Source organism: Aplidium turbinatum, chromosome 4 (genome assembly GCF_918807975.1).
Source record: "Aplidium turbinatum chromosome 4, kaAplTurb1.1, whole genome shotgun sequence".
NCBI classification, from domain to species: domain Eukaryota; kingdom Metazoa; phylum Chordata; class Ascidiacea; order Aplousobranchia; family Polyclinidae; genus Aplidium; species Aplidium turbinatum.
Window position 1 is genome coordinate 36,832,360 of NC_137475.1, and position 114,143 is coordinate 36,946,502.

At 37.9% G+C, this 114,143-nt stretch overlaps 7 protein-coding genes across 8 annotated transcripts; 5 read left to right on the forward strand and 2 right to left on the reverse strand.

The window, feature by feature from the left end:
* Positions 1–12,700: 12,700 nt before the first annotated feature.
* LOC145768440 (rho GTPase-activating protein 26-like) lies at positions 12,701–33,570 on the reverse strand. Its single transcript, XM_082579934.1, has 16 exons — positions 33,359–33,570; positions 28,625–28,748; positions 27,391–27,493; positions 27,097–27,226; positions 24,162–24,293; positions 23,784–23,855; positions 22,984–23,159; positions 22,455–22,659; positions 21,907–22,017; positions 20,576–20,757; positions 19,763–19,921; positions 18,823–18,982; positions 17,980–18,173; positions 17,624–17,787; positions 16,590–17,152; positions 12,701–15,783 (listed from the first exon to the last, which is right to left on the reverse strand). Exons 1-16 carry the CDS (start codon positions 33,479–33,481, stop codon positions 15,304–15,306), a joined length of 3,078 nt encoding a protein of 1,025 aa, XP_082436060.1. The 5' UTR covers positions 33,482–33,570; the 3' UTR covers positions 12,701–15,303.
* A 9,304-nt stretch (positions 33,571–42,874) lies between these two features.
* LOC145768774 (thialysine N-epsilon-acetyltransferase-like) lies at positions 42,875–67,110 on the reverse strand. Its single transcript, XM_082580364.1, has 2 exons — positions 66,346–67,110; positions 42,875–42,953 (listed from the first exon to the last, which is right to left on the reverse strand). The coding sequence occupies exon 1, from the start codon at positions 66,867–66,869 to the stop codon at positions 66,363–66,365; it is 507 nt and encodes a 168-aa protein (XP_082436490.1). The 5' UTR covers positions 66,870–67,110; the 3' UTR covers positions 42,875–42,953; positions 66,346–66,362.
* Positions 47,641–53,325, forward strand: LOC145769124 (uncharacterized). Its single transcript, XM_082580717.1, has 3 exons — positions 47,641–48,072; positions 48,210–53,010; positions 53,194–53,325. Exons 1-2 carry the CDS (start codon positions 47,641–47,643, stop codon positions 51,591–51,593), a joined length of 3,816 nt encoding a protein of 1,271 aa, XP_082436843.1. The 3' UTR covers positions 51,594–53,010; positions 53,194–53,325.
* LOC145768469 (biogenesis of lysosome-related organelles complex 1 subunit 2-like) lies at positions 53,414–57,358 on the forward strand. The gene has a single exon (XM_082579965.1). It carries the CDS (start codon positions 55,822–55,824, stop codon positions 56,326–56,328), a length of 507 nt encoding a protein of 168 aa, XP_082436091.1. The 5' UTR covers positions 53,414–55,821; the 3' UTR covers positions 56,329–57,358.
* A 3,611-nt stretch (positions 67,111–70,721) lies between the features above and the next one.
* On the forward strand, positions 70,722–75,973 carry LOC145768816 (uncharacterized). Of its 2 annotated transcripts, XM_082580415.1 has the most exons (10): positions 70,722–70,851; positions 71,384–71,477; positions 72,606–72,703; positions 73,507–73,578; positions 73,755–73,888; positions 74,043–74,135; positions 74,503–74,596; positions 75,028–75,269; positions 75,371–75,546; positions 75,832–75,973. In XM_082580415.1, the coding sequence occupies exons 1-6, from the start codon at positions 70,825–70,827 to the stop codon at positions 74,062–74,064; spliced, it is 447 nt and encodes a 148-aa protein (XP_082436541.1). In that variant the 5' UTR covers positions 70,722–70,824; the 3' UTR covers positions 74,065–74,135; positions 74,503–74,596; positions 75,028–75,269; positions 75,371–75,546; positions 75,832–75,973. The 2 variants fall into 2 exon arrangements, with proteins under 2 accessions (XP_082436541.1, XP_082436542.1); XM_082580416.1 differs by lacking the exons at positions 75,028–75,269; positions 75,371–75,546; positions 75,832–75,973 and adding an exon at positions 74,715–74,809.
* Positions 75,974–87,556: 11,583 nt separating this feature from the next.
* LOC145769125 (membrane progestin receptor gamma-B-like) lies at positions 87,557–102,986 on the forward strand. The gene is made up of 8 exons (XM_082580718.1): positions 87,557–87,796; positions 91,719–91,850; positions 92,980–93,125; positions 93,644–93,820; positions 94,196–94,358; positions 96,793–96,965; positions 100,593–100,716; positions 101,731–102,986. Exons 1-8 carry the CDS (start codon positions 87,618–87,620, stop codon positions 101,879–101,881), a joined length of 1,245 nt encoding a protein of 414 aa, XP_082436844.1. The 5' UTR covers positions 87,557–87,617; the 3' UTR covers positions 101,882–102,986.
* A 380-nt stretch (positions 102,987–103,366) lies between these two features.
* LOC145769126 (uncharacterized) lies at positions 103,367–103,726 on the forward strand. Its single transcript, XM_082580719.1, has one exon. It carries the CDS (start codon positions 103,367–103,369, stop codon positions 103,724–103,726), a length of 360 nt encoding a protein of 119 aa, XP_082436845.1.
* The last annotated feature ends 10,417 nt before the right edge of the window (positions 103,727–114,143 follow it).

A 114,143-nucleotide genomic window follows, 5' to 3' on the forward strand; every position in this document is an offset into this window, starting at 1 on the left:
ATCAAGAACCTTTGCAAGTATGCGAAACTACCAGGAATAACCTAACCAAAACCAACCAACCAATTGGTTTCATTTGCGTTAAAGTGATTTTGTCAAACTTACACTTGCTATGTTTGTCTCAGCACATCAACAAAAAGTAACTGAATTTGTAGTGAAAATATAGGCTATAGACCTCTACAATAGAAAACATTTCAACTAAAAACTCCAACTAATTTTGCATTTAAAGAACATAAACAAACGACCAATATATAAGCCACACAAATTACGCATCAATCAAAATAAAGAGTGAAAGCTGACCTAGGAAGTCTTTCGGGCGTCAAAAGCGGACACCGAAATAGAATCTGAGTTATAAAGTTTAGTTACAATATTTGGTGCATATAGTGAGCTTGAACGGTAATTCTCATTAAATTTTTCTCCAGACATGCAACATTGAAACCCTTTTCCACAAAGTTTCTTGGTCTAACAATTATTGTTCTTACACTTTAACACTTTAACGATCTAACCTTTAGCGATTGTATTTAAGCCAAAAGCAATGCACCATTAGATACGCTTTGCATCAGGAAAACAGCTTTGTCTATTTTTATACAGAGCCTATCTCATTCTGAAGATAAGCTATAGATTCTGCAATCAATGATTTCTGAATTTGAGGAAGAAAGAGCTTTTAATGCATTTCCTGCTGTTAGTTAGCTAGAAGAAGCAGATTGCTTTTAGTACTTGATTAAAGCTCGGTTAGACAATGAGCCAACAACAAGTCTAAAAAAATCAATACCGGCTAATTGCTACGGAAGGTAGAAATCGAATTCAGAGTCCTTTCTATTTTGAACGCTAAAAGCTCTTGCTGATTGCATTCAAATTCATCAATTTTAAGCAGCTCTTCGCTATCCGACAGGTGCACAAAAACAATCTGAGAATGCGCCTCAACAACAACATTTAGCAATCGCGAAGGTAAATCGTTCTCTTTGTGTTACAAGCAGCAATTAAACTTTGGTGGAAAGGAGCACGAGCAAAGAAAGCGGAAACCGAGAAAAAGCTTTTGTTTTAAATTGCCAACAATTCATAGGTCAATTGGCCATTACAAGAGTTGCCAACTTCCGAAAATGAAAATATGCTATCAAACGTAAGTCATAACTACAGCAACTACTGTAGTTCAAATTGCCCAGCAAACAATCGGCTCAGTGTGATGCGAAACTATACTAGCAATGTTTGAGGCTACATAACTCATACAACTTAAGACAAACCACATTTTCTCATTTCAAAACAACCTCAGGCCCAAGTTATTTACATTAGTAGGCTAGACAACTGCAAGTAGCGCTGAAAGCAATCACATTTGCAATCATAATGTTATACGTTCAAAAACATAAATGTAGCAAAGGGAGGTGTAAAAACTGGGCTCACTTGGGCGGCAGTTTTAAAAAAGTAAACAAGATTTTTATTGAAAAATAGTGGTTTCAGCAATGATTGCAATATTTTGCTCCACTGCTCCAAACATTTTTATATAAGCCCATTTTTAATCAACATCACACTTCTGCACTTTGCCACTTGTTCAAGAAAGTCCACTTTCTTGTAGAATATGAATCAACTCCCGAAAAGCAATGTCAACATTGTTTCATCAAACGAGTAACTGCTTGCTGGTACTATAAATATCAGCAAAACTTTTCGATAACATCACAACTTTCTTTTACTATTTACTTTTACTTTTGCTCCTTTGTTCTTGTGAACTTTCAATTCAAGTGAGTCAAGTGATGGTGTGTTTGAGCTTCTATATAGCAAGCTACTGAGATTTAAGACTAGTAAATGTTAGCTTTGGCCTACAGTGTTTGCATTTCTTTTTGGCTTAAGTTCCTAGCTATCTGAGAGGCTACAATGTTTCTGTCTTGGAGAGCTAATGGCAACTCACTTCTTACCGAAACGTGTTTATGTTTTTGATTTTATTTCAACTACTCTTTGGCGCTCAAACTTGTTCCACATATTTAACATTACAAAGCAAATCAACTACCTTAAATTTTTTAATAAATTGGTGTCAAAACTTTAACTTTGAAAGGGGAAATAACCTACCACTAAATTTTATATGAGTCTTGTTTACATTTTGTGTCAATAAAACTAACTTTACATTTGTTCCACATCATCGTATTTACATTTTGAACGCTTCATTTGGTTCTGAAGTTTATGTCATTCTTAAGTTTGAGCATTGTTTAAAACCTATACAGTTTGTAAGTCTCTTGTAATTCCTGCTGGAGGTGCTTCCAACTTAGTTCACCAATATTGAACGTCGGTTGTACCTACAAGGCCTATGTGTTGTGGTCATGTTTACGTGTTAGACCTGCAATAAATCTAGTTCATCCGAAGGAAGTAACGGGCATGGATTTTAAGAAAATGGAGGTGAAGCGTGTCCAATGACGACATTTTCTAATTAAATGCCGTATTTTTTATGCAAAAAAAGGGCAAATAGAGCTAATATTTACATTTTGCCTGCTAGGAGAGGCGGTGTGTTTGCTTTCAGCTCAGCCTTTGAGTTAAAATCCCTCACGAGTTTCATGTTTATTTGTTGCAGATCCCGGGGATAGCAACGGATGGGGAAAATTTTTTAAGGAACATCAAAGTTTGGACAAAGCAAACGTTTTAAGAAAACACAAACAATGTAAGGCCCGAAAGAGCTAATGGCTGGAAAAGGTCTAAGGGCGGCTTGCTCTTCAGAAAAATTGAAAGATTTTACTTTGTTTTGGCCGCTTTTTGTGCATTTTTAGCCCCAGTTATGATTTTTGGTTGAAAACATACCTCTTTCCCGCTTCGCATCTAGCCAAATTCATCAAATTAAAACTGAGTTTCTGTACAAGTTTGAGTTGCACGGTTTGGTTTATTAGTTGACTGAGCAATGTGTTTCATTGGAAGATTGCGTTATTTTCTTTGCTTTTAAAAGTGCACTGCAACGAAAATACATGGCTTTTGTATTTGTAGATCTTTCTGAAATAAAACGTTTTTCAACAATTTTTTTATTTTTTGTGTTACCATTAATTAAAAAACCTAAACAAACCTTTTTTGATTTGAATGATTCTGATTGGTCAAAATTTTTGATGACGTCATTGACTGGCAACGCCGTATCCAAGGTCTACTATTTTGCGTGCAAACACAAGGAACAAATCGCGTAGGCTACCGAAACAGCGAACAATTTTGTGCTAAGGGAGCTTTTACGCCCTTAAAATGGTGGCTTCTTGTATGGCTCCCAGTTGTACTAACCGGGGAATCGTCAAAGGGGTCGGTTTCCTCTTTGACGATTCCCTTCATCGTTTACCTCTGAATAATGACGACAAGCTGAAGAAATGGATCTCGGCGATGAAACTCCAAGACCCACCTGTAAACAAGCACTGCCGTGTGTGCAGCAATCATTTTCTGGCCAGCGATTACCAACGTGATCTACAGGCAGAGCTACAAGGCACCAAGTCCAGACACCTGCTCATCCCTGAAGCTGTTCCTTCTGTCTTGGATTTTTTAAGATATGTGAAAGCTACTGTCAATGCAGTACCCACAAAACTCGATCGACCTAGGTACAGGTCTATGAGTAGGCTACGATCGGGCACCTTTTCCCATTCATTAACGTGCTGGTAGATCTATATCGATTTTTGTAGTTGGTATCTTTTTCGTCCCGGACGCGTTAATGACGAAAAATAAAAAGATTGATGATGATGATGAGGTCAGTAGGACAGTAAAACATCGGCAGGGTAGGCAACTCTGAATACACAGGCTACTTTTAGTTGATATAAACCACTTGGTTCAAGCAAATTATTTTCCTGCATTTTTTTCAATACAAATTTTCCATCCGACTGCTGTCCGAACTGGTGTTGTCAGAGCACGAATCAGAATGATGTTCTTCGCTGTCAAGTCGCCGTCTTTTTAGTTCAAAGAAAAATCCTTGTCGAGTTTCAGACATCTTGTTTGTGCTTCTTCTTCTTGCTTATGAGGCAGCAATGCAGGCAACATCTCCCAATTGTTGCAACCAGAGTAATGTCTTCATATCAGGGTCTATGAGATCCACATGTTCTGCAGGTCGCATGTTTGTGCTGATCTTCTATTACTCAATATACAATGACCTATGCGACGTTTCCAAGGCAAATGCCTGAAGCTGTTTACTTGGCTGCCCGCCGATGACGTCACAAGACACATAGCGCCACCAGGTGGCCGATTTTCATTTGGTTATATCTCCCAAACAAAAAGGTATATCAAAAAAAAATTTCGAAAAATATAATATTTAAACACTAAAGAATCACCAAAAAATGTTTAATTTTTCATTTCAGGTCCCCTTTAAGGGGCACATCAAAAGTTTCTACCAACGAAATTCACTGCTGAGAGCATGCCTCACCAATACTCGCGATTAGGTTAATGAAAAGAACCTGAGCGAGTAATGTGTGGCAGAAAGTTTGCAGAAACAAAAAAGCGCATGATTTTTTCTTAATTTTTTACTTTCTGTTTCTTTACTTTATCTGTAACTGTATATGGGACAAGTTATACACGTTCATGCAAATTTACCTTTGATTAAAACCCGTCTCTTAATTATAAACTACGGTCATTTGTGCTTGAAAGCTGCAATCAAACGTGCAATGCATCACTATGTGAAAAGCGAATCTATAATTTAATTACCCAAAGGCCCGTTTCGAATTATCGCTAAGCCAAGGCGCCTGTCTAAGTTAAGCGCCTTAACATCGTCTGTCTCTAACTGGGTGACTGCTGCTGAATCACATATCAATGAAACAGTAACAGTACCTTTGCCATCGTGAACTTGCAACCTACTTACGCAATGACGACATCGCAAATCTTTTACGTTTTCACAACGTAAAAACGTTTATTGCAGAAGTTAAAGAAACGTAGACGCAATGCAAAGCATGTCGCCTTTTTATGAAATTTTGGCGTGAGATCAGACGACAATGCGCTCCCTCATGACGCCCATGATTTGACACATGACAAGTCAATGATATCATAAGTGACAGAAATGAAAAAAAAACTGGTCAAACAGCTGTACTCTTTGGAGCAGCGTTTCCCTTTTGTGCCATAATTTCTTATTTGTTCAACTTGTTATCGTTTTTCTAAAAAGTTCATTTAACCAGGACTTTTTACTTGCCGAAGTATATTTTTACATTATGGGTCACAGCGTCTACTAGACCACGCTCGTACTTCGTTACCTACGTAAGCGTATTCGAAAATGGTGTTGGGCATAATTATATAAACTCCTGTTACGCAGTGGACAATTTCTATTTTACACTACGTATCCAGTGAGTCAACCATTCGACACCTCTTCTATACTTTCAGCTTTAACTCTTAAAAATGACAACTTAGGAAACTGTAGCCTAATTTCTTCTGGCACTAACGTTAAAACATCATTAGACCAATAGACTTACCCTACGTCAAATTGGCAATATTGTCTTGTGATTAAAAATTTTTATGGTAAAATGTAGAACAAATTTTCTAATTCTGCACATCAGAAGTTCTCGAAGATTTGCTTACTTTTGAAAGATGAAGAAATCATTGGAGTTGGGTTTGCAGCTTGTGCCTAAATTTACTTCAGTCCATAGGCGTATGTGACTGAAAAATATGCTGCTCCTTGTTTTTGACCCAACAATGAAACATTGCAATGGTGAAGCAAGATCTTAAAAAGAGCTCGTTTGAGAATTTTAAGATAATATTTCATCAAACCTGTTTCTTGACCAACCGCGGATTTATCAAAACCAATCTTTGCAAACAGCTAATCGGCTACTACAGAGAAAGGAGCTAATTTCTAAGAATTAAATAACTTAATAACTTCTGTGCACATTTTAAAAAGGAAATTTCATTTACATAAACTAAACATTTTGTTAAGGCTGTCAAATTATGGCAGTAGGCTAACTGTGAGCGTACAAACGTATTTAAATTAATTGCATTCCATTAGCTAAGATGCACGTAGGCTACGTAGGCTATATGTACCATAATGTAAACCTACGCCTTTTGTAAATTAATCTAATGAGAAAAAATCGTTGAGCTTAACAAACTTTTACAAGTTAACTTAGCCTATGTAGACTACTGTAGTCTGTAGTTACAAGTAAGCAGTTGCTACGAATAGATTTGGTGTATCATTAAAAACGAAGACAGGCATGATGACATTTAAAGTGATTTACCATTCAACCTTAACATACACTTCTCTCTTGCCATGCAATAGTTAAATGAGTTGTCTCGTGTTTGGTGTCAAGTACACTTCTGAACTTAACCTTTTGTCGAAAATTAAACTTTAAATCAGAGCCAGATATTTTAATGTCTGGCTTTAGTAACCTCGCATAAACTTTGTGGGATTACAAAATTTATCTTTAGATGTTAGTATTAGTTGCACTTGCACAGGTGGAGCAATTTCTGTAATACTTACAAAATTTATAAGACCGTCATGATTTCTTGTACGATGATTGACAGCAGCTGACCACACAGTGTTGCCTTATATTAAAATATCCAAAAACCATCTAGTAGCCTAATTACTTTTACAAATAAAATCAAAACTGCTTCCCGGCAGCTTCATTAACTGCACTCGCTGGCCACACAAAACATCAACTTAAGCTACATAAGTCTGTCTTTCCGAACGCGGTATTTTTTCTTCATAATCGTTATAAAATTAATAATAATAATAATGTTATGATGTTATTTAATATTTATTGCTGCTCTGCAACTGCTAAGGTCTATTAGCGACAGGGCTGATATTTAATTGTTATGTTAGTTTTACGATATCGTCACATTATCACCCGACTTATCCTCACTGCGTTATGCAAGAAAGAATGCAATAGATACTGTTGATCAACGTCATTGGTGCAACCCTGGAAGCAACCTCAGTCCTACCAGAAATAGAGCCGAATGCGAAATTCCTCAGCCACAAAGCTGGTATTATAAAACTAATTAGGTGTCATATATTTTTCACTCGTAATTTCTAATGTACAGTAGTTATGTATAGTTTTAAAGCCTATGTAGTCCATGCACCTGCACCACTTGGGACCACACCAAGCAGCGTCCTATCCCTTCTTGTTCTGATCGTTACAATGTCACGTAACACCTTAAAGCAATTCTTCACAGCGCCAATTCCCTTTCCATTGCCTCACTCGGGGTGCCACCAAGGCGCTAGTTTACTTCCTGTATACGCTGCGTAATTGTTACTTCCTGGAGGTAGGCCCACTGAGGTTACGATGGATTTTCTGAGCGACGAATGTTAGGCTACTGATGCAAAACAATTCCAACATCCCAACTATCTTTTAAAACAGTGCTTCTTAAACAGGTAAATGGTTTACCCCAGGGTGAATGAAATTTTTGCATGGGTGAACCAACCAAAAGGGGTGAATAAGGGTGAACCGTCAGAAATAGATGATAGCTTGCGAGCAGGGCGGGTATTCCGGGTGTTCAACCTGTTCAGTGAACAGGTGAGAATTTCCAAAAACAAAATCAATTCTAAGTTTTTCATTTAAGTAAATCGACTACGAACTGTTGTTTTTTGGTGTTTTTTTGCTTATAGTAAGAGTGAAGTTGGCTTGCACTGAGTGTTTAAGTACAAAAATTTTGTGACAATGTTTTGTTCTTTTGTAGCTTTATATTTCTGGACTCGTGAAATTGAAGATTTGCAATGGTAGCCTAAAACTTAGCTTGAGTTGGTCTTAAGAAAAGTCGAAACAACTTAAGTCATTTTGTGCTGTTGTATATAGACGAAATAGTTTTATCATATCATGAGACAAGGGTGAATGAAATCTGGAGATAGATGCTAGGGGTGAACAAAACTAAAAAAGTTTAAGAAGCACTGTTTTAAAAGTCAAGACTTGCCTGAGCAATCTATACAACCAGCTCAGTGACCGAGTGGTTACTGTCGTTAGTGCTGGTAGGCCTGGGTTCGATACCAAGTCTTTTCATACCAAAACCTTTAAAAACGGTATCGATTGTGATGTTTTTTTTTTGCACAACGCTGTGAAAATAAGTCGGGTAATAGTATGGTGACATTTTTAATGTGATATAAAATTGACATAGACCACTGCCGTTAATGACCTTAGCTGCATAATGTATAAACTACAACGTTAGAGTGCAAAGATAAAATCATTCGACAGGATAAGAAGAAATTCCAAATTATACGATTCTAATCTGAAGACCTGAAATATCAATGACAAAATGTTAAGCCCACTTGCAAAACTATACGGACCTGATTATAGGCTATTTGGGCCATCATTATTAATATAGCCTACTTGTGGTAAAATTTACTGTCATATCCTTTTACAATAAACTACCCAACTAATGTTCTAAGCATTTAATTTTGCAATTGATCGAACAATTTCTCATTCTGAACTATCTTTTTCGCAAATGCGTTCCAGTTAAATCGATACTATACCATGCAAAGTAGGTTTTGCCAGGTTTCACAAAATGTACTCGCCTATTTCTGCATTAGCTATGTTGTTTCTGCACTGGATGGTTTGTTTTATTAAGCTGATAGCTTATGCATTCAAAACAAATCTTATCGATCGATCAACTCTTTTAACGATGTTATCTGTCAACAATCTTCGCTCTGTTCTTGAAACATTTGCATACCTTGTCATCACGTGATTAGTTTATCCTAGTTTGAAAACAAGCGGTTGTCTTACTTTTTTTGTTTTCATAAACCTGTTAGGCTAGGCTACTTGGGGCCAGACATTGAGTAGCACCGGAAATGTTTTATTGTCATACTTTTTTTAACTTATACAATTCTGCAAATGATATGGGCTTAGGGTTAGATTTCATTGCCTTTATAGTTATAAATAACCTATAATTCAAATAAAAAACCTTATAATTTCAGAATTCTTAATTTTTGGGTTAGTGCGTTACTTTTGAAAATTATTGCTTTATGTTTGAGCTCTCATAGCCTGGCAGATCTTGTTTCAAAGAGAAGGCTATAAAAAAATGACATGTGTAAGTAAGCTATAAATTGAACAAGTTTTAGTATCATCCATGTAATCCTTAACGATAGGGTGAAAAAAATGTTACGGGTGGTCTTATCCTAAGGGTAAAGGAAAGATAACAATGGGTGCAATCGATGAGCTTCGTTTAAAAATTCGGTAGATAAATTTTAAACTTTCTCAACATACTGTATAAAATACCAAATCGTATTTCCAGTGCAATACCTAAGATAAAAAGACTGGAAAGCTATTCGTGACCGCTGCGAGTCATTAAAAGAAAAATTACTGTACACAAATAGCAGTAGGCTAAGTTTTCTATTGATTAACATTGCCTGCCTGCTGTTCTATCTTGATATGTGACTGAGAGCTTTACAACCAATTGGCTGGATTTTTGCCATAAACATTAATTATAAGCTTGCATTTTTTCCTGTTTTGGCCTCTTTAACCTTTCCGTCAATGAAAACACAATGAATTTCTATTGAAGTTGAAATTTATGACGTAATTTCCTGAGCATAAACAACGAGACAAGTTGATGACGTGATTAAGTTAACTCATGTTACCTTTCTGTTAATGGAAGGTTGGACATCTGCTACTCAACATCTTATGCATTGGAAATATGTAATCTATTCTCACCTAACAAATTTTTCTATAGTTTTTTTTTCTCAAACGTTCTTGCAGAAAATGACTATTTGCCGACTGAGTAATAACAAAATTAGAAAGGCTTTATGGGGTTATTATACAAATACTGTGCTTTATTTCATTCTAGTTTTCTCGTGGTTGCGTCTTCCAACGCCGCACATCTTCATTAGATTACGTAAACATTTTGCGCCTTTGATATTACTTTAGGCCACGAAGTAAAAAAAACTGAAAATGTCACCAAGCGTTTTGGGCTAGGCCTACTCCTTTTTGCAAGAAATCAAGTTAGACTTTCAATTTTGGTTTTAAACATTGAAGTTCGATGGGCCTACCAAGAAATAACAAAACTGTTTGCCTAAACTCATTCTCCACTTTCAACTAATGAAAATAGATTAGGCTGCTAAGTTTACCAAATGTTAGCGTTTTAAACAACTTACAGCCTACCAGGGTAATCGGATCTTCTCGTCCATTGCCACACTGTAACCTTCGACCTATAATTAAAGTCAAAGTCTTGCGAAAGTTATTTGAGTTGTGTTCTTCGTCATGTTTGCAGCAAACACAAATGCTTCTCCCGAGATAGAAAATATTTCAGCCTTTTTTGTGTCAAGTAGTAAAAATATCTTACGGTATCTTAAAATAACAAATCTAAACTTTTGAAAACATTTACTGTAACTACTGAACGCCACACAAAAATCAAAGCATTTTGCCCTGAAGTCAGTGTTACTTTTCCTGATTTGATCAATTGATGTGAAGGTGCGTGTTGCCAACTTGCCATTCATCTTCGCGGAGTAAAGACATTTTAAAGTGGAGAGGTCTTATCACCTTGAATAATGGTAATTAGGAGTCAGTCTGGACTGCGTAGTTGTTAAACTAACACCGCATTCTGCCATTCAACAAAACCAAGCGGCTGCGATGTGTGCCTATCACTCATCAGCAGTGTTGTACGTTGACGCCGTCAAATTGACGGCGTTATTTGACGGCGTCAACTTTTTGTTGACGCTGAGGCTAGCGCCGTCAATTTATTTTTCAGTTGACGGAAGTGATAGCGCCGTCAAGTATTTTGCCGATTTTAAGCGTCAAGCGCTAAGCGTCATTTTTTGTTTTCATGGAAAACCTCGTTTCACAATAAGAGTTTCACAATGTATTCTGGCCAGCGCGACTCATCCGAATTACCAGTTTTTGGGTTGGTTGGAATGGCTCCCTGGAATACATGCGGAAGAAGTTCGCCAAATGGTGATCACCCATGTATTGAGAACGAGGGATCAGAGAGAGAAAGCGAAAAATCCATGAATGGCATCGCGGACGTTGAATATACTTTATTTCAAGAGCTCTATGCCCCTGAAAAGAGCGATGTTGGTGCAGTGGACCTCGTTAAAAGATTTATACATGCTAAACTATCACAGCACGCTTGGAACAGTGATACCTTTCCGACTAAATGTTTTCAACTTGTTTTTGAAATACAACACACCAATACCAACCAGCGCTGGTGTGGAACGCATGTTTTCACTTGGAAAGGACAATATGCGCAGGGGCGCCGGAACCGGGGGTGGAGCAGGGGAAGCGGATGCCCCCTGCCCTCAAATTTCTGTGGATGGGGAGGGAAGGGGGGGCAATGGTACCCTTTTAAGGTCATGTAAGCTACTGCACACTTTGCAATATAACAACTTATGCTATTCGCTTTTAGCCTAATTATAATGTTCTATTTTTGCCTCAAAATAATATTCACGACACAAAATTCTCCATTACAGTAAGTTATATTACATGATTATAAAATAGCATGATGCCTTTCCGTGCCATTGCTCTTTGTATAGTGGATACTTGTATCATTACTCGATAATGAGCTGATAGATGAGCAATATCGCTATATCTTATCTTAAAACTTAAAAAAAAAATTGGCCTTTCAGCAACAAAAGTGCCCTTATTTCATACCCCTGCCCCTCCAGTCAAAAATCGCTTCGGCGCCCCTGAATATGCGTCCCAAACGCAGCAGATTGTTAGACAAACGTTTTGAAATGCTTGTTTTTCTGCAAGGAAATAACAAATAGGCTGAGCAGCTAATTACAATAGTCTCAAAACATAGCCTAATAGGCTACCTGCTCTTTATTTATAGCTATTGTTAGCCTGAACTTGGTTGAAATATTTGCGTTTTATGAGACGCTGGCAAAAAAAAGCGCTAGAAATTAGCGCTGACGCCGTCAATTTCTTTAAGAGCTTACGCAGTCCTTTACGCCGTAAAGTTTTTAGGCAATTCGCGCTGACGCTGACAAATTATTTCAATGACGCGTACAACACTGCTCATCAGCAATGTACATCAACAACTTCTTCAACCACCATCGATAGTGTGGCGGTGGGATGGCGGACCGCATAAGGCGTTGCTTTCCAATAAAGCAAACCAAGTCCGACACCCGGCTTAAGCTGGTTGTTAATAAACACCGCTCACATGTACCCATGGTGTGATAAATTGAGTGGACGGAGTTGAAGGAAAGACGGCCGAGAGAAAAGACCTGGCTCCCCTACTCTCGTTAGTGCCGAGGGCTTAGCGCGATGAGAACCTTATCTTCTCAATCCCTATGAAACCGAGAGAAAGATGTCATTTAACCAACGACCTTTTATAAGATAGAGTAATTTACAAGCAACAAACCTCCACAGAATGAATCTCAGTGACTTGCCTTTGTCAGTTTTGCCCGCTATCCAGGCGTTGAAACACTGTCAAGATTAAGCTTGAGAACACGAATTTTCGGTGCCAGCATAAAGATTCTCACTACCAATCCATTGTTTTTAAACAAGCCCCGATAGCTCAGTTGGTTAGCGTGACTTCTGGAACGAAGAAGCTTCAAGATCAAGCGGCGCTTGTTCGACTCTCCGGGTGTGCGCTTGAGCAACACACGTTAAGGATTGCTCTCCATTCAGCAGCATCTAATGGATGGGATAATTCTCCGGCAACAAAACTTCAACAATCGGAAACTTCACTCTGTCAATCTCGGTGACCGGGCCTGCGCCAGTGATTCAAAGCCTCTACAAGTCTACAAGTAGGCCAATGCGAAACTGTCAGGATTAAGCTCTGCAAGAAGCTTTCCCAGTCCGAGGATAAAGATTCAATCAATCAAGTCGTACACGGATGTGTACCAAAATGCATAGTCAGTCACATCACATCAGAACTGGTATGTTATAATAACAAAGCTATAGAAATAATATCGGAAACATATATTTGAAGTGTGTCATGTGATTATAAAACGTTGATATTTTCGAGAAATGTAAGAACGATGATGATGTCATAATAACGATATTGGCACAACGGTAATACGTTGATAAAATGTTTGAATGGAAAATTAAAAACAGACAAAACTAATCGGGTTGCGTACAAAACAGCCGTTTAAAGGTTAGTGATAAAGTAATTTTTGTTTTGTGAGAAAAACAGCATCGTTTTCATAATCTTTCAATGAAGAACAAGCTGACATGACGTGCGGTTCTTGAATGAAAGTTTTGTTAAAAACAAATAACTCATTAATTCACCTTGTCAAACAAGCAGTAACTGGTTTGACTCTTATTTGAACCATAGCAAATTGTAATCGAAACACTGAGGAATAAAGCTTGAAGCGCTAATTCAAGAGTAATGTAAACAGCTTTTCAATATCAACTGAAAAATCTATAATATTTAACGACTTGTTTCTCGGCAGCCGATTTGTAGCAAGAATTGACAGCGATAGACACCGTGACTTATATTTAACGACTGTTGATGAGAGGGATTCGTGTGCGATTTTGCAGACAAAAATCTATTACTTTTATAGGACCTGAAACAAAAATCTTAGCTTAGGCTATGTGTGCTGCCAAAACAAAAACTATTCAATGGCAGGAAACGTTTTGGCCCTAAAATGGCTAAACATCATTTGTGAGTTGGCACTGAGCTTCCTAATTACCAGAAACTGACATATTCACAAGATAACCAATCGTGGTTTTGAACAACTTTCAACAAAAAATTGAAAATTTAACTAAATTTAAATCAAACATATAATAATAGAAAGTTCGTACAAATGACACAATAAAAACAAACATTTTCATTCTGATGTTTTTTTTGCATTATTCGCACTTAATCAAAAACATTATCTCTCCAGAGGTGGGTAAGCTTCGGTAGATGTTGAATCAATGTAAAAAACGGACTTTGCTCGCTAAGTAAATCTGTAAAAAGGACGGATCACATCCACAATGACCTAATTGCCAGGGTCGTTGATTACGATATCTTGGGCCCGGTACCAATGAGATTTTTGGGCCTCAAATCCAGAAACTTTGTAAAAAAACGCACTGTAACCAAAAAATAATGCGGTGGCTTCTTTATGATCTCGGCCCCTTGAAAAGGTTCCATGCCCCTAAAATTATCTCGGGCCTGGGTCCAAAAGTACCCCTTGGACCCCCTTGTCAACGCCACTGCTAATTGCATTTCGAGCATCAGTTAGAGGTTGGAAGGCCAGTTTCGCATAATCCAGCATACTGCCTGTTTTAATACTGTAATGTTCACACATGCTTGAATCTCTTAATGCAACAATCAAGAAACCATCGAAAAATGGCTCAAAGTGCTCTGGGTCTGGAATGGATTAATTGCACTATAGCGGAAACTCAGGTAAACGTCTATCAAATCTATCACTGCAAATACCCAAGTAACATGAAGTTTACTGTTACATCTTAGAAACATTTCTTGGTGTATGTTAGGTCGTTGATTTCAAAAATGATGTTACTTTGCTTTTATCATCAATACTTTTTAAGTTGTACCAATTTCTATGCTATGCAATCTTTGCATAGAATTGCCGCAATGCGCTTACGTTGTTTAAACGTAAAAAGTTACACACTGATATTGATAAAATGAGCTAGCCAAACAAAAAATCCGTCATTTTTATATAAAGTAGCAAGGATACGATAGGAACAAGCCAATAGATGTAAATAAAGGACACTCGGTGGCGTAATGAGTCAATACACAATAAACTTCAGGCAGTTTATGGAAGCAATGGATTGTTCAATGATAGAAATTTGGAAAAATATAACGAAAAGTGGCTATAACAAGGCAAAGAATATATCAGTAAAACAAAAACAGAAAAAGGCCAGTAACTTCTTTCCAATCAACAATAGTGAAAAAATGTTTAATACAAAGAATGACCAAAGTAGAGTCCAAACAAAAAAACTTAGTTCGATTTTCGTGACACACCGGACACTGATAAGTCATCTACCTAATTCATGAAAGTTAAGAGAGTTAATTCACTAAAAGTGTAATTAGTCAAATATTTTTTGTTTCGAAGACTTTGCGAAAATATACTGTACAACTTTAAATAATTCTCTATCCCTTGATTTGCTTTATCATCCGGCTGCGTTGATTCAACGTAACAATGGTTATTAGAGCATTCTTTTTACATCTTTCAACATTACGATACATTGTGAACAACATAGGCTAAAGTGAAAAGTATGAAAATCCTTTGATATAAACAAATAATAGAAAAAAACTAAGTCTGAAAAAATTCTTTGAAACAGAGCAGTGTAAGAATAAAAGGCGCAAGCTGTTAGTGCATGCTTAGAAAAAATGAAAACTATGTTAGACACAAGATGGCATTGCGTTGGTGAAATAAATTTTCATCATTTTTTTTTATTAATCTCTGTAATAAAATTAACAGTTTTGCTTGCATATTCTTGAAGCGCTCGAAGCAGCCAAACAAATCCGCAGCTAAGTTTGTGTGAGACTTTCTAAGGAAAGACTTGTTGGTGGCGTGATCCTCGGTTGTTATATAAATTCAACGTAGTTTCTGGGTATGAGACCTGACTTTCCGTCCAACGTAGCCAGAAGCCAACCTGGCTCGTTCGACTTTTTGACATCGCAAAAGATTTGGTCTTGTTTGAACGACAACTCGTTCACTTGTTCGGCCTTGCAGTCGTACAAAGCCCGCGCACGAGTCGAAGATTTTTCGATGTCGCTGTCGTCGCCGCTTTCCAATGAGCTCACTGCTGGCTTCTCTCGCTCAGGAGACCGCACCGACACCAAAGCAGACGATCTCGGAATGATCTTCGTAACCTCGTTCTTGAGCGGCTTCTGGCGGAAACTTTCACTTTTTGTAACTGGTCCCGTGGTGGCGCCGTTGCGATCGTTGATCTCCGTTGTGAGAAAGACAGCGGGTATAAACTCCGACTTCGGTCGTCTGTTTGTGTGGGGATGAGCTCTTTTTTCCGGATTGAAACCTAGAGTGGCATTCAGATTCGTTTGAGGCTGAAAGAAGAAAGAAAAGATTGTAAAATTAAAAAAAAATTTACACCAGACAACAAATATTCGTTGTAAACACGCAGCTTAAGTAAAAATACCCACAACTTTAATGGTACAATATACACAACAGAAACCGGTTGAAAACCATCGCGCTTATCATGAACAGTGGACTTCATCTTGCCTTCAGCAGCTGAGAAAAAACATCGACAAAGCCTCAGCATTTCGATCGTTTCGAAACGGTATGAAATGGCGGCAAACAAGAGAGCGATTTAAAGGGCTGCCAAAGCCATTTCTTGTGAAACTGTTAATTTCCTTAGCAATATCTTGAAAAAGAGCAAAACCTTGCCTAGAGACCGCACCTGTTTCAAGCGGAGAAAGCTTTTTGTTACCTGAGAAGCAAAACCATCGGGGAATGACGAATTTGCGTGCAGCACTTTCAAAAACGCTAAAGTTTTTAATTGAATGACTAATTGACTATATAACGCAAATAAACGTCAGATTGATGGTAAATGTGCCCTTTAGCTGATGCTTTTCAACCACACAGAGCAATAAGAGCTATAGCAGGCTGTGTGCCAAAGGTTGCATCAACGTCATATCCTGTTTTTCCAACTTGCAACAAAATGCTCGCTTAACCATGCTGGCGTATGACGTGCATTGGCCAGCCAGCAAATCAGCTCCTTTTTGCATTGATTCGACGTCTGCGAAATCTCAGATCGCCTTGCTGCATGAATAAACTTGCCTTATAAACGGGCACCCGTTTCACATTTTCCAACACAAAAGATCGCAGCTTTACGTTACTTTAAGGTACTCACATTATTTTTTTCAATTTCAGTAGGCTCATTGGAAGGTGATATGTCTTCCTTTACAGGCAAGGAGTGAGCCAAAGTCTTGGGTCTGGTGGGTTTACCAAACAGAGGAAGGTGAAAGCTCTTTGGATTGTTGTTATTCTTGTTCTTCCCTTTTTCTGTCTGAACGGGGTTTCCTGGGGTGGAGAAACTAATCGGTTTGGGATGCAACATCGACTGCATGCGTTTCTTGGGATGCGGAACCGGAGGACTTTGCTTCGGGTCTTTACTCGATGACACAAGCGCGTCTCCTGCGGCTCTACTCCCAGATGAACTTGATCTGGCCAGATCCAGCTTTTTAGGAGGAATGAGGGGTTTGAATTTGTCCTTGGCCGCTTTCAGCGCCCCGTTTGATGGCCAATCTTCTTTCGGGATCGGTTTCGGTGTTGTCGCGTCGCCGCCGGGGTAGGTTAGCACAGTCGTGTTCGTGTGAGGCCTTGCTCGGTTTGAAACCACGAGATTGTTAGTAGAAACCCGATCCGGCTCACCCTCTTCTGATGACGTGGACAACTGTGACGCTCTTTTCTCGCCTGGTCATAAAGTAATAAGAATTTTATCAGTGATGTCACGCAATTGCTTTGTTGCAAAACCAGGCAGAGTTAAATTAGTGCCTAAAAATTACATAAAGAGCTGGTGTGAAAATTTAAACTAAAGCAATTGCTGCTTTCAAAAGCCATCGCATAACAAAAAATATTTTCCAGTTTCGTTCGCGTTTCGATTTTACCTTACCCTGGAGTCGAGAGTCTGTCTTGTCACCATCTAAAAGCTAAAGTTTTAGTTGCATTACGATAAGAGGTAACTGGATCGCAGTTTGTCATTCAAGATTTAAAGAGCATCCACGCCGGATAGTGGAAGAAAGCGGACGCAGACGTTAATGTTGTAATTTCTATCATGGCACCTCGCTGGCTTGCTTCTTGACGAATTATAAAAACGAACGCGACAAATGTCGTTGTGCTTAACAAGCGTACGAGACAGAAGTACTAGAAATCTTTTCAATTCACCTCTGCTTTCCTGGACTCGTGCAAGGGGCTGGTTTTCACGGAACGCCTGCGACCTGGCAAAGCCAGTAAAAGCAGTGTTGCCATCTGATGGGTTATTGTCTTCTTCAAGTATGTTTGGTACAGACGCTATCGCATACGTTGTTCCACGAGGCCTCGGGCGAAGTCTAGAAATCAATCTTTTTAATAAAGTGAATATTTTCTAAAAAGACGCAAATGAAAATCTAATGCTTTAGTTTGAGCCAAGTTTCAAGAGTTATATTATGACTTTTGATATCAAAAACATTGGGAAAGTTTAGTACTTTAGTTTGATGTTTAAGTGCATATATTTCAATGTTGTGAGTGTACAACCAATTCACCTTTGAGACGGAAGTCTGGCCCTGTAGGATAGAGCTTTGGAGGCAAGTTTCGGAGATGCTGGTCTGGCTGGAAGATTGCGTTTCTCCACATCCAAGAGCACGCCTCCGCCTCGAAAGATGACATCTTGTTCCTCCACCAACAACTCGATGATGATGTTTGAGAATTTGATCTCCATGATGGCTTGAACAGTTTCCTACAGCAAGAGGTTTGGAAATCACTGACGCAAAGAAAGAAAGCACACGCATGAAAGAAAGGTTTATGGGATGAATAAATGGGGTTACCATTGAAAATAGAAGAGGTTATCATTGCCATGACCTTACAGAAAGTCATTGAAGAGGGGATTACTTTTTTTAAAGATTTCTTGGCTCAAGTCACTACCTCTCTGCATTGAATGACATGTTAAATGCAGACAAAAGACATTTTGATGCGCGTAAGTTTCTTGCTGCCAATTTATATTTAACTTGTGATTCATCAAATACTGTATAGTTACTAATCTCTAAAACCTCTACAGCCTGTTTCATCCTAAAAGGGGGATCATCAGAAGGTCCTTAGTCAAATAAAATAAATAGAATTCTATTTAAATAAGGACTTTCTGATGATCCTCCTTTTAGGATAAAACAGACTGTAGAGGTTATAGAGAACAGTAACTTTGTTTGATGTAACTCGCTTTGCTTGGCTTTTTGCTTGGCATTGAGCACTTTTTGTAGTATTAATAGTATTTATTGTTTAAATTGTGATTCATGTAATGAACAAAACCGTATCAATTCAGTGATATCAGTTGCACCCGTCGACCAAAAAGCCAAAAAACCATAAAAAATGAAATGATGAAAGAGATTACGAACCTGGCGGTGTCGCATCAGGGTAGGTCCGAAGCATACACCGAGGTTTTGAACAGTCATCTTGTTGGTCTCGTGACGCTCTTGCACTTTCTCAAGGTGGTTCACCAGAAGCCTTAACATTTTCCTGTTACTTTCGGGAAGTTTGTTCACTAGCGTTGATATCCTGAGCAAAGTGAAAATACGGAAATCAAAAATAGTACGGATGTTCTATTGACTATTGAACAACTTGCAAGGGCCAACGGAGTAAGATAGTATGAGCATGTACTAAGGAAAGAGGAAAGAAGTTTTCTTCGAAAGGCATTGACTTTGAAGGTAGATGGAAAGGGGAAACGGGGACGTCCAAAAAAACAAACAGGTGAAGAATGGGGCAGACGAAGTCGGACAGAAGAAAGATGCGATGGACAGAACGAGATAGATAGGAGGAGTGAAGACTATAGCTGCAAAGAAAGAATCGACCAACCCGCTAGTGGGGAGAAAATCGAATTTGGGCTGATGATGACTTATGGTATAGCTTTATTCGGAACCGCTACGTATTCAATACAGTAGTTTACAAAATATGCTCTATCATTGGTTTACAAGTTCTTAATAACTTAATTTGACCAGTTTTAATGAGAGTTATATCATTTGTTATACTTTTATTGTTTAACACTTTGCCTAGCTAAAACTACCCGGTGCAAAAATAACTTTATTACACAAAATACACATTAATGCGACTGAAACCAATACACCGATTCCAAACCTTTAGTATAATAATAACATTGATAAAAATAAACTAAAAAACTAAAGAAATCGCTTTTCATCTTCCACAACTTTCTGCATTTATATTCCCTTAATTCCAAAACTGTACTTTCGTGTAAAATAAACGTGTAAACGCGTATTTCCGTTCCGTGTAAATGTAAAATATGGTAAGTAAGCCTATCAACTAATGAGAGATAGTGGTTACTTTTTGACGCGGTCGTCGTGCAAGTCGCATTTTGCTGCGTTGATGAAATCTTGATGGAGTTCAAAGGTCATGATCGGCTCCGGTAAATTGCGGAAGTAGCTCTTTAGCGCACTCGTCAGGGTGTTGATCTCCCACTCATCTTCGTCCGTATAGTCAACACTATATCGTAACGAATATGTCGTTTAACATCGGTAGCTTGTCAAGATCAACCAAGACAGCAAAGCAGTCGCTTTTGACATTGATTCAACGTCTGCAAGCGTTGAATCAGTGTAAAGAAATCGATTTGCAAACTTGGTTGGTAATTCTTTGCTCTGAATGTTCACTGGAGGTTTTGTTTTGTTCGACTGGAGCGCATTTCCCAAATGCATTGCTCAAACCACCAACAACACATTGAATTGTTTTCCTACAGTGCTGTTACATCACCCAGAACAACCTTGAGCTCAAGCGCATAATATCCCAACAACTTCCTGTATGCAGATTCGCTCGGTGAAAGCTGAGCTCGGTTGAGCTATCCGCAGCTTGAATACAAGCTTGGCACATATTTTCGGGCCTGCAAACACGTCGCGAGCAACATACGGAACCCAACCAAGTCTCAACGCCATATTGCTGTATTAAGAAGTGAAGCAAGCGAAATCAAGCAACATATACCATGCGAACGTTTTCGGCTGCACACATTCAGCAGTTGTAGGTTGAAAACGTTCGTACTCTTTGCCTTTCTTATTGTATCATGGTGAATGCTGAGTTATTGCTTGGTTTTGTTTGCACGTTTTCTTGTTCTAACAAAGTGATGGATTGAGAAGTGCGGAAGACTACCTTTCTGCGGTGGCTGGGTTCAAAGCTTGCCGGAGCAACATGTCGACTTTTGAGACGACGCCGACCAGTCTGTATATTCCCTCGTGGTGCACACCGCGTCTCTCTATCTCGGCGATTATTTTCTTGACACACTCGAAGCCAGCTTCGTCAAGAGCGTAAACGTTTTCTTTAATCTTGAAATCCTGTTAAAAAAAAGTACTTGTTTTGAAAAGGATGGCTTGTTAAAGAATAGCAGTGCACACAGGTAGCTTTGTTCAAAGAACGCAAAATTTTTGAATTGGTTCAAGGCTTATAAACGTTGAATATTGAATAATTAGTGTAAAAATGACAGCCTTTGTTAAATGCGATCTTCCCTTTTCCATCAGGTTTATGATGCAATAAAACATCTTAAAGGTGACCTTAGGGTTGCTTTCTTACAATACACACTATATAAACCGGAATGGCCCGTTTCGGTGAGTCCGATCCCTTAACGGGGGATTTTTTCAATTTTTTTTTTTAATTATCGGGTACCGTAGCCTAATTATCATTGCCGTTTTAGGGTTTGGGGTTAGAGGTTAGGAACTCACCGAATCGGACTCACCGAATAGTAGCAGACCCATATAAACAACGTCAGACGTTAATATAATGTAAAAAAGCAACCTTGGTGGTTAGGAAACCTTTATTGTAAAGTTCGTAGGCAAACATTTTCAAAAGAAGTAACATCACTAGCATTATATTTGACTAATCACTGTTAACTTGTTAACACTGTTAACCTTCTTGTTAACTCACCGAAACTTTTTATCTTTTTTTCAAATTGCCATTTTTGACTAAAGCACTTTTAAATTACATTTTTCAAATAGCGAGCTTTCCCAGCACATTACCTCGGGTACACAAGACCAGAGTTATATCTTTTGTAATGGTGATGGTCACCAAAAAGACATAACAAACTGCTTTTGTTCAATACTTCATAGTGTTTAGCAACACAATCATGTCATGTACTGGTGATTGCACGCACTAGTTGAAGTAACACAGCAATTTTAACAAAAGAAACTGCAGTTAGAAAAGTCGCGGTGTCTACATCATATCAACATGGAATGATGTCAAATTGCAGCTTTTTTCTGGTTATTAACCGTCAATTAGAAAATCTGGTTTTGTCAGAGCAATGAATTTTGAGCTCCTTACGTTGGATAATCGCATTTTTTGGGTGCCTCCAAGATATAGATTCAAAATGAATAATGTAGTGAGCTATATTTTATGCTGCTGTAGATTGAACCAAAAGTGGGACCATGCTGAAATCAATTTTGACTGATTTAAAACTAAACGGCGAGTGTGCTCAGCTCAATAAAGTTCACCTTCGCTTGGACATAGGCAGGTTCTTTGCCATCCATGACAGACATCCACTTCTTTCTGTCAACATCAGAGAGAGCTTGAAAAGTGAAAGTGAACTGTTTTCCGCTTGTGTCCTGGAGGAGGAGGAATAATTGTTAGCCAAGAAGATCGAACAAAATAAAAAAACAAATAAAATGAAAACCTAAATGGCCTATTTCGTATTGAAAAAATCTTGTCAAAGCTACAACGGACATAGTGTCAAGCCAGATTATGGGGACCTTGTCTTAGTGCTGCTACACCATTCAGTGCCTTATAAGCAGGGTGCTACTCAAAAATGATTTTAATAGTAGTTTGTCCCTCGCCGCCGTATTCGTGAACTGAAGAAACCAATCCCAATTTGCGCAAGATGGAGTGAAATTAGTTAAGATGAAACGAAGTGCACATTGGTAAAAAAGATATTATTGTCACAAACTAAGATGGCTTTCAAATGGCTACAGATGTCCACAGATACAAATGGCATTATCTAATTAAAAAATGCACATACAAGACGCTTGAGTTTTTCTATAGTTACCTCCAGATCCAAATCAAAGCAGAATCTTTTGTCGATCGAGTCGGTGCTTCGACGAGTACAAGAAGTGATAATCATGGGATCTAGGAACTCTATACCAGCCCCAACGGAGCCAGTGTTGGAAGAGGCGTGATACGGCGACGCCATTTGAAAGAGCTTGTTCTCTTTTGTGTACATGCAGAAGTACTTGGACCATTTGGAAGTGAGTCTAAATTGGATACACAACGCATGTTACTGGTCAGCAGGCAAGTGAAGGGAGGAAATGTTCACACAAAATAGCAAAACATTCGTTACATCTTCCGTACATACGTTGATATGACAAAGATTCAAACCCGTTTGGCTACGCAGGAATTAAAAGTGTTGAATTTGAACGGTCGCATAACTGCACATGTTTGATTGGAATTTGATAATCGATTCTACAGATAATGTTTGTAAGAGGACTATTTCTTCTCAACTTGTCTACGATGACAATACAACACCGCTCATGTTCGCTATCAAACTTCAACCAGTTATCTTTTTCATGGACATATACCTCGCGCTGAGAGGATGTTTCTCCATGAGGAGAAGATAACCTGCTCTTGACCATCTCTCAGAATGCCAGAGTGAATTATTTTCTTCCGAGTCCGGCCGGTCCGTCATCCTCCTCATCAGAGTTTCTGTTTTATCTTGGGTCCCCTCGAATTGTTCCCTTGTGGTAACCAAACGCATCTGTATATTAGAAAAACGAATGAAGGAACAACCAAACGTAACCTACACGAGTGTACCCAGCTCGCAAAATTGGTCATTTTTACAATTATACACAATGTAAAAATTACCAAGTTTGTGCGGTGGGTAATAGTAACAATACATAATAATAAGAAATCGAAGAAATGTGTCTTCGAACAACTTCGGTGGTATGTAGTGTGAAGCTGTTTAAGTCACGTGCAACCAGTCATGAGTTTTCTGATATTTGGAATCGCTAAAAAATGAGTTAAGTAAAGGTTGCTGGAATTCAAGGAAATGTTTATGCAAAAAATACTCACACGGATCTTGTTCACAGAAAAACATGCATTGATTTATGACTAAGTTTTGGACAAATTTCACAAATTCAATGGCAATTCACACCAAACAATGAAAATGTGTTTAGATACTACGCGCGTTAGTGAAAACGCTATTTTACTTTTCTCCCCAGTCACACACAAGTTCAAATTGTGGAAACTTATAATGCAACATCCGTCCAGAAGTTGAAATTCGAAAAAAAAAAATGTAAAAAAACATATCAAAGGACAAACTAAAACATGTCAGTGCAAGTCGTTTTTTTGATGAACAGTAAGGAAAAGTCGTCTTACATACCTGCAAGTCTTTCATGTAATCTTTGCAGTCTGATGCTGTTTCGTGGGTTTGGTGGAAGTAATTGAAGTAAACCTAAAGTGGGTGGGTGGTAAACTTTGATCATTTACAGGTACGCTTATTTTTTAAGACCTGTGGTATTGTTAAAAGCAACAGCACACTTAAGATAGGGGGAGTGTGATATCACAGGAAACTGGTTAACAAAAGACAAAAGCTCAACAGGAGTTGAACCAGCGCCCACGCATCATCTGTGCCCAGACAATAAATCGGTCGCTGTTTACATTGCAAAAAACGACTGATCTGTTGTCTGGGTATGCAATATGCATTCATGCGGCCACGTAAAGTGGTTTGTCAACTCAGTAAAAACTTAAATGCTTGAACCTGCATAAACATGAGGAGATGTTCGACAAATTCAAATTTCTTTCTTTCTTGAACTTCTTGCAGTTTGTAGACATATCTCAAAGCCTCTCTGTGGAAATTCTTTTTTGACATCGCGAGCTCATTGTCTGATTCCTGCAAAAAAGCAGCAACTTATTTGCAATAAAGTTTCAATAAACTTCAAGCATGACATGTACGGTTGCCAAGTTTGGTTGAGAACAAACTTGAAACCTATAAACATTGTACTTTGGTTCCATCGTGTTATTCCCCGACAGCAAAATCTGCCATTTATTTGGAGACGTAGAATCAATACAAAAATGGCGGATTTAGTTGTCTGGGTCTTGGCTGATCGCCATTAATATGGTTATTTTTTTATCAGCTGTGTTCATCTACTAATAAGACGGTATAGCTTCAAGTCGTTAATGAGCATAATGTGTCAAAACTCAAGCTAAAGCATAATTATTGAAAACATAGTACCCAATAGACGTCAGACGATAGGCTAGAACAGGGGTGTCACAAGTCAGGCCGTGGGCCAAATCCGGCTGCGAGACGTTTTTGTATGGCCCGCGCCTGTTATTGCACAATGTGTTATTTTTGGCCTGCAGACAGATTAAAATCATTGTTGCGTCATAATCGCAAAAACAACTATTATTGCCTGAGAGTGTTGCAGTGAGTGATACAGTCGAGCATGCATTCATTTTCTTTCCAGCAAATTCAACGACCGTTGCTGATTGAGCGTCTCTGCGAAGCTGACAGCAACAACTTTCTCTCGTATATATCTTCTATTATAGTGGCTGAATAAAAAAAATTTCCAGAAATGCAAAAAGTTTGCAAAAAAATGTCGAGCTTGTTCGGTTCAACTTATTCGTGTGAGCAGACGTTCTCGTTTAAGGACTTGAGATTAAAGCTAAGCGACTCCCATTCACGTCATATTTTACGCTTGTCTATCATTAACCTCAAACTAGATTTCACTTAGGTACAAATCAAGACGTCAATTTCATCCTTGACACTAACATAGCTGTGTTTTACAAAGTTTTTGGATGTGTTAATTTCTAATTGAAAAGTAGATAACTTATACAAATGTACATTATACAACCTAACTTATGATGTCGTGTGATATGCATAGACTACAATGAAATACTTAGGCTAAACCTGCATATTGCTTTGTTGCATGAAAATGACATTAAACATGAAATCTGACATTAAACGATAAATATTGCAAAACTTCACGCAAAACAGGATTGTCGGAAACTGTTGGCCCGTGGGAACTTTCGAATTATCAAAGTTGGCCCGCCTGGGAAAAAGTTTGGACCCCCCTGGGCCAGAAGAATGAAAATCTAACCTACATAGAAAAGGTTGCCTTTTACATATTTTATTGCAAACAATGAAAAAAAGGTAACTTTTGCTGGCTGGAAACTGGTCAGTCATCAGAAAAACTTTCACACATAACCAGGCAAGTGAGATGTCACGCAACTTAAAATTACGCAAAAAGGGAGACGTTGAAACAACGCAAAAGGCCAACTTTTGCTAGTTGTGATTGTTGACGCAATTCTGTTTCTGTGGGAAGTAGCCAAACCTGTCATGGAACGATGTACATCATATGCCGCTTACGTTGTAAGCTATCGTGAGAAACAATGGGATATGTCATGCACAATTGAATGCTAAAATGACAGCTTGCTACCGGAACAATGAGCATACCAGCATATTTTCTACGCGTCTGAACTAAAGATAAAAGTGAGGTCTGGAAACCACTTTGTAATTTTTCAAACAATGGATAATTATTTTGTCTTTTCTCAAATAAATTCTACGAAAGATTGGAAAATTCCTATTCAATAATGTCAATTACTTGCACGTGCATCTGTCATTCAATGAGACTTTCTAGTAGTGCCCAGTGTCACACATTCTACCACCTTCTATTCTTTTAGTTGCAACGTAAAAACAACGTTTCCATAAATCCCTGAAACATCACATGACAGCGCTGTGATGTTCACAGCAAAGCAAAGAAAAAAACAAACTAATTACGAAAATGCTTTGGTGATCTGAACTACGTCATCAGATCACGTGTGACCGGAACAGCTTGTTTTCCATTGTTACAAAACTTGATGCTGTTGGTAAAAAGTTCTGGAATTAGATGGTTAGCAGGCGTTTCGTTCAGAGTTGGTGGTTATTTGACTTCTCGTAAAGAGTCAGTTTTTTTATCATTCATTCAACGTTCACAACAAGTAAACGTATTATTAAAAAGTGATTTGCTCCCAGAAGTTGCTTCGAACTATTTCAGTTAATGGACATCATCATCATCATCAGCCGGTCATGCCACTGCTGGCAGATGGCCTCCACATATGTTTCCACACCATTCTGTCTTTTGCTGTTCTCATCCAGGTGATGCCAATCTTTTCTTCTATGTCATCTCGCCATCTTCTTTTTCACAATCAGATTAATCGAATGTCAATCCAGTGCCCCTTCCAGTGAAGTGTTGAAATGTTGTTTCGAAAAGGGATGCCACTCATCAAAAATTAGCAAATCAAATCGATTTTCATCAATAACTTTAAAATACTTCTTAATTTATAATTATATTAACACCACGTCAAGCAATCAAATTCACATCATAGTGGGCAAAGGCAGTCAACAAATCAGTCACTTTTTTATTGATTCAACGTCTGCAGACGTTAAATCAATAAATAAAAGAACTGATTTGCTGACTAGAGAGGCAGTCAAAGTGTTGCTGTAGTAACAACAGCGTAAAACCAAGTGATGGAACTCGTGTCAAAAACATGCGCTGAGACATGTAAGAAAGCTGATTCACGCAACTCTCAGTGACAAAGCGTGGATGTACTTGTCCTACCAAGAAAGAATGGCCAGAAACCAGCGCGCGAATGAAAACCAAAAATAAGTTTGTCATGTGATGTGAATATGATGACCATTGACCAAGCAAAACTACCTCTAGTTGTTGGCTTTTCTTTTTACGCGAAAGGCCAAGGGTGTGTTCTAATTGCTTGTAATAACGCTCGCTGGCCTTTTCAAAAGTCTTCTTCGACTCTCGGTAGCTGTGAATATGTTTATTTCGAAATCTGAAAATATATCAACACAAGGTTAAAAAGCAATGGTTTGCATAAAGACCTGCTTACGAGAACATAGTTTTTAAAGACTTGAATAGCCTACCGCACAATCGCACATTAACAATGTCAAGCAACACACAATCAACATTCGATCAGATATAATTAAAAAAACTCACAATTCAAGAGGTTTCAAGAGCTGCAATTCTGATCTTTCGATAGTCCTGAACCATTCCCCGACAACTTCTTCCAACATCAGCCCGAATTCTTTCAACGATCCGGCTGTAAGTGAAAGATAAATATCAAACATATAAAAGGCCCAATTGGCTTCTTTTCATGTGATAAAAGTCTCTCTTTTTGCATTGTTTGAACGTGTGGCAAAGTTGAATGTAAAATAAAAACTTTCATTTGGTGTTGCTGTAGATTGCTAACACTTAATTGTTATACAAATTACAATTCAACGGGCGTATTCTCGATGAAGCTCCGTAAAAAATGGTTTACCACAAACGTAAGACAGTGTTCTGTTAACTAAACTGCAGAATAATCTCCACTAAACGTGAGGCTTGGCTTCATATCGAAGAGTGTGCCACAGCAAACATAACACACCATCTTACTTAATTCAAACCTGGTCCTGTATATACGCTCACTCGTGGGATGAATAGTTGATAGAAAATAAGAAGTACCAACAATTCAAACAAACCAAACAACTGGCTATTTAAAAATAAATGGACCTTGTTGGCGACAGAAAAAACAACAGTACTGCACGTGTCCGTATCGATTAGTAATTGATTGCAAAAATCAAACAATTGAATTGTGCAATATTAAGCAATTTTATAACAGTTCGTAAAAATAATTGAATCATTTTCCAAATGCTATTTAGACAACAATCTGTTTTCAAGGAATTTGTAATCTGTGTTGAAAGGCGTTCGCAAACACATTATTGACATGCGCAATTGTTTCACTAATATGTTCAGAAAAAAGTTGGAATCGTTTGGAGAAAATGAGTGCAATGAGAATCCAAATTTCGCGGAAACATGTCCACAGTTACAAATCGTTTGTAACAGGACCCAGTTAAAGCTATGCAATGTGAGATAAAGCGATATTCATTATATATACACAGCACACATCTCATTACAAAAGAGAAAGTTAAAGTGTATAAACGTCTGCAAACGTTAAATCAATGTAAAAGTGGCACATTTTGCTGTCTGGGATATGTCTGGTCAAGCTTTGACATTGTTAAAATAGAAATGAAGTACAGACATATGAGTGTATTCAATTTCATGTGTTTGCATAACTTGTTTAAACGCTCACCTATGCAGCACATGATAGGCACCGGTAGACGAAAAAAGAAATCAAAATTGATTGTGTAATTTAAACAACTTTGCAGTTGAATAGATCAAAAACCCATCTCACCAATTCTCTTCTCATCGTCCGTTAAGTTGGCACCAAAATCAAGGGAAAAATTTTGTAATCGATCGTTAAATTGAGTCATCATTTTTCCTTGTGTTCTGCAGGCATTTAGCATACTTTTTCCATCCTGAGCAAACAAAAGTTATAAAAACTGGGACATAAAAAAGGATATTGTCTCAAGCAAAAAGAAACATCACCAAAATGAAGAATAGACCTAAGTTACGTTTCATTAAAACAACTTTGATTGGCATAAGCTGTATGACAGTAGGTAAAGAGCTATTTTATTATACCGGTATCAAAAATATATATAATCAATGCCTAAAAATGTACACGGTGTTACCTGGTAAATGTGTTTGTATTAGGCTACAACCACTCAAACTTAGCTTGAGGTAATTCAAACATACAGTATTCTACAGACTACATTTTGAGCATGAATGCTGAAACTTGCATTGATCTATATCTTGATTTAACAGTAATTTCATTATTATTCTTAAAGTTTTAGTTGTTTGCATTGATTGGATGCCGTTTTAGAGGCAAAGAGCAAATCGAGTTGACAAAAACAGCAAGAAACAATCACGGCTTAAACAGGTGGTTTGATAAACAACAGTCCTTCCCATAAGCTTGTTAAGAAAATAAGGAAGCCATGACTCAGTGGAAGTGCCCACTGGAATCATGTTTGTTAAACAAGGCAGCAAAATAACAAAGTGAAAAGCATTTTGTGGCCAGTATAATTTTTAATGAATTTATGTATTTGGTATAATACTATATTGATAGACGTTCCTGTAATACATGCAACAGCAAACAATGAAAGTCTTTCCTAACGTCTTTAGCGGCAGCTGCCTTTGATGACCTTTTGGTCTTTCGCTGCCATGCTTGTTGTGCCAATTACCTGTATGTATATATAGTGTATAACTGTAGTGTATACTATATATATATAGGGTGTTTCAAAAAATGTACAGAAAAGTATTTTGAAAAAAGAGTTCCAAAAACATTTTTTTCTGGGAAATAACATTGTTTTTCTCATTTCAGAAAGCCTAAAGTTTGTGTTGCAATAAATTAAAAGTTAGGAAAATGCCGCAGTTAACCCTTATTCAAAGAACAAAAATCATTGAGTTTTGGCAACAAACGAAATCAGTAGTCCAGGCCCAACAAAGGTATCGTGGATTTTTCAACACAGCAGCTGCACCAAATCGAAGAACAATTAGCAGAACAGTTGCTAAATTTTCCACCGTGGGGACTGTGTGTAATTTGAACAAAGGACACAGTGGCAGAAGAAGAAGTGCTCGTTCAGTGGAACATGTGGATGCTGCAAGGCACTCCGTTGCGCGAAAATCCATTCGCCGTCTCTCTGCAGAAACTGACATTTATTGTTGTTCTGTGCAACGCATGCTAAGGGCTGACTTGCATCTCTTTCCCTACAAAATTCAGTCACAGAGCGAACTAACACCCCAACAAAAGGCAAAGAGACTTGAATTTGCTAGGTGGTTTTCAGGAAAATTGGAGACAGGGAAACTTCACATGTCAGATGAATGTCATGCTCATCTTTCTGGGAAAAGTGAACACACAGAACTTTCGATACTGGAGGACAGAGAATACAGGCGACGAACTGATAGATGAAAGTGCTAGATCTGTACTCAAGATGACAATGTGGGCAGCAATTGGCTGGTACGATATCATTGGACCTTACTTTTTCGAGGAAGACGATGGCCTATATGTAACGTGTTTAGAAAAAAAAACTGAATCAACTGCCCAGGCAAACAATCCTAAAAGTATAAAAAGAAAAATAAACATTTATTTTGTATTTTTCTACTGCAGGCAAAAAGCTTGCTAAATTAAAAGAACCAAAGGAAAAAGTTGATAAAAAATTAAGTAGCCTGGGCTATGAAACAAATGTCTCATAAGCATTACCAGTACGTCAATTGTATATTTTAAATCTGTGTTTTTCAAATCCTTTTTGAGACTCTAAATTTACTTCTTTTACTGAAATGACTTTCGCAGTCCAGTCGTAATATCCTTTTGGTTACCCTGCAGTTAAAACGGTTCCATTTCATTATACATTCTGTTTTAACTGTATGCATACTATGATAACAGTATTACTGCTTTACCAATTGTAAAATGAAGTTTGTACAATATTGAAATAAAACCTTGAAATTAGGAAATGGCATTGTGCACTGTGCAGGCTAGTTCAACAAATGGTAGGGCTGGTGTTAAAAGACTTTTGATTAACCAAACCAACATCATGTATCATTTCAGTTTACTTCATTCCATCAAAGTGAAAATAACACTAGCTTTAACAATTAACATAGCAAGCCAGGTAGCGTATTTATAATCCGCAGGTCGCTGCAGCAATCTGATATTGCGAGTGCTCTTCTCGAAACTTTCTGATATATATAAAGTAAAGTAAACGAACAGTTCAGCATCCAGAGATTGGCAAAATGGTTTGGTCAATAGAGTTTGGGAGATATATATCCATTTTGATGACGTAGGTTTGATTCCCACCGCTCCCATTATTAATTTTCTTTAATTACCAAAAAACGTTCAAAGCAAGAATCAATTCTCTGGCTGTGTGCTAGAAGGGTCACAAGGACCGCAGTCAGCTGGTTCATAGGGAAAATTGTCATATCTCTAAAATGTTTATTGATCAAAACACTCCATCTGCTGAAGCAACCTGGAGATTACAAATTTGCAGGGCCAGGTATGACGGTAAACATGAAACACAAACATCAACAAAATCATGACACAGACAAACAACACACATCATTTAGAAATTGAATTATGCATAACTAGTGAAACAATACATCTGAACATTGCAACTTCAGATCATTCATATTGAAGTTATTATGGCGTCACAGCATTTGAGTAATGTAGCATACAGTCAGGGTTGTCGGTATTTTACCCAACCCAAAAAAACCCGGTTGGGCTTTTTGCAAAATACTCACTTAAAAAAACCAAAAAAAAAACAGAGCATCATATTTGTCCAATTTTTATCAAAAAATTGAAAAAATGAACCAAAGTGCTACAAGGTACTTAAAACAAACTTCAAATTAGGACTTGAGGATGTGATTGTGAAGGAAACTTCCAAGGATAAATTGAAAACACAGTGGATATTTCTGTACACAAAAATCAAGTAATGCCACTTTGTACTACACTAAAACTCATTTATGCAAGAAGGCCTCATAGTTAAACTAGTGTTGGGCGATATTGAAAACATACTCGATATTTCGATATTTTTGTACTAATTAAGAAAAGAGTTTCTCAGTCTTCGAAATTAGTGTCGGCAATTGCCGAGGCCACAAGAGCGCTTGTAAAGTTAGGGTTAGACATTCCTCCCAGTCGTTATGCCACAGCCATAGTTTTGCTATTTAGTCAACACCCTGATGGAGCTCTGCGAAAGAGGCGTGTGGATGGGTATCAAAGCACGAAAGCGGCAAAACGTGGACGCTTCATTGCAAACGGCGAAGACAGTGTAGATTTACAGCCAAGCGATGAGCCTCTTGATGTGTCCGATTCCAGTGATGACACGACAATCTCATCTTCCGATACAGCATCTGATGATTCCGATTCTGACATCTAGTTCTTCATCAAGCAGACTTTGTGTTGCTCGCAGTATCCTAACTGTGCCGAAATTATGTTAGTGCATACCTAAATCGAGGCAATCTTCTCGCAGGGAGCAATTAATTAGTTACCGGTACTTGGTTGAGCAATTAACGTTATTTTATTATAATTCAACGTCGCTAGATGTCGAATTAATGTAAAACAAACGTAAATTTCTTATTGGGCATTGTTGTTACGCAATATAACCACTATAACCAGCCGGGAAAATTAAATCGATTTGTGCTGACTCGAAAGTTGAATCAACCCAAAATTAACTTACTTTTCCTCCTCGTGAGTTATTCAACGTGAATTACCGTAACAGCGTGCGCATCGCGTTGCTCGCTTTGTCGCTACTTTTGGTATTATTACATCACAACAAATCAAACAGTGCGGTCGTGATAAACTACTCTAGCATATTTTTCGCTTCTCGATTTCCATGTTTGGTAGGCCTACAATTTTTTTCGTTATAAACGTTCACAGCAATTGCCGAGGCAATTTCAACTTTTGCCGTTTGGCTTTGGCAACGTTTTTGTAGGGGTTTGCAGTTATGAGTTATCGAACGATATTGAAATAAATATCGATATTGAAAAGATATCGTATCGTATCGAAAATTCGATATATCGCCCAACACTAAGTTAAACTGCCCTAGTGCATTATTTTATTAAGTTATGCCAGCATGTGCTGTGAGTCAGAGACACTTCATTGGTAAAAAGTAGTATTTGAGGTGTAATAAGCACGAATCTACCTTTTTTGCATCTTTTACAAAAACCAAAAAAAAACAGGGTTTTTTAAAAACGAGTTTTTCTCAACCCTGCATACAGTTCACACCATTCGAACAGCATTTTAGATTTGCTTCGCAATTAAACAACCTTGCAGCAAGAGGCACCATGGCTTAGGGTTTGAGAAACACTGCTTTATAGTGTCATTTGACTTATTTTCCTATTACTGCTGAATGGTTAAAGCTACCATTTGACAGTGGAAAAATTTGCACTCTTTAAATTCAAATTAATGTGTAAACTGGTATTGTGTATTTAACTGTATATTTACAAAATATGAATTAATATTTTTACACCTCAAGCAATAAACAACTTTAGAAATCTTTGATTAAAAACAGAATGATTTCTCTTCGTGCTACTTTTTTACCTTAATGAGATGTTTAATTTGTGAGCTTGTTTTTTCCAATTCTTCTTCGTATTGCTGGATGTTCTCACGAAACCAAGGAGAATCAAGATGGCACTCCGAGAATTCCAGTGGGTGTAAAACCATTTTTTTACTGCAACAATCAGCTTGTTTAAATTAAAATTAATCTAGATTAACCCAAAAAAAGCTTCTCAATCACTCACACATTGTCACTTTTCAACAGATCTAGAAAAAGTGAGAAAACACTATGTAACTAACTTCATTTTTAGCAACTGGTTTGGTCTTCATTCTTTTCCAGAATTGAATAAAAAAATAATGAAAAAAAAATTGTTTGATGGTTTAGATGGCAAATATAAACATTTCCATTTTTGAAGTTTTAAAGATTTGTTTATTAGACTTTTGTGCCAAAAACGGCACACTATCAAAAATAGTCATATGCATTATGCAAGTTATCATATTGTTAATTGATGAAGATTAAACTTTGCTGTTGGTGGGTGTGAGTGTGTCACTTTTAACTTTTCAAACATTTTTTCGTGCTTTTGATCTGCTAGTATTGGTGTTTGTGTGATCAAAAATAACACAATAACGTCATATTATCGCTAACTATTATCTAGCCCAGAGGTGGGCAAACTACAGCCCGCGGGCCACATGCGGCCCGAAACAACTTTTAGTGCGGCCCGTGAAAGCTTGAAGCAAATATAATAAAATAATCCTAAAATTGCTTGAAAATTTTAATTACTGCAATGACTTAAATTTTTTCTTCATCTATTTCAGCTTGATAAAGATAAATTATACTGGTGCCGGTAGTCTTTTTGTCGCATTGTAATAGTTTGTTTCCCCGGCCACATTACGGTATGTTCTTGCATGAATGCATGGCTGTTATTAGTGTTAAAGCAGGCATTGCTGAACAGCCGATTACGTCACAATCGAAATTTCTGACTTCGGCCTGTCGCATAATGCAACCTTCTTTTTCGTTTTGGTCTTGGATCAAGGCCAAGACTCTTAATGGTGCTGGTAGAGAGAAACGTGACGATTGCGACAGTTTTTCTGATTATGTTAATTCTCTCACAGATGTATAAGTTACTGTTTAATTCGCTCAAAGTGCGTCTGGCAAAGTGTTATCTTGATGTGGGTTGTATTCAAATAAATAAATATAATTGAGACAAACATTTTTTATATCATTTATGTAACATGTAGGGATTGTAGGCCTACTGTATATAAAATCTCTGTTTCGTCACTTTAAAAATAAATAAAAGCTTGTGTTTTGACTATTTTAGATTTGATGTTTTGGCTTTTAATCTTAATTATACTATACTGCAGCCCTCAAACAAATTCAGATTCTGAATGTGGCCCTTGAGATAAAAAGTTTGCCCACCCCTGATCTAGCCAACCTTGTATCCTTGTTTTATATGTTTGAGATCGACTGCAACAGTCATAATAATAATAATAATAATATATGAGATGTTGTAAAGCAGAGTGCTTATTCATCTTTCAATCACGTACAGTAAACAACTAATAAAGATAATAACAATATTAAGATTAACAGAGGTATCAACAGTGATACACACGCAAAAGTAAACAGCTATATAAGGTAAAAAGACACACAAAAACAATACCAAAATTTTTGTTATTGTACTAAAGCAATATTGGTATGCATCAATTAGGCAGTGACTACTGGAATGCCTAATGCTAACAGTGTAATTGAACACTAGTGTTGGTACAGTAATAACAGTAGGCCACACAATCACAACAATAAATAGTACACTATTAGATATTGGCAACAACAGGAATCATGGAATCATGGAATGATTGCTTGAAACATCTCTATTTGCTTACTGAGCAGTGAATATTATTGCATAGAAAAAGCAATACGGTACCCAGTCTTCGAAATTAGCATATTTTTACTTCGGCAAAAACGTTGCCGAGGCCAAACGGCAAAAGTTGAAATTGCCTCGGCAATTGCTGTGAACGTTTATTACGAAAAAATTGTAGGCTACCACAACATGTAAAACGAGAAGCGAAAAATATAATAGAGTAGTCTATCAAGACCGCATTGTTTGATTTGTTGTGATGTAATAATACCAAAAGTAGCGATAAAGCGAGCAACGCGATACCCACGCTGTTACGATAATTCATGTGAAATAACTCACGGGGGGGGGGAAGTATGTTAATTTTGGGTTGATTCAACGTTCGAGTCAGCACAAATCGATTTAATTTTCCGACCGGTTATATTGCGTAACAACAATGCCCAATAAGAAATGACAACGACGACGTCATTTCTTAAGACGCTTGAAGCTTAAGCTTGAAGACGCAAAACTGCCCGTTCATGAACGCGCGATGTCATAGGATCGGAAGCATTACTTTTCTTTACTGCTGAAGTACCATTTATCCAATTTTGTACTACTTTTTTAAATGGGCCCCGTAGCTTTTCTAATTCCGATTTGTTTCCGTCATAAAATTCTTTACAAATTTTATAAAATACTACACTAACTTTTCCTTCTGTCCCCTCTGTTTCATAACCTACGGTATAGCAGGTAAATTCCACTTTTTAACTGTAGTGTATATATCTTCCTTTACCATGATTTATGGTAAAGAACAAGCATTCGATGAAAGAATAATTTATTGCGTAACAATTAAGCCAGTATTTATAAGGTTGCAAACTTTTTTTATAGTATACATGAGCATTGTCAGCGCATAAAATTGCACCTGTTGTTGTTACGCAACCAGACATCTATCACAAACCGCAGTTAACAAAGCTCACACTAAAGGTTAACGCATTAACCTATGGCTGGTATTCGACGTCTGTTGATGTGTGGTTCGTTGTGAAAGCGGCACGATTGTTTCTGATACAGCTGGACGAGATAACGGAAGACGAAGCGCAATAAGAAGTAAATGCTTACAATAATTTGACGTCTACTGGCGTTGAATCAATGCAAATAGGGTGATATTTCTATAAAAGATTCAATTCTCCAGCTGGGCACGTGTCTAAGCGCCGGCGAAGTAGAAAGTAACCCAAATAAAAACATCAAGCAATAGTAAGATTGAATCAACCTCCTAGTATGGTGTGGTCTGAGAAAATTAGGGTTATTTTTATAATCTTGTGATCCTTACAATTGCTCGTGTGGTCTGAGAAAATTAGGGTTATTTTTATAATCTTGTGATCCTTACAATTGCTCGTGTGGCCTCGGCATTTTTATTGCCGAGGCTAATGTGCGATTCATGCATCTGCCTCGGCAATCACTTCGGCAATTGCTGATTGCCGAGGCTAATTTCGAAGACTGGGTACCAGTTACTGTCAATAAATTTCCTGGTTTCTGCCTAAAAAACTTTAAATCTTACTTGCATAGCCTAGTCTAGCGATTGTCAAACTTTTTGGACTACGGCACAGAATTTCAAAATTTACGCCACACATTGACTTAGTTGCACAAATATTTTTTTCGAAACATTGCTTTTTCATTAACTTTATGATTGAAGCTGTTACGCTGAGCAAATAAAAGAACTTCTCTCTCTCTCTTAAACCCGGAGCCCCGATCGCTCAGTTGGTTAACGCGTCACTTCTGGAACAAATAAGCTTCAAGATCAAGCGGCCCTGGTTTGACTCTCGGGGTGTGCGCTTGAGCAACGCACGTTAAGGACTGCTTTCCAGTCTCTATTCAGCAGCATCTAATGGATGGAATAATTCCAGGCAACAAGACTTCAACAATCGGAAACTTCACTCTGTCAATCTCGGTGACCGGGCCTGCGTCAGTGATTCAAAGCCTCTACAAGTATGCGAAACTGCCAGTATTAAGCTCTGCAAGAAGCTTTCCCAGTCCGAGGATAAAGATTCAATCAATATGTTAATCCTATACCGGTACATGACAGAAGTTACTTAAAGATAGCTTCATTTCAATTTATGTACAACAGTAAAATCATTTACTTTTGCTGTGATGTAAAAAGTGTGCCTGCTTTTGTGCACAAATAGTCATGACATTTACATCAGTTAGCAACGGTTCAATGACCAAGCGATATAAGTGGGCTAATTGCAATTATTGCATACCCTGGCAAAGTCAATGAGATGTTCAAAAAATAGTTATTGCCTCCTCACCAGAGTTGCCAGACCCAAAAATGCCAAATGCCTATAAAAAAACTGCCAAGTGTTATCGTAAGCAAATCGATCAATAAAAAAAAGTGAAATGGTCAAATAATGTTGGTGGATGCTTTTTTCAATGTAAAAATAACATGTGCCATTGTGCTTATGTAGAATGAGCAATGGTGCAGTAGTAGTCCGGTTTTAATCCGGTGATGTCTCTGTTACCGAGGGTGGCCGGATTTGTACCGACTGCTGTCTCGCATTCGCCATCAACCTATATTCTGCAGTGCAGTTATCTTAATTCAATTGCTTAGCCTACCGTACTCTCAACGGTTTCAAGTTTTAATTAATTAGCATTGCGTCTGGCAGCACTCGCCAATGATGACTAATTTCGCCTATAAAACAGACTGGTGTGGTAATCTTCTTTCTTTTTCGATCTACGCTCTCACCACGGGAAGTCAGTGACGTTTCTGAATCCGCCTTGATCGCTTCACACGTGGCGTAATACAAGATGTACTTTCTGATACTAACAATCTAGTGTCGTTGTCAGCCACTCTTAGTCAGAAGCATTCAACCAGCAATCCCAGTAACGTTACAGATTCACCTCCAAGTGCTGCAATCGCCTTCACACCCTGCCTCCACATCGATCTGTCTAACGCGTCTTCTCTCGTCAAGCCCACCTTGCTACTTTTCTCCTCAACTTTCCTTTTCTACGTTTTCTTGGGTCTTCCTTGTTGTCTGCAACCCTCTACTTCCACAACTCTCTACTACAAATAGTACTTTCTGGTCACAGCGATAAACCATAATTTCTTCGTGGGAAAATTGTAACATAAGATTCCCGAATCCGTTCGTCTGTATGTAATGACCGAAAAGAAACACTCTTCAGGAAACGTCTATTCGAGAATTGTAAGTTATTTCTGTAAAATTAGCTCGCGGCTATCAAAAATGGAACGCAACACCGTACGCCACTAAAACCTGTCACTACAGAACAAACTACTTAGATAAAGACGGAATTTTTGTCCAGCTAGCAAGCACTAAGCAAACAGTTAAATGTGCGACTAACTCTCAAGCAACCATTTCACGAATGAATGACCAGAATAGATATCAATATCTCAAACTCACGTACGCAGTACTGTGACGTAATAGTGAAAGAGATTGTCACGCAATTCAAACAGGTGTTCAAAGGTGATGATGCAATATTTCATGTTTAAACAGGTTTGACACAAGTCTTACGAACGATGGTGCAATTTTGGCTCATTTTTAGGAAAAATTCCATGACGTAAGATTCAGTAGACCTGAACAGTTTTATATGACGTTTGATTTGTATAGAGATTGGCCGTAACACTTTCCAACGTTCTCACTACAAAATTGAGCGTTGTGATATACATACATACCATACCCAAGTTGTAATCATACCAGTGAAACTATTCCAGTGTTGTCTCTACGATAGCCATGAAAAACTTTTTCTTGGAAACAAGTCTCCCTAAATTCACCACGCGTTTCCATTACGGAGATAACATTTCGATCTTCAAAAATAGTTTTATCAACAACCCATTTGAAACTAATGTCCGTCTGAAGATAACTTAATTCAAGAACAGTTGATTGATTTGGTGAATGATAAGGATGCAAAACTTATTTTCTGGGAGATATATTGTGACTTTTAGGTTGAAATGGCGCAGTCTTATCATGGTACAGTATTGCAAAGATGGCACTAAAACTGCTGATTCCATTTCCAACAACTTACAAATGTGAAACAGCATTTTCAACACTAGGCTACTCGCTACCAAAACAAACAGCCAACAGCTAACCACATCTTCTTTGACTGTCCTATGTAGCCTATTGCCCTCCCAAAGGAATAACAGGCTTCCGAAAACTTGATAGGCTAGCCTACCTGACGAAAAATTGGCTCCGAGTCCTTCCACTCGGCTGATCACAAACTTTCTGCTTCATCTAGCCTACGACGACGACGAGAAAAATAAAAGCTCGAAACAGGTTGGATGTGATGCATGATATGAAAGCCGCATTGTGTAAAACACAACCTAACGTAGAAAAACTGATAACATCTAAGCAGGTGCACCCATCTCCTTGACGAGTGAATTTCTAATACCGGTAGCCTAACAAATGATCGACTGATTAGGCCTACGCTATTTACCATTTTTGTGGAAATTTGCCTTATTTTATGGTGGACCGTTGAGTTATTGAAAAGGTAATTAGCTTGAAAAGGTACCTTGAAAACAAGCGTTCTCAGTGCGCGCCAGGTTAACTCAGTGGTAAAGTGGCGCTAGTTTGGCTCTCGGACTGGGGGTGTGCGTATGAGCAACACATTTCAGAGTTAGGCTACTTTTTATTCAGCGGTAGCCTACCAAGTGGATGGAATAATTTCCCGGCAACAACATTTCAATAATCAGAAATTTTACTCTGTTGATCTTGGTTACCGGACCTGCATCAAAAACCTCTATAGCCTAAGTATGGGAAACTACCAATAATAACTAGGGCCCGCAAAAATCAATAAAATCAAAAATTTTTAAGGACCTTTTCTGTCCACGAATCAAAGAATAAAGTTGTTTTCAGCACCTAAGGGACTGTTTCTAAAAAGTTTATAGGTCAAAATTAAAGTCAAAGTTTGTCAAATGATGGTTTTTGACAAAATTTTTGTGTTTTTTGAGAGTATAGGCTACTTTTTGTCAACATCCTCATGGAAGCATTTTAAATCAGAAACTGCAACACAACTAAACCATATTAATTCATAAAAGCAGGGAATGTGTCACAATGCCCACTTGGATCAGCAGTAGCTTTTATCACAAATTGTCCATTGGTTATTCATTGTTAGCCTACGTATTTAAATAATTCTTATAAAACACTTCCTCTTCACAAACGTAGTCTTTTCGAAGATCAACAGTTTGGATTTTAGAAACAGCCTACTGACATTCTGTAACACAAAAATGCCTAAGCAAGTTAAATCGTCTTCAGATTTAGACCTTTGTCGATATTTTTCTGATGATTTTAATTTTCTATGGGGAGAAAATCGAGACAAAGTTCCCTTTTCACAAGGAAAAAATAACACAAGCTACCTCAATCTGTCGAAAAAAAAGACACAGTTTTTATAATCCATAAAACACCTAAAACATTACGCTTGGGTCAGAATACACCTTTTGCACATTCAAAATCACCAGAGCATGACGTTTGAGTTACGCGGAGTCTGAGAGTTCAGAATCGCTTGTTTTCTACGGTTTATGAAGGCGTTTCTTGTTATTGCAAGCAAGCGTGAGGTCGCTGGCTGGTTAAAGTAAATTTTTTGTGTTTATGAATTGTTGTAGGTTATCGGTACACTTCAGTTCTTGTTCGTTTTAATCATCGTGTTGGCTAACAGACTGGGAAAGGCAATTTAGGACGGCCATTGTGGAGCATGTGCATTTTGACCGGGAATTATGGATCACGTTAGTGGTACCTTGTCTTGCAACATTTTATTTTCATTTTGCATAACATATGCAACAAACCAACCACACTTCATTGGTGATGCCAAGCATAGTCACTGGTATTTTCCTGTCAAAGATATGAAATTGACGAATTTTTTTTATGGCCCGCTCTCATACATGAATGCGATGGCGTGCAATACTTCGTGTATTCAACACTTCGTCTTCACTCATTTGAGGCTTACCTAGGAAGGGTGAGATATTCAAATGTAGACCAATACCATGTATGCTAAATGTTTTTCTATAAGAAACCCTTTATCGGCCATAACAGCATCATTGAAGTGCAGTTCATTAGCAGCTATTTTCTGCTTCAAAAGGTGAAAAATCCACTCCTCTGACATATTTCTTTGTCACTTACATTACCAGTGTACAACTGAGATACAAACATAATATCCCCATTTCTTGGATCAACTCCCACTAATCTAATGCCTTTGTAGTGTTCGTACTTTTATAGTTCGAGTACGTTTGCGACTGACGGTGAAGTGATCGAGCATGGTGTTTCGAGACGTAGCCTACTTCAGTGCAGTCGATGACGATCATGGTGCTTGGGTAGCCTATTCCTTTTTGAAGTCTGGCTTCATAGCTGCTATGATAACATCACGATGACGGAATATGTTCAAACTAATCAACCTTACATACATGAGATGCATTCATGAATGAAAAGTACGGTGTACAGTACCGTACGAATGCAGAACTAATACCAAACCTTGTGCTTAAGTCTGTATAAAACAAACCCAGGCGAAGCTTCATCAACACCACGAAAAAATCAATCTTCCATCGCTAGTCTATGTAGCCTAGATGCAGTGCTCCTGTATCATTTTGAGGTATTTCGAAAGTAGCATCGTCATCAAGTTCTGCATCAACATTTTGATTTGCATGCTTAGCTTTTGAAGCTGTATATAATACAGGAAATTCTTCCTATCTTTGCCTGGCAAGATCGCTTCCAATACAGTAAAGAACTGGTCGAAGGTTAACACTTCTGTAGCCTAAGTTTACAACGTAAAAAGAGTTTTATTTTCTGGAAAATTATACTGAAACAATGATACACGCCTGTAAAGACCAAAAAACAACAGCTTAAGCAAACGTTAAACAATTTATTCGCCTGCAAACCACGCCACTAACCCTATCACACAGCATTGCAAACAGCAGCTAGTCGTTCACGACTCCAACGTCACGCTCCGTTGGTTTGTTATGCAAAAGGTCTATTCGACAAATATGTTTGGCTATGTTTGGGTAACTGGTATCAATTTAAGAAAAAACTGCGGCCTCTACAAATAAAAAATTTCGGTAAAAATTTTTAGGTGAAAACAAAAATGGCCCTAGTAATAACTTATCAAAGGCTTAGTTAGTCAAGTCAAATTTTTTGTTTCAACAGCGCCACATATTAGTTCAATTTAATTTATTTTTCTTTGTCGGAAAACAACAGCAATGATAAAGTTACCAATAGGCCTAGTTTATGGGAATAAAACCAACAAAGGGAAACGGCGGCAAAACCAAAGAAGTTTAAAACGTGCATGCGATGTAAATTTAAAGGATACGTCGATGAAAGTAAATTTAAGCACGGCTATCAAACCTAACAGTTTAAAATAGATGAATTAGTTGAAAGAATCAGCTGCCTCCACATAAAGCAACTGCCTCCACCTAAAGCAACTGGCGGTCTGACAGTTGATGAAGCCATGCGGGGACGACTGAATCTTGCAACCAATACAAATAAAGAAAACCAAAAACACGAGCATTTAAGAATAAACGCATGGTGAGCTTATTATAAGTTACGAAAAACTATGTACAGTGTTTCGTTTTTAAATAAAATGAAGTGAAGTGTTCGCAGCAACGACAGTGGTGCAGTTTTAAAATAGGAATTGATTACTGATGAGTTCAGGAATATACACTAAGTTAATTATTGTTTGAGCATGATATTAAAGTGATGATCATGAATGATGAAAAATGTAGTGAAGAAGATATGAAAATAGTTTTGATGGCATGCGGGTGACTTCGGTATCGTAGAGGGATGGAGTTTCTTGGCGTTTTTCAACCGTGCTCTTGACAAACAAATCTACACAACAAACAGAGAGTCAAAATGTTCTTAGAACAAGTACAATATACGTAGTTCGGCTAATTAAAGGCGTATTGCGTTGGTAACATATTAAATCGTTGTAACTTATTAGCATCTAATAGCAGCCTATTAATTAACAATTCAACAACAATTAAGAAACAAGCAGAGTAAATATCCGAGGATAAGGTTTCAAAACCAAGCATCCAAGTGTTGCTTTTAAAGCCTCTACAATTATGCGAAACTGCAAGGATTAAGCTCTGCAAGAAGCTTTACCAGTCCGAGGACAAGATTCAATCAATCAATCAATTTGCATTTGAGAAGTTTGCAAGCACTGTGCGGAAATTATTTGGTACCTGGCAACACTTAATTTGGGAGCGTTGCCAAATTGGTTGTTTTCCCTGAAATTTGAGCTTGTGAATTTTGAAAGCCTTTTTTTTAAGGCTGTGGCTATATTTACACTATATATATAGTCAGGGTTGGAAGTCGTTAGTCAAAAAGCAATGACTATTTCATTATTCAATAGTGCCCAAAAAGCAACGACTCTTCGCTATCGATACTTAAAAAAGCAATGGAAAACTTCAAGGAAAACTTTTGCAAGTGCTGTAGCCTATTATAGCACACAATCACTAATTATTGGTGGTTGGTCAATTCCTGGCTGAATTGTGAGAAACCTAGAAGTGGAACAGTCTACTCACAAATGTGTACAACCCGTCGTGCTTTCAAGTATGCACTTCGCAGGTGCAAGAATAAAAAAGAACAACATCAAGCAGATGCCTTGGCAAAGGACTTTATTGCTGGCTGCCCATCTAATCAATTCTGGACACGCATTAGAAAACACAAAATTCACCCACCTCTTTCGTTAACAGTTGGTGGGGCAACAGGCAGTGCTGATATTGCCAGTATGTGGGGAAATCATTACAGCAAGCACCTCAACTCTGTGCAGCCTCAATACCATGCCAAAAATTTAGTTGAAAGTAACATAACAAATGCCTGTAAATATGTTGACTGTAATCAGTACTTGTGTAATGTGGATGTGGTTAAAATGCTGTGCAAGAAGCTATGTTTAAATAAATCTACTGGCCATGATAAGATTTCTGCTGAACATATTCTCTATTCTCATCCTGTAATTTTCCTGTATCTCAGTCTCTTCTTCAATATGTGTATTTTTCATGGATTTGTGCCTAACAATTTCATGTATACTGTGATTTTGCCTATGGTAAAAAGTAACAAAGGAGACATTACTAGCACTGCCAACTATAGACCAATTGCAATTGCTACAATCATATCAAAGATTTTTGAGTATTTTATTCTTCATTGTATCGAGCCACTGTTGAGTAGTTCTGACAACCAATTTGGTTTTAAGGCTAAGCATAGCACAGATATGTGTGTTTACCTGCTAAAGCAGACCATTTCTCATTATGTTAAGCATGGAACCCCTGTGTATTCTGTATTTTTAGACTCGTCCAAAGCGTTTGACAGAGTGAATCACTCTTTGCTGTTTTCAAAGCTGATTGAACGGTCTGTTCCCATATTGTTTGTACGTTTATTGTTATTCTGGTACGCCAATCAATGTATGACAGTAAAGTGGGGAGGTCAATTCTCCCAGCCATTCCATGTGTCTAATGGGGTGAGACAGGGTGGTGTATTAAGTCCATATTTTTTTGCTTTGTACATGAATGATTTGTCGTGTGAGCTGAATAACCTTGCCGTAGGATGCTATGTTAGGAATTCCTGCCTTAATCACATTATTTATGCAGATGATGTATGTTGTTTTGCACCCAGTATTAAGGGCCTGCAAAGAATTATTGATGTGTGCCAGCAGTATGCTATGTTGCATGACATTATATTTAATTGTAATAAAACTGTTGGAGTTATGTTCAAAACTAAGTTCTTAAAACTTGATTTCCAACCGTTTGTTTATCTGGGTGATGAATGTATTCGTTTTGAAACGACAGTAAAGTACTTGGGCATTGTGATTAACAACATGCTGTCTGATGATGAAGACATGAAAAGACAGCTCCGGTCACTTTACTGCTCTGGCAATATGCTGAGAGCAAGATTCTCCAGGTGTTCTACCACTGTCAAAAACGTATTATTTCGATCCTACTGTATGCCAATGTATGGATCTCAGCTGTGGTGTAAATATTTTTCGTACAGTATCAATCGTCTACGTGTAGCGTATAATAACAGCTATAGAATTACATTTCATCTTCCGAGACGTATAAGTATAAGCTCTGTGATGGTAACTAACAAAATTACGACGTTTCATGCTCTCCTTCGTAAAAGTATATATAAATTTACTGATCGCTGCTTTAACACATCGAATACGTGGATTCAGCATTTGATGAATTCCGAGTGTTATCATCAATCTGCTTTCTTCCAGCATCGTGATCGTGCTCTCCAGCCTGAAACTTGTGCTTAATATTTGTGTAGTACCGATAGCTGCTAGGCCTACTCGATTTCTGTGTGGTGTTGTATTTCGTTTTCTTTGTGTGTTTGTATCCTATGGACCAATTCTACTTGTGTCTGAAACAAAATCCAAATAAATTCTTGGTCGTTGGTTTGAATCTTCATCCTCGGCTTACTCAGTCTGAGAATGCAGATTCAAACCAACAGTAGTTGTTTTTCAATCTCAGTGGCGAACCCTTTTTATTCAATGAAGTAGTGTGCCTGCCTCTGCACACTAGTGTGTATGAATGTGTAGTTAGATTTACTGTGATGGGGTGGTGGCTGACTAGATGACTGCTTATGGTCTTTCGCTACCATCCTGATTGCGCCATAATCTAACCAACAGTTGTACAATGCATTGTTTTGACAATTATCATACATTTTACTCTGATTATTTGTTAATATATGGCGCTGTTAATGTAGCGGCCAGTTTCCTTTGCTCCCTTTTTTGTTTTGTTGGTGCTCTCTACCGCCTTCCGCAAGGCACGCCTGACGCCTTGTAGATTTCAATAAATTTAGTTTTTGGGTTTTTGTCCGCCATGGAAAGAGTACTGTAAGTAAATGTGTGTTTTAATCTTTTAATATTGTTTTTATGTTTCAGCACTGGAACATTGTTAAATTTAAATCAGTTTTTGATCACCTGCTGAAAGACACAATTAATTTGTCATAAACGCCATTGTTGGCTATTGTAAGATATTTTCTCCTCACTGCATAAGTTTTGAAGTTTACGTGTTTACGAGTGGCAATATATTGACGAATGCCCTTCTTTGACGGCATAGTAGCTTTCTCCTGGCGATTGATCAACCGTAATTGATGTACTGGAAAGTTGCTTAGCTTAAAACAATATAGAAAAAACACTTTATTTTGGAAAACATTTTGGTGATTTCATATGCCCTTGCAAAACACGGTGGCTCCAAGTTTATTGTGACGTAACGATTTATTGAAATCATCGTCCCTTGGGATCTTAGTTTATCGCGTACGGAAACAACATTCCGTGATTCATGGAAAATATTGTGTTCGATTTGTTGCTTCTTTATTATAATTTGGGAACTTCAAAACATGTAAAAATTTATCTTAAATAAGCCCACTTGTGCCTGAAATATTATCAGACAGTTTGTAGCCAACGTTGGGCAAAAGTTCTGTTCATCTGTGAACTTGGGTTGTTTTGTCAGCCAGTTCGGACTTATTTAGTAAGTCGAGATTTGTAGAATTCGGGCAAGCAGCTTTAAAGAGATTGCTTCATGTGAGTACCGTACAAATTGATTGCTAATTTGTAAATTTAGCCTTTGCTACTGTATGTGTTAATAGTCTGACGTATCTAAGCTGAACATATCTATCACTATCAGTTTTGTACGCGCTGTGTTCACTTGTAAAAGGGCTTACTTAATGACACAGCTTTATTGTGCATGATCTACGTATTTTCGACGTATCGTAACGCGTTAATTTCATTTGTTATAGCTGAATTGTAACCGCATTGGAATCCTGTGTAAAGAATTTCAGACTGTTGCTGTTGTCGCAATTCACCGGCTTACTTGGCAAAAATTGGTATGGACATTTTAATTATGTGGAATTTATTGCTGATTTAATTCACAATATCTGTCCGTAAAGCGCTAAAGGTCGACGCATATTCACGATGGATGTAGCAATGTAAAAAACTCACATTAATCATTATTGCCTTGTACTGTAGTTTTAGGCAAATGCGTGATTTGTGCTTTTATGTTATTTCAGAAAACGACTTCTTTGATCACACTCCTGTTCTGATCACTCGGGATTGTGGTTTGAGAGACTGTTGGCAAAAACGTCAAGTATCATTGTTATTTCGCTCCAATTTAATAAACCATTTCCATCTATATTCGACAACAGTCGGATTGCCTTTGCGGTCGAGCCTAGTGATAGAGGATAATATCACATTAGTTTTCAATTTTCTGCCGTGGGTCGGCAATAGTTTTTCTTGTTTCTTATTGCCTGTGGTAGACAATATTTAGTTTCTCGTCCCCTAAAGTCGGCACACTAGTTTTCTGGTTTCTTTTGCCTATTTCGCAAATTATTTCTAGTGTCTTTGCTGACAATCTGACCACTGTTTTACAAATTACATATCAAGAAACTGTCCCTGGATAGGTGATTTTTAGGCTTCCCATTCCTTTGTTACTTTATTATCCTTCGTAGACTTGTGCCAATATTTGCTGTTGATTACTTCTCATCTTCTACATTGAAACTTTCAGCACTACTGTAAATAACGATGTCTCAAACAACAGAAACTCCAAATGAGCAGGAAAATCCATCTTCTGAGGAAACCCAGAACCTTCCATCGGTTTCAGCGTCGGTTTCGCCGGAAACTCATCATGTCGAGGAATTCTCTCCTGACAAAGCAACGCGAGAAGACAAAAGGTTAGCCTCTTGGTTCGTTTTGTGCCAGAAAGCTGCAAAAGCTAAGAGTCTTGTAGAATTTAAAAACGCTGAAGAGTCGTTTCAGCGAGTTTATGACCGGCTGTTACCAATGATGGAGGCTCACTTAAAAACTTTTAAATACGCAAATGATGAGTTTTGCGAACTAGAGGCGATGAAGCAGGCTTGGATTCAAAGGAAATTAGACATTAGCGTTGCTCGAGCAGAACTGAGCGCCGAACCCGAGCCGCATGTCGAACGTTCAGCTTTGCGAGAAACGCCAGCGGCGAGTGTGGTGTATAGTCGCCGATCGAAGAGGTCTAGCCGCTCTCGCTCTTCCTGTAGCACGTCTGTCAGTGAAAGGCAGAGAACGGAGGCGGCACTAGCCAAGAAACTTGCCTTTCACTGACAGACGTGCTACAGGAAGAGCGAGAGCGGCTAGCGTCTGTCAGTGAAAGGCAGAGAACGGAGGCGGCACTAGCCAAGAAACTTGCCGAACTTAAGTTGAAAAACATCGAAGAAGATCAAAGACTACGGGCTGAGAGGGAAAGGTTCGAGGCCAAATTGGCTGTCGAGACAGCAAAAGCGCAGTTAGAAGTTTTGGACCAGTCTGAAGAATGCAGACGGTCCACGTCTCTAGCAAGCCTATGCGAGGACCAAGTGGATTCTAGCACACCGAAAGTGCCGGACTGCCAGCCTGGTCTTGCGCTATCTGGTAGAGCGGATGCCAGTAGGCATGAGGGTCAGGTGGATCTCGGTATAGGAAAGGTGCCGGAATTCCAGCCTGACCGTGCTATGACTGAAGTAAATAAAACTGTTAGCTTTCAGCCCTCGGACTCTGAAATTTTGCCTTGCATCGTGAAAGCTGTTGGCGAGGGCATGTGCATGCCTAAGCCAGAGCACATGACATTTTCAGGCGAGCCAATTGAGTATTGGACCTTTATTCGCCATTTCGAGGCCCACTTGGAGAGTCGAGCTCACACCGATGGAATGCGAATGACTCTACTATTGCAGCAGTGCCGAGGGAAAGCCAAGCACTTAATCGAGCATTGTTCGATTATCGACTCCAGTGGAGGATACGCAGAAGCGAGGAAACTTCTGCACGACAATTATGGCGTGCCCCATATTGTCGCTAGGTCTTTCGTTACAAGGCTCATGGGAAGGCCTGATATAAAGAGCGAAGACGCGTTGGGCATGCGCGATTATTCCCAACTCTTACGTCAGTGTTCACTGGTGCTAGGGAAGCTCGAAAACTTGGGCGACCTTAACACAGTGGATACCATGGTGATGCTGGCTGCCAAGTTGCCGATGGAAACGCAGAAGGGCTGGAGGCGCCGCACTGCTAACATTATGCTGCAGTCAGGGAGACAAGCTACATTTAACGACTTTGTAGGGTTTGTGGAAGAAGAATCGAGAGTATTAAACGCTTTTGGAGGTTTACTGTGCAGGTCGGTGAAACGAGATCAAAAGGCCCCAGCCAGCCCCCGATATACCCAGAAGAGCTCTTGTTCTGCCGTTGAAGCGACGGTTGCTTCACGGCCGAGGATGGCATGCTACCTTTGCAACGGACCGCATCCAATAGGTAGATGCAATGAATTTCTGAAAAAGTCAATTTCTGATCGCAGGGACTTTATCAGATACAAAGGAAGGTGTTACAACTGCTTCAGCGACAAGCACGTTGTTAGGTCTTGTGATAGACCGCCGGCTTGCACAGTAAAGGGTTGTGGACGTCGCCACAACACTCTGCTGCACGAGGAAATGAGACCTACTGGCCCGAGGCAGCAGCTTGGCTTTTCACGAGGTCCCAGTAACAATGATCAAACCATAGGAAATAGCAACAATGGCAGGCCAGCCACCATTGCTAAGTGCGAAACGCTGTCTGAGGAACGAAAGAATTTCTTTTTCTGCGTTATCCCGGTCAAGGTTTATAACGAAAATAAATGCTTGACCGTTAACGCATTTTTAGACACCGGAAGTGACACCACGTTTTGCACCACGTCACTGGTCAAGAAATTGGGTTTAAGAGGTCAGCCAGACAGAATCCAATTGACAACTGTGGGCCAAATGCCGAGATCGGTTGATTGCCGAAAATTAGATTTTAAAATTCGGCCGCTAGATGACACTGATGAGCTGGATATAAGACAAGCGGTGTCGCTGGACGATTTGGCGTTCAGAAACAATCGTCCTTTAACAGATTCAGATATAGAAGCATGGCCTCACCTGAAGGGTATCCAGTTCCCTCACCTGGATACTGAAGAGGTTTCGTTACTAATAGGCACTGACGTTCCATATGCTCATAGGCATCTGGATTCGAGGTATGGAGGGAGAAGAGATCCCTGTGCATTAAAGACTCCCTTAGGGTGGAGCGTGATTGGACCCGGAATCGAGCGGGCAAACTCAAAAAAGGCAATGGTTAATCGAATAAGTCAATATCAGATACAGAACCCCCAGACAATCTTTAGGGACGTAGATTTTCCTACTTCAGTGGAGGACAGGAAGGGCCGTGATGATGACCGCGCAGATGCGGCACGGTACCTCCCTCATGACCCAGTGTTCGACCAAAGTAAACCAGAGACATTACAAATTGTTTCCGATTGTGTGGCCCAACACAGAGGAATTTCATTAGACAATGTATTGATGCAAGGGCCATTGTACCAGCCCGATGTAGACGAATGGAGGGAGCGGTTCCCTCAACTCTTTGAATTGCAGAGTGCCACTTTGCAACATTGTTTAAAGTCATTGCAGTTAGGTAGGGTGAGCATAGACCGACTGCATTACTTTTTCGACGCTTTCAATCAAAATTACAGCGCGATTTCGTATCCGCACTCTGTTAATGATAACTTTACAGACACCTTGAGGGTAGAAGGACGCTTGGAGAATACAGCGAGTCCTTGCAATATCAAACATCCAATCATTCTTTCGTATTCAAGTCAATCTAAAATTTCGTTTATTTTGAAGCAGAATCTCCATGTTGGTCATGCAGGAATAGCACACACTTGGACGTCTTTGCATGAGCGGTTTAACTTCTTCAAGGATTCCGCCGCTGATGTTTGTCTACGCTCTGAGAAGCTTCTTTTCAGTTCTGTCGGAATCGACTACTTCGGACCCTTCATGGTTAAGCAGGGAAGGAGCATGGTAAAAAGGTATGGATGCATTTTCACTTGCTTAACTATGAGGGTTGTCCACTTAAAGATTGTCTATGACATGTCTACTGACGCATTTCTTAATGCTTTTCGACTGTTCGCTGCCAGACGGGGAAATCCTAAGGAAGTGTTTAGTGATAATGGCACCAATTTTGTCGGTGCACATCGCGTATTAAAGGATTGTTTGAGATCTTTACAGGACCCCAGCATTGAACAATACTTTCGACGAAAAGCAATGAGGTGGAATTTCAATCCACCAGGGGCGTCTCACTTCGGAGGCGTTTGGGAACGAATGATCCGCTCGGTTCGACGGATTCTCGACTTTATGCTCTCCAAGTTCGGCACACTGACGGACGACACGCTGAACACCTTCATGATTGAAGTGGAAAACATCCTGAACTCACGACCGCTGGTTCCAGTGAACTACAATTCGACGGATCAACAACCACTGACACCAAATCATTTATTACGACACAATTTGGAGAGTGATCCTCCAATGCTTTCCGTGAAGGCAAACGAAAAAGACTGCTATGCGCGACGACAATGGCGAAGAGTTCATTTCCTAGCCGATGAGTTCTGGCGAAGGTGGAAAAAGGAGTATCTACCGACAATCGCTTTGAGACAAAAAATGGCCGGACCGAAAATGCAACTTCGAGACGAATGACGTCGTCTTAATTGTTGACGATAATTTTCCACGACGACGTTGGACTATGGGAAGAATCATTCATACATATCCAGATAAGCACGGAGTAGTGCGACAAGTAGATGTTCGAGTCGGTACCGGCATCCTGAGAAGGCCGATTGCAAAGCTGTGTCTTATCTGCAAGCCAGCCGAGGCCTCAAATGATACTGCAATCAACGCAAATTCTGTATAGATCGAAGCAGTGCAAGAACTGCGATTTCATGCGCTTCTACGAAGCAATTGCCTGGATTTGAGGGCAAATAATAGACGCTTTGCTGATTTATGAACGCTCTGCTGATCCGTTGCTGCGGGAACCCGATGTGCCGGAAGTCAATTGTGGATTGTATTTTTCGCGGTATCTACGCATTGTCGTTCCTGCATGCGGTGTGGAGACAACAATGAGTAGATACATAATGTTGTGTATTTGTGTTTTATGACTCGCTTCAGTATTGCAGCCGTAGTTTTTGCCCTTTAGTAATTGCGAAAATATCTTGTTTCACGTTAAAAATAGGCTTGCATATTTTCCTATTTTTGGAGGGAGTGTAAGATATTTTCTCCTCACTGCATAAGTTTTGAAGTTTACGTGTTTACGAGTGGCAATATATTGACGAATGCCCTTCTTTGACGGCATAGTAGCTTTCTCCTGGCGATTGATCAACCGTAATTGATGTACTGGAAAGTTGCTTAGCTTAAAACAATATAGAAAAAACACTTTATTTTGGAAAACATTTTGGTGATTTCATATGCCCTTGCAAAACACGGTGGCTCCAAGTTTATTGTGACGTAACGATTTATTGAAATCATCGTCCCTTGGGATCTTAGTTTATCGCGTACGGAAACAACATTCCGTGATTCATGGAAAATATTGTGTTCGATTTGTTGCTTCTTTATTATAATTTGGGAACTTCAAAACATGTAAAAATTTATCTTAAATAAGCCCACTTGTGCCTGAAATATTATCAGACAGTTTGTAGCCAACGTTGGGCAAAAGTTCTGTTCATCTGTGAACTTGGGTTGTTTTGTCAGCCAGTTCGGACTTATTTAGTAAGTCGAGATTTGTAGAATTCGGGCAAGCAGCTTTAAAGAGATTGCTTCATGTGAGTACCGTACAAATTGATTGCTAATTTGTAAATTTAGCCTTTGCTACTGTATGTGTTAATAGTCTGACGTATCTAAGCTGAACATATCTATCACTATCAGTTTTGTACGCGCTGTGTTCACTTGTAAAAGGGCTTACTTAATGACACAGCTTTATTGTGCATGATCTACGTATTTTCGACGTATCGTAACGCGTTAATTTCATTTGTTATAGCTGAATTGTAACCGCATTGGAATCCTGTGTAAAGAATTTCAGACTGTTGCTGTTGTCGCAATTCACCGGCTTACTTGGCAAAAATTGGTATGGACATTTTAATTATGTGGAATTTATTGCTGATTTAATTCACAATATCTGTCCGTAAAGCGCTAAAGGTCGACGCATATTCACGATGGATGTAGCAATGTAAAAAACTCACATTAATCATTATTGCCTTGTACTGTAGTTTTAGGCAAATGCGTGATTTGTGCTTTTATGTTATTTCAGAAAACGACTTCTTTGATCACACTCCTGTTCTGATCACTCGGGATTGTGGTTTGAGAGACTGTTGGCAAAAACGTCAAGTATCATTGTTATTTCGCTCCAATTTAATAAACCATTTCCATCTATATTCGACAACAGTCGGATTGCCTTTGCGGTCGAGCCTAGTGATAGAGGATAATATCACAGCTATTGTTCTCTGATTCCTGTTTGGTGTTACCTGGTGATTTGGTATTTGCTTAGGTTTGAACTTTAAACCAACAAAGGATATGTCCTACTGTTAAATTTAAATGATGTAGAAACCCTGTCTACAGAGACTATTTGAAATGAGCACTAGCAAACTTGTATAAAAATGCAGTTTATGAATGGGAGCTAGCAAATATGTGCAACAAAGGCAAAAACTTGGTCACCCAGGTCGTACATGGCCGAGAGGCATAAAGGAAAGAAAGTACACAAACAAAGATGAAAAACAAAAGGTTCAAACCTAAGCAAATACCAAATCACCAGGTAACACCAAACAGGAATCAGAGAACAATAGCCAACAATGGCGTTTATGACAAATTAATTGTGTCTTTCAGCAGGTGATCAAAAACTGATTTAAATTTAACAATGTTCCAGTGCTGAAACATAAAAACAATATTAAAAGATTAAAACACACATTTACTTACAGTACTCTTTCTATGGCGGACAAAAACCCAAAAACTAAATTTATTGAAATCTACAAGGCGTCAGGCGTGCCTTGCGGAAGGCAGTAGAGAGCACCAACAAAACAAAAAAGGGAGCAAAGGAAACTGGCCGCTACAGTTAAAACAAAATAAATTGACTTGACTAGCAATTACTAAAAATATTGCATTTGCGTATTTAACGACCAGTGATGCCAAGTTGTTTTCTTAAAACAAACTGTAATTGAATCTAAAATACAAGCCTAAAACAGGCATATCAACACAAAAACAAGCCCAATAATTTGCAATCAATACCAATTAGCATAAAGCATACAGTTTAGCAGTTCAATTTTCAATATAACCTTTGCAGTCAATACATCACGTTTATTTCAAGAATGACATTTGTTTACGCCATTCCAAGCAATAATTATCTTGAAAAGAAAGGATACAATGTTGACTACAATAAAAACCTCGCAATTTCATTGTCAAAAACAAGTTAAAAAAAGTTTGACTGCCCAAAAAACAAGCAACCCGCAAACTCAAAAAAATACGCAAACTTGAAAACAAAAACGAGCCCAAACTTGTGGGAACACCGCAAGGTTGGCAACACTGTTAATGACTCTGGCATGGTTTTTCTGAACTGTGTTGCTGCAAAATTTTCCTCAACCCTTTAAAGTTCGAAAACCGGAGGGGACTAGGTCGGATAGTAATCCAAAAACTAAATCTCGTAAATTCGTTTTGACGACGAAGTAAGTGAACAACAAAAAGTGATTCAGCAGTTCTCCTAAATATCGATTAGTGAAAAACGAATACTGATTTCGTTGCTTGCATAAAAAAGCAGTGAATAACGCGCATTCGATGTTTATTTTTAAAAGGAATGGGGATGAGCATTCGATATTCAGAAAGCAACGAATAACGCTATCGAATAGTGACAACTAGTCGTTACTTCCAACCCTGTAGGCCTATATAGTGTAATAATAGCCCCAATACTGTTGCCAGATAAGAAATTCTGCCCTAATTTTTGAGAAAAGTTTAAAGCTGTTGAAAACAAAAACTTGTATTTTGGAAATTTTTTTAGTTCTAGGAAGATCAAAACCCTAATCTTTTTCCTAACTCTAACCTTAACCCTTCCTAACTTTAATCCTAACTCTGGCAACACCTAATAGCCACTTCCTTTTTATAAATTGTGGGTTGCTTTGCTTCTGTACAACTCTATTTTTTTATATCTATTTTTGGATGAATTTTTTGCTATTTGTGGCCGTGCTAACTACTGATATATATATATAGCCTACTTTATAATTTTTCATTTAAGCACGTTTTAAACTTTTCAAGGTTTTGCCACCTTTTTCCGTTTGTTAACGTGCTGGTAGGTTTATATCGATTTTTGTTGTTAGTATCTTTTTCGTCCTGGACGCGTTAATGACGACAAATAAAATGATTGATTGATGACAATGTCTTTGCAACAGTCAATAGATTACTGCAGTTCTAGTTTATACTGCAGCATTAGAACCACGGCACTGTTTGTGAGAAAGTTAAATGTATTGGCGGACAAAAAATTGTAATGACAGTCAGTATTGACAAGGCAAGGTGAAAACGCAAGTTGAACATGCACCACGTTATCTTGAGCCAGGCGCGTAATCATTGCTGTATTCGAGGGTATACGCAGTATACTCAGTAACTGCAGTATTATGCAGTAACTGCGGTATACGCAGTAACTTGGATGATGTTTAATTGTATTGATCGCAACAATTCTCTGTTGAGGTTAACATATTACTAGACTTCGAATTTTTAAAAAACTACCGGTACTGTATCCTACATTGCTACAACAGTATTTAACGTTCAGTCGTTCATAGATATTAAAGCTATTGTATTTGTAAGTTATACATTGCAGTATTGCATGAAAGAAATATTGATACTTTACTGCAAGAAAGTTTTGTAATCAGGGTGAAATTTAACTTTTGAGTTGATAAAGATGTCTGCAGAACAACTTAAAGCAGATGCCACTGTGTCACCTGAAGATGGTACACACTCAGCCAAAAACTCAGTTGCTCAAGAATCTCAAACCTCTGCAGAAAATAAAAGTATTACAACAGCACCAAGTTCTAACATGCCAAGAGCAAACCTAAATAATTCAACAGATCAACAAGACAAAGACAAATTGCAAGAATTATGCACAAATGCATTTTCCAAAATGTCTTCCTATTTGCATGGAGAAATTGACTCGTCAATTGAAGACTATTCTTTGTTAGAGAAAATGAATCTGGCTGCAATTGAAAAGTATCAAGCAATGCACCAGATGGCTCAAAATGTTGGTGATAATCTTCATTTACTAAATCAAAAGTTTTCTGACCTTCAACCATACTTGGATCAAATTGAGAAAATTGAAAATGATGTGCTAGTTCTTGAACAATCTGCTTACAAACTAGATTTGTATTCAAAACATTTAGAAGAAAAGTTTAAACAGCTGAGCAAACGATAAAAAATGTTTTATTGGGTGACTGTTTATAAGCGAGATTATGGAGTGGAATAAAAAAATTCTAACGTCACGGTTTCTTCAGGACCAATTATGATAATGCAAAAAAGCTTTCAATTTATTCCCAGAACCCTGAACAGAGCTAAAGGGAGATAAAAATACCAGACTTTTTAATGTTTCAAAGATTGACTTTTTGACTAAATAGCCCTGTTTATACAAATTATTTTTGCATATTTTGTTGAACTTGACAGTGTTGTTGTGCAATGTGTTTGTCATTGAATTACATATATATTATATAGTATGTAATACATCATGTTAAACCCGCTAAAGTTACTTTGTTTTATTTCTTTATGGTTCAACAAAGCAAACTCTCTACCAAAACTTTATAATTACATATATATAGCAAACATTTCTAGTCTTTGTTTACATTGCATATCTACATTTCTAATTGGAGTCTGTTTTTTGTGAGAATTAATGCTTGGTAGTTAGTAGCTGCAAAACTGTATATATAGATAAGTTCATAGAAACGGTTAAAAGTTGTCATTGTATTAAAGTGTTACTAGTGTGCAGAATGAACTCAAGACTACAATTAATTACACGAAAGGTGATTGCATCAAAACTTTTACTTTTTTTGTTTTCTGACTTTCCTATAATTTATTTTTCTCTGATTCAGTTGATACCAATATTATGTATGTGATTGATCACGTTCACGGTATTAAAAAATTTCTACATTTGCTGAATAACCCGTTTTGTGATTGTGCAGTTGGTAGTTATTAGTGGTTAAATTTGATGGTGCTGAATATGCTTGTTCTAAGAAGTTTTTCACCGGTTTATATTAAATTCTGTAAACACTTGAGGAAACCGTGTTTGGAAGCAAATTGTTTTTATCCAATGCTTAGGACCAATATATCTTCTGTAAATGTGAAAGATTCTTCAAAATCTAGTCATGATTCTACAATGTGCATAACTGATGAAGAATGCCGTCATGTTAAAAACTACATCGACATAAAATTGCATTTACTTCACAATCTTGGTCTTCATCCTTATGTAGTTGCTAATTTTGCCAAAGGTTTTTCAAGGATTTTTCAACTGGAAATAAAAGATATAGAGCAACATATTCAAACATTCAGAAATTATTCTTTTGACCATCATTACATAAAGATGCTGCTTGGAAAGCATCCTTGGGTACTACTAGTTCCATTAGAAAAGATATGCTCTTCATTGAACACCTTGCTTAGAACCACTGAAATTACTAGACCTGAACTCCAGAAGCTGTGTACCATGGCACCTGCTGTTTTGGTAGACAAAACCGACCAAACTACTGACAAATATCACTACTTACATTTCACCATGGGAAAAAGAGATTACAGTGAAATGTTTAGTTGTGGTCTTTTTAATTATTCGTTAAATTACATAGAACAAAGGCATGTATTTTTGAGCCGGAGAGGTCAGTACATCTTGCCAAATAGACATGGTAGTAGCCGAATTGAAAATCCTTGCTTAACAGACATGTTTTGCACTTCAACATCTGAGTTTTGCAAACGTGTAGCCAATTGTGATGAGAGTGAATATGATTTATTTCAAAGATTATTCCAAGTTGAAAAACAATATCGCAAAGAAGAAGAAAATGCTGAAAAAACTGAAAGTATCAATGAAGCAACGCCATATGATAACAGAAACAACTTTGCTGATCAATTGTTGAAAAATCTGTAATGTGTCAACTAAACAAAACTATTTTTGATGAGAAAACTAAGCACTTGTCGAATGTCGAATATATGCATAAAAGCTTGCAATTTCAAATAAACTGACACTTAAAAAAAAGTAAAAACTCCAATCCGATGTCAATTACCTGCTTATTTGGCACGTTCTCACTTCTCAGGGTTTTAGTGTCATCCATTGATTGCACAAACGATATCATACTCGTTTCGTACATGCATAGTGAATAGCGTTGCTAGGGGAGGTCAAAAATTAGAGGCCCCAAACCTTTCCAAGGGGCCTGGTAACTTCGGAATGGCCCGTTTCGGCGAGTTTCCTATTCGGCGAGAGCCTTTTTCGGCGAGTGCCCTATTCGGCGAGTTTTTAAAATTTTATTTTTGAAAGGGAATTATCGGGTACCGTAGCCTAACTGTTTTCACATCGTTTTAACGTCGCTGAACGTTGAAATCGTGCAGAAAGGAATAGAAATAAAATGTTTGAACTATTAAATTAAAATTCGTCATGTCAGTTCAGTTGTTTTTATTTCTGACCATCATATCAAAAACAATACACGTCAACATAGCAAAGGTAGAAGCGACAAAACGCGAACGCTAAAACGTGCTTGAATTCGTCATGTCCGTTCAGTTGTTTTTAAGGTAGAAGCGACAAAACCCGAACGTTAAAACGTGCTTGTGACCGAAGTAAGCTAATGAGTTGAAAGAAATTTGGCACGGTCGCAACACCTTCAGAAAAATTTAAGATGTGAAGGAAAAATAAAAATAAAATGTTACAAAAAAAATCATGTTTATATCTATAAGTTAGTACTTTTGAATAGTTAAAATGATTAGTTTGGATCAATAAATGTGTGGCCTACAGCTTGGATTGAAAGGAAATTATCAGATACCGTAGCCTAGTTATCCCTACCAGCAAAAGTTTGTTCCAAGAACCCAGTTAGCCTAACAGTTCATTTTTACATTGTAGTAACAGAATGAAAAGGCTAACCAAATGTGTAGCCTATCGTTTTAACGTCGCTAAACGTTGAAATCGTGTAGAAAAGAGAACGTTGATGACTAGGATACGTTGCAAGCCTTAAAGCAGCCGGCGGCCATGGCCGCTAAGTAGTGCTTGAATGACCGCCTGTGCAGTGCCGGTCTTTGGGGTGTGCAAACCGTGCGATTGCACAGGGCCCGCAATTTACTCAGAAAATGCAGTAATTTTTGTCATTTGCAATGGAAAAATTCAGCAAGTGAATTCAAGGAAGGAACTAGCAACAAGAAAACATAGAAAAACAACCTATTTCGTACCTTAACAAGATCAAGAAAAATAACAACTTTTAGCCGAAATCGCTGATCGGAGTTGCCGCAAACATTTCAAATTTCTCTCGATCTTTTCAGGGGACGAAATAGGTCGAAATTCGATTTTGTTGACAGCGGACAAACGTGTCCACTGTCCAGTCTGAGCAGCTATTTTGGCGGACAAATTAAGTCTCACGGCGGACACACGAGATTTAACTTCGATCGTCATGCTTAATCACTTTATGTTGATAATTCTTCACTCTGAAAGGCCTTCATCAGACCAGACCATTGAAGAGTCAAAGCGTCCTGTAGCTGCCCAATACACAACATAACTGATTAACTTCTACCGAACGAGGTCGTGTGGCTTCTTGCGTCACAAAGCTCTGGGCAGGAGTCAGAAAACTTCTGCACTTACGTTACTGTTTTCTGCTATGTAAAGTTTCACTAGGCTTTTATCCTTAGGTTTATTTTTGCATGTCATGTGAGCGAAAGTGATGGAGAGCAAGTACTGTAGGTTCATCGTATTCATTCTCACTTATAAAATTTTTCCTGGGCCTTTTCTTTCTTACTGTAATACCAAAACTTAGCCTACTCGTATAATTTAATTTTGCAACCAACCTTGCCTTATCAATATTACTGGGAGATCAAAGCTAGACATTGCGATGCAACACTTGAACTAAATTGCGCTGATTAATGTAGAAGTAGGTACTCCGATCCATTCTTAGCGAAGAATTCACCGTTATTATGCTGATTCAATGTCATCAAACGTTGAAGCAACCTAAAAATCCAAAGCTTTTCGGCTTAAATGAAAGCTAAGGGATACAGTCTATTAACATTTTCTAGCCTATTAACAAGCCTATTAATTAGCCTATTATCTAGCCTATTAACAAGCCTATTAACATTTTCTAGATGCGCTCTAGAATGTGCTGGAAATTATATTCTCTCAACAATTGTTCGTGCTATGCAATCACGTCAGGGTTAGAAATGTTTAAGGATTCAACCTATTTCGTACCAGGGTTAGGGTACGAAATCGGGGTGCGAATTGTTCAGGGGACGAAATAGGCTGCATCCAGACTCAACATAGAGACATAGCTTTATTTCCAATAAATGCCAAAGAAAACATGATCTTATCCTTTTGCTATGCCACCGGACAGCACCATTTTACAGTAATATTCATACCCAAATTTTTGTTGAACATGCTTTCAGAATGCCCCAAATTCCAAATAATTTTTCTGGGGGAACCCCCCAGACCCTCTGCCGCTAGTGGTCGCCTTCGGCAAACACACCGCCAGGCTTCTCCCGCCGACCGTCAAACCACCACCCTTTCCCCTTTCAAAATACCTAGCTATGCTACTGAATTGGATCATTGTCATTGGGGCCCACAAAGTATATTCTGCACAGGGCCCGAAATACCCTAAGACCGGCACTGGCCTGTGCCACCTCCTCAATCGGCCAAGTTTGGCCGCCGGTTTCTTCTAGCCAATTATTTAATTTCGCAATAGAATGATCGTGGATTAAATGTTGAAAACATGTAGTATCAAAGAGTGACGCAGAATTAGGTCAGCGCATCATAGTCACTACTGTTGTATTGAATATATCCAGCTGCGATCACCAGCGCTGTAAGTCTTGTTGCAATTCCCGATGTTTATTTTAACAAAGTGTTAATCCGAAGTGCTAATTTACATCAGCTGGCAATATTGTCGTTTTTATATCGATTCAATGTTGTCAAACATTGAATCGTTGTTAAAACGGAGAACTAGGTTAGTTGACATCCGTGTGTAAAATACGTGTCTTCATAGTTAGAACGCTGTGGGTTAGTGACTTTACACCCTCAATGGTGACATCATAACAGAATAAATGGTCAGGTTTTATGAAAGGCGGTATGCAGTTGAAACTATTTACTGAGCTGCGAGCAGTTAAAACAATTCAGGGTCGTTAGATGGTCCCGCAATACCGGATTACAATCCCGATAAAGCATTTAATGCGTGGTACAACGATTCTATTGTAGGACGTCGCCCAGACTCCAACAACGCTAAGTGATCATTTTAACATTGTTGCATTGCAAGTTTAATGCTATTTACTTGTGCTATTGTTATTGTATTTTGGCCTCCAAGCAGGCAGATTTGGCCGCCGAGAAGGAGCTCTCGGTAGGCCACGATGGCTGCCGGAAAAAAACACTAGTTTTAAGGCCTGCGTTAAAACTGAGAAACATTCACAGAAGCCCTTCGATACGTTGCATTTTTAAGATTATGCATTTTTAAGATAATGTATTCAGAGGTGGAATCAATGTACAAATGAACTGTTAGGCTAAATGGGTTTTTGGAACATATCGAAGGGCTTCTGTGAATGTTTCCCAGTTTCAACGTATCCTAGTCAGCAAAGTTCTCTTTTCTACACGATTTCAACGTTTAGCGACGTTAAAACGATGTAAAAACGGCAATTTCTACTGGTCGGGATAACTAGGCTACGGTACCTGATAATTTCCTTTCAATCCAAGCTGTAGGCCACACATTTGTTGATCCAAACTAATCATTTTAACTATTCAAAAGTACTAACTTATAGACATTAAACATTTTTTTTTTGTAACATTTTATTTTTTTTATTTTCCCTTCATTTCTTAAATTTTTCTGAAGGTGTTGCGACCGTGCCAAATTTCTTTCAACTCAATAACTTACTTCGGTCACAAGCACGTTTTAACGTTCGCGTTTTGTCGCTTCTACCTTTTTCTACACCTTTGCTATGTTGACGTGTATTGTTTTTGATATCATGGTCAGAAATAAAAACAACTCAACTGAACTGACATAACGAATTTTAATTTAATAGTTCAAACAGTTTATTTTTATTCCTTTCTGCACGATTTCAACGTTTAACGATGTAAAAACGGCAATTATAATTAGGCTACGGTACCCGATAATTCCCTTTCAAAAATAAAATTTCAAAAACTCGCCGAATAGGGAACTCGCCGAATCGGATTAGCCAAATCGGACTCGCCGAATAGTAGCAGACCCTGGGAACTTGAAGAAACCACTACATATTCTTTGGAGCTTTTTGGATGTGTTTTGATTTGGGGCCTGAGGATCTCATTGCTACTGGGTCCAAAATGCCCTCTCATCGGCCTTGTGCATAGTGCAGAGCTTGATAATCATGTGACTAAATTTTGGTGTTGATTTTAATCATGCCAGGGAAACCCACAAAGGGCTGCTCAAAGATTGTTTCATTTAATAAAAGTTTCTTACATCGTCCAAGAAGAACGTGAAAACAACAAGGGAAGGATGAATTTAAAAAAGTCGGACTGAAGGAGGAAGATGCAAGGGACAGGGTGAAATGGAGAAAAGGGATTAAAACAATTGCTGCGCGGAAACAATCGGCCACCCCCACTAGTGGGGAACAAACCGACGATGGATTATGATGATGATTTCTTACATCATAATAATGGATCAACCATATCAACACTTTTACAGTCCTGGTGTGCATTTATGTATTGTGTTAATGCCATTTTGATGCTGATACTCTTGAACTATTTCGTTTACTTACAGTAAGTAGCACCAAATTTCTTTCATGAGGAGGTTGATGTAATAAGCTTTTGCGATCTGTATTTTATCCCAGTTGTGGTACATTGTGGCAAGCTATTGAACTGGCATCTCAGGCAATTGTTTAGTACTGTATCACATATATTCCCTGGTTTACAGTGGCATAGAACGAAGAAGATGAAATGGAAAATAAAAATGATGGAAAGAATCGGCCACCCCTGCTAGTGTGGACACAACCAAATTGGGATGATGATGATAACCCAATTGGTTTAACCATGAAGACATGGAATTTATGTTGAAAAAAGCTCTGAACGATTTTGGCTATATTATCCTGTCCTGGAGCATCCCTCAAGGCTGAAGTCACTTGATAATAAAGCGCTTAATGGGAAAGTAGCAGAACTTCGACTGAAGTAAATTTTGCGCCTATCTGCTCCGTTGGGAAAAAAGTAATGTTGCTGCTGTAGCCATAACTGTAACAACAATGTAGTTTTTTTCTAGTTTTTCCATTCCCTTGTCACCTATTTCTGCCGCATTGAATGCTTAACCTTTTGCGTATGCTAGTTTTGCATGATGATGTAATAGAAGCGTTTGTTCTAGCTTTCACCGACAAAGCATTTCTGTTATCCTCCTGATTAGTAAATTTTATTTGAATTTTCAACTGTTTGCCTTTACTTAATCAAGCTAGGTCAAATTATAGTATTCGAAAGTTGCGTTTTTGCTAAAAAATGAAGAAAAGGAAAAGAAAAGAACATGGAAGACATGAACTTTTTATCTAATTAATACCGTATGTAAATTTTCGTTCGTTTTGATACAGTTATGCTGACAGTGACATCTATTAATTTTGTAGGCTAATTTTTGTTTCAAGTAATTTTGTTTCGATCCAGTTGTGCTAAAGAGTTCTAATGAACGAAAACCGGTTCCACGACATAAATTAAATTTTATTGAAATACTATTGTGAGTGTTTGCCTGGACAAATGAATTAAGGTTCAGACTTTAGAGAAAAAAAGCTATTGATTTGTTTTCTTAACAATGTAGTGCCGCTGTCGCTACCAAAAATACGTAGATGCCCTGAGAATCTTTGAACTGCAGTACAAGGAAGACCAATAATTATTTACATGAAAGCACGAACCAGGCTTATATAATGCATGGCACAGTTTCAATGTTAAAGTTTATTTTAATGAATTTGAAAGTATTATTGACAAAAGGTTTAGACTTGGCAGTTAGTAGACTTCAATTGAGAAATTGTTTCATGCACTTGGGCTTGGCCGTTGGCCATTTGTTTTGAAGTGTTTGATATTGATAAGAAATAAGCAGTGGCTATTTGACCGGCTCCGGTTTTTTAATCTGAAACACTATTTGACCGGTCATGACGTCACTACATAAGGCATTAATTTCTTTTTCTCTTTCAAAGCAAAAGACGAGAAGAGTAGAAAAAAGTGCCTATATTACTTCTAAATTCAATAGGTTTATTCAACTGAATCAGTGGCGCGTATAATCTTTCTTGGGCTGGTATCCCCAAGGGTATGAGTTCGATACTACCCAGAAGCATTTTATTTCAAACTAAATTGACTGCTAAAAAACACTGCCTAAAAGTAAACTTGACATTGATGAAAACATTTTTTTAAAGAAGTATATTGTATATGACTTTTAACAGTTTTTTTTAACTGAATCAGTGGCGCGTGCGATATCCATCTGGCTGGTATTCCCAAGGATGTGAGCTCAATACTACATAGAAGCGCTTTCCTTTAAACTAAATTGCCTGCTAAAAAACACTGCCTAAAAGTGAAACCATCTTTTGTAAAGAAGTACCGGTATTGTAACTTTTTACAGCCACCAAACTAACTTGTTGAAAGCAAAAATGTAATGTGTCATTCAGCAAACACGGTCACATCCTCTCATGACAAACGGAAAATCACCCAGAGAAATTCTCAAATTCCAGGAAATTAAAAAAACTCTAAATGTATTACTATTTGAAAAGACATGAAAAATTGGGCTGTAGTGTAGGCTACTCAAATTAAAAATTGAACACAAAAATGCAGCAGCCTAATGATTGAGTCACTTCGGGGTCACAATTTAGTTTAAAAAAAAGAACACTTCCTGGTAGTATCGAACTCATTCCCTCTGGAACACCAGTCGGAGAAATATCGTACGCGCCACTGATCCAGTTGAATAAAATTGTCGAATTTAGAACTTATATAGGCACTTTTTTTCTTCTCTTCTCGTCTTTTGCTTTGAAAGAGAAAAAGTGCCCATGTAGTGACGTTATGACCGGTCAAATAGTGTTTCAGATGTAAAGACCGCAGTCGGTCAAATAGCCACTGCCTAAGAAATAAGTTGATGTTAGTTTTCATGCCATTATAAGTTATAACCATGAAACGATTCATGAGTTACAGGTGCCTGGATTCATTTAATCACCATTTTACAAACATGATTGCAGTAGTTGGTCCAGTGCTTTTCTGTGTAACTTTTAGCAGTGAATGCATCATGTCAACGCAAAAAAACAAGTTCTTTGGTATATTTTTTATTTTATAATTGCACTTGATTTTCTAGTAAAATGTGTCATCCACAATAACATTGATAAAAGTCCATGTTGGTGTTCTACAAACTGACTGATCACTAATAAAAAAACAACGATATAAAATCAGTAGTAAGCTAGTAACTCACTGCACCACCAAATGCTACTTGAAAAATCCAGGTGAATGAAAATAGCACCATTGAAACAGGTGCGAAACACTAAACTCAGACTCGTGAGTATGAGTTTAGTGTTCCGCAAAAGAAAGTAAGAAAATCAAGCCATTTTTGTCAGTATATACTATGATCAAATGATTTGTTTGAATTGTGGCACTATTAGCCTATGAAATGCCAGTTTTGCAGAAATAGTGGACATGCTGCAGTAATGACACATTTGTCTGAAGCTGATTTTAGTGTTTTTTCAGCCAACAATCATAGCACATGAAAACCAATCTTGTGTTGCAGTAAATTTGACAGCACAAACTTAGTGTTTTTTCAGCCAACAATCATAGCACATGAAAACAAATCTTGTGTTGCAGTAAATTTGACAGTCTCACAAACTTTTTTTTTTGATCATTGACCAATTTTTTAGCAAAATGTTTGAAAAAAATATAGTCAATTCGTTCAAAATGTCCGAAAAAAATTATATATAATCAATTCTCTTCTCAGATTGAACACGACAATGTTTCTCAGCGAAACTTAATGTTGTAGCTAGTCAGGAAGTGCAAATTTTGGTTTGTATCAGCTACTTTAAAGGAAATATTTTCATCAGAAAAAATGACCGAAATAAATAAAAAATGACCGAATTTTTTCAAGTCATTTCGGACACATGTCCGAAAAGTCTCAGTGAAGAAAAAAAAACCACAAATGGTGGAAAACAGCCTAATTCAATCATGATAATATACCAATTCATTGACTGAATAAAAGTTACAAGCACACCAGTATGATTGTTATTTTAATTCATTGCTGTAGTACGGTATGTATAATATTACCTTGCTATTACAGTATATCATTTTGAAGATTGCAAACATGAATTTTTCATTTCATTTTCATCCAGTCGAAACATTAGCAAGTCATGAGCTTGGGTTAAATCAAAAACACCAAGAGTCTGATACAAACTCATTGCTGTCTTATTCCAATTTAAGCAAGCTAATCGGCATTCTGAACAACCTTCGGCCAAAACTGTTGAACATACTTTTTTAATCAATGCTGTCGCTATTCCTTTTTTTCTCCAGGAATCTTTAACAAAAATGTCTTCTAAATAAACTTGACGGCCTTTATATCCACAGTATACATAATAGTACAGAGCATAAGATACAATTTGTTTAGTTTCTTCCGCTTCAGCTACTAAAACATAATAACTTGGCTCCACATTTTCACTAAACCCATTTTCAATTAAAGTTTCAACAGATACTTTCACTTGGTCTTCCATTTCTTCAAAGGCTGCCATTTCTACTATCATGGCATGAATAATTGGACAGTCTTCTTTGGTTGCTTTGCGAATGACATAATCCATATTTTAGTTAAGCATACAGTAGTACAGTAGCCTTCTATGCCTTCAAGGTAGACCTATACATGAAATATAATGTAAATTGCTCATATAGTACGGTACTTCAACATTTTGTCTTTTCTGCATTCAGGGTTGCCAGATCCAAAATAATTCTCCAGCAAAACTTTCACTAAAAAATAGCCAAATTTTAAAACATATAACCCGACAAAGGTTTTTGAGCTTTTTAATTGTTTATTCGAATATTTTCACAAAACGACACTGTTAGAAGAAAAACAAGCAGTTTAACAATTAGTGACCTAATGTATACAGCCTACCGGTATTCAGAGATCTACGTATACACCGCAAATTCTACGCCGTAGACTTTTTGTTAACGCTAACACTTACGGCCACATTTTTTGGATAGTTGTCGCTTGAAGCTACGCCGTAAAGTTTTCGCGGTTTTTTAGCGTATATCGTCAACGTATACTTTTTAATGTCTTTAATACTCATTTTCGCTACAACACGCCAATACCTTCCAACGCTGCAGTTGAAAGAATGTTTTCAATGGGCAAAGACATATTGAAACCAAAACACAGCAAAATGTCAGATGAACACTTTCAGATGCTTGTGTTTCTTCGTCGAAATTCAAAATAAAACTTGTTTGTTTCGAGTGGTTTATACTGTGTGAATGTTTGGCACATAGCAAACAAAATGATTTTACGCTAGTGTATGCGCTGACACTGCCAACTTTTTTTACAAGTTACGTTGACGCATACGGCGTATGGTTTTTCGAACGTTTGCGTTTACGCTGACGGCGTCAATATTTTTTGTATACGCGTACATCACTGTCGGTATTTCAGGAGTGGGCAAACTTTTTTACTTGTGGGGTGAAAATTTCTCAAAGTTTGACATGCGGGCTATGTCAGTATCCTATAGTGGACAAAGAGTGTTCAAACTAGCTAGCTAAACAACTATCAAGAAGACAAACTAAGACGTGAGTCACTTAGGCTAAAGATATAACACCAAAATGGACGTGGTGAGAAACCACATTCAGAAGTTTGAACTTTTAAATTTTAACTTTAAAATTAACTTTTAAATGATAATAAAAAGTGCCCCGTTGGTCAAACCCCTGGAAGACCAGCGGGCCACTGCTATTCGACCACCCGGGTCACTTCTACTTGGCAAAAGCTGGTGCACTAGAGCTTATTTTGGACTATTTAATACACGAACAACATACAAACAACATAAACAATAAGCACTGCAAATATGCTTTTATTATGAAATTTCATTTCATATTTTCATGTTCAATTCAATTTCATGATATGAGATTCAAGTGTTTTTGGTGTTTATTTTACTCTTTTTAAATCTCACATTTTTCTAAAGTTGCAGAAAACTTTAACCCTATTCGGACTAAGCTATTTTTGTGAGGTAATGGCCTGACGTGTGGACTTATTCCATCCACACTTTCATTTGCTAATAACTTTTGATATAAAAACGTTACGAGGTTGCTTTTTTCGCAAAGTTAAAGCAAAATTATTGACAAACTGGTTAAAATTTTAAGTGGACACACATACCGTACTCTGCCAGTTACTTGCTATTGCTTTTTTGCTAAAAGTAGTCATTTTTTTTTCATTTTTTTGATGTCTCTCGTCATAATCTCCTGAAATCGTTAATATCTTCGTAAAAGGCACACGATCCAGTCATGCATGTAATCCGAAATGGTCAGTAGTCATGTAGGTCACGCAGTAAATCTTGGAAGGTGTTCCAGACAATTGTTCACCTAATCAAACTTCATATAAAAACCGTTCAAGTCTACTGAATATTACGTCATGGAAATTCCTAAAACATGTGCCAAAATTGCACCATCGTTCGTAAGACCTGTGTCAAACCTGTTTCAGTTGAAACCTGTTTAAACATGAAATGTTGCGTCGCGCTAACTGCTGGCGTGCCTTTGAGTTATCACAAATTTTTCTGATTCATTCTCGAAGTTGTTTGTTGGAAGTCGGTCGCACATTTAACTGGTTTATTTGGTGCTTGCTAGCTGGACAAATTCTCCGTCTTTTATCCAAGTAATCTGTATCGTAGTGACAGTTTTTTTAGAGGTGTAAGGCGTTGCATCTCGATTTCGATAGCCGCGGGCTAATTTTACAGGAATACACTTATTGAATAGACGTTTCAAGGAGTGTTTCGTTTTCGGTCACTACATGCAGACAAACGGATCCGGGAACTTTATGTTACAATTTTCCCACGAAGAGATTATGGTTTACCGCTGTGACCAGAAGGCACAAAACAATACAAATGTTTGCTAACTTGCTTGTACAAGATGATAAAGTTTTTCAGATGACCTGGCAATTTTAGGAGTAGGGTGTCAAAAACTGCTGATAACTAAAAAACTATACCACATAAAAACGTCATTTTATTACTAAAACAAAGATGAATAATTTTTAGGAAAAGTCATAAAACTTCAGCTAGTTTGAGCCAGTAACTTTTAAGTAATCGATGAAAGTTTTAGGTATGGACGGAATCCATCCACCCGTTAGTCCAAATAGGGTTAAGATATCAGACAGGCGTTTTGTAGATGCCACGACCCACGAGTGTTGGTGCAGTATAGTTTTCTCACTATCCATTGATTCATTCTTTAACATAACGAGCCAACGTTGTTCGTGGTACCAGTGGCGGCTCATGGTCTCAAAACATGGGGGGCTGCATCAACCAGTAGGCTAACCTAATATAATTATAAACCTGTACCGGACTGAGTTATAAATGCACTGAATTAGGGGTTAGGTTTAGTAACATGTTCTTTTAATTGGCTGTCGTTTAATGTTTTTATCATTTAAAAATTTTAAAGTAAACTTTTGATAATGGCTTGAATTTGGTCAAGTTTAGGTGGCCAGCAGATAGAGCTAGTATTATTATGGGACTTGGTATTCACTTAGTTGGTTAGATCTATGCTTGTGCTTTCCAACGATAGCAAATTTGTTAAAATTGAACAAGAAATGAATAAATGGGAGACAATTTCCTTCAGGTGTTTTTTAGTGCATTTCCACCCCGTACTTCCTTCTTTGTAATAGTCTATTCCAACCTGTGTGACGTATCATGACGTCATCATCCAGTTAAGTTGACTAACGGGGCGAATTGTGAAAGAGCACCAATAATTACAGTAATTGGCTTTACTTCACATCAAAACTAGTCTGTCTCAGTGACTTCTCAAAACACAGATCAAGTAAAGTAACCTTCGATCCCTTCACCTAATCACCGATAGCTTCCACACTAGTGATGGCGCGGGCAGGAAAAATCTGCCCGCTACCCGCACCGCACTGCAAATGTCTGCCCGCACACTGCACCGCACCGCAAAAATTCTGAAAATGTCACACTGCGCCCGCACCGCAAAATCTGAAAGTATCATAGCATGCTGTAAGAGAGCAATACAGTAAGAGAGTACATTTAAGACTAAATACTTTTGTAACAGCATTGTTACTGACTGACCATATCAAACAGATCATTTCAATTAAATATTTCACAGCCACAGAAGTTGGATTAGTTGTTCTCACCCTTAAATGAATAACTTTTTACTGCTACTGTATTCAAATAGCACAGATAAAATCGGTTAATTGCATAAACTGTGATACCCAATGAGAAAAGCTCCTACATTCTCATAGACCTCCTTTTTTCTAGACTTCTGCTACGTATTGTTGTCATTGTGATGGTCAAAAAAAATCTGAACTAAATACTGACAGGTAACAACATGCAACAGCCTTTTTGCTGACTGGTTTGACAAGGACTCAAGTCACTCGGTAGACACTTTAACGTAGGACAGTTTTCCTCACGAATCAGCTGATTTCAGTCATGTGACTCACGCCATTATGATTGTTGGCGCCGAAAATGCGTTGGTATTGACTTCCCGCTAAAAACGTCAGACAACTAGTCAACTGTATCTATCTGTGTATTCTGTGAATCTAAGACATGGCAATTGGCAAGCACAATGACTCAAGCAAGAATTCTTGAAAAAGTAAGTGGGCTTGCTATTGTTAACTTAATTTGCTTGAACAAGTAAGTGGGCTTGCTGTTGTAAGTTAACTTAATTTGTAGATTTACTTGTGTCCTGGGGTAGCCTTTGTAGGTCTTTTGTCTAGTGCTTTGACTAGAGGTTTGCTTACTTTTCTTTCATTTACTCGGACCTAGTGGCACGGTGGCATACGGTAGTTTGTCATCGCGCAGTAGATCTGTTGTTTTTGTTTAATTGCTTTGCGTGGAAGCATACCGCACCATTCTGTTGTATGCTCTATTGTTATAAGAGTTAAAAAGGTATTTCATTGTAAATTACAGTGTTTGACTTTTAGTCTCGTATTTTGCTTAAATTAAGCTGTTGTACAAATGACTCACTATTTCCTTTGATCAAGTGTAGCCAGTGGCGAACGCATGGGGGCATTGGGCTTTGCCTCCCAGGGTCCGTTTGTGATTCTGCAAAATTCGGTTGTTACCGTACATCATTTTAATTGTTGCATTTTGCAACGTCTGCATTGCAATGTTATTTTGTGCAGTGGTTTACAAGTGAAGCGGATACTCTTGAAACTATCAAAGAGTTTGGACGGAAAAGTAGAGGGAAATTTATGCACAAACATTTTAATGAACTTCGTAAGTAGGCTTTTTGCTCTTCTTCAGTTTTGTAAGAACAACTTTCTATGATACCGGTACCTAGACTCCGGCCTTTTTCAGCAGATGTTCCTGCCCTTGAGTGTGTGCTAACTCTATTACTGGAATTGCTTACGTGATTACTGACTCACTCTTTCAGTGAACAATGGGAAAAGTCAAGAGGAGATACATTGTCTTGGTTGATTGTGTGTTGTTTGCTGTCAACTTAACTGAAGATGGATGCAACCTAGTTCGTACCCTGAAAAGATCGAGAGAAAAAATTTAAAAAAGCGGAAGTCGCTGATTGCAGTTTCCACAAACCTTTTAAATTTTTCCCCCTGAAAAAATCGAGAGAAAGATAGCACAAAGCCGAAGTCGCTGATCGCAGTTTCCGCTAACTGTAACCCTTCTACCCTAATGCTAACCTTTGCTCATCGCAGTTTCCGCGAACATGTTTCCGCTAACCCTAACCATAGACTAATCAATGCTCTAACCCTCGCTGATCGCAGTTTTCGCAAACATTTTTCCGTAGTTTCCGCTAACCCTTACCATAGAGTAATCTATGCTCTAACCCTCGCTGATTGCAGTTTCTGTAAACATTTTTCCGCAGTTTCCGCTAACCTTTACCCTAACTCTAACCATAGAGTAATGATTACTCAGTAATCTATGCTCTAACCCTAACCCTCGCTGATCGCAGTATCCGCAAACATTTTTCCGCAGTTTCCGCTAACCTTTACCCTAACTCTAACCATCGAGTAATCTATGCTCTAACCCTCGCTGATTGCAGTTTCCGCAAACATTTTCCCGCAGTTTCTGCTTACCCTAACTCTAACCATCGAGTAATCTATGCTCTCTAACCCTCGCTGATCCCAGTTTCTGCAAATATTTTTCCGCAGTTTCCGTTAACCCTAACTCTCGAGGTTGTTTGCGGAAGCTACGATCAGCGACTTCGTGCTTTGTGCTATTAAACTGCGATCAGCGACCTCGGCTTTTTTTAATTTTTTTTCTCGATCTTTTCAGGGTACGAACTAGGTTGCACCCACTGAAGATGGCCTAGCAAATGGAAGTTGATTTTTAACTGTATAGGCTAACACTAAACTGACTTGCATGAAAATGATTTATTTGTATTAGCTTTGGCAAAACGTCGAAACATTTTCTGGGATTCCACAAAAACACCATATGTCATTATCCAAAGAGCTGACTTTGTCTCATCAGCGAAAGTTGGGTCTGTAAGTAGCCAAGTTTGTTGTTTTCTTTTGAATTTAAGTACACATGAGCACCTAATTATATATAAAATCTTCACTGTTCATGCTTTATTAAGAAAGAACATGTTTTACTTTATACAGCCTTGTATTAACATGGGAAACATTTTGATATTGTCATCATACTGTTTTTACACTGTCTGACTAGTTTTGAGATTGCTAAGCCTTCTACTTCTTTGCACCAAGAAGTTTTGGTAGTACAGAAAAGTGGGGACACTTTAGATGGCGTTGCTTTAAACAGAATGTTTGTTTGTTTGAATAGCGTCCGCCCTGTTAGCTTAGTGGTAACACATCCAACTCAAGATCAAGCAGCGCTGGTTCGGTTCTCTTGAGCAACACATTTCAGGACTGCTATCCATTCAGCTGCACGACTAATTTTCCAGCAACAACAATCCAAAAAGTTCACTCTGCCTATGTCGGTAACTGCCCCTGCGTCAGAAGCCTCTGCAAGAATGAAAAACTACTAGAAATAACCTATCAAAGGCTTTGTCAGTCTGAGGATAAGCAATCAAAAACCAGCCAACCAAACCAAAATTGTGCAAAGGCGGCGCTTCTATTTTCTACCTTTTTTATGCAATAACTTTGGAATACAATATAAGTTTAATAAAAGTTTATTTACACTTTCTTTAATTCTTGTATGTAGCAGTTAAATTTAGAAAATGTCTTCAAAGTGTTCCCATCTTCCCCTATATTGTCATTATTGTGAAACATCAATCTAAAGTAGGCCAAATTGTACAGTATTAACTTTCTTATTCCTGTCTGCATTTCAGGAATGCACTGGAAAAATTAGCAAGTATACAACAATTCACCTATCAAAAGTGGTTAAGTTTCCTGACTTTCAAGTAAGTATCATTGTTTGTATTTGTCGGGAATGTGAATTATTGTTTTGTTGAAAAAACATCCATACAAGACATAACGGTGAGGTTTCACTACGGATTGCTCTGCGTGAATGAAAATGAATGCAAGTTTCATACAGTTTGGTGAAATGTTGTGCTGCAGCTTTCTCTTTATTTGGCAGGTGTCAAGTGAGGTTCTTTCAGAAGATGCGAAATTGAAGATACAACCTGTTCTTCGTGCACGTTGTGCTGGCACCAATTCTTTTCAGATGACTAAGAAGATGAGTATAGAGTCAAGTTCCCTGCAGTTGACAAGGTCTTACAGTAGTAGTGTACTTACAATACGTACCAGCTCAACAATTCTTTTTTCTCTAGCCTACTATAAGTGTGTTACTTACACTTATGGTTAACCTTTGCAATGACAAGTGTAACTCTAAAAGTTTCAAAGACAATTGAAATTGTATTCATAGTTACAAGATGCAAGACAAATAGAGAACAGTGTTGGTGAAACATTTCAACACAATGAAGATGGTGAAGACATCACTCAAAATTTTGATGTAAAGGTGAGTAAATTTGTTATCGTCGAAAAGGTCCAACTTGTATTGTTCCAGATATTGTGATCATCCAATGAAGTGATTGCCACTCATGTATCCTACAACGCAGCAAACACCGGATTGCCTTTTCAGTCTTGTAAATGAAAGGTCTGCAAATAGTGGGTTGCAACCTAAACTTTGGTCACGCAACTTTCAGCTTTGGGTTGCAAAACAATTTAAACTAGCAACGAATAAAACTATTGTACCTGTAAAGGTGTTTGCTATACTTTGTTGTTATTGCATTGCTATCCAAGGAGGATATACAACTAGTTTTTAGGATTGTACCAAAAGTGTTTGTAGACTCCTGTTCTATATACTATCAATACATTGTTTGCAGTGGTTTTCTTCATGGGAATGTGCGACTAAAAGTGTTGAAGAATTTGAAAAAGAAACAACAACAAAATTTATAAAGGGAAAGAAAAACAAAGCTGGTAATGTGATGCAGTAAGCTTTTGGCTTCGGCTTCAAGTTGCACAAATGTATTGCTTATATGAGATAAGTGTGCTGTATCATAATCTCTGCATATATGTCCATTGTTCATGTTATTAGGTGGTTTAAAGAGCAGACTGCAGTGGGACGAAACATCAGGAGTTCCTTTTGTCATTGCATGCACTCACTACTGGGGATGTCAGCATGGTAGAGTTGACAATAAAGCAAGAAATGAAAAGTAGAGACTCACACAACCACATGTCAGTTAGTTTAAAAAAGTGAAATTAAAGATATAACGTACATCGATACTTTATTGCATGGGTCACCAAACTATCTTTCATCAAGAGGAGCATAAGTAGTAGGGTGGGTCACGAAACGGACTTTTTCACCAAATCGAAAAGCAGTTAAATTTTTTCTCGTATTTCTTTTGCAGATTGTTTAGTGCTTCTGTGCGATTTCCATAGAGAGTAAGCTTGGGAAAGATGGACTAGAAGAAGCGACAATGGTGTTGGTGACAACAAACCAGCTGTAATGGGTCATTTGCGCGAATTGGCTAAAGCCGCTTCTGAGCAGTCCTTCACAGATGCACGAAATGATTTCAAAACCAGCAAGTGCTGGATGAATAACCCCAAGCTTCAAAGATACATTGAAAATGCTTGGCTTCCAGAAAGGCAGGTTCGTTGAATGAGTAACTCAATGCAAGCATTCACAGCATTAATTTTGCAACGTTCACTGCTGGATACAATTGCAATGTACTGAGCTAAAAATATTTGCAGCGTTGGGTGTGGTTTTATCGAGCCAACAAGTGGAGCGTAACCTTCCACACAAACAATGGAGTGGAACGCCAAAACAGAACACTGAAGGAGTCATACATTCGAACACGGAGGGATAAATCTTTGTCAGCTCTTGTAGCGATAATTCGTAAAGAATTCCTTCCTGACAACAAGCGTCGGTGAGTGAGAAATACCATGCTGTGTTATTGTGGTACAACTGCAATTACAGTACGGTACTACCATTTATTGTAAGCCTTGAAGGGTTAGAATGCTAGATATTAAATTTCAAGAATGCCTAAACTGTCATGTCATTTTCGAATGAACGTGCGCAACTGCACATACCGTCCTAAACAATAACCATAATGACATTATTAAGGCTGACCGTACTTTTGCGGGGCTACTTTTGTAGTCCGACCTATAAGCTATAAGATGTTGCTTTTGAGCACTGTTTGCTTGCTTTGCAGGTACGAACAACAAAATCTTTTCTTCGGAATTCTATCGTCAGTACAACTCCTCCATTCCAGAGTATTTGTACAATAGACCAAAAGAGGTGATCGGTAACTTTCTGAGAAGAATTGCTTCATCGGATGAAATTCCATACACCTTCATTTCTCAAGTTGGAGATGCATTTCTTGTAAGAAGTGCTTCGTCGGAATTAATCTATCGCGTAACGTTTGGTGGAGAAAGTACCATCCCCAATTGTTTCTGCGATGATTTCCAGAAGCATCTTCTTCCGTGCAAGCACATGTTTGCGGTTATTCAACACGTTGCCCATGTGTCTTGCGAGACTTTTCCTACTTGGTACGCAAATTCCCCTTTCATTGTTCTCGACCCGTGCGTAGTTGACAGCTTAGCAGCTAGGCCTGGGCTTGAGCGCCCACCAGACTCTGCTGAAGTGTGTGACTCAAGTTGTTTTGCGTCTGACACTCACATGGAACAGATTCTTCAAGACGTACCCGGCCCAAGCAATATTTTAAGCAACGCAAGACTGAACACCATAAAGGAAATGCGGACTGTTGTCAATGAAATGTTCAATGTGGTGTATAATGTGGAAGAAGACGCCGACGTGACAAATGCACTTGGTCAATTGTCCACGATGAGAGATTATATTGCATCACGTTGCAATTCTGATGCAGCCTGCAGGATTAACAATTCGAAAGGATGTGAAGAAATTTCTTAAAGTTGTGCGGAAGCGCAAACCTGGCATTGCGTTTGCACGTGATCCATTGCCTAAGCGAACAAAACCTAATGCATACGCGCATCGTCATGGGGAGAAAGCAGATATGATGAAGTCTGCGTGTGCAGTGTCTTCCTTAGATGAAATGAGGAAGCAAACCTTTTAAGTGCTTATCATTTGCATTGTCAACATTTTCCGCTGTAAGCCTTTTGGAATTTTCAATTAAGCTGTGTATAGCAGTGGAGATGCTCTGTATAGAACAGGCTTGCTTGTTCTTTCTTTCAACCCAGGCGACAATGAGCGACTGGCAACCGTGAAACCCCCCTTTTTAGGGCTAATATACGTGTTTGTTACCGCAGGGGACCTGGAGCCAAACTTATACTTATATGAACAGTGAACACAGCATGCAATGTGTCAGTGAAGGTGGATTGTGTAAATATCTACCATTATCAATCGTCATATTAAATATCCATCTACCATATATCTACTGCCATTTCAATACAGTCCTGCTATTAACTCTGCTCAAATCTCGTGAGTTAAAATCATTAGGATTAGATAGCAATAATAGTAGCTTAGGTAATATGTTTCTGGTAAGATTTTAAAAAATTTTCGACTGCTTCTAACCAACCAAATCAGTTGTTGAAAATTTAGTTGTGTGGCCGTCGACCGCCACTGCATGTTGGCATAAACACGTAAAACCATTATGCGTGTCCCTCGTAAGCAGCTAAGCACAATAAAGAAAGACAAGATCTACTGATTGTGAAAATATGCTCAGACTCGCAAAACAAACAGTAGTTTTTCATAGCTTTGATGTGTTTGCCCAATCTAGGGTTTGCACGTTGTGGAGTGTAGACAACCACCAGTCTTCTGCTTTTTAAGGTTAGACTGAGCTATTCAAGATTGATTAAATCAGGGAATCACCTAGCTTGTATGCTCACATTACTTTTAAGCACTGAGAGAGTTAGATCCAGTGAAATTTCAGATAGGCTACACAACCAAGGGCGTAGTCAGCAGGGGCAATTGCTCCCCCGAAATATTTTTATACATACGACTGACCAACCGACTTTTAAGCTATTGGCCTATAGATATTGATAGACTGTCAGGTCTCGTGATGATGCAAATAAACATAACAGCAGTCCCAAGAGAACCCGAAGCCTACACCTCAGACCTAATGTGAACATTAAATAGCGTACGTAGGCTACTGTGCTGTATTTTGTGCGAAAGGTATTCATTCACAAACTGAAGTCTACCATTGCACCAACCACTAGCCTATATTTACTCTTACAAATGTGTTTTATGTAATTTAAATAAACGTTTTACCCTCTGTTGCAGCATCACTTGACAGAGTTTTGCCATTGATTTCGACCGAAAGTACTCTCAGAATGCCCAATTTTGGGATACTTTTTCAAAACTTGGTGGAAGAGCCCTCCACAAACTAAAAGGGTGTCACCTTCGGCGATAGGCTACGCCGTCGGTTCACTTACAGGTGCAATAGCTAATACTCATTTTCCCCTTTCCCAAAATTTTGTGCTGGCTGCGACCCTGCACACAACCAAATGCTGCAACTTTGTTTTTTTGAAGATTTAGTAAATTCCGAGGATTTTCGCGGGGCGTGGCAGGCCGATTCTTTAAAGCCTCTGACCTGGCTATGTTTATTGTGTTCTTTTCGCTGTGTCAATTATTTTGTACTCGTGCGTTGTTGATCAAAATAAAACAGTTTATCACCTTGTTATTTTAACCAACGAGATATAACACATATGTGTTATATCTCGTTGTTTTAACTGTGCAATAATGCTGTAAAAGCTCAGCCTGATGGTTTACACTTCAAAATTTGCTTTCGATTGTTACGCATTTTAGCACCTACAATCATAATGTGCATGAGTCACAATGACTGCGTTCACCTGGTCCACAAGGAAATTTTTCATCGGTTAAAATGTCAGCCATTTGATACATGTTAATACTCAGAAGACATTTCTTTCTTTTTTTTGCCGCTGGATACCTACTTTTTTTATGTCCCTTTTTTGTATTAACTTTAATTGCAGAAAAAATGTTGGCAACACGATTTGTGAATCAGCTGATTCGTGAGGAAAACTGTCCTACGTTAAAGTGTCTACCATCGTTGAACATTACAGTGGGATAACTGTTCTAGCGAGTTTATAACAGGTTGTGGAAATTTGCAAGATCCAAACTTTTGGAGAATTACAAGGGGAATTAAACTTTTTGAGAATTACAGGGAAATTCATTTATGAGAATCTGGTTGCTGGCAAGTGGCAACACTGTTCATTGTAATTCTCCAAAAGTTTGGATCTTGCAAATTTCCACAACCTGTTATAAACTCGCTAGAACAGTTATCCCACTGTAATGTTCAACGATACAGTGAGCTCAAGCTTGAAAAGTTTGTTTAACCATGCTACCGACAAATTTTTTTTTCAGTTTTCTTTTTTCTTCATTATTTTTCCGCGCGGTGCCCGCGCGGCGAGGTTGGCACAGTCAACATTTCTACGCGGTGCCCGCGCGGCGCGGCCACGTCACCGCGCACGCGGCCGCGTACGCGGCGCGGTTGACAACACTATTCCACACCCTTACCCTAAAGATTTACGAGAACCAAAGTTGGAATCCCTGACCAGGGTCTGTTGTTTGTTTAAATGTTTGGGTGGCAGCTGACTTTGGTGACCTTTTGGTCTTTCGCTGCCATCCTTGTTGCGCGAATTATTTGTGTTTTTGCTTTTTGTGTCTTTCTTTTTCGCCAACAAAACAAAAAATAAACTGAACTGAACTGTATTTGCAGTCCCTACAGCGCTTGTTCAGTGATGCTAGAACACTTTTTTCTGAAAAACCTACGTCATAAAAAAAAAACAAGCAACACCGGACCTGCAAAATTTGCAGACCCAGAGTTGCCAATTAATTTTTGTAATACAAAATTTTTTTTTGAAACATGGCAAAACTATCTATATGTAATATAATTCACATATACACAAAAATGTTGGGGGGCTGCAGTCCCTTATGACGAGCCGCCACCAGGGGCGCCGGAAGCGGGGGGGCAGGGGGGGCGAAGGTGCCCTTTTAAAGTCATGTAAGCTACTGCACATTTTGCAATATAACAATTTCTGCTATTCGCTTTTAGCCTAATTATAATCTTTCATTTTTGCCTCAAAATAATATTTAAGGCACAAAATTTTGCAACACAGTATACAGGCCTTAAAACTCGTTTTTTTTTCGGTAGCCATCGTAGCCTACCGGGAGCTCCTTCTCGGCGGCCAAATCTGCGTGCTTGGAGGCCAAAATACAAAATAAAAATAACGATAGCACAAGTAAATAGAGTTAAACTTGCAACAATGCTAAAATGATCACTTAGCGTTGTGAAGTCTGGGCCTGGGCGACGTCCTACAATAGAATCGTTGCACCACGCAATAACTGCTTTATCGGGATTGTAATCCAGTAGCCTACTATTCAAAGTTTGAATATTCAAAATTTGAATTTCAAACGACACTCGCACGAGTGTATCCAATGTGGCTGATTTTATAGAAGTTCGCCACTCTCCTAGAATTCTTTTTAACAACGAAAAACAACGTTCGACATGTGTTGACGATGACGGCAAGGTAATACAATAAGTATTTTAATAATTAAAACATTACTTGTAGCCTTTAACTGCCCTTTATCAAAACTGACGATGCACTAGCAAGTGCGAAATACTTTTTCTGTTACATCTACTGACATCTGATCCCTGTTGCCTTAGCAATTGAGGTTTTAGCTATTTCAATGATGTACATTACTAAAAGAAGCATAATTTTTGCAAAATATGATAAAAAAATGTTTTCCCCATTGATGTCTACTAACTTAGTTCTCCTTTTTAACAACGGTTCAATGTCCGACAACATCGAATCGACATAAAAACGACAAAATTGCCAGCCGATGTAAATTAGCACTTCGCAAGACTTTGTTAAAATATACGTCGGGAATTACAAACAAGACTTACAGCGCTGGCGATCGCAGCAGATGGATATATTCCATCAATAACAAATATTCCCCGCACAATGTAACAGTGGCGATTGTTACGCGCTGACCTAATTTTGCGTCACTCTTTGATACTACATATTTTCGACAGTTAATCCACGATCATTCTATTGAGAAATTAAATAATTGGCTAGAAGAGACCGGCGGCCAAACTTGGCCGATTGAGGAGGTAGCACCGGCGGTTCATTCAAGCACTACTTTAAGGCTTGACAGTAGGTTACATCATTATAACATAGCATGGTGCCCTTCTTTGTATACCGGATTATCATTATCGCTATATTTTATCTTAAAACTTGAAAAAAAATTGGCCTTTTAGTAAACAAAAGTGCCCTTTTTTCGTGATCTTGCCCCCCCCCAGTCAAAAATCGTTCCGGCGCCCCTGGCCGCCACTGCGTGGTACTGTAGGCTATATCATATTTTTTCGCCGACTTTCGAACAAAAATGTTTTGTTTCAAAACATCTTCGACAGCTTTGTTGAGATTTTCCGAACTAAACAACCCTGTTTTATTGCTAGTTGTTTTAATTTCTGACATTTTTAATCTGAATACATAAAGGAAGACATTGTTGAACAATTAGCTAGTGACCCAATGGTCAAACAAGTGGGTGGTCCGTTGGTCAGATACATGATAGTTCATGGATTGTATAGCCTAGTTTAATGATGGATAAAATGTAAACATTTAACTCATTGCAATTTCATTAATCAATGAATAAGCAATCAGCAAACAAAAATAGTCTTGAAACAATAAACCGATGGGTGAAAAAAATTGCAGAAGAAAAATGTTCAAAATTCACTTTCTACCATGTAAACCATACTTTCCTTCATAACAATACGAAAAAAAATCACAGGTCCCTGCAAGGAAGATTTCCAAAACCAAAATGGTTAATCTCGATACCATAATAACATTTTTCGTGCTTCCAGCTTTTATTTTAAGAAATAGAAGGGTGGTCCGTTGGTCGTACACTGTCCGTTGGTGGAACATCTCCCCGACTTAGCTGCCAAACGTCTTATGGCTGCAGGCCAAACGTTCACTTGGTAGCCTAGCCTACTCTACTCATGACTAATTCAAATCTATAGTAGCCAGTGTTGGGCGCGATAACTCATTTTTCAGTCAAGCGATAAACGAAAAATGCCTAAAGCGATAACGATAAACGATAAATCAAAAAAGTTAAGCGATAACGATAAAATTATCGCCGATAATGTCCGATAACGATAATTTTTTTTTCTTGATTAGCGCTGCCCCATAGGGTAGATCGTTTTTCAACTTTTTTTCTTAATCGCTTATTAATAGTGCGGAAAAGTTGTGCACTGACATTGTAAGCACAGCACAAAAAAAAAATTTCAAAAATTTTAATATCTTGGGTTGCCCCAAAGAAGTTGAAATATTGGAAAAAGGGGAAAATTTTCAAAAATTTTATTTTTTGTTTTAGTTTTTAATCGCTTTTTAAGAGCGCGGAAAAGTTGTGCACTGACATTGTAAAGACAACACAAAAAAAATTTCAAAAATTTTAATATCTTGAGGTGCTCCAAAGAAGTTGAAATATTAGAAAAAGCGGAAAGTTTCCAAAAATTTTATTTTTTGTTTTTAGTTTTTAATCGCTTCAGAAAATTTCTGAAAATCAATATTTACTTCGCATTGCTGATGTCATGGTTGTCTGTATCCTGTTTAATAACATGAACATTCACCAACGTTTGCTTCCTTCTCTTTATTGATAGAAACAAAGTTCGCAGATCAAGAAGTAGAAATCGAGAAGAATTGCAAGAGTCCAGGTCGGACGTTTTACACGGTTTGTATTTTGATGGCAGAAAAGACAAGATACTAAAGATTGAAGTAGACGATCATGGGTTGTCTCATAGAAGATCTGTTGTTGAAGAGCATGTGTGTATTATTATCGCCGAACCTGGATCTCAGTATTTTGGCCAGGTAAGTCCAACCGCGGGAACAGCCAGAAGCATTGCCGACTTCATAATATCAGCAGTTCATGATAGAGGAACAGACACCAGCTTAATAACTGCCGTGGGGTGTGATGGTACTGTGGTAAATACGGGTCATGCAGGCGGTGTTATCCGACTGTTGGAATTAGCCGGTAAATTATCGCCGATAATGCCCATCACTGACAGTAGCTGATTAGATGCATGCAGCGGTCATAAGCTACTGAGACAGAGAGTATTGTCAAAGACTTCTTGCCAGGGATCTCTGAAGTACCAGGTATTCTGAGGTCCCTGCTTCTTGCAAAGTATTGTGCTGAAAGTAACACTTTTTGGGAAATCGCCAAGCACAAAATCAAGCCAAATCTGTTATTAAAAAGAGCCAAACCACAAACATGTAGTCAAACGTCTTTAAAAATCACCAGATTTTTTGAATTTGGCGATATAATTATGCATTTATTACTGTCTGCATTAAGCATTTGCTTGCCAATAGCCAATAGGCCTATTGTAGGCTACTTCATAGTGCTGGAAATAAAAGAGACAAAACTAGAGTTTTGATGAGGAAAAATATTTGTTATTGTTTTATAGTGGTTTGTAATGGTAGACCACAAATGACAAAAGAATTTAAATTAAATCATTAATTTCCACAAAAAACATCTTTCGAAGCAAAAGCTTAAGTAGCTTTAAAACTGAAGTGCTTATAAATTGTGTCTGGATAGAATTTTTGTGTAGTGTGTCAGGCCATATTTACAAAAAACTGAGAGATAGTCTGTAAGAATTTGGTTCAACCATCGGTTAGAAGTGGGTTTTGTGTGCTTCATTTCGTTTAAAAAGCCGCTTGAGTGAAGAAAAATACTCCAATGACAAAATTCTTATTCTTGTATAGGCGGAGTCGTTTTAGAACCTATTTGTTGTTTCCGATTTTACTTTTTAAATTACTGACTGAATATAATGTAAAAAAAGAACGTGTTGTTTTTTTTTCTGATTTGTGTGGCAGTTCGATTCATCAGTGAAGAAAGTCATTTTGTTTCATTTGACCTCATCGTCGTTTGTGAAAATAACTTTGTTCGTTTTGTACAACTCTAATATTAGCTGCTGATGTTAATTTGATACCACTCGTACACGATTTCTCCTTCGAAAAACATATAACATCACTTCCGGATTAAACTGCAATCGGCAGATTACGTAGCCTACCAAGTGATTTGTTTTTGTATACAGTAGCTCTAGGTGATAGCTAATGGCAGTTAACACTTATTAACAAGACAAGCATAACATGTTTTTTAAAGTAGACGATAGCCAGGCAAATGCGCTCAATAAATATATTTGTTTTTATTAATGCGCGCTACAAGGATCCTGCAGTAGGCTATAGGATGTAGAGTAGGCCTACTAAGATAGTTATAAGGATAGAAGTTTGACAGGGACTTTATAGATTTGTTTAGGCTCAAGCTTAAAATCAAACAACATGCTTGAATCAAGCCGGAATTTTTATAAATTTTGTAGAGTATAGCTTAGAGCCTATTGCTTGCACTTAGGCTACCTATTTAATTTCTTCAGAAAGTATAGGCCTAAAAACTAGTAGCTTAAGTGAAATTACTGCATTTAAGTTTTTAAAGCTTCAAATCATATTAGACCTGCAATTTTGCTTAAACATTAGTAGTCCTACAAAAAACCTGATTCCGTTCAAACGTCAGATAGGTTCACGCAAAAAAGTAGCCAATGGGACTTTAAAGTGCAATTGCCCTCAAAACTTTATCTTGTTCCGTAAAACGGTTGTACATTGAATGCAATTTTTTTCAGACTTAGAAAACAAACCACGAGAATTGCTTGAAGCAGATCGACCAACTCATGCTTTAAAGTTCAAAATGGCTATCTCTGATCTGGTTTAGCAGCCAATTAGACAAACAAAAACCGTCTGTTAGCTCAGTGGTTACGCGCTCGACTCAAGATCATGCGGCGCTAGTTCGGTTCTCGGGGTGTGCGTTTGAGCAACGCGTTTCAGAACTGCTTACCATTTAGCGGCAATTAGTGAATGGAATAATTCCTTCCGACAACAACATTTCAACACAGCCGAAAACTTCGCTATGCCAATCTCTGCAACCGTCATGCGTCAAAAGCCTCTAACAAATATGTAAAACTACTAGGAATAACCTTTTAAGGCTTTTTCAGTGAGAGGATGAACATTCAAAAACCAAACCAACCAAATCACACTGTAACTTGATGAACGAAAATTCATTATTTACTTGCTTAAGCTAACTTACTTTGAAAGTGTAGCCTACCAGTCCAAAGTCTAAATTAACAATGCACTACACTCCGTTCAACTGTTATATTTCATAAGTTCGCCAACAACTGGTCAGGAGATTGGACAGCAAAGTGTTTTTAGCATGCAGATTTTTTGATTGCCGAAAACTAACCAAACAATAAAATCTTGTTGAAATTATAAGCAAGAAAACTCAACATGCCAAGAAAGAAGACATTTGAGCATTTTGGGCATCCTCGTAGGACTATTTGTTTTTTGAAAAAAGAGAACAAATCCTCTTAAACGAGGACATATGGTAGGCCTAGTTGTAACTTATTATACATAGCCTATATGTTTATATGTGTTACGCTGTTGCGCAGGTCCTAGAGTAATATGTCCCATTGGTACCTGATAGTCAATTTGAAATATTTTTGTATCTCAGTCGAAAACGTGAAAAAAATAACTTTGCAGTTTATGCTTAATGATAGTACCAGTTATAACAATAAACTCAATGTAAAAAGTATTTCATACAAAGCTACTGTTAAATAAACAATAACTTACAAAAGAAATCTGACCACTCCTGTTTATTTCAACAAGTAAAAAAACTTTTTCTGGTAGACCTATCATGCTTCAAGAAAAAAAATTGCCATCAAAACTAAAACAGCATTGACTAGTATCTCGGTTTTACAAGCATAATTCCAGTCAATTACATTGACTAGGCCTACAGTTCAGGAAAAAGGGTGTTTCATTGGTCACGCGTCCTACTGGTCCCCGATCTTGGAAGGTAGGAAGCTCCTAATAGGAACTGGTAAAAAACTAGTAAGAAGTTCATCTTAGAACTTTCATTTTAAAAGATTCCGTAGATCAAATTTGTGAAAAAACGGTAAGAGTTAGTGTCACAATTCTTTCTAGTTCTTACACGAAAAAGAGACTTTGGAAAGACTGATGACGTAGTTTATTGGGACATCCAACGTTGAACAGTCAGATAAATAGCCGAATAGTTGTACTTGCGAGACGATAGATGAAATGCTTAAACTGACGAATGATTCCAACACCACTTCCAACACGTAAAGAAATCAAATTCTGAACAGCAAACGTCTTCGTCCATTTTGTAGCTGCGTAGCCGAGTGGTGAAAACGTCTGCTCGACGTTCGAAAGGACGTGGGTTCGACACCGCTCCAGAGCACGTCTCGGCAAAAGACACTTAATGGCAAGCCAAACTAAGAGGAGCAGCTGACTCGAAAACTATATGTCACTTCGTTGCTTCCTGTCGTCTGTTGTATGTATCGCATCTGTGATCGCAGTGTAGGCTACTGTATGTTATTGCAATGGGCGCAAATAAAAGCATGATTATTATTAAGCTAGCTTATTATCATTATAGTACGTCTTGCAACAGCTACTTTACAATTGGCAATAACTTCCACCTTTACAATTTATTCACTATCTGCTAGAACTCTACCGTACAATCGTCTTCAATATACTTTTCATTCAACTTTTAATCTCCATAATACACAACTCTAATAATAACTGTAATCAAATCACGCGGCTATTTATAACAGGTTTGTTTGGACCAGAAACTTTCACAGACTAGGGTAATATTAGATCACAAGAACTCATTCCTCTGGTCAACAAAAAAAGGCGGTTTCCAGATTCTCACGTAGGCTACACAGAATTTTCTGGAAGCAGATTTCACAATAAAAGATTGGGTAACTAAAGTTTACTATCGTTCAGTAATCGTCGAAATACCGAAACAGATTTACACAATAAAGTGGTTCACCTAATCTACTGTAGAACAAAAATGTAGCCTGCCGCTGGACATGTCGTATTGATTGGTACAGTTAGAACATGAAGAACAAAGGGTTAGTTTCACAATAAACGAGTGTTTTGGATCTTACTTTGTGAAATAGCCTTCCCAAAATTTGGAAGAAGCTTTTTTCTATTTCATTCCCTTTTTCCAAAAAGCTCATTCGCAATGATGCGTATATTTTTCGTCATTGTGATTTTACGAGTCTTTGAAGCCGATGGTCCATCTTTTAACCACCTCTTCAGAAATCGTTGTTTCCTCGGATTACAGTAAAAGACTATCCGAGATCAGCCAATGTTGCTTTTATCAGCAAAGATTAGAACTTTCTGTTCTATTTTGTAGATAGAGAGTGAAACATTGTTGATGGTAGGCTATGGCCTCTGATCTTCTTTTCAGAGCCAAACTTACAGAAAAAGAAAGATAAGCTACGATTTGTGCGTGGTTGAGCTCAATTTCCGAGAGAATGTGAGCCAGGAAGTCATGATGTAACGCAGCTAATGGACGAACAGATGTAACAGACTTTGAAATGTTTAACACCGATGAGTTAGTGGTTAGGCCTGCCTGGTGGTTTGTTTACCCTACTGTAGCATAATATTGATGAAAAATCATTTCATTTGATTGATTGTAAAATAAGTAAGCCTAACATTGGCTGAAGCTTGGACTGTATGATAGGATATGTTATTTTATTTTAGTCATTGTGGCAGTAGCAATTTCGTCGAGGTTTATTTGTATATCGTATGAATCGTAGGTTGTATTGTATAAGCCTATTACTTATACGATGTCAATTAAACGTAAAAGATGCACCAGTAGGTTTCATAGCTTACAGCTAGTTATGTTTTGTATTCTCCTTTAGCTATTCTCCATTAGCCTTTCATAAAACATTCTGCTTCCCTAAAAGTTCCAGTTTAGCTACGTCGCTGGGTTAATGCTTTTTTGAATGATTGCTCGGTGTAAAAAGCTTTGATGTATTGTTGTGCATTTTATTGAAACTGAAAGTTTTTATTCAGAAAAAAATCTTATGCAAATGAAAACGAGAAGACAATTTAATGCCATAATTCAGATTGGCCACATATTTTGTGCGTAATTGCTACCATGTTTGAAAAGTCCTCATACTCTAGTCTGCATGTACAAAGATTAATGGAATTTTTCACGATAAAGCACTCACTGTTCTCAAGAAAAACGGACAATCAAGAGAAAAACTTTTGTTCACTGAAAGGCAAAAGACCACATCGAAACAGTCAAGTTCGATTGCAACTAGATGCAGTTTATAAGTGAGTAAAGTCCAACAGTCATTTTGCATTTCTATCAATATAAGTAACGCCCAACACTTATTTCACTGGTCAACAAGAAATTTTTACTAGACAATCTAACAATTATTTCAAAGTAATACTGGTGCGCTGAGCTCGAATCTGAAATCAGAATTTGGTTATCACGTCAGAATTTTGTGATAACCCGCTTTTTTTCCAGCAAATAAAAAGCATTTTGTAGACTTCATTGTCTCCGTCGTTGTATTTATGACGTAACAATTTGCTTAGAAGTATGATGTAAGAATTGAAATTGTTCGAAGTAGGCCTAATGGATTGGGTGTTTCGATGTTATGACATCATCCCCTTTTTTAATCGACTGTTGTTTATATCTCTTTCAAGGTGTTATATCACCAGGGGACTGAGTCTGACATTTTGAGATTGTTGCCATGCTTGCGCTGTTGCGTGTAACAATACTTATACGCAACTAGTGCTATGCTTGGTCAAAATTAGTATTGTTTTTAGAAGCTTTTAAGTTGTAGCCTACAACGTAGCTTTCAAGTTACTGTATTTTTGTTATTAGCATAGCTGGCAACAAGTAGGCTATGAGTGCTAGACCAAGTAGCTCAAGACGAGGTTGATTGAACATCGAAACAATTTTTTGCTTCATATGCGGAAAGTATAGTTTATTTTCTGATTCTGTGAAACTGGCACCAGCAGCTTGCTTGCAAGCACTCAAGCAAGATACCCTACTTTGGGTATAAAGTTGGTGATCAAAACAAAAGCCACACTCCACAATCTGCATATTGCAATAGATGCAACACAGAGCTTCTGTTGTGGCTTGACGGTAAAAAGAGGCAATGCTTTCTGCTCCGTCAGTGGTATTTCGTGAGTAAACTACTCACCAGGAATATTTTCTTTATAGCATGACACAAATATAAGATTTTACAGCAGAAAGAAGTCTAAAGTGGAATATCCAGCTTGCCTTTCAACTGTTTACCCCTATCCATGGTTGTTTCTAAGATAGCTAATGAGCTTCTTCCATCTAGAGATGAAGTTCTTATTGATTGATAAACCGGCGGTTTTCTTACAATGCTATAGAAGTTTGGCCACCAAGAGAAAATCCTTCAATCGGGAGGAAGCGTAGGCTAGGCTACATGTCTAATTTACCCAGAAATGGTATATCTGCCTTCAAATCATATTATTGTTGGCATGATGAAAACTTTGTGACAACTATGGGTTCAGATGGAGATGGGTTTGCTTATTCGAAAGAAAACTTTGCTGCTAGCAAAACTGATGTGAAACTGTTTTTTACATTGCGTGCGAGCATGGGCGCCGATCCCTATAGGACAGCGGGGACATGTCCCCACCATCTTTTTACATGTCCCCACCATCTTTTTACATTATTCTTATAACGTAAAAGGGAAAATATTAACCGAATGTCACAATTTTATTAGTCAGACGTTTAAAATCTATTTAAAGGAGGGAATAAAACTTTTATTTCATGCGAGGAAACCTCGACCGTATAGTAGAAATGTTTTATAATGCGGTGAAACCCCGGTGCGACTCGCAAACTGTATTTGTTTTGTTACGCCAGGGCCATTAGCATACACTTGGGTTATTGGCGGCATTGTCTGTCATTCAGTGTCTGGAGTGCTTTAACAAAGCCTTGCAAGGTTGCACGATGACTGTGGCTGGCATGCTTGAAGGTGCTGAACTCCGCCATCTACGCAGTAAAGAAGAATTTAATCTTGTTTTTGTAAATGCTGAGAGAATGGAGGATTGCAACCTTGAGTCATTGAAACTGTCACGTCACAAAAATATCCCAAATCGTCTTCAGCATGGACAATTGGACATGGTCATGATCAACCTCCTCAACTTCAAACACCAGAGACGAAATATCGGTCAGAGTATTTTGCTGTCATTGAAAGCGCGCAGAAAAATCTTACTGGCTATTTCAAGTCGACCGATCTTGAGCACTACAAAATTCTACAAGAATCCCTCTTGTATTTGTTTGTTTGTCATATCAGACCATGGGCTCTATCCAAGGGGGGATGAGGGGGGTGATCACCCCCCCACTAATTGGAGTGGGGGGGGGGTGATCAATGCAAAATCACCCCCCCACTCATTTGGCTTTGAAAAGATTTTGTGATATTTTATTGATCAAATTTTGAAACAAAAATTTTCGCTGTTAGCACATTTTGAATTTTTTGTCAATGTGATATATATTTCATCTCAGCATGATTTTTTGGTTTGGCAACCCTGAACTACGAGCCAGGCGTTTACACTGTGTTTTAACTTAGTAGCCACTTTAACAAGAAAAAATTCTGCAAATGACTAGAATGACACTGCAAATGAGTGGGGGGGTGACACTACAAATGACTAGAATGACACCGCCAACCAATTAGAACATGATATAAGAGGCTACCGTCCAATTGTGACCTTTCTCGCACTCAGCCAGAGAGTTAATCTTTGTTTTGAACTTTATTTGGTAATTGCAGAAGAAAAAAGAGCAATAACAGTGGTGAGAATCGAACCCACGTCAATGAAATGACTACTTTCTAACCCTAACCCCTAAAAAGCCAACCAGCTGATAGAAAATCCAGCACTTGATTTGCTTTGTATCATCTTATTTTCGCCCTTTTTCACGTCACGGAAAACGTAGTTTATGATTGGTTCGAGTTTTCATTTTCAGTTTTCATTCGAGTTTTCAATTATTTCTTGTTAAGTGACTACTAGTTTGCTTACCCAAAAATGTCCTTCCCGAAACACACTTTGTGAAACGACTTGGAAACCTTATGCTTTGATCAGAAAGAAGCTCATGTTGCAATGGGGGGTCTGGGGGGCGCAGCCCCCCAGAAGTTGAAATGATTATGACGATTTTAGCCCACTGTCCAAAAATCACCCCCCCGAATTCTAAAAGTGGATAGAGCCCCTGTATCAGACCCCCGATCTTTTTAGCTCGTTTCGTTCGTCGCCCCTTTCTACCTATAGGCAAAATGTCCCCACCAATTTTAGAGAGCGATCGGCGCCCATGCGTGCGAGTAACTTTGGTTGAATTAAAAGTTGTAATTGACGTTTTTTTGAAAATTTTAAGCATGAGCGGTTTAGTGACATTGTTGAGAACATACTGAAAGCATTGTTTTGCCTGTTAACATTTTTGTCAATTTTTTATTATTGTTTTTGGCTCTAGAATTTTTGTTTTATACTGAAAATAACCAATAATGGTGCTTCGGGATATATATTGAAAACTTGACGGGATAAAGAAAATTTGATTCAGATCTGACATCAGCGACCTAAATCCAGTTAAAATCATCTATTTTCATGATCTGTATCAAAAATATTTTTTTTGTAGACTAGTGTTTTTATAGCCTACTAGTACTATAGGCTTATCATTATATTGGAATTAATGGAGTACAGTATTACAATCTAAGGCATGGTGGTAGCTCTCACTAAACAGCCACGTACGGTAGTCCAATAAAGAACAATCATCCAAATGCAGATATCTTAAAGGTCTTTTGTGATTTCTTAGCATTATAAAACTTGTTAAAATATATTAGGATGCTCAAACACCTTTCAAGGGAAGATAGAACATATACGAAAGTACTGTGTTGAGTGTTGTAGCTTGTAGGCTACTAGCACTATGGATCATCGAAGCAATTTTTCACCACTAAAAAGCAGGAATTGTCCCAAAACAACTAGATAGTATGCAAACGTACTATACAGACAACGACTACACGGTGTTGTCTTCACGTTTCTGAAGTTTCTAGAAAAGTCTGGACAGCTATAGTGATCCCGGTTTGAATTTATAAGTAACCTTTCCGCCCCCTGCCAACACTACTTCTATCAATCATTCACAACTTTATTTGATTAAAAGTTTAGTAGTTTTTCGAATTTTTTTTTATTTTTTCGTAAGTTTCGTAATTTTTTCGTATTTATTTTGTTTCAGCTCTAAATACGACAACTGGCTTCGTTCGTTTGGTTTGAAGCCTTGCTGGGAAATTCATAAGGATTGCCTTGAAAAGCACATTTGGCACGGTTACCGACCAAATCCTGCCTCCTTTGCTTATTGTTTGAAGAGGTTTGTGGAGATGGCTGAAAGTTGATGGCGTGAAGCGGTGGAAAGCTTCTCAGTCAGTAAAATCCATGATGTTTACATCTGCAGACGTTGAATCAAAGTAAAAATGACAAATTTTGCTGTCTGTGGTGGAACCAGTCAAAAAATAATCGCAATTTTCATATCACTTAAATGTCGCCAGACGTTGAAATAATGTCAAATTGAAAATTTTTGCTGGACGGTAGAAATACCGGACTTTACCATGGTAAAAGAAATGACCATACCAAGCAATCATGGTTTAACGCTCGGCTTTATGGCGGTTTTCAACAACCTTTTTATTGGGGCTGTCAAATTTCTGGGAGTTATTTTCTGTGGCAGGTTTACAAAATGTTTCTTGAAATCGTTTAAAAACCACATACAACCCAAAAAAACAACTATAAAGTAGATCATATTTCAAAATAAACTGGGTTGAAGTTAAATATTTAGTCAAGAAGTTAAACAGTTAGTTAAATTTTGGGTTGAAAAACTAATTGCTTTTAAATGATGTAGCCTACGTTGAATACAACCTATAAGCGTACGGTAGGCAAACAGTGACTAACGATACTCAATAACTTTTTCATGAAATCTTTTCCAAAGTGTTTCTAAATTTTTGCGATGTTGGAAAGGGTTTTGAGATTGCAGTGTAATCGATGTAGCCTACAGCCCTACAGTACACCAGTTTTTGAAATTCGATTTTCAGTTATCAAATCTTAGGCTACTTCCAACAAGTAGCATAAATAATTGTTGGTTAATTTTATGTAGTCTGCAGATTTCTCAAACAAAACGTTTGCTGTAAATTTCAAGTTCAAATTGGAAATCAATTTCAACTTGATTTTCAAATTAGTGTTCAGCAAAATTGTTCATCTAGTTTTATTTTGTCGTCTTGAAACCTTATGGTTATTTGCTTGAAGGATAAATTTTCTTCTTCTTGAAAGCCCAACTATCATCATAGCAGTGATGGTTTTCTGATGCAATCATTCAAAAAACCCAAGAATTTCTTTTTCCAAGACTACGGTGATGAATTGTCAACTGAGCTGCTTTACTTTTAGGTTTAAGTTGAAGAATGTTGCCTGAATCCTATTATTCTATACAATAATATATCGTTGACATTCAGTGCTTTCTACCCTTCAAACGAGACTTTGAATGTGTGGACTCATGTCATCCCGTTCTTTTTGATGATTTGGAGAACATACGCAGTAGCATCATCTTTAGATGAATGGAATGAAGAAATCACGTATCCATTTTGGATTCATTCTTTCGGTAAAGGGTAATAGATGAATTTGGATTTAGTTTTGTTATGCTGTGTGATGTTTAAAGGCCATAAATCTGACCAACTCGCATAGGACGAAAACGCCAACAAAGCAAAAACAGTTCTCGAATTGTAATTAGAATTATGGCGCCTCATGCAGTGGTTGTTTTGGAAGGAGATTAACATCGGTTTTGTATGTTTGAAAGATTGTTATGTTTCTCTAAGCAAAATATATGTAAGCAAAATATATTCTTAACAATGAACGGATGAGATGACATGTAAAGTTAGAAGCATTTACAAGATGAAATGTAGAAAACAATTACAACTGAGTCAAGTGACCAGAATGAAATGGAATTTTTTATTTTCTTTGCTCCGGTTACATAACGATGCAGCTGATATAAGATCCAAACTACACTTTGAATTGCAGATATATATGTGATTACAAACAGACGTTTTAAAATTTTAAGGTTTACAGTGTTCAGAAACAATTTGCCTAAAAATGGTAAGATAGCATCCTATTCTTTTCCAGGTTGCTTGTTTTCGTTTCTGTTCAGTGCAGGAGCTCATCTCTTTAACTGCTACTCTGCCACTGGTCAAGAGTTTGCTTTCTGCCTTGATTATGGAGCAATAGATGTATACGGAATGACTTCGACTATCTCTTTTCAGTACATGCTTTGTACGACTTTCTGCTTCGGGTTTCAAGGAGGTTAGTTTCTTTTTCTGCAATTCATTTACTTCCAACCAACCAAAAACAATTTTATACTCAACTTCCAAAGTAATTAAAAAAATCTTTTTGCATGGAAAATGACAAATGCTTAACTTATTTACCTTTTTTGCTTTACTACCAGTCGCCTACGTGTTTCGACGTTTACATTTTGTTGCTTCCATCATTTTCCAGACCTCTGCTATGTCGACGTGTGTTGTTTTCGCTGAGATGGCCAGAGACTAAAAACAACTAAACTGAAATTTCATAATTTATTACCTAAATTAATGCAAACTTGTTAACAATTTTATTGAATTTCAAATAAAATGGCCGTCTCGGCGGTAAAAATAATGACAAAGCCTTTTTCGTTTTTTGCAGAATGGCTTCCTGTGTCGTTTACAAACATCGTCTTGCTTTGTGGCGTAATCGCTAGCGTTATTACTTTTCACTCTCGCTATCCTTCTTGTCCATTGCGTTATGCTTGCAGATTTGCTCCATACGGCATATGCTATCTCCTTTCTGGTATTCCTTGCTTTATCAGGTAGCCTACCTAGGCTAAGTGTCAGCTTCAAGCGCCACAATCTAATTTTAGCAGCTTTCACTAAGATTGGTAATCAGACTACATTACAAAATATACTTTTAGCGAGCGGCCTAAATTACATATGATAGACCCTAACCTTTTTAAATGGTAAAACCAGTGAAAACTTTCGCATTTCCCAAGTGGACTGTGGTTTTGTAGAAACCGAAAAGGTTGCTTCAGCTTTATGGAATTTAACAACACAGCGCTAATGTGGACCAATGGCTAGGGCAGTGGTTCTTGACCTTTTTGGGGCTGTAAACTCCCAATTTCTACGACGACAGGCTTGTGGACCCCCAATATATACAAAATATATTGATACATTTTTTTATGCAAGAGATAAATAAAACAAACCTGAACTTTTAAAGGTCGGTTACTTTTACAAGCACATAGGTTAAACACTTCTAAACAAAAAACTGTTTCTGCTGTAGAGTTCATTTAGCGTTTCATCTCAATTCTCAACAACTAGCTACAAAATCAACCATATTTAATCGTTTTTGCTCAATCTTAGTGGGATTTTATTTGGTATAGCCTAGTTATGTGATGTCTACCTACGCCGATAATAATCCCGATTCGCATAAATACGTTGTAGGAAACGGAATTATAGCATGCAATACTGCTTTTGCAAGGTTTGAATAATCCACTAACTACTTTGTCCAAAACTATAACAATGTCATCACTTTGAACATAATGTGTGCAGCAGAGTTTAATTACAGTTCTATGAGTTCTTCAGCCAACATTTCCGCATCCTCCACTTTGGCTATAAACGGCTGTTGTATCCAAGATGGGTAAGAATTTGGTTCACCAAATTACAGAAATATATTATTTTCAAGTTGACTTAGGTGTTCAGATACATCCGTAATGAAATCTTGTGCCGGATTTTTCCATTGTAAACCCTTTCATTTACAAAAGGAAAATTAGCCATGTTATCTTTGAGACAGGTAAAACCAAGCAACCACACTCCATTTAACATCATAGGCTACATTAGAGTGAACATAAACTATAAACTACGAACGTTTTCGGCCATACTCAAGTTAGCCCTTCTCAAGTAACGAAAATAACTGATTTTGCGGATTGCAGGATGTTACAAGCCTCGCCTCAATACGCAGTTGTTTGCCGCAGGCGCTTCCTATCTCCTAAACGTTTTTTTCTTAATTCGTTTTATGATGCGCTTTTTGCCTCGCGTAATTAACCGCCATATGATGTGCCTTTCTCCTCTGCTTTGCAGTTTCATTCTTGTGCATTTCGGTTTTCAATTCATTGTGTAGATCACTTATTTATTTTAAATGTAGATGTAAAATCAGTTACTTTCGTCACTTGAGAAGGACTAACTTGAGTATGGCCGAAAACGTTTGTAGTTTATGTTCACTTTAATGTATGATGTTAAATGCCGTGTGGTAGCTTGGTTTTATCTGTCTATGGTTGAAGAAAGTCACCTCTCTACCAAAATTGTATTATCTTTGAGAATACGCCCTTTCCACAATGACAGCTTTTCTTTAAAAGCCTGAACGTTTTCACGACTAAAATTTACTTTGACATTCTCTCCTTGAAGTGATGCATTTATTGAAAACTTTCTATGTATTTTTTTAAGTGGTAGGATAACTTTAACTTTAAACCAAGCCTTCTATCCTTTTAAAAGTAAGTCTTCAAGCCTTCTACCAAGCCTTCAAGCTTTCTACCCTTTTAAAAGTACAAAGTGACATAGCCTATGGCCTACATACTAAGGGTGCATCTTGATAAAAAAAAAAACTTATTGTGCCCAAAATGTTTAGAAAGTTTAGCCTACCAAGACAACATTTTGTCAAACTTTTTTCTGGGGCAAGCTGGCTCCCCATACCCTCTATCCTACTTTACTTTTTCTGACATTAAGCTTTGCATTGTCCATTTATCTTATAAATTTGGCTTGGTTAAAACTTTGGTCCTTTTTTGGTTAAAACTTTGGTCCTTTTGGACACTGTGACACAACACTAGAACACTGGGCAATTGCAAGACGTCAACATTTCGCAGTTTGACAAAAAAAATTGCAAACAACAACTAAGACATTAAAAAGTATGCGTTGACGCTATGCGCTAAAAAAACCGCGAAAACTTTACGGCGCAGCCTCAAGCGCAAACTATCCAAAAAAATGTGGCCGCAAGCGTTAGCGCAAACAAAAAGTCTACGCCGCAAGTATGCGGCGTAGAATTTGCGGCGCATACGTAGGCTACATCTCTGGTTTCTGGGAAAGCCTGTAAAGACACGCTTGAAGGTGGACACAGTGATTAGCTTTCTAGTTTTCATGCCCATTTCTAAATCTTTACAAACTGGACGTGGGCCTAAATAGCACAAAAAACAATCAAGAACGTTTTTTTTTTGATAAACTACAGGACAAATTTAAAATGGACATAATTTTTTTCAGGTACATGAATGCGGAACTACCTCAAGTTCTCAAAGCCTACAATTACACTGCATTAGACCACCATCTCTGTCATTTAGAAAGTGATTTTGCTTCAAACTATATTTTTCATCTTGCTTTGTATTTTTTGGGAGTGATGGCTATTGCCACTCGTTTTCCAGAGTGCTTTTATCCAGGTAACACCACAATGCCAGACATAGCCGTACGAGCCAGGGGGGCAGCCGCCCCCCCTGTTGTTTCAAAACGTCGCGAATTCGGGCAAAATCTTGAAATTATTAGGGCAAAAATTGCTATATAAAGCGTTACAAAATTGCATAAATTAAGAAAAACTATAAATTAATATATTTTACCTATCAAACTAAGTACAGCCTCTTATTTGCACAAGAAATGTGCCGCAAAATTTTCATTTGGCTCACCCATATTGATATATTGTATTGCATGGTGATCAAACTGCAGTACGAAATGCATTTAACCAACTGCATCATGCCAATTTGGGCAGCCACCAAAATATGTCTCTAATACTTTTGTGAAACTGCCCAAATCAAAACGCAAAATTTGCTATATAGCTAATTTTATTAATTTTCACAAATGCATCGTGTTGATTTGGGCAGCTGAAAACATGAAATTATTTGATGAAACTGATTAGTCTGTTTATGCAACTGCCCAAATTAGCGTGAGGCAGTTTCCCCAAAATGAACAAATTCATTAATTTTCCCATTTACATAACTAGGCGATATCGTTTAGATTTGGGCAACAAAAAAATATGAAATTGCAGTATCTGATCATAGTCTATTTATAAAACTGGCCAAATTGGCATGATGCAGTTGCCTCGGCATCAACATTTACAAAGTCTTTAATTTTTTTCATGATATCTATAAATGCATCATCTTGATTTGGGGCAACTACAAAATATGAATTTGTATAAATCTGGTAAATACTTTTATAAAACAATTCGGGTGGGGAGGTCACAGTACTTTTTCAACCATAAACGAACATAGCTAAGCAACACCACAACATTTAACAAAAACATGTTATACCTGTTAAAAGTAATGTTAAGGTGTTGCTTAGCTTTGTTTGGTTACTTTTATAAAAGGTTCTGCTACTATTCGGCGAGTTCCCTATTCGGCGAGAGCCTTTTTCGGCGAGTTTCCTATTCGGCGATTTTTTGAAAATATAACGACGCCTTCTGCAAATCCGATGATTGAATATTATTCAATATTCAGACATTGAATCAATGTAAATACGTACTGCTAGGCTGATTGGGTTTTTTGAATCCTACATCAACGTCTGTATGCAAACTTAGAATATATCAAGCTTAGTTATTTTTGTCATCAAATTACTTAGCCTAACTATATTTTTAGAAGTAGTGGTCACAGCGGTAAACCATAATCTCTTCGTGGGAAAATTGTAACATAAGATTCCCAAATCCGTTCGTCTGTATATAATGACCGAAGAAACACACACTTGAACTTCTTTTCAAACAGTGTATTTCTGTAAAATTAGCCCGAGGCTATCGAAAACGAGGGGGGTGCAACGCCGTACACCACTGAAAACTGTCACTACAGAACAGATTACTTGGATAAAAGACGGAACCTTTGTCCAGCTAGCAAGCACTAAGCCAACAGTTAAATGTGCGGCCAACTTTCAAACAATCATTTTACGAATGACCAGAATAGATAGCAATATCTCAAACTCACATATGCAGTATTGTGACGCAATAATGAAAGACAATTATGAAGTCATTCAAACAGGTGTTTAAAGCTGATGTAATATTTCCTGTTTAAACAGGTTTCAAACTGAAACAGGCCCAAACAAGTCCAAACAGGTTTGACACAAGTCTATGAACAATAGTGCAATTTTGGCACATTTTCTAGCAACTTCCATGACGTAATATTCAGTAGACTTGAACAGTTTTTATATGACGTTTGAATAGGTGAACCATTGTCTGGAACAAGCCAGACCTTTTTATTTTTGTACTAAAATTCGTATCATCAAAACTACTTTAATTGATTGAACAAAGTTTATTAGAACAGAAGTAGTATGTCTGTGTTTTATTACATTTAATTATAATTTCTCTATTGTTATGTACTTTTTTCTGAATCTGCATGGTCCCCCTGAGCCGGTTTCCTGCAATGTTTATTTTTGAGTCTTTTGTGACATCACAACTGAATATTTAAGTGGCGTTGTTTATTATTTGTGGTGTGTAAAACAATATTTGTTACTCCTACTTACCATGCCAAAGTGCAGAAGCATCGAGCAATGCACAAGCAAGGTATCTTCAAAGATGAATTCAGTTGTTCTATCTTGATTACTTTGGTAAGAAATTCTAGCTAGCTGGTGATCAGTGGCGTACTGGCGTAGCCAGGGGGGTGGGTGGGTATTGCAAAGAGCGAGTTTTGCCATTACCAAACATTCAAACATCTCAGCCAGGAATTAACAACAAGAAAACATAGAAAATTGTAGCTTTATTTCCGAAAAATGCCGAAGAAAACATGATCTTATCCTTTTGCTATGCCACCGCACAGTACCATTATACAGGAATATTCATAACCACATTTTTGTTGAAAATGCTCTCAGAATGCACCAAATTCAAAGTAATTTTTCAAAATTTTCTGGGGGAGGCCCCCCAGACCCCCCCGCTGCTGGATGTAGCCATAACCGAAACACGCCGTCAAAACCCCCTTTTCAAAATTACTTGCTACGCCACTGCTAGTGATCTTGTTATGTTAGTTTTTCACTGTTATCATGCACCGCATACATTATATTTGGGCAATTTCTATAAAAGCGTGCACATTTGGGCAAATTTACGTTCTGCCCCCCCAAAATGGTTTGGTCTCGTACGGCTATGGTGCCAGATACATGAACAATAGTTTTATATTTCAAGCAACAAAAGTTGATGAAAAGTAAGGTTTATCATAAAACCAAGATAAGTTACCCTATAATCAATAAAAAAAGCAATTTAAAATGAAATCAAATTCTTCAGGAAGAGTTTAATTACCAGCAAAAACTTACATCAAAACAAGAATTGTGAAATAAACAATATCACACCAAATCAGAAAAATCAATTTATGGATATATAGAGCTTTCGCCACACAAGGGTGGCTTCTTCAGTATAGTCTTATTCAATCTATTTGAATACGACTATACTGTAGAAGCCACACTTGTGTGGCAAAGGTTCTATATATTATTAAATTGATTTTTCTGGTTTACTGTGATATTGTTTATTGTATTTCAAATGTTTTGTCACACTGCGCATTCTATTGGATCATGAGTTGAATCATAAGAAAGTTTAATGAAAAGTTTGGTAACGAAGTTTTGTTTTTGAAAAGAATTGTATGTCCAAACAGAATAATATATTTTTAAACATACCTGAGCCCCAACTTTTGGTAGGTTACTTAGCCTAATCTTGTTCGGAATGTAGCGAAATGCTCCTATAGTTTAAACGCTACAAGGCGTTTTAACTTTGTAATGCGTTTTGAGTTTACAACGAAACTAAATTGTCTTAATTTCTAAACAAGTTTCTTCTTCAGTCAAGCTATTTTGACAGACAGCAATTATTCGTCGAAAAGAAACAATTTGGTTGAGTACTATATTTCAAAATTTTCCGAAATTCAGTAGGCTAGCAGATGATTTAAATTATGTCATCATATAAATTTAAGTTGGTCTGTTTGCACTGTCTAAGATAGTCAGGCAGATCTCCTCCATCAGTTTACTACTAGAGAACTTCAAAGACATATAAATTTAGCTTTAAATGTTATTGTTGTTGTTAAAATTGTATTTGCTAACATCATTGCTTTTTGCAGGAAGATTTGATATTGTTGGCCATTCCCACCAGTGGTTTCATTTATTTATGGCGTTTGGCATGTACATACACAATATCATGGTGGAAAATGCAATGAAAGAATCTATTAAACTTCAAAATTTAGGGTTAGTGCTTAGCTAAATCTAGGTTACAAGCTATTAAATTTTGTGTATGCTAATAGTGTTTAATTGTCCTTGAATATTGTAGCGATAGGCCTATTTTACAAAGGCATCATAAAAAACTTTTAAATTTTTTTATAGCAGAAGCTTATTATGAAGCATTCGTACAGAAGATGCTACCTGATGATGCAATTTGCTCATGATTTACCACTTGCACAGACCTACTCTGGCCGAAGCTTAATCTTAATAAATCATAAAGTTTAGCACAGAGGCAACTGTTATCGAAGAAACTGCAAGATCAAACAGCGTTGGTCCGGCTATCGAGATGTGCAATTGAGCAACCCTTTTCTAGAACTTTATTCTTCACTCAGCGACACCCAGTGGATGGAATAATTCACAGACAAAAATACTTCAAAAATCGGAAACTCCACTACGCCAATTCGAGGGCGTCAATGTCTGTAACCGGCCTGCGTCAGTGGTTAAAAGCCTCTATAACAAATGCAGTATGTGTAAAACTGCTAGGAATAACCTCTCAGAGGCTTTCTCACTCCGAGGATAAAGATTTAAAACCAACCAACAAAATGGTTCTTTCATCGTTGTTAATCTAGATACGCATCTTCCTAGGAAGCATATGTAGGCTATAACGACTCTCCAAGACTTCATTTTAAAGCTATCCAGCGTATATTTTTGAGATTGTAATGAAAACGTTTATTCTCGAGTCGTAGTCGGACTGAGAAAGCTTGCTTGGAAGGCGGCAAGCTTGCATATTTATACAGACTTTGAACCATTGACGCAAGTCTTGTCACTGAGATTGATGGCAAGGTAGAAAACCATTTGCTTTGAAAAACTTTGCTTTTCTTTTTACCTTCATTGTAATACGGACGAGAAAACTGATATTTAATGACAAAAATTGACTTCTGATGCCAGGACAGAATGCATTTAGAGAAAAGATGATAAAATTGGCAATGTTGAAATTTTGCTGATAACAATGCATTTGGAGTACACATTTTTTTGTTTCAGGTTGTATGATGAATCGTTCTTGAATATTTCGTTTTCAACGACCTTTGTTCCAGCAATTACCTTTGTTGTTGCAGTGCAAGGTATTGCTTGCTATATGGCCGGAGAAGTTGGCTCATTAATAGAAATCGAACGTCAAAAAATACACGATTGAGATTTAATTTTTCATGTTCTCTTCCTCCCAAACTTTTGTAAAAATATTTCAATAATCCTAACTGAAGCAGAATGTGTTTTTCGACAGTCGAGTGTAGCGAGAATTTACAGCAACAGACACGTGATTTGTATTGCGCCAACCGATAAGTTACCTTAAAACTTGCACAGGCTATAAGATATTTAAAGTGTTACTTTTTGTCAAAAAATATCAAACTGAATCGATTACCCTCTTTCCCCGTGTTACAAAATTTTGCCCACGTCAACGTCCCAAGCTCAATTCTGAGGACCGTAACGCAACCTACAGCACGTATTTTCATAAACTTTGTGTTGTTTTCTTTTAATTTTAGCTAGTTTACCTGAAAATAACGTAAGCTAGTTTACCTGAAATAAATTGAATGATTGCTGGAACCTTTATCCTTGGACTGAAAAACACTCTTCTGAATTTTAGTAGCCTACGGTACTTACTGTTTCGCGGAGAGACTGTGTAAAAAGTCACCTGCTTTCTTAAGTTGCTTTTGCAAAAATTGAAAAGAAAAAATGTAAAAAAACATTAAAATACTAGATGCAATCCTCTCAGTATAGGCCTACTGTGCTGCAAACAAGCAAAATCTCGTTTTGCTAAATGCTCACCCGCTGTAAAAAACATTGTAGCCTATTCCGCTCTTGTTGTATGTCGTTTTACGGATCCCAGTTGTGGAACAAGTTTAGATCTTCTAGTATAAAACGATTACGTGTTGCTTACAATGATTCTTTCAGAATATTGCACAATTTGCCTGGTTATGTGAGTGCCCGTGAATCAAGTAATGAATAATTATATAACAACGTTTGATGCTTTATTGAGGAAAGGATGTTATGTTTATCAACCGTTGCATACACTCCTCAAATCGCTTTATGAGACTTGATGTCATCTGATTGTTGTTATTGTTTTGAATACTTTCAACTCTTTCAACGCTCATTGTAGGCCTATGTAAATTTGTAACAGTAGATATTTAGAGATCTCTTAAACTGACGACATCCAAAGTGGCTCTTTGCGATTTTTTTGCATTTGCAGTTTGTGTATTATTTCGTTGTTTTGTTTTGGATATGGACAGCTTTGCCTGGCGCAAATAAATAATAATAATAAAAAATTAAAAATCAGTTTTTAAAGTAGGCTATGCCAATTTTATAAAGGAAAAGAAACGGCAGTTTTAGACACTGCAGATTATTTTTTAAAATTAGACAAAATTGTGAGCGATGAAACTAAATTTGCTATAATTATTGAAAGTTCTAAAGTCCATTTAATTATTTCGAAAGAAAGATCCATCGAGTTTTATGTTAAAAGATATCTCAAGGAATTTGGAAAAGAAGTAACTCAAAAACTGTCTCTCTCGGGCAACAGCCCAGATAAGCTGTGTGGTTTGATAAAAGTACATAAAAAAGACAATCCAGCAGCCCTGTTGTGTCCATGATTTTGACTTCGGAATATGCATTGGCTAAATTCTTAGAAATGCTTAAAGCCCTGGACGAAGAAGGAATAGACATCATATGGAAGCTGTTAGACAGAATATATGAAAGTGGTGTGATTCCTGAGGACATGTTGAAATCAATATTCATTGCACTACCCAAAGTTCCAGGAACACTTGATTGTGACAAACATTGCACTATTAGTCTGATCTCACACACTGTGAAATTGCTGCTAAAGATCATCCTCCAACGCTTAAGAAGGCAATTGCTTCCAGAAATAGGAGGCAATCAATTTGGCTTCATGAAAGACAGGGGAACAACCAACGCAATCTTTACGATGAGAATGCTTGGTGAAAGAGCAATCGAAGTCCAACAAGACCTATATCTATATAAGCATTTGTAGATTTTAAAAAAGCCTTCGATAAAGTTCGTCACGAACAGCTTTTTGAGATGCTGAACAAGATTAACGTTGATCACAAGGACCTGCGCGTAATTAAGAATGTGTATTACCAACAAGCTGCAGTTCGCCTACCGGAAGGTCTGTCTACATATTTTGAAATTCAACGTGGGGTCAGACAAGGCTGTGTGATGTCACCAGATCTGTTTAACTTGTATAGTGAAATAATTCTCAGAGAAATAGAAGGTATTGATGAGGGAGTTTTAGTGAACGGCATCTCATTAAACAATATTCGCTATGCTGATGACACTGTGCTCATAGCGACATCCCCGGACGGTTTACAAACACTAATTAACAAAACTTCAGACATCAGTGCAAAATATGGAATTGAAATTAATGACAAAAAAACAAAATGCATGACTATCTCCAAACAAAGTCCTGAACCCCACTTTGTACTTCACCAGGGAGGCAACACAATTGAACAAGTGTCTTCTTTCAACTATCTTGGTTCTCTCTTGACAGCGGACGCACGATGTAAGAGAGAGATACGAAGAAGAATAGGCCTAGCTAAAGACACTTTTAATAGACTACGACCTATTCTATTGGATCGCAAACTTTCTATTCTTCTGAAGGTGCGACTTCTCAAAGTGTTAGTGTGGTCTGTTCTCCAGTATGGTTGTGAAACATGGACCTTCAACACAGAAACTAGGCGTAACATTGAAGCAGCTGAAATGTGGTTTTACAGGAGAATGCTCAGGATTTCATATACTGATCATATCACAAATGCAGAAGTTTTAAACCAGGTACATCAAGACAAGGAACTATTGAACAACATAGCTCAAAGGCAACTCAAATTTCTCGGTCACATTATCAGAAAAGAAGATTTCGAAAATCTCTGTCTAAGCGGCCGCCTTCTCGGGAAACGTGCTCGTGGCAGACAACGAACAACATTTATATCCAATTTCAATACATCAATCAGCCAACCAAGAACACTTTGGGACATTGCGCGACAAAGGGAACACTGGAAAAATTTACGAACTTAGCATCTAGTTCATCAAAGGCCGCATCGGCAATGATACTGTTGATGATGAAATTCTTAGACGCTATTATTATTAAACCTTATAGGCTACATGCCATAAAAATACATGCTCGACTCAACCAACCATTTTCTGGACAAGCTGAAAGATTTTCAACGTGCTCTTAATCAAGCAATGATCTTTTTTGATTTACAATTACTATTCACTAACGTCGACATAAAAGAAGCCATCAACATCATTGCGGATGAGGCTACATAATTGCAGAAGACCAGCCAAATTACCCACTCATTAAAAAAGACATGTTTATCAAATTGATGCATTTAGCCACAGAGGATAGGCTATGTCTCTATACAAAGATGAATTGTACAAGCAAATCGACGGAGTGACTATGAGTTCGTCTCTGGGCCCAACCCTCGCCAATTTTTTCTAAGCGCACCTTGAAAACAAGATTTCTTCGGAAACCAGGCTACTTGCCAATTCTTTCGCAAGGTTTACTTACGTTATATTGACGACATTTTGGCTATATTTGATAACGATAAATCGTGTTCACAGTTTCTCAAATAATCCATGCGCAATTAAATGCGCAACATCGTAAATTTCACCGTAAAAAAGCCACCGAGACTATAGCCTACCTTTTTGAATGTAAAAATTAGGATAAATGGTAATGGATTAGATGCTTGAGTCTGAAATAAACCTATCCTACAAATAGGCCAACTAATCTTCTGAATTTCAGCGCTGTTTGCCCGTCAAACTACAAATCTGCTTTAATCAAGTGCCTTATCTCGCGAGCTCGAGACATTTGCTCGAACAATGACTGTTTCAATAATGAAATCAATAAATTACGTTCATACTTTGGTGCTAATCATTATCTGACTTGGTTTTTCAATAAAATTCTTGGAGGGTTTTTGAATTCGGTTTCCATAACGTCTCCAGCTGAGGACTGAGGAGCCTGATATCAGAAACTTTCTAACAATCCCTTTTATTGGCAGGAAATCAAAACGTTTTGCCACAAGTTTGTCTAAATTTATTGTCTTGAAATTTAACGTTAAGATTTTTCCGTCTGTAAAACATTTAAAGCTGGTTCGGTTACTATTTTCAGTTGAAGTCTAAAACTCCTTTCCGCTTATGTTCAAACGTGGTGTATAAGTTCACTTGCTCGCATGATGCAAGTTCTAGGCTACAATCTACAACTAGCCTACATTGGTATGACCACGCGACTTTTGGCGACGGGAGTGGGGGAGCATTTGAATTCAGCTAATTTTAATAAAAAAACTGGAATTAAAGATCATATTAAAAACTGCTAATCGTGTTCAAACAATGAATAAACCCTCATTGGAGTCCTTCGAAATTGTTTGTCCGAGTCGGACACCAAGATTCACGAGGCATTGATCATTGTAGCGGACTTCGAGCAGTCCAAAGCATCCTCCCATAGGCCTACTTAGCCGTAAACTATTGCAGCAACATTCCGAGCACATCGGTGGTAGGGATGATCCGAGAATGATGTCTGGATGTCTACTGAGTTTATTGCAGAAAGCTGGCGATGACTGTCATTTTTGCATTAATTCAACGTTAGCTAACGTTGGATCGGTGTGGAAGTGGCGAGTTTAGCTGACAGGGGTCTAAAATTATCGCTTTATCAACGCAACTTTTATCAACGCAACTTTTATCAAAGCACGCTTGATATCTTTAAGACATAACTTCCCTGGGTATAATTGAATTTCTGCAAGATGATGATGTTGTTTTTTGCTAGTTTGATTTATTTGTTTTTTGTCATTGTTTCATGTCGTCAAGTTATAGCCTATCTATTTTGTGAGTCGTGCAAGGCCTGGTGCGGTGCGCTTGAAATGGCTTTGCCCGTGGTAGGATTTCTTTGTGGGGTTTTCTTTGCCTGCCTTGCTCTTTGCTATGAGCTAAACGCATCAAGACGTGTTCCCCTTACGACCATCAGCACTCTTGATAACGCACCATGGCCGATCTTCATAGCAACTGTCCATACAAATCTTCAATATATCAGCTAAAGTTATGTAGGCTAATAAAGTTATAGCCTATTGTTCCAGACAATTGTTCACCTAATCAAACGTCATATAAAAACCGTTCAGGTCTACTGAATCTTAGCGTATTACGTCATGGAATTTTTCCTAAAAATGAGCCAAAATTGCACCATCGTTCGTAAGACTTGTGTCAAACCTGTTTAAACATGAAACATGGCATCACCACCTTTGAACACCTGTTTGAATTGCGTGACAATGTCTTTCACTATTGCGTCACAGTACTGCGAACGTGAGTTTGAGATATTGCTATCTATTCTGGTCATTCGTGAAATGGTTGCTTGAGAGTTAGTCGCACATTTAACTGTTTGCTTAGTGCTTGCTAGCTGGACAAAAATTCCGTCTTTATCTAAGTAGTTTGTATTGTAGTGACAGTTTTTAGAGGCGTACGGCCAGTGCTGTGTTAAGCCCTTGGTGGGCCCCGGGGCCAAAGTAATTTTGGGCCCCTTATCGGCAAGCAGACTTATGATAATATAGTGTGTATGTTAACTGCACTGATATGGAAAGGTGGTTCACTTCACTAGACTTTCTCACCAGTTGAGAAAACAATACAAATGTAAATAAGAGCAAACACAGGTCTATCAAGTCATAGCTACACCTTCGCTTGCAATGAAAGCCAAAAGTGTTAACGATTTCTAAACATACTGGCAACGGTCATGAAGCGTAGGGGTCATTCAACCCAGATCTTACATCACACAGTAGAAGTTAGCATAAAAATTTGGTATGCTTATCACATTGAGTTCATACAATTTTTTACATCGAACAAGAATTGACAAAATTATGAGAATTTTAAATTGGTTAGTTACATTTGAAAGCAATTTTTTCCAAAAACTACAATTGGCATTTGAAATTTCACTAACCTATTATTTTTAAATGTATAGCCATAACATAGCAAAACAGTTTAGAAGTGCAAAAAAAAAGTGAATTCACAAATGCTTTAACAAACAACATTTTAACACTTTCACCAAATGGTAATTATGTTTTGCCTTATAGGATCGCCGGGATGGAGGCTGACTTGGTGACCTCATAAGGTCTTTCCCTTCCTTCCTCTCTCACTTTTATGTAATGTACCAGTGCATTTGATGTAATATTTTGTGAAAAAACATAAACCAGTGATTGATTGATTAAACCACTCACCATTACAATACTTTCAAAAAGCTACCCAAGTACCCATTCAAAATGCTAACATGAAAACTCAAATGTGCATAATCAGGAACTTTAGTACGATAAAAACAGTGTTACCAATCTAGTGATATACTTTCAATTCACAACAGAATAGTGCTAATTTATAACAGCACAGAATGGCGTACATGGTTTATTAACTAGGCCTACTCTCACAAGATACACTATTATTAGAAACCTGTTGTTAATCATGCTATATTTCACTAAAACATTTTTTTTATTAATTGCTTTATTTTTGGAACATTGTGGTTGTTGAATTCAAGAAGCACAATTATTATGAGCAGCAGTTGCTGTAATCTAACTGTTGCATTAACTTTGCTACATGTATATAATTATTTTTTTCATATGCAAACACCATTGGTCATGCTAAAAACAGCTGTTAAGTGTTATTGGAATGGTGCATGGGCATGAATGCTGACTTATGTAGATGAACTTTATTTATGTAAATGAACTTAACTTTATCACATGTTGCAACTACTTCACAGGAATCACAGCATACATAAGCACATTACTATGAACTTTAACAAAACGGAGCAATATTTACAGTGCAACACTATAGTTAATAGGTTTCTAGGTAAGGTCTAACAGCTTCATTACTCACTGACAACTTTGTAGTACTCAGAAAGCCTTCATAGGTTACTGGTGCTTAATGAAATGTTGTAATGCTTACTGCACAAAAACTACTACCTAGTTAAACTTTTATAACTTCATAAACAACCATCAACCCAGCAGTGTACAGAACACAGCAGAAACATAACTTATAGTAAACACAGGTCTATCAAGTTATAGCTTCATCTTTGCTTGGAATGAAAGAAATGAAATATAAAGCAGCAACGATTTGAAATCACAAACAAAATCCTGGCAACTGTCATAAAATACTTATTATACTGGTATCTAAATGTATGCTGGTTACACTTGCTGATAGCTACCTCTGTAAAGTCAGGAATATTTACAATTACGGGATTGTAAATGCTAATAATGAAATGCTAATTAATCTATGAGAAATGCTATTTTGTTTACTGTTTACAATTTTTTAGCAGTAAACAAAATATGACTGTAGAAATGAAATAGGCTACAAATAAGACAAACATTTTTATGGCCTACATCTAAAGGCAAGTGAATTGATTATTACACTACTCAATGTCCGCTGTCCGCTTATTACTTGCTGACCTTTGAGGTCAATTTTTGAATTGTTTGCCTTACTTTTGGTGATCGTTCTTCAGCTTGTGGCCTGCTGGTCACTTTATCTGGTTCTTACCATGTGCAATTAAAGACATGGGTAAAGATCGCATTAAATGCTTCATGGTTTCTGGTACATTCAAGGTTTAACATTTGGCTCAACATAACTTTTGAAAAAAAAACTATGCAAAGAGCTTTGAGAAAAACATTCCCTTGTTTGGAACATCTGCAAAACTTTTGCAGCACGTCTGCACCATTGGTAATCATAGTAAACGAATGTACTTCAATTGGCAATAATGGCAAAGCAAAGTTTGCTTGGTTCTGACAAACCTCCATGGTCAGCCATTTCAAAGAATTTCTCTTTGAGAGTTTTGTTTATAAATCTGAAGTGTTCAAAGCAAGAATGTCGCTAGTTCAAACAAGACATCTTCTTTATGAAATGCTGAATGAAATCTTGGTACATAGCAAGGTTACACCATTCTAGAACTAGACTACCAGTTGTAAACCAGTAACATTCATTTTGAAGTTAAGGTTAAGAAAACAAAACACCCTGTAAAACCAAAACGTTAAGCTAAAAGTGCAACAGCCTTAATGCAGCTTATGACACTTCAAAAAAGACTTTTACCTTGCAAGTTATACCAGTAGATGTAGAAAAATACTTTATTGTTAAAAGGGATATCAATAGACGAACCAAACTTTCAGCTAGTCCAGTATTACAAAAAGTATTTTATGTGTCTTGTTTAGTTATTGGCAGACTTCAAAATCAATCGTACCTCATTCTTAAAGTTTATGCTAAAGAGAAGCTAACCTACAAAACATGAACGCTTTCACCTCATGCTAAAGAAAGGTTTCAATCTATGCTTTTGCAAAATTTAGACAAGGCATTGCAATAAAGTTATGCAAATGTCTTATATAATTTGCTCATTTATGACAATCATTTTAAAATGAGCTGTCTACTTCGTGGTTTAACAGTAGCTTACAAAGTATGGTGATCCTACCAGTGTATAAAGTGGTTTCAGTTCAACAGTTGCCAATTCCAAAGTTCTACCACAAAATACGAAAAAATAAACAACCAAATAATTAAAACACATTTATCTTAAACACACCTTTGTGGGAATTGGGCCCGTCTTGACTTCAAGTATTCAATTGCAACCAACCTGTTTTATTTCAAATATTATACAGGTAATTTTACTGATGTTGTCGTATTTTAACTATTCTTTAAGATAATGTGTTTTTGAGATGTTTTGGTATAAGGGGCAAGGGCCCAGCATCTCATTGGTACCGGGCCTAAATTATCTTCTTAATGGACAAGTAGGCTACACGTAATAAACTTTAACAACTAAAAAACACATTGTTATTGAAACGCAAAAGTCTATTACCTGTGGGTCCCCTGAAATTCCATCACAAAATAACTACAACACATTTATTTTAAACACACCTTTGTGGGAATTGGGCCCTTCTTGATTTCAAGTATTCAATTGCAACCAACCTGTTTTGTTTCAAATGCAAATGATTTTACGAATGTTGTCGCAGCCTATTTTAACTTTGATTCAAGATAATATGGTGATTTTGAGATATTTTGGTATAAGGGCCCAGGCCCAGCATCTCATTGGTACCGGACCTAAATTATCTTCTCAATGGAAGTACACGCAGTAAACTTTAGCAGCTAAAAAACATGCCACTGACGCGCAAAAGTCTATTACTTGTGGGCCCCCTGAGATGGTGGGCCCGGGGGCCGGGCCCCCCTTGGCCCCCCCCTTGACACAGCACTGCGTACGGCGTTGCGTCCCATTTTCGATAGCCGCGGGCTAATTTTACAGAAATACACGTTTTGAATAGAAGTTTCAGAAGAGTGTTACTCTTTCGGTCATTACATACAGACGAACGGATCCGGGAACTTTATGTTACAATTTTCCCACAAAGAGATTATGGTTTACCGCTGTGACCATAAATAATAAAGACGTGACTTGTTAGCTGGTAGGCCAAGAAGCACTAGAAGCACATAAAAAATAATAAAGACGTGGCTTGTTAGCTGGTAGGCCAAGAAGCACTTGAAGCACATAAATAATAAAGACGAAGTTGTTGGTTGGTAGGCTACAGAAGCAAAGAAATAATAAAAGAAGATCTTGTTGGTTGGTAGTCTACAGAAGCAAAAGAAAATTAAAGACATTTCTTCTCAGTTTGGTACTGAAGAAAAATAACTTTGACATTCATTGGCAAGAAAGAAGATTAAAGACAATCGATCTGTGCTTGAAGATTCAAGTGGAAGAATCCAAGCAAGTTTTGTGGACTTTTGGACTTCATATACTCGTACAACTACGGTATCTTGCATTTAAATTCTTTTTTATATTTTTACGGTCTTTGCAGTTAAGGTTTTTATAACTACTGTAATAATTTTGTGTGTTAGTGTAACTTAATTTTTTAATTGTTAAATTTAGTCCCAAAATTTAATATGTCTACACTCGGTGGCGACAGGGACTCGACCGCCGTCGATTCGACTGAGTTTAAGCCTGATGATGTTCTTTGCGGTCGGGCAGGCCATTCTGGGGAGGGACCCAGTAACGATGAGGCTAAGTCAGTTCGAGAGGCCCGGCATCTTAGAAGGGATATTTTGACTCAAATTGGGGAACTTTCTGTAGCCCTAGGTTCTTTGAGTGATAAGCAGGAACTGTTAATTTTTAGATCTAATTTCTCTACTTTGGAAGAGGATTTACGGCATTTCCATGCTCTTTTGACTAAAATTTTTAACTCTGCAATCTTAGGGTAGATCCCGAATTTAACTCGTTAAAAAATAACTTCGAAGAAAAAGTAAGAGAGTTCTCAGATATGTTGGACGCTGACATACATCCTGAGGATAGCGCTTCAAATGTAAGCACTAGGATGTCTGAGAGCTCGTCACGGATAGTTGCACAAATTAACCTGCAGCTAAGACGAGAGGAGCTCCAGATACAAGCCGAAGCGAGAGCTGCTGAGGCCGCCGCCAGAGCTGAGGCCATACAAGCTGAGGCCATACGAGCTGAGGCTGTCGCGAGAGCGGAGGCCGAAGCGAGAGCTGCTGAGTTCGCACTCAAAGACGCCCAGTTGAGGGCTGAACAACGTAAGGAGGTAGCTTTAGCTGAATATCGATCAGAGGTGGGCTCCCGGCGTAGCTGTAAGAAGGGATCTTCTAGGCATTCCAGAAGTGAACATCATTCGCAATTTAATTTACCTAACCTTTTCCAGACGCCTGTTCAATCTGTGAGTGGACCAGGGCAATCCACACGTTTTCAAACTGTTTCAGGAGGTCTCGGGGCCGCGGCTAAGGATCTTCCGAAGGATCTAAAGCCAAAGCCTGCGAATTTTAGTCGAACTCTTCCCCCAGAGCGTACAGGTCACGGGCCGCTGATAGCAGTAATGCTTTGCCCCCTTCACAGTTTTTTGCGCCGCTAGTTTTTGATCGCCCAGCTACACGTAATTTAGGTGGTTGTGAGAGGCGTATCGCGTCTTCTGATTTTAACGTTTGTGAGGATCGTGATCGGGCTGTGCATGTGACTGAGCCCCCTCAGCCCCTTAAGGAATATAGCTTGTCTTCTCCCGCTAAATCGAGTTCTCAACAACAGGATAGCTTTTTTGAATACCAAAATAGTAGGACGTTTTTCGATAAGGCGGCCTTGATTGGTTACGATGGTAATAATATGCCATTTATCTTCTTTAAAAATCGTGTTACGGCCTTAATGGCAGCTTCACCCTTTAAAGGAACTCGTTTGACTTTGTTACAAGCAGCTTGTGTTAGGACAGCTGCGCAAACGATTGCTAATTTGGTTTCCGACACTCCTGGCTTGTCAGAGGAAGACAGGATAGAAATGTCATTAGCTCGCTTGTCTCAACGTTTTGGAGTTCGTGGAGGTCTTTTCGCCGAACCGGAAATTAGGAAGTACCGCTATGGTAGCAAATTGACTTCAATCTCTTCCAGTGATTTGAAAGAGTTTAAAGATGAATTGTCGCAGTGTTTGCTTTACGCGCAAGCTTATGGTCAGCGTGACAAATTGGAAGGACGTTTTGTTTTGGATTTGGCTAAGCGACTCCCGTTTGACGCTAAGCAGCATTATCTTGACTTTTTAGGTGATCAGTATGGTGGTTAGGGTGGCCAAAAAAAATTGAAATTTTTTATTTTTGTTTGCACACCCTCTCATTTTAGGAGGATTCATGAAAAAATGACACTGTGAAAATTTGAAGTGAATCCGACAAGAGGAAGTGCTCTCCCACCGACCTCAAAGTTTGCTTTCTTTGGCATAATTTGTCAAAATTCCTTGAATATGTGACGTAATTCTTTTTTGACTTATCTCTACATTGCAGTTGCAGCATTTTTGTGTTAACCATTGTTTTACTCTGAATTTATGATATAATAAGTGTTTCCACATGCAGAAAAACAGAAATAATACGCAAAATAGATCACATTAACAAGCGTTTGGTATGAAATTAAATGCACTAAATTTTAGCTAAAACCGCATAAAAGTACGTTCACCAGTCACGATCGCAACGCTTCAGGTGACAACACATTGCCCAGAAATTGCAAGAGAAATGTTTGTAAAGAGTCAAGCCATTGGTTGACTTTATTGCACTTGTTGGAAGCAGCTTCCTGTGGTGCTCGACCACCTGATAGAGAAGCTGGAGCTGTTGTTCATTTTTTGTCAGGACTTCATTGAAGTCAGTAGCTAATTGTACTGCCCGCTCTGCACAATCATTGACGGCTTTGAGATGACGCCAAACTTTGCATGCTTCTTTATAATCATCACGGTCACGCCATGTGTCGACAGAAGCAGTGACTCGAAAAGATTAAGTGAACGCTGTGTTACAAACTGTGCCAGAGACGTTAAAACTTGACAATTTTGTTTGGGGCAACACGACGAACATCTTCGGGAAATGGATCTTTCTTAAGAGCATTAACGATTGCCTTCTTTTCAACATCTGTATTATTATCACTGAATAAAGGTAGTG

Bases quoted from the DNA above. Each gene is read 5' to 3' on its own strand.
- LOC145768440 (XM_082579934.1), bottom strand. From the start codon at position 33,481: ATGGTTTTACACCCACTGGAATTCTCGGAGTGCCATCTTGATTCTCCT. The intron at 27,227-27,390 runs GTGAGTTTTTTT...ATATATTTTCAG, and splicing joins CTCTTGAAACCTCTTGAATT to ATTTCGAAATAAACATATTC. The intron at 18,174-18,822 runs GTTCGTAATCTC...CTCTTGCTGTAG, and splicing joins CCCTGATGCGACACCGCCAG to GAAACTGTTCAAGCCATCAT.
- LOC145769124 (XM_082580717.1), top strand. From the start codon at position 47,641: ATGTCTCAAACAACAGAAACTCCAAATGAGCAGGAAAATCCATCTTCT. The intron at 48,073-48,209 runs GCGAGTGTGGTG...GACGTGCTACAG, and splicing joins CTTTGCGAGAAACGCCAGCG to GAAGAGCGAGAGCGGCTAGC.
- LOC145768469 (XM_082579965.1), top strand. From the start codon at position 55,822: ATGTCTGCAGAACAACTTAAAGCAGATGCCACTGTGTCACCTGAAGAT.
- LOC145768774 (XM_082580364.1), bottom strand. From the start codon at position 66,869: ATGGATTATGTCATTCGCAAAGCAACCAAAGAAGACTGTCCAATTATT.
- LOC145768816 (XM_082580415.1), top strand. From the start codon at position 70,825: ATGACTCAAGCAAGAATTCTTGAAAAA. The intron at 72,704-73,506 runs GTAAGTAGCCAA...TCTGCATTTCAG, and splicing joins CATCAGCGAAAGTTGGGTCT to GAATGCACTGGAAAAATTAG. The intron at 73,579-73,754 runs GTAAGTATCATT...TTTATTTGGCAG, and splicing joins TTAAGTTTCCTGACTTTCAA to GTGTCAAGTGAGGTTCTTTC.
- LOC145769125 (XM_082580718.1), top strand. From the start codon at position 87,618: ATGTTTGAAAAGTCCTCATACTCTAGTCTGCATGTACAAAGATTAATG. The intron at 93,126-93,643 runs GTAAAGGGTAAT...ATTCTTTTCCAG, and splicing joins ATTTTGGATTCATTCTTTCG to GTTGCTTGTTTTCGTTTCTG. The intron at 96,966-100,592 runs GTAACACCACAA...TGCTTTTTGCAG, and splicing joins TCCAGAGTGCTTTTATCCAG to GAAGATTTGATATTGTTGGC.
- LOC145769126 (XM_082580719.1), top strand. From the start codon at position 103,367: ATGCTTAAAGCCCTGGACGAAGAAGGAATAGACATCATATGGAAGCTG.